Raw genomic sequence first — 144179 nt, 5'->3', positions numbered from 1 at the left:
CCATTCCACAAAGATATGCCTAGTAACCCAAGCCTTAGAATTAGAACGGCATAGAACATGTAGCAGGTCTTTATTAATTCTATGAGCTTTAAATGCCCTAGGGTTTTCGGAATGGTAAACTAACAGAGGCTTAATTTTGCAGTCCCCGCTGGCATTGGCACATAGCGCAAGAGTCAACCGATCCTTCATTGGCTTATGTCCAGGCTTTTTCTTCTCTTCAGCGGTAATGTACGTTCGACTAGGCATCTTTTTCCAAAACAGACCGGTTTCATCACAGTAGAAAACCTGCTGCTCTACGTAACTTTCCTCCGCCACGACGCTTTCGAACTTTTTAACAAAGTCTTTAGCAGCCTTAGTGTCCGAACTCGAAGCTTCTCCATGACGAACAACTGAATGAATCCCGGTCCGTTTCCTAAATTTCTCGAACCAACCTCGAGACCACTTGAATTCCTCCGTCGTAGGATTGGCTGAACTCTCCCCCGCGTCACCCCGAGAGCGCGCCGCCTTCAAGTCACTGTACATAGCACTGGCCTTCTCACAAATGATCGTTTCCATGATCGTATCGCCAACAATCTCCTTGTCTTTGATCCATATTAACAAAAGTCGTTCCATCTCTTCAAGGGTAGGGCTACGATGTTTAGAAATAATCGTGATCCCCTTCGAAGGTTTCACTGATTTAATGGCTGACTTCTGTTTTATGATCGTCGAGATCGTCGACATATTCCGGCCATATTGTTTAGCCAGATCGCTAACACGTACACCTCGCTCATGCTTTTCTATGATTTCCTGCTTTAATTCTAATGAAAGTATAGACTTCCTCTTTTTCTCACCACTGCTACTACTTCCTGAACCGAAACTAAGCTTTTTAGGACCCATGATTACGGAACACAGAAAACAACACGTGAAAAGGCAAGATAAAAAAACTGTTAAAACTGAGCGAATAGAGAACAACCACACGATGCGCACGCGATGAGAGGACTGATCAAGGTGACGATCGATTGGCGTCCCACCGATGTGCTGCCGTCTAGCGGCATCAACAACAAACTACGCTGCACACTTTCGAGAAAATTCCACAGGTAAGCATATTGTTTACGTCATATGTTGGAGCAACACTTCGTATGTTGAGACAAATTTGGTCGAATTTTACTTCATATGTTGGAAAATTCGTATATTGGGACAATCGTATGTAGAGGTTCCACTGTACTTAAAAATACAATAGATTTGATACATTTTGTATTGTTTGACTCACAGACTTTGAACAGCTTGCAGATACAGAAAATTTATTTTTGAAAAATAGTGACTGCATAAATGGGGAATCGCATAATTCGAACACGCATAATTCGGGACCGTACTGTGTGTGTATGTACATACATACATATACCAAGGCACTTCCCCCAATTTTGGGGGGTAGCCGACATCAACAATGAAACAAAAACAAAAAGGGGGACCTCTACTCTCTACGTTCCTCCAGCCTAACAAGGGGCTCAACCGAGTTCAGCTGGTACTGCTAGGGTGCCACAGCCCACCCTCCCACATTATCCACCACAGATGAAGCTTCATAATGCTGAATCCCCTACTGCTGCTACCTCCGCGGTCATCTAAGGCATCGGAGGCAGCAGCAGGGCCTACCGGAACTGCGTCACAATCGCTCGCCATTCATTCCTATTTCTAGCACGCTCTCTTGCCTCTCTCACATCTATCCTCCTATCACCCAGAGCTTCCTTCACTCCATCCATCCACCCAAATCTTGGCCTTCCTCTTGTACTTCTCTCATCAACTCTTGCATTCTTCACCTTCTTTAGCAGACAGCCATTTTCCATTCTCTCAACATGGCCAAACCGCCTCAACACATTCATATCCACTCTAGCTGCTAACTCATTTCTTATACCCGTTCTCACTCTCACCACTTCGTTCCTAACCCTATTTACTCGAGATACACCAGCCATACTCCTTAGACACTTCATCTCGAACACATTCAATTTCTGTCTCTCCGTCACTTTCATTCCCCACAACTCCGATCCATACATCACAATTGGTACAATCACTTTCTCATATAGAACTCTCTTTACATTCATGCCCAACCGTCTATTTTTTACTACTCCCTTAACTGCCCCCAACACTTTGCAACCTTCATTCACTCTGACGTACATCTGCCTCCACTCCACCATTTGCTGCAACAACAGACCCCAAGTACTTAAACTGATCCACATCTTCAAGTAACTCTCCATTCAACCTTGCACCACCTTCCCTTCTCGTACATCTCATAACCTTACTCTTACCCACATTAACTCTCAACTTCCTTCTCTCACACACTTCCAAATTCTGTCACTAATCAGCCAAGCTTCTCTTCTGTGTCTGCAACCAGTACAGTATCATCCACAAACAACAACTGATTTACCTTCCATTCATGGTCATTCTCGTCTACCAGTTTTAATCCTCGTCCAAGCACTCGAGCATTCACCTCTCTCACCACTCCACCAACATACAAGTTAAACAACCACGGTGACATCACACATCCCTGTCTCAGCCCCACTCGCACCGGAAACCAATCACTCACTTCATTTCCTATCCTAACACATGCTTTACTACCTTTGTATTAACTTTTCACTGCTTGCAACAACCTTCCACCAACTCCATATAACCTCATCACATTCCACATTGCTTCCCTTACCTTTTGCTAAATATTTCTCGCATATCTGCCTTACTGTAAAAATCTGATTCATACAACCCCTACCTCTTCTAAAACCACCCTGTATTTCTAAGATTGCATATTCTGATTTATCCTTAATCCTATTAATCATTACTCTACCACTCACTTTTCCAACTACGCTTAACAAACTAATACCTCTTGAATTACAACACTCATGCACATCTCCCTTACCCTTATATAGTGGTACAATACATGCACAAACCCAATCTACTGGTACCATTGACAACACAAAACACATATTAAACAATCTCACCAACCATTCAAGTACAGTCACACCCCCTTCCTTCAACATATCAGCTCTCACACCATCCATACTAGACGCTTTTCCTACTCTCGTTTCATCTAGTGCTCTCCTCACTTCATCTATTGTAATCTCTCTTTCATTCTCATCTCCCACTGGCATCTCAACCCCTGCAACAGCAATTATATCTGCCTCCCTATTATCCTCAACATTCAGTAAACTTTCAAAATATTCTGCCCATCTTTTCCTTGCCTCCTCTCCTTTTAACAATCTTCCATTTCCATCTTTCACTGTCTCTTCAATTCTTGTGCCAGCCTTCCTTACTCTGCAGCCATTCTTCAAAAGCTCTCTTTTTCTCTTCCACTTTTACCTTCACTCCTTCATTCCACCATTCACTGCCCTTCCTCATGCTGCCTCCAACAACCTTCTTGCCACACACATCACTTGCAATCCCAACAAAATTTTCTTTTACTAACTTCCACTCCTCTAAATTGCCAGTTTCTCTTACTTTCACTTCGTCATATGCCATTTTCAACCTTTCCTGATATTTACTTTTTACCCCCGGTTTTATTAGCTCTTCAACCCTCACCAGCTCCCTTTTACATCCACCTACTCTATTCCCCCACTCTTTTGCTACAACTAATTTTCCTTCCACCAAAAAAATGATCAGACATACCGTTAGCCATATCCCTAAACACGTGCACGTCTTTCAATCTTCCAAACATTCTTTTAGTTATCAACACATAATCCATTATGCCCTTTCTATTACTCTTCCATTTGCCACTCTTACCCATGTATACTTATTTTTACCTTTTATTTTTGAAAAAGCTATTACTTATCACCATCTCTTGTTCAACACACATATCTACCAGTCTCTCACCACTCTCATTTTCACCTGGTACGCCATACTTCCCAATGACACCTTCTACCTCTCCAGCGCCCACTCTAGCATTTAAGTCACCCATGACAACTACATAATTCCTTCTACACACCTACTTAATTCATTCCAGAACTCATTCTGCTCTTCTTCACTTTTCTCACTACCTGGCCCATACGCACTGACAAACGCCCAACATTCCCTACCCAACCTAACCCTTACCCACATTAACCTAGATGATATCTCCTTCCATTCCACTACTTTACCTGTCATCCATTCACTCAGCAATAAAGCCACACCCTCTCTCGCTCTTCCCCTTTCAATCCCAGACACTCTACCAGACCTTTCACCAAACATCACTTCACCCTATCCTTTTATCTTTGTCTCACACAAGGCCAATACATCTATCCTTCTATTCCTAAACATACTTCCAATTTCACATCTTTTACTCTCTATCGTACTACATCCACGCACATTCAAACACCCCAAAACTAGAGTGCGGGGAGCAGTCACTCTCCCCCCAGCTCCATCTCTTTGTCGATGTCTCACAGGATGTAGATACAGGAGAGGAGGTTCCCAGCCCCCTTATCCCATCCCTTTTAGTCGCCTCTTACGACACGCAGGGATAACGTTGGCACTATTCTAATTTTTTATATGCCCCCGTGGCATTTTTTTGTGTGTGTATATATATATACATATATATATATATATATATATATATATATATATATATATATATATGTATACAGTATATATATATATATATATATATATATATATATATATATATATATATATATATATATATATATATATATATATGTATGTATACAGTATATATATATATATATATATATATATATATATATATATATATATATATATATATATATATATATTTATATATATATATATATATATATATATATATATATATATATATATATATATATATATATATATATATATACATATATATATATATATATATATATATATATATATATATATATATATATATATATATACATATATATATATACATATATATATATATATATATATATATATATATATATATATATATATACATATATATATATATACACATATATATATATATATATATATAAGGATTTTGAGCGAAGCGAAAAATCTATTTTTGGGTGAGATAGCCATGTCGTCCTGATGGAAGGTTCCTTCAGTAGCTTCTTAAGGGCATATTTAATTACAGTGGATATTCCCAGAGAATTAAACTAAAGGTTATCACAGAATTCTAACTTCTGGTGTGAGTACTCTAAAGGTTTCCCTCTAGGACAGTGGTTCCCAAACTATCTTACCTGACGCCCCCTTTTTGCTTCCAGTAGTCCCGTACGCCCCCCCCCCCCCTTCCTTCCTCTTTTTTTTTTATATGAAATGATTCTTACATTTATTTCTTAGCATTGTACTTGAAAACAGATTTCTGTTTGTATTACATTTTAATAATGAAAGCCACTCAAACAAATAATGGTACATTCCGTAACTAATAGTACATTCCAGTAACTAAAAACGAAACATTTGGTTCAAAGTGAGCAAAAAAAATTTTGAACAGTAGCAAATTGGCAAAATTGAGTTGCAATTTTAAGAATAGATAATTTGAAAACATGGCATATAATATTTGGAAATACTTATGAGACTAAGGCACAATTTCTGGTCAAATTTAGTGAGATGGATGCTACTGCTTCTTACTCACAAGATCAGAAATTCTAGGATTGAAGGATGACAGTGCACAACGCAAGTTATTTTCTACATCAAGTCAGTTGCGCTGTTTTGTTTTCAGAACGAGAGCGTAAAATCCTGCTTCACAAAGATAAGTAGAAGAAAAGGGAAGAATCGCACGAAGTGCTTCTTCACCTACTTTTGGGTACATGAGAAGATATTTCACCCAAAACTCTTCTAACTTCATTGTTTCAAAGTCCTTTTTGGCGCTCGAGTCATATTTCAAATCGATGGCTTCCTCTTGCAGTGATTCCAGTAGCAACTCCACATCAGTGTTAAATGGATTCTGCACCAATGTCCAAAGAGAATTCTCCATTGAGACATCTGGAAAATAGTGCATAAATTCCTCAGCAAGGGAATCCAGATGTGATAAAACCTCTTTTGTCACAACATACTTCTCAATTTTTCTCTTCTCAGACAAGAGCTCATTCAGGTGTGAGAACGATGAAAAGTTCCCAACTTGTACTTTTCTTTTCCAAAGATGAATTTTCTCTGTGAAAGCTCTGATTACATCAGTGTGTGCAATGATGTTTGTGTTTCTTTCTTGTAACTTCCTTGTGACTGCTGTAATTATACTTTGCATGTATGTAATGACAGATATTTGTTCTTTTAATGATTTTATTATTCTATTAAACAAGTAATTTCAAGCAGATGACTTCATGTCCTCCTTGTATCGTCCTCACGCCCCCCTAGTGGGGCGCGCCCCCCAGTTTGGGAACCACTGCTCTAGGATATCGTATATCAACAGGGGACGCATGTATTAACACACCACATAGCTATCTGCACCCCATATAGAGTTAACACTTCGATATGGAAAGGTGGCTGAGTAACTGAGGAGCCGTTCCGAAGTTACTCTCATCCGTGGCTACTTTTGGTACTCGAGACGTAAACAAACGGGCGCCATTAATAAATGACGTCACGTCCGTCTTATTCCTACGTTCAGTTCCTACCAATCTCTGCGATACAGTATGTCAGGGAGGGACCTGGAAGGCTGAACTGGAACAGACGGGTGGGTCCATCAGGACGACATTGCTATCTCACCCAAAAATAGATTTTTCGCTTCGCTCAAAATCCGTTTTTTGGGCTCAAGCCATGTCATCCTGATGGAAGTGTACCAGAAAATTAATGTATCGTGGATTTTTCCCCAATCTAAGTGCCTAGGTCTTCGAACGATATTCCTATGGTCTGGTGACCGTGGAGACTGTGACATCATTAGTAGATGTCCATACCCGAGGTTCTATGATGTTCTGGCTTCCTGCCCCCCTGGCAGGGAAGTCCTGGTGGACAAGAGGGATATCTCGAAGTGATCAGTAAAAGAACTACTCACCTGGTAGAGAGATCATGCCGGTCTCGGAGACAGATTGAAGGTTCATATTTGTGTAGGAACATTAACAAGTCATTAGGTGAATATACAATATAAGATACTTATATCATTCTCATTATCATTAGAGGAAAGGGGTAAATGAAACTATAACAATCGTATATTTCTTAATAAAGAATAGGAGCGAAAGGAGACGCACATGGTAAATAAAATAGACATTTTATTTCTAAGCTTGCAAGTGATTATAGAAAAATTAATTACAATAATGATTATAGAATTTATTTACAATAATAATAATTAATGTACATAGAATTACTGAAGAGATGGTGATCTTGAGTCTGAAAACGAAAAATTTTTGCCTTTAAATACAAGTTCCCGGGGGAACGCCAGTCTTTTTAGAGTTCAATTAACGCTCCATGCTCAAGGGCATGTGGCACACGTATAAATATTCTATGACATTTCACCTTGATGAAGAACAGCCTATTAGAAACACTAAGTGTCCATTGAATCACTATGTATCACGGTAGGGTCAACATAGGCACCCGTAGAGTTAGAGTCCCGAAATAACTCACTGTTCAATGCAGATTTAAGCAGCAGGTTTCATTACACTACCTGCGGCCACTACAAATCTTTTCACTTCGTGCACCTTCGCATAGTGCTTGAAGAACACGCGCGATGATTTCCAGCCCGTAAAACTCTTGAGACTTTCGAAATCCATTCCATGAAAGAAATACAGGGAAGACGCGACTTTCCTAGGATCATGACCTGCGGGTGTACTGTCAGGATCCGCTCTGCGAATGAAATAGGTGATTTTCGCTCGTAGTTATTTCAGTGACAGGTCGCTACCCGAGGGGTCTCCTTTGAAGAGTTGTCCTCCACCGAAGTCTGAAGTTCTTCGAAGATAGACCTTAAGACTCTCCACTGGGCATAGAGAGACATCTTCCTTCAGGGGGCAGATTCTCCAAGGGCCCCATCTCTTGGTGGGTAGTTCATTCTTTGCGAGAAACATTAAGTCGGGGAAGAGGGTAAATTCCCCCGTGTCGGCGAACTGTATTTGGCCCTCTTCTCTAGATAATGCCACTATTTCACTGACTCGGGCTCCCGAGAGCAAAAAGGAAAATAACTTTTTGAGTCAGGTCTTTCAGAGGGCAAGAATCGTTGTCCAGACTAGAGGCAAAATGGAGCACCTTATCCAGGGACCAGGAGATGGGTTTTGTTGGAGGTGCTGGACGTAGTCTAGCGCATGCCTTTGGTAGTTTATTGAAGATTTTGCTGGACAAATCAATCTGGAAGGCGTATAGGAGTGGCCTAGTCAAGGCCGATTTACAAGTGGAAATCGTATTGGCCGCTAAGCCTTGTCTATGAAGGTGAATGAAGAAGGACATGCTAAAATCAATGGTGATTTCCGTAGGATTTTTTGCCTTGACAAAGGAAACCCATTTCCTCCAGGAAGATTCGTATTACCTTCTGGTAGACTGTTTTGTACTCCTCGAGGAAGTCTAAACTATTCTTCGAGATTCCAAATCTTTTCATCACGGCTAGGGAGAGAAAATCATGAGATGAAGGTCCTTGACTTTCAGTGATGAAGCGAAGACAGTCGACTTCTGTACCTTTTGGGAGAGAACTGGGCCCGGCAGGGGGATCAGCTTGGGCTGCAGCTCCAGGACCAGGAGATACCAATTGCTCCGGGGCCACTTGGGAGCCACTAGGGTTGCTGTCCCTTTGAAGGTTCTCAATTTGGAGAGGACTTTCAGCAGAAGGTTGGGTGGGGGGGGGAACAGGTAGATCTTGGACCATCTGTTCCAGTTCAGGGACATGGCGTCCACTGCTTCTGCATTGGGGTCCTTGTAAGGGGCCACATATCGAGGAAGTTGCTTGTTGTCGCTCGTCGCGAAGAGGTCGATCTGAAGTTCCGGGACTTGGCGAGAGATGAAGGAGAATGATCTTGCGTCTAGAGACCATTCCGACTTTATGGGGCTTGTCCTTGATAGAGGGTCCGCCGTCACGTTGTGAAATCCTTGTAGGTGAACTGCAGACAAGTGCCATTTCTTCCTGTCCGCCAGACGGAAGATGGGTAGAAGCACCTGATTTATCTGGGGCGATCTCGAGCCCTGGCGATTGAGACATCTGACTACCACCGAGTTGTCCAGAGTCAGACGGATGTGGATCAAGGGATGCGGGGAAAGTTTCTTCAGGGTGAGAAGAACCGCCATGGCCTCCAAGATGTTGATGTGAAACGTCTTGAACAGGGGAGACCATGTTCCTTGAACCTGCTGTTGGTGGGAGTGACCTCCCCAACCCTCCAGAGAGGCGTCTGTGTGGATGTTGATCGATGGAGGGGGTGTTGAAGAGGGATGGACTTTTTCAGGGCCTTTGCTTCCGACCACGGCTTTAGAAGTGAGCGAAGTCTGTTTGGAAGCCGTCTATTGAGGTCTCTTCGAGCGATGGATGCGAAACGTCTCCAGACTCCCGCAGCATCCTTTAGCTGTGCGCGTAGCACTGGGTTTGTCACTGAGGCGAACTGTAGGGAGCCGAGAACTTGTTCCTGTTGGCGCCTTGAGATCCGTTTGGACTTTAGAAGCCTCCTGACAGACCCTGCTATATCCTTCCTTTTCTTCAGTGGGATGGAAAGGGGGTGTGACTGAAGGTCCCAATGGATTCCTAACCATTGGAACTTCTGAGCTGGAGTGAGGCGAGATTTCTCGGTGTTTATCTTGAAACCCAGATGTTCCAGGAACTGGGTGACTTTGTTGCAGGATTGCAAACAATCTTTGGGCGATGTCGACCAGACTAGCCAGTCGTCTAGGTAGGCCATCACTTGGACGCCTTGAAGACGTAGCTGTTGGACGATTGCGTCTGCCAGCTTGGTGAAGATTCTTGGAGCCACGTTGAGTCCGAAGGGCATGTCCCTGAAGGCGTAGCTCTTTCCTTGGAGTCGAAATCCTAGGTAGGAGGAAGCGTAGTGGTTCATTGGAACGTGCCAGTAGGCATCCGCCAGGTCTATGGAGACCGTGTAGGCCGTATGAGGCAGTAGGGCCCTTATTTGTTGAAGGGTCAGCATCTTGAATTTGTTGAAAGGGGACAAGTCGAGAATGACTCTGAGTTTGCCTGAGTCTTTCTAGGGAACACAAAAGAGTCTTCCTTGGAACCTGGTTGACTTTACCCTCTTGATTACCTTCTTGTTCAAGAGTTCTAGGACATATTCTTCCAAGACTCCGTAGGTAGTAGGTTGGCCTGGGCACCAGCCTCCCGTTGAGATACTACCGCTAGAGAGTTAGGGGGCCCTTGGACTGGCCAGACAGTACTACATAGGACCCTTCTCTCTGGTTACGGTTCTTTCCCTTTGTCTACACAGACACCAAATAGTCTGGCCTATCCTTTACAGATTCTCCTCTGTCCTCATACACCTGACAACACTGTGATTACTAGACAATTCTTCTTCACCCAAGGGGTTAACTACTGCACTGTAATTGTTCAGCGGCTACTTTCCTCTTGGTAAGGGTAGAAGAGACTTTAGCTATGGTAAGCAGCTCTTCTAGGAGAAGGACACTCCAAAATCAAACCATTGTTCTCTAGTCTTGGGTAGTGCCATAGTCTCTGTACCATGATCTTACACTGCCTTGGGTTAGAGTTCTCTTGCTTGAGGGTACACTCGGGCACACTTTTCTATCTCGTTCCTCTTCCTCTTGTTCTCTTAAAGTTTTTATTGTTTAAATAGGAAATATTTATTTGAATATTGTTACTATTCCTATAATATTTTATTTTCCTTATTTCCTTATTTCCTTTCCTCACTGGGCTATTTTCCCTGTTGGGGCCCCTGGGCTTATAGCATCTTGCTTTTCCAACTAGGGTTGTAGCTTAGCATTTAATAATAATAATAATAATAATAAGAGGGGGGTCGACGGTTGGAAGAATTGCTGGAAGGATGGGGGTGGTTGAGTCCAGCTCCAGCCCAGTCCGTTCTTGATTATGCTGTGTGTCCAAGGATCGAAGGTCCAACGATCCTGGAATTGGCGTAGTCTTCCTCCCACCGGAAGCACTTCATTGGTTCTGGTGTGCCGAGGGTTTGCCACCTCGGCCGCTAGCTCCCCTTCCCCCTCTGCCTCTGGAGGGGCGGCGAGAAGAATCTCTGCCGGAGCCTCTACCTCTGGGACGAAAGGTAGTGGAATGTTGCTCATAGGCAGGGGTGAAGAGCGGTGACTGCGACACCACCGGTTGGGGGACCAGTTGAAATGTCTGCTGTGGTTGTGCAACCACTTGGGGAGTAGCGGGAGCTGGAAACTGGCGTCTTGGTTGATGTTGCTGGGGCCTGGGCTTGGAGGTTTTCCTCTTAGGCTGAGGGCCTTTGTCCTGAGAGGATTTCCTCTTTCTGGACATGCCCCACTTGTGGAGAAGGTTCCGGTTTTCCGTGGCGGCTTTGTCCAATATCTCTTTCACCAAGGCTGACAGGAAGAGATGCTTAACCCAGATGTTGGAGGAAATCAGTCTCCGGGGTTCGTGTTTCACCGTCGCATTGGCGAACACGAACTCTCTACAGGCTCTGCGAGCCTTAACAAAGCTATACAGGTCCTTTGCCACAGTTGCTAGGTGTGACTTTGCCAGGACCATTTACAAGTCTGGGACCCTAGTGTCCCCGGCCATGACTTCTAGCTGTATCTGATGTGACAGCGAAGCGGCAAGTCCCTTCTTGGTGTCCTGTTCCCGACGAAGGAGATGGTCGTTCAGTCGTGGGAGGTCTTCGTTGAACTGGCGACCAGCCACATCAGGTTCCAATTTCCCAACCGTAAAGGTGAACTGGATATCTTTCCAGTACCTATCATCGGGGGAAAGGATGAGGGAGAAGGGTCTGCACTCCTCCAGTGCAGGGCAAGGTTTACCTTCTTCCACCGCCTTCATGACCGCTTGGAAGGCCTTTTCTACAAAGTGGAAGGTCGCAGTAGCTGAAGCAATAAAGGATGGATGCTTTTTGCTCAGTGCTGGCATCTTGGAGTTGGTGAAACCCCGACTTCACTGAGTGAGCCTTGGGCCTTCGCGAGATCGAACACGATCACTTTCTTTGGTTCAGTGTCTTCTTTTGAGGCTGGTTCAGACCTGAGTCGGACATAAGTCCGGATACGCCTCGAAATTCGGGAAGAATTCCACTTCTTCCAGGAAGACAGAACCAATTTTGTCGTTCACGAAGATCTTGCCAGTCGTGATTGGCATGTGCTCAGCGTACCTCCATGGGTTAGACTCCGAGCAGCTAGGGAGGTCCTTTACCGAGATCTTCTTCGGTTGTTTGAAGCCGATGAGAGTAGTCCGGAACTGCTCCTGAGACTCCCTAAGCTTCTTTTCCATAAGGGCCTCCAGCATCCGGAAGACCTCTTGGGTGGCGGATGGTAAAGTTTCTGAGGCAGTGGAGGTAGAAGGAACGGGTTCCTCGGTCACAACGGGTTTAACCGGGGTTGTTGGAGTGACCCCGGTCTCCGAATGAGGGTATTCTACCTGATCTTCCTCATAGTCAAGCTCTTCGCCCATGAGGGTCTTCTCCGTACCTTATGACACCTCCGACATACGTTCCACCTCGTCGGAATCGATGTGACACAAATGCATTGACTGTGCCATGACGATATCAGGTTCGACCACCAGTTGGACGGTGGGAATCAGGTCTTGAGGGATCACAGAGTCCTTGGATGCTTTCGGGAAAAGCAAGGCCCTCATATCTTCATTTGGAAGATAAGGTCCAGAGGCGTTCTTTTGGAAGCCTCGCACCCATTTGCGCAGCTTCTCTCTAGCGGTGTCCCTTACCTCCGTGGTAGGTTTGTTGAACGCGTCATCTAGGAGACTCTTGCAGACGGAAAGTTCTGCGGATCCCAGTATTTAAAGTCGCCTCTCTTGGCGACGCAGGGGGCGTGGGTTCGGCATGCCTTGTGCCCGTAGAAGTCCGGGCGTTTAACTCCACAGAAGTTGCTCTCGCACTTCATATACTCCTCCTGTAAAAGAAAGAGAACATGTGTACATGGAAGGCATAAGAATGACTTACATTACTCTAGGCTTAAGAATAACTTAATCTGTATTATAGCATATTTATTATATGCTCAGGATAGATGAGCGGGAAAGGAAGTAGGTAGACGCATACTTGTAAATCCCTTCCAGTCGGTTACCGTAACCTTATCTGTAGGCAATTCCTTAGGACCCGTGGGTTCCAAAGGAGGGAGAAATCCGTATGGATGACCCAAGTCAGGCCTCCTTTTAAAGGAATTGTCCACAGAGTAGAAAAGGATCTGAGACCTCTTAGAACCTAGTGAGGGAGAGGGGGAAAATAGGATAAACCCCCTTGGTAATAGATAGGTTCCGGCAAGAGACTGCACTGAGAAGCACAGAGTATGCTGGAAATGTTGAACCGTGCAACCGTACAGCATAGTCACTATATCAGAGGGTATATCAATACCAACAGGGAGGTGGCCAGGCTATCTGGCTACATCGGATTGACTGCCGGCGTGTGCCGAAAGCCGGGGAAGGGGTGCATGTCCTTTAGCGCCTCATAGGGAGGTGCGGGCAGGCCGGCGGAAAACACACTGATCGATCGAGATGGAAGACACCAAGGGGGCGACTGCCGGCACAGCGGCGGGCTCCGGCAGCCGGCGGGCTGACGGTATGGTGAGCGTTCGTTCAATTCATAAGATGAATAGGGCAGATACCTAAACTGTTGGCAATCAATTCCGGCAGATAAGGGGGCGGCAGCCTCCGGCGGTCGGCAGGCTGCCGCCAGGTAATCCTGGGGGAAAAGGATTGGGTAGATACCCGTCCAACTGGTTCGACCACCAGTTAGACGGTGGGAATCAGGTCTTGAGGGATCACAGAGTTCTTGGATGCTTTCGGGAAAAGCAAGGCCCTCATATCTTCATTTGGAAGATAAGGTCCAGAGGCGTTCTTTTGGAAGCCTCGCACCCATTTGCGCAGCTTCTCTCTAGCGGTGTCCCGTACCTCCGTGGTAGGTTTGTTGAACGCGTCATCTAGGAGACTCTTGCAGACGGAAAGTTCTGCGGATCCCAGTATTTAAGGTCGCCTCTCTTGGCGACGCAGGGGGCGTGGGTTCGGCATGCCTTGTGCCCGTAGAAGTCCGGGCGTTTAACTCCACAGAAGTTGCTCTCGCACTTCATATACTCCTCCTGTAAAAGAAAGAGAACATGTGTACATGGAAGGCATAAGAATGACTTACATTACTCTAGGCTTAAGAATAACTTAATCTGTATTATAGCATATTTATTATATGCTCAGGATAGATGAGCGGGAAAGGAAGTAGGTAGACGCATACTTGTAAATCCCTTCCAGTCGGTTACCGTAACCTTATCTGTAGGCAATTCCTTAGGACCCGTGGGTTCCAAAGGAGGGAGAAATCCGTATGGATGACCCAAGTCAGGCCTCCTTTTAAAGGAATTGTCCACAGAGTAGAAAAGGATCTGAGACCTCTTAGAACCTAGTGAGGGAGAGGGGGAAAATAGGATAAACCCCCTTGGTAATAGATAGGTTCCGGCAAGAGACTGCACTGAGAAGCACAGAGTATGCTGGAAATGTTGAACCGTGCAACCGTACAGCATAGTCACTATATCAGAGGGTATATCAATACCAACAGGGAGGTGGCCAGGCTATCTGGCTACATCGGATTGACTGCCGGCGTGTGCCGGAAGCCGGGGAAGGGGTGCATGTCCTTTAGCGCCTCATAGGGAGGTGCGGGCAGGCCGGCGGAAAACACACTGAGCGATCGAGATGGAAGACACCAAGGGGGCGACTGCCGGCACAGCGGCGGGCTCCGGCAGCCGGCGGGCTGACGGTATGGTGAGCGTTCGTTCAATTCATAAGATGAATAGGGCAGATACCTAAACTGTTGGCAATCAATTCCGGCAGATAAGGGGGCGGCAGCCTCCGGCGGTCGGCAGGCTGCCGCCAGGTAATCCTGGGGGAAAAGGATTGGGTAGATACCCGTCCAACTGGTTCGACCACCAGTTAGACGGTGGGAATCAGGTCTTGAGGGATCACAGAGTCCTTGGATGCTTTCGGGAAAAGCAAGGCCCTCATATCTTCATTTGGAAGATAAGGTCCAGAGGCGTTCTTTTGGAAGCCTCGCACCCATTTGCGCAGCTTCTCTCTAGCGGTGTCCCGTACCTCCGTGGTAGGTTTGTTGAACGCGTCATCTAGGAGACTCTTGCAGACGGAAAGTTCTGCGGATCCCAGTATTTAAGGTCGCCTCTCTTGGCGACGCAGGGGGCGTGGGTTCGGCATGCCTTGTGCCCGTAGAAGTCCGGGCGTTTAACTCCACAGAAGTTGCTCTCGCACTTCATATACTCCTCCTGTAAAAGAAAGAGAACATGTGTACATGGAAGGCATAAGAATGACTTACATTACTCTAGGCTTAAGAATAACTTAATCTGTATTATAGCATATTTATTATATGCTCAGGATAGATGAGCGGGAAAGGAAGTAGGTAGACGCATACTTGTAAATCCCTTCCAGTCGGTTACCGTAACCTTATCTGTAGGCAATTCCTTAGGACCCGTGGGTTCCAAAGGAGGGAGAAATCCGTATGGATGACCCAAGTCAGGCCTCCTTTTAAAGGAATTGTCCACAGAGTAGAAAAGGATCTGAGACCTCTTAGAACCTAGTGAGGGAGAGGGGGAAAATAGGATAAACCCCCTTGGTAATAGATAGGTTCCGGCAAGAGACTGCACTGAGAAGCACAGAGTATGCTGGAAATGTTGAACCGTGCAACCGTACAGCATAGTCACTATATCAGAGGGTATATCAATACCAACAGGGAGGTGGCCAGGCTATCTGGCTACATCGGATTGACTGCCGGCGTGTGCCGGAAGCCGGGGAAGGGGTGCATGTCCTTTAGCGCCTCATAGGGAGGTGCGGGCAGGCAAGAGACTGCACTGAGAAGCACAGAGTATGCTGGAAATGTTGAACCGTGCAACCGTACAGCATAGTCACTATATCAGAGGGTATATCAATACCAACAGGGAGGTGGCCAGGCTATCCGGCTACATCGGATTGACTGCCGGCGTGTGCTGGAAGCCGGGGAAGGGGTGCATGTCCTTTAGCGCCTCATAGGGAGGTGTGGGCAGGCCGGCGGAAAACACACTGAGCGATCGAGATGGAAGACACCAAGGGGGCGACTGCCGGCACAGCGGCGGGCTCCGGCAGCCGGCGGGCTGACGGTATGGTGAGCGTTCGTTCAATTCATAAGATGAATAGGGCAGATACCTAAACTGTTGGCAATCAATTCCGGCAGATAAGGGGGCGGCAGCCTCCGGCGGTCGGCAGGCTGCCGCCAGGTAATCCTGGGGGAAAAGGATTGGGTAGATACCCGGGACGTCGGCGGTATGCCGGTGGAGGGCGGCAGCCTCTGGCAGTCGGCAGGCTGTCACCCTAGTAGGGAGGTATATCTTACGAATAGAGGTCACCTAAGGTGGTGGCGGCTATCGCCGGCAGTAGAGGCAGCAAGAGACCGGCACCATAATAGAGAGAGGGAAAGGTAAGGAGGAAAGGGAAGGGTAATATCCTGTACCCCGCCGGCTTCCCTCCGGAAGGAGTGCGCTCATGATAGGTGTGGATACGTCTTATCATCCGGCGGAAAGGGGCCGGCAGGCGGCCGGGAGCCTGAGGTAACCCAAGGGAGTTGTTGTAGGACAGCGGACAGGGGTGTGTAGGCAGGTCTACACGAAAGGGATAGAGGGGGGGGGGGAGGTTAGGGGTCTTTCTAGTATGGGGAGAGACTGTATGAGGTAGGCCACCAAGGCTAGGGAGGACACTCCCCAACCTAGGGTAGGTTAGCCTTGATCAGGTACAGCACTGGTGTACTGTCCTAAACTATAATAAAGCAGAATCTCCCCCAGAGCCTAACCTAAACCAGGAGAACCATTCTCCTAGGTTAGGGAGGGCTGGAAAGACACATCGCTAGGTTGCAGGGAGGAAGAGGTGTCCCAACCAAGTGCAAACTGGGGAAGAGCAGAGCCCTTCCTAAGGTCTCAGACACGACCCTAAGGGGGGGTCATTCCCTTAGGGTGGGCTGATAGGAGCGATATATACTCTGGGTGAAAGACAAGATTCTCCCAAATATTAAATAAGGGAGAGGCAAGGCTACCCAGAGGGAATTACCCGTAGATGAGGGGGGATTTAGGAAGCATACAAGGGTCCCAGCGTTAGGTTAGGGGAGTGTAGTGCACAGACCAACACGGTCCCTTGTATGGTCCCTCGAAGGCGAAGCAAATGTACAGCACAGTAACTAGTATGTTTAAATGCCTAACTCTTCATAACTTAAATAGGAACACTTATTATATCATGCAGCAATATGAGCACTAGGCTATCAGGTCTAGGGGCTAGGCCAGCGATCTAGTATGGGGTCGGCAAACGTCGGTTGCCTAATAAGCGCTAAAGCATAATATAATTACTTCCTAGCTATGAAGGCTAAATAACTAATGATATTAATAGTTAAAGGACCGGAGAAGGCTGTTCTGGCTAACTAAATAAAGCATGCGACGTGAACAGCGGCGCCGTAAAATGGCGCATCCGGTCTTGGCACAGCTCCGCCACAAAACACAATATTTTAAGAAAAGTAGAAGTTACTTTACATCCAGAGCTTATTTAAACAATACTAGGACCTGGTACTCAACTTTCCAGAAGAAGGCAAGGCTGAGGGCTGAGACATGGCGAAGATGTACACAGATAAAAAAGTCACTTGGGGAAAAAGCCTGCAGGTAGGAACTGCAACAAAGGAATAAGACGGACGTGACGTCATTTAACAATGGCGCCCGTTTGTTTACGTCTCGAGTACCAAAAGTAGCCACGGATGAGAGTAACTTTGGAACGGCTCCTCAGTTACTCAGCCACCTTTCCATATCGAAGTGTTAACTCTATATGGGATGCAGATAGCTATGTGGCGTGTTAATACATGCGTCCCTTGTTGATATACGATATCCTAGAGGGAAACCTTTAGGGTACTCGCACCAGAAGTTAGAATTCTGTGATAACCTTTAGTTTAATTCTCTGGGAATATCCACTCTAGTTAGATATACCCTTAGGAAGCTACTGAAGGAACCTTCCATCAGGACGACATGACTTGAGCCCCCCCCCCCAAAAAAAAATATATATATATATATATATATATACACATATATGTATATATACATATATGTATATATACATATATATATATATATATATTATATATATATATATATATATATGTATATATACATATATGTGTATATATATATATATATATATAAATATATGTATATATATATAAATATATATATATATATAATATATAGATAGATATATATATATATATGTATATATATATATATATATATGTATATATACATATATGTATATATACATATATGTGTATATATATATATATATATATAAATATATGTATATATATATATAAATATATATATATATATATATATAGATAGATATATATATATATATATGTATATATATATATATATATATATATTTGGGCTCAGTCCATGTCTTAGTAGCTTCCTAGGTTATATTTAACTACGGTGATATATCCCAGATAATTTTACTATAGGTGTCCAGAATTCTAACTCCTGGCACGAATATCCCTTGTATTATCTTATAGGGATATCTCATAAGATTAGATGACGTATTCTTGACACACCACAGCTATCTACACCCCTAATAGCGTTTATGCTTCAAGAGGGGAAAGTGGCAAGAATTGTAGGAGAGCCGTTATTAAGGCAACACTCCTACTCGTACTGTTATTGAGCACCAGCACGCCGCCGTGTGGCGCCATCTAGCCATTCTTTCTCGTGTAGCGTTCCTACCGGTGTTTATCCCGTGTACCTCTTTCTGTTTTGGATTGTTACTTCGCAATGATGTCTTCACCAGCCTCATCTGCCTCTGGAAAGTTAAGTACTATCTTTAATTTTTATAAATGTAAGCTCTTGCCAGTTTTTTCCTCGAAATAAGTTCGTAATTAACGTAACCAGAGCTGTTGCCCAGCCAGATGGCGTCTTGGACGCGGTCGTTCTTTACATGTACATTTAGTTAGCCAGAAAGACGTTCCTGGCATATTTCGCTTTAATAACTTTAGCTATTTAGCATTTAGCTAGGAATTCTTATAATATGCCCTTGTTTTCGTGGATTTGGCAATTTTATTACAGAGCCCCACGAGTGCTAGGCTTCCTAGCCTAGGCACCCATACACTTCATGCATGATGTAACCTTCCTGGTAAAGTTTTATTGAAGCTCAGGCAATATTTTATACAATTAAGATATTACTGTATAAATATTCCCCTTCCAAGATATTTTACGAGAGTGTTTCGGTGACCGATTCTCAGTGCGCCTAGACTACTAGCCTAGGGGCTTTAGTATACTTTCATACATGTCCCCAATTGCCCTTGTATCATCTTTTAAGTGGAGACTGACACCTCCTATATCTTTTAAGTCGATACCATTTTCCATGGGAGATTTAAGAGCAATTCCTTTTCCCTCTGACTAGCCTAGGCTAACCCTAGTCAGCTTTGCCATGAATGTTATTCAGGCAAATCTAGACTAGGGTGTTTCCGTTCCCTTCTCTCAACCACTGAGTTGGTTTTGAGTTTAGGACGGGACATCAGAGTATTTGTCTGTGATCGGTAGCCGCCTGGCTTGGCGAACTGACTTCTTAGGTCAGGTTAGGCTACCAATGCAGGAGGCTAGACCTCCCTAGGCCATCTCCTGGAGGCGTTATATGATAATACCTTCTCCCCGTGGCCTAGCAGACAGTCCTGTGCCGACAGATCCTAAGCTGAAGAATTTAATTCTTCCCTTGCTTTGGGTCTCCGACACTAGATTCTGTTCCTCCATTGAGACAAGCGACCTGGGTGCCGCCGCCTTACTCTATCAGACTAACCTAATCTAGGGAATTGAATTCCCTAGCCTCTAAGGTTGTCTTTGCTCTGGATCAGAATCTTTTAGGGTAGGTAGGACCTACCAGGTACTACCTCACCTACAGGACCCTTGCCCCTCCCCTGCTGTCCTTTGGTGTTGGCCTAGCCTTCACACATCCTGTCCATCACTCTACAATCGACTCTAAGGGTAGATTGCAGGATTGGCTTGGGTTCTCTGTTGGCCGTCGACTGAGTTGGCTGCCGGCAGGGATCCCCTTATCTTTTAGAGTGTTCTTCAGTCCTCCCTTGGACTGCCTTCCATGGCCCCACTACTGATCTTGAGGGGCTATGGTTGGATGGAAGCCCGAATATAATTCTCCCTTCCATATGAACCCTCATTTCGGATGGAGGTATGCAAGGCTGAGCCTTTGCTTCACCTCCCATCCATGCTTTCTCTGTCTTACCATCCATCCTGGGCCAGCCGCCGGGGGCCTTCTCGGACGATGGTCCGCAGTCAGGTTGCTCTGCCGCCACTTGCCATGGATTACCGTTGATCAGTGACCCAACGTCGGCCGGCACATACCGGCCGGCTGCCGGCAACTATGCTAACTGCCGAAAGCCGGTCGACCAATTGTGTGAAGATTCTTGGAGCCACGTTGAGCCTGAAGGCGTAGTTTCTTCTTTGGAGCCTGAATCCTAGGTAGGGGGAAGCTCGGTGATTCATTGGAATGTGCCAATAGGCATCCGCCAGGTCTATTGGGACCGTGTAAGCCTTGTGAGGCAGTAGGGCTCTTATTTGTTGAAGAGTCAGCATCTTGAATTTGTTGTTCACAATGAACTTGTTGAGGGGGGACAAGTCGAGAATGACTCTGAGCTTGTCTGAGTACTTCTTGGGAACACAAAACAGCCTTCCCTGGAACCTGGTGGACTTTACCCTCTTGATCACCTTCTTGGTCAAGAGTTCTAGGACATATTCTTCTAGGATGGGGGTTGAGGGCTGGAAGAATTGGTGGAAGATTGGAGGTGGTTGTATCCAACTCCACCCTAGTCCCTTCTTGATGATGCTGTGTGCCCAAGGGTCGAAGGTCCAACGATCCTGGAAGAGGCAGAGTCTTCCTCCCACCGGAAGCACTTCATTGCTTCTGGTCTGCCGAGGGTTTACCACCTCGGCCGCTTGCTCCCCTTCCTCCTCTGCCTCTGGAAGGACGACGAGAGGAGTCTCTGCCGAAGCCTCTACCTCTGGGACGAAAAGTAGTGGACCGTTTCGTAGGCAGGAGTGAAAACTGGTGATTGGGACACCACCGGTTGAGGGACCAGCTGAAAGGTCTGCTGTGGCTGGGCCACTATCTGGGGAGTAGCGGGAGCCGGAAACTGATTTTTGGCATGACGCTGTTTGGGTCTAGGCTTGGAGGGTTTCCTCTTAGGTTGCGGACCTTCATCCTGAGAGGACTTCCTCTTCTTGGACATGCCCCACTTGTTGAGAAGGTTCCGGTTCTCAGTGGCAGCCTTGTCCACAATCTCCTTCACCAAAGCTGTTGGGAAGAGGTGTTTGCCCCAGATGTTGGAGGAGATCTGTTTCCGGGGTTCATGCTTCACGGCTGCGTTGGCTAAACAGATCCTTTTTTCACGGTCGCAAGGTGGGTCTTAGCAAGAACCTTGTAGAAGTCCGGGACCCGAATGTCCCCGGCCATTGCCTCAAGTTGAACTTGATGGGATAGGGAGGCAGCTAGCCTCTCCTTGGTGTCTTGTTCCCTACGTAGCAGATGGTCGTTAAGTTTATGGAGATCTTCATTAAACTGACGTCCAGCGACGTCAGGTTCCAGTTTCCCAACCGTGAAAGTAAGCTGGATATCCTTCCAGCTTTTATCGTCGGGGGTTAAGGCAAGGGAGAGAGGCCTACACTCTTCCAGTGTAGGGCAGGGCTTTCCTTCCTCCACCGCCTTCAAGACCACGTTTAGAGCCTTTTCCATGAAGGGAAAGACCATGGTAGGAGGAGCAAGAAAGGATGGATGCTTCTTGCTGAACGCTGGCATCTTGGAGTTAGTGAAGCCTCGACTCTTGAGGCAATCAGCCAGCATAGCCTGGCCCTTGGAGTGCTCGAATACGATCACTTCCTTAGGTTCGGTCTCCTCCTTGGAGGCCGGTTCGGACTTAAGCTTGACGTAACAGTCCGGATATGCCTCAAAGCTGGGGTAGAACTCTACCTCCTCAAGGGGAACATCACCCATTTTATCATTAATGAAAATGCACCCCGTCGTTATTGGCATGTGCTCGGCATACCTCCAGGGATTTGACACCGAGAAAGGGGGAAGCTGTTTGACCGAGAGTTTCTTCGGTTGCTTCCAGCCCATGAAATGCCTCTTGAGGTCCTCTTGACCTTTGCGGAACCTCTCGTCCAAGAGTGCTACCAGGACATGGATGGTATCCTGGGTGGTCGGCAGCGGAGGAAGCGAAGCAGCAGATGTAGAGGGAACTGGCTCCTCGACCACAGCAGAAGCCGCAGAGGGTGCTCAGGCGACCTCGCCCTCCAAATCAGGGAACTCCACCTGATCCTCTTCTTCCTCCTGACCCTCAGTCATGAGGGTCCTTTCGGTATTTTCGGACACGTCCGACATCCCTTCCACCTCGTCGATGTGACAGCCTTAGAGAGTGGCCGTAACGTCCGGTTCAACTGTAAGTTGAACACAGGGGATCTCGTCCTTAGGGATCACGGCATCAGCCGATGACTTAGGGAAGAGAAGGGCCCTCATCTTCTCGGGGAGATAGGCCCTGTGGCGTTCCTCTGGAAACTGCGCTCCCACTTGCGCAGTTTCTCTCGTGCATTGTCCCGGGCCTCTGCAGACGGAGGGTTGTCAAACGCCTCATCAAGGAGGCTTTTGCAGACTGAACAAGTCTGCGGATCCCAATACTTGAGATTCCCTTTCTTGGTGGCACAGGCGGCGTGGGTCCGGCACACCAGATGCCCATAAAAGTCAGGGTGACGAACTCCGCAGAAGGAGCTCTCACACTTCACGTACTCCTCCTGTAAAAGAAAGAGACAATGAGTACTTGAGAGTCATTATATCATGACTTACAGTAATCTTAGATTAAAATTTATGTAGCAACTTATAGAATATAAGATTCATTTTGGTTATGAGCTCAGGATAGGTAGGCTAGAAAAGAAGTAGGAAGACATTTGTGAATCCTGCCCAGCCAATTGCCGCGACCTTACACTATAATTAATTCCTTAGAACTTGTAGGGTTCTAAAAAGGGGGAAAGAGCATCCATTCGGATGAGCCAAGCTGAGGCTTCCTCTGGGGAATTAATCATAGAGAGGTGCAAAGCTGAAATCATTCAGTTTATATAGAGAAAAAGGGGGAAAATTAGAATAAACCCCTTTTTTTCAGGTTAGGTCCCAGCAAGAGACTGCACAAGGAAGCACAGAAAATGCTGGAAATGTTTTACTGTACAACCGTATACAATAGTCATTGTTCTATGGTATGAAATACCAGAGGAGAACTAGCTAGTCTTCACAGCTGCATGATAGTGACTGCCGGCACGGGGCCGGCAGCTGGGAGGGGTGATTGTCCACTGTAAGTCGAGGCTAGAAGCTCCGGCAGACTGACGGCAGGCCGGAGGCCCGTCTAGCGAGGTGAACCTATCAATGGCCACATACTAAGTGGCAAAGAGACAGGAAGACAATTGGGATTGGCGGATCGCCGGCAGGACGGTGGCCCCCGGCAGCCGGCAATGGTAGACCATCGCTGACATCATTCGATGAAGCAGGAAGGTTTCCCAAGATGCCGGCAGCTAGCGCCGGCAGCTAGCGCCGGCAAGTGGAGGGTGGATCGTCGGCAGGACGGTGCCCCCCGGCAGCCAGCAGGCAGCCGGCAATGGTAAACCATTGCTGACATCATTCAATGAAGCAGGAAGGTTGCCCAAGATGCCGGCGGCAAGCGGAGGCGGCAGTGGACCGGCACCGAGATAGAAAGAGAGAAAGGTAAGGAGGGAAGGAAAGGAAGGGTAATGCCCAGTCCCCAAACTAACCTTCCTCCGGAAGGAGTATTCACATGAAAGGGGGGATACGCCTATCATCCTGCGGCAGAGAGCCGGCAGACGGCTATGTTGCCTGTGGTAGCCCAAGGGAGGGCTAGAGAACACTCAAAGAGGGAGGTCTTTCGCCGGCAGGCCGACTGCCAGCACTATCCCATAGTTTAACTATGTTAGGGAAGTGTAGGATAACGGACCATCTAGCAGAAGAACACAGCCAATCCCCCAACTCGCCGGCAAGCGGAGGAGTTGTAGGACGGCGGACAGGGGTGTGAGGGCAAGCCAACACAAAGGGACAGAGTGGGGGAGGGAGAAAGGGTCTTGAGAGGGAGTGATAAAGGGGTGGGGACACGCCCTTACACCCCCAAGAGAAGGGAATCTGTTTATGGGCTAGCCTATCTAGAGGGGGGAGAACGCTCCCCAACCTAGGATATGCCAGCTCAGATTAGGTACAGCACTAGTGTCCTGTCCTAAACTATAAAGAAACAGAATCCCAAAGACTGCACAACCTAGGTTAGGAGAACCATTCTCCCAGACTAGGTAAGACGGGTAGGACAAGTCGCTAGGCTGCAGGGAGGAAAGGTCGTGACCCAACCAAGTGCAGACTAGGGGGAAAGGCAAAGCCCTTCCATCTTCATCCTCCAGCCAGTACCAGAAGGAGAAAACGTTCTCCTAAGGTGGGCTGGGGTGAACGACAAGTACTCTGGGGTTCTGTCCTAACTCGAGCCATGAACAATGGCGATGAGAAGGGAAGAACAATCCTAGCCTAACCTACCCGAATGCCATTCGAGGTAAGAGGGCTAGGATGTAGCCTAGGCTACCGCAGAGGGAGGGGATTACCATAAATAAGGCAACTAGGGAGATAAGGAAGCATACAAGGGCCCCAGCGTTAGGTTAGGGGTAAAAGAGTCAATGGTAAGACCACCCACGACCCCTTGTATGGTCCCTAGAAGGCGAAAAAACACATGTGCAATCACTGAATCTTGTATGTATAATTACCTAAATCTTCATTTCGTAAATTAACACTAGGAACACTTATTATATCATGCAGGAAGTAAACATGAACACTTAGGCATTGAGCCTAGGGGATAGCCTAGTAGGCTAGCGTAGGGTTTGGCTAACTAAGTTCGCCAAAGAATGCTATCGGCATAATCTAACTAATTTCTAGCAATGAAGACTAAATAACTAATGATATTAAATTAGTTATGAGACCAGCAACGCTGTTCTGGCTAACTAAATAAAGCATGCAAGGCGAACAGCAGCGTCTCAACATGACGCCTCTGGTCAAGGCACAGCTCCGCCACAAAACACAAGATTTTAAGGATAAAAAATCATTACTCTACGGCTAGAGCTTATTTATACGATACAAGAATATGATACTCAACTTTCCGGAAGAAGGTGAGGCCGAAGGTTGCGACATGGCGTTGAAAAAAGCAAAAACTGGGAAAAACCAAACTATTCAGTAACGCTACTAGAATTGGAATGGAGAGGATGGACGTGACGTCAGTCAAGATGGCGGACAGCTATGGCTGCCGTTTGTTTACGTCGCGAGGTACCGTAACAGTAACATAGGAGGATAACTTTGCAACGGGTCCTCGGTTTTCTTGCCACCCTTCCTCCTCGAAGCGTAAATGCTATGTGGGGTGCAGATAGTCATTTGGCGTGTCAAGCATACGTCCCCTGTTGATATACGATATCCTAAAGGGAAACCTTTAGGGTAATCGCGCCAGAAGTTAGAATTCTGTGAAACCTTTGGTTTAATTCTCTGGGAATATCAACTGTACTCATATATACCCTCAGGAAGCTACTGAAGGAACCTTCCATCTGGGCGTCGTGGTTTTGAGCCCATATATATATATATATATATACATATATATATATATACATATATATATATGTATAATATATATATATATATATACATATATATGTATATATATATACATATATATATATATATATACATATATATGTATATATATATATATATGTATATATATATATATATATATACGTATATATATATATATATACGTATATATATATATATATATATTTATATATATACATATGAATGGGAGGTAAATCAGTTGTTTGCAGATGATACTGTACTGGTAGCAGACACAGAAGAGAAGCTTGACCGACTAGTGACAGAATTTGGAAGGGTGTGTGAGAGAAGGAAGTTGAGAGTTAATGTGGGTAAGAGTAAGGTTATGAGATGTACGAGAAGGGAAGGTGGTGCAAGGTTGAATGTCATGTTGAATGGAGAGTTACTTGAGGAGGTGGATCAGTTTAAGTACTTGGGGTCTGTTGTTGCAGCAAATGGTGGGAGTGGAAGCAGATGTACGTCAGAGAGTGAATGAAGGTTGCAAAGTGTTGGGGGCAGTTAAGGGAGTAGTAAAAAATAGAGGGTTGGGCATGAATGTAAAGAGAGTTCTATATGAGAAAGTGATTGTACCAACTGTGATGTACGGATCGGAGTTGTGGGGAATGAAAGTGATGGAGAGACAGAAATTGAATGTGTTTGAGATGAAGTGTCTAAGGAGTATGGCTGGTGTATCTCGAGTAGATAGGGTTAGGAACAAAGTGGTGAGGGTGAGAACGGGTGTAAGAAACGAGTTAGCGGCTAGAGTGGATATGAATGTGTTGAGGTGGTTTGGCCATGTTGAGAGAATGGAAAATAGCTGTCTGCTAAAGAAGGTGATGAATGTAAGAGTTGACGGGAGAAGTACAAGAGGAAGGCCAAGGTTTGGGTGGATGGATGGTGTGAAGAAAGCTCTGGGTGATAGGAGGATAGATGTGAGAGAGGCAAGAGAGCGTGCTAGAAATAGGAACGAATGGCGAGCGATTGTGACGCAGTTCCGGTAGGCCCTGCTGCTTCCTCCGGTGCCTTAGATGACCGCGGAGGTAGCAGCAGTAGGGGATTCAGCATTATGAAGCTTCATCTGTGGTGGATAATGTGGGAGGTTGGGCTGTGGCACCCTAGCAGTACCAGCTGAACTCGGTTGAGTCCCTGGTTAGGCTGGAGGAACGTTGAGAGTAGAGGTCCCCTTTTTTGTTTTGTTTCATTTGTTGATGTCGGCTACCCCCCAAAATTGGGGGAAGTGCCTTTGGTATATGTATGATGATGTATATATATATATATATATATATATGCCTTTATATAAAGTTTCCATATCAATCCCCTTACAACGTGTTTCACATAGGGCCAAGATATCCAAACTATATTTCATAAATTCATTCCACACTTTGTGTAACTTTCCAATCTGATTCATGGTTATAACATTTTCCATTTGTGTTTAGTATTTATAAACCGAGAGATTCTTAGCATCCTGCTATGCTCGCGACTGCTGCACATTCTGCCATCTTCTCTTTTCATGACTGACTAAATCCATAGAGGATTCATTGGGTAGATGCATCAAACGATAACCAGTTCCTTGTGATATGCATGCCTATCTAACTAAGGCAAGTGACCCCTCCCAGTCTATGCTAATTCTAGTAAGATCAACAGCCAGGCATCAGGAGTAAAAGCTGAAGAGACAGTTTATCCATTGCCTTAAACCCAATCCGTCACCCTGCTGCCAGTGACTTCATCAGGATTTAGGGGGGCAATTCCTCCACACCCAAATCTCTCATTACTCCACCAAGTTGCTCATCCGCTTATACGAGTACAACCGTTTACAGACATGGATTGCTAAGATATACCGCCTAGCACAGTATAATTACCTAAGGGAAGTAATTACAGTTACTTCATATAGAAAGCGTGACAAGGAGGTTTATGAAGAGGTATAATTAAGATGTTCCCCCAGAAGAGTCAAGACATCACAGAGTAGAAATGGTCATAATTATGAGTATCCCAGAAAAGACTAGAAGAACTATATCCTTCATTCCTCTTAATGAAGCTGGGCCTTGAATGATATCCATACTATGATTCATTTATCATGCCAAACCGCTCATTAACTCAATCTCAGCCACTACTATGGAAGTGACCAATGTCCTTCTCCTTCCTCTCTAAAATATCAGGATATACAAGGAAGTCAGATGGATACCTCTCCTTACTTTGATTAAGAAAGATTAATTGGCCTGGATCCACGATTAGTCAAAAGAGACCATCTGACCGTGTAAAGGATCACTCAGACCAGTCACAATAAGTTAGCTTGACACGTCGCATAATACCCCTAACCTAATGTCTTCCCAGGAAGGAATTCATCAGCATGGGGGCTGTCCTGGTCATAGAGTACCCCTGCTCGATTAACACTAGTATGAAGAGATTTCCAAGACTACACACCTTCAGATAAGGACATTTGACATCTTGAAAACAAGTTCTTATAGCCTTCTTGAAGGATCAGATCTAATTAGAGATCTTGGAACAGGCTCTGGACTGAAAAGCTAGGATTTTCTACCTGGAGGAACTGTCGATGCCCATGTTATCGGAAGAAGGGTCTCCCTTCATCTACTAAGGGTATCCTCGTGATACCGGACAGAAGAGCTGTAGTTAGGGATCTAACTACCTTTACTCTCACCTCTTGTCTTCCAGCAAGATCACAAATCCACAGGCTGGGTTTTGCCATACCCAGGATCCCAATACAGGAAGGCTTTATTTACCATGATGCTTTTATTCTCCTTTTGGTATGAGAACCAGATCTAAAGAGTCCTTACCTGAATCTTGGTGAACTCGCCCCCCTGAGTCTGGGTATAACTAGAATGCTTCATCAACAACTTGAGCAAATTTTGTCTCAAAGCTTGTGAAGAACCAAATTCGACACCTGCCCACGGAGACTAAGAGCTTCCTCTGGTGGCCAGAAATACTGTAAGTTCTCCGTCCTCAACACAGACTTCCCAAGAACAGAGAACTAACATGAAACTTACTAACTTCATGGGTGGGGGTCACAAGGGATTCCCCCTCTAATATCAAGGTATCCGATATTACTACCTGACCCTGCCTCTGACTCAATGAATAATGTAGACTCAGGCTATGAGACCCCCCGATAATTCTTTCACGACATGGTTCCTTAAAGAGTTTCCTGATCATACGAACATCCAGGTAGTTTGCTTTGTAGAGGAGTGCGAGTTTCTGACAGAACAAATAGCTGGGACAGATTGCTCCTTTCTTTGTGTTCAAAGCTCTGATTGCTCCAGAAGAGGGTAATCGTGTTCTCCTTTTCTCTCCAAGTATATCATATCAGAAGATTCTTTGCATCCTCAGAGGAAGCATTGGTAGGGACCCCCCTTGAGCATATGATTTAGATGGATTTGCCACAACTATAGTGTTTTGCAATACCACTTGGTTACAATAGCCTCAGAAACTACATTGTTAGTGAGTGTTTTGTATGCTCAGATGCAATGCATACAGGAGCCCCATCTCCTTTAATAAAGAGAAATGGAAATAACCTATATACAAATCTTAAATGGTTTGTATTTTTCCCAGCTATACAAACCTGTGTCATTTGCCAGAGGTCCCGCCTGGAACTGCCCCACATGTCTTTAACCAGGTGAGTGATGTGGAGAAAGGCTATGAGCAACCTCCTGCTTTCTTCTTACTCATGCTCTGCATTTTATGCAGCACAAAGCGTGGCACATTCAACCAAATTTTTACTGGTCTGTTGTAGGAAACATGATCAGTAATAACTCCATATAAGTGACCCGGGTTTGTATAGTTAAGAAAAATAAAAATTATATCAAATTTGTAGCATTTGCGAGGTAAAAGACCAAGATGGTGGCCTGTACCCTTATATCGTGTCGCTAAAATAAGTGCCTCTATGCAACTGTTCTCTCTAATGTGTCTAGATGATAGTCTGAATATTTTATCACTTTCAATGAAATAAGCACCTTTAACAACTATTATTATTTTATGCTTTGTGTGGCAAATGGTACTAAATGATACCTACTAGTGAAATATTTTCCTTTGGATAATTCTGTTGCATAATCCTCTTGGTGTTGAACGTTTTCCAGTAATGAGGGCTTTTTAGGATTTGGATGGGGTTTTACATTACAGTTAACCCCTGCTTTCATTAGGCTTACGTTCCAGGATCCCTTACGAAAAGCAGAATTTTGTGAGAAGCTGGTAATTACAAGCCTTCATAAATACTCCCCACACTGTTAAAAACCTTTCCCACACTCCTACAAACACTTTTTAGTTACATACCTATTTTGCTATACTGTACAGTTAAGTGCACTGTTATATGCAATGCACATGAGGTTAGGTTAGCCTAGCCAATCTTACAGGTACAGGACTGGAATACATTGTTCTATACAGCACACATTTACTACCATATATGTGAGGAATTATATAGAATATTTTAAGGTTACAAAACATGGATAATTTCTCTAATAAAACATTACTACATAATTCATGGCTGCATGATATGAAACATTTATCTAAAACTTATATTTTTTAAAAGAATCGTACATTACATATTCACTACCGTATATGTAAGATACTACTTAAATTACTTTAAGGTTACTGGTCTTAAAGATTTTCTCTTAAAATTTTACTACAGTGATCCCTCACCATATCGTGATCCACTATCGCTCCCTCAATACATCGTGGATATATATATATATATATATATATATATATATATATATATATATATATATATATATATATATATATATATATATATATATATATGTATATATATATATATATGTATATTATATATATATATATCTGATATCAGTAATTTTATATTTTTCATATTTAAATCATTTGTTAACTCATTCTTTTTGGGACCAAAAGTAAAGTAAATCACGGTAATATTGTATACAGCATACTCGTGTACCTTGGAATCTCGCATATTGTGCGGCCGTAAATTTTTGCCCATTAAAAATTATTTTATGTATCTCGTGTATCAAGAGAGTTCCTTTTTTAAGATTAAATTATGATAAACTAACTTCTTTTCCTCCACCTCTTTATCCCAACTTCTAGTTCAATAAGTTAAATAAGCAACCAAATGAAAAACAGGCATTTTGATATGAACAACCATTTTGGCTAACAACAGCTGTATTTCTTGCATTTCAACTTTAGTATGATGTAAATATTTAATATAGTTGATAGAAATTACAATACTGTAAGTACTGTAGAATAAAATTGATTTATGATTACATTATAACTTTTATGGCTTATGAAAAGATGAACTTAATTACACAAAAACTACCCAAAGAATTGTATAAAAATTCGTTGATTTCCCAAGCTTCGTAATCAGGCATTGCAAAACTAGAAACTATAAGGTTATCATGCATCTCAACAGGGATGAAACTCCTGTTAATTGTGATATGCCTTTAAAAATTGACTGTAAATGAAATGAAAGAAAAGTATTTACTAAAAACTACATTCCTTTTTATGGTAAAATGTAAATGACAGGTCAAGTGATACATGATTGTCTCTTATAGTAAATTTGATAGAAATCCTTCAGTAGTTTGCCTAGATCAGCTAATTTGGTAAGTGTAACAGTAGTCTCGATTATTTTACACAATGGAAAAGACATGTATTTGTTGTTTTATTCAATAATACGACACTAATATGGGAATATTACATGCATTATTATTGGATACAGTTAAGTGAAACATCTGTTATCAAAACCCTGTTTATTTTAATTACAGTTGTACTTTTTAACCATAGTCAATCGACAAATAGTTTGGTCAATGACGTACGCGGACCGAGCAGTACTTATGTTAATGAATACTCCTATTTTGATTTTTTCTTTTACATATATGTAAGGATGTGTTTACTGTAAAAGTATGCTATAGCTTATAAATATAATCATGGATTGCTCTATCTATTTCGAGGGTTTTCAGCTATTGCAGGTGGTCCTTGAACGGAACACCCACAATAGCCGAGGAGTTACTGTACTGTACATAATTTAAGGCGGGTTGACATATAAAAATTTCTTTGAAACTACTTCATTAAATTTTTTATTTGTCTTCTATATACATACCTAATCATATTCCTAAATATTTTTAACATTTTGGGTGGGGTACTTACCTAAAATACACACTCCAGTGACACTTGTATGATGATGATGACTACGAATTATCTGTACAGTAGATGACAATGAAGGCAATGATATTTACTGCACAGACAAGGAGAGCATTACAGCTCTTGTGATGGTGCTATTTCATGTGGTGCTTTGTCAGGTGGTGATGCCGTATCTTTGCCCTTTAACAAGGAGGGGAAGGTTCAAGTGGAAAGCAAGTTACCACTGGAGGAGGAGGTTCCATTGGGCAAGAAGCTTTTGTTGGGGAAGTAGGTTCCACCCAAAGCTTCTGACGAGAAAAGAACGCAGCCACTTTCTGCTGAAAATGGAAATGTACGCAACACACCTTGTCATCATACTAAGCTTGTAATATTTATTTGAGCACTTTGGCCAAGTTGCATATTTTTGCAAGGTGTCCAGACCCAAGAGGAAGCCCTAGAAAGAGAGAGATGGATAACGTAATTGAAGATTTGGACATCCTGGAAATAGACCCCAATGAGTGGATGGAGCTTGTGGAGGATAGGGCTCTGTGGAGAAGAACAGTCAAAGCAGCAATGGATCAGCCTGGTCTGAGGCCCCCGGAGTAAGAGAGTAAGTTAGTTAGTTCAACCGTAAGACCTGTGGCAATGGGGACCTGGCAATCACTACCAATATCTGTACCTCTATAGCTTCTTACATTTCTCAGTCCTTCTTTATTTATTAATAGCTATGTGATCTATTTGATTATATTAATAGCCATATGGTGAATTCCATGTATATTTGTGGATGTCCTTATGCTGGAAAAAGAGTATCTCCAAAAACAAGAATATTTGTTGAACAAAAACTTATGAATGGGCTCCATTTTCATTTGCAACTTTGCCAAGACCCTCAACATCCATCACATTCTCTATACCTTGATTATTCCTTCCAACTTTAGTGTTCAGGTCACCAATCACAGTTTTCATATCTTTCTCTGGGAACTCATCTATTACACCGCAGTTTTTCATAGTATTCATCTTTCTTTTCTTCAGGTGAATCATTAATTGGTGCATGGCAAACTTTAATACTCGTGTTGCACTGCTTTGATTTAAACTTTGCAAGTGACAACGTACTATTTACAGCTCTCCATTCCGTTAATGCCTTTTTTGGGCTCAGGCCATGTCGTCCTGATGGAAGGTTCCTATAAGTAGCTTCCCAAGGGATGTTTGACTACAGTGATATTCCCAGAGAATTTACCTTTAGGTCTCCAGAATTCCAACTCCTGGCGCGAATATCCTTAAAATTTCTCCTAAGGATATCGCATATATCAGGGACGTATATCTTGATATGTCACCTAGCAATCTTCACCCCGAATAGCGTTTTCACTTCGAGGGGGAAAGTGGCAAAATTTTGAAGGGGAGCCGATATCAAGGTTTCCCTTAATACTTCGAGTAGCCAGGTGGCGCTGTACGTCGCCACCATATTCATTCCTGTAAGTGTAGCGGCATCGCTCGGTGATTTTCCTTGCTATCTCGTTGCGCTTTGGTTTTTTTGCGGATATCATGCAATCTACAGCCTCTTCTACCTCTGGAAAGTTGAGTATTTGATCTTTAAATTGTATAAATTTTAGCTCCTGCCTCACAGTGAAATTAGGTTAAATTAAATGATGGAGCTTTGCCTTAACCGGAGGTGCCATGGGCGCTGTTGTTCGTAACGCATGAGTTTAGTTAGCCTGAACGACTTTCCCGGTATTAATAGCATGAATATTACGAAGCTATTCAGTCTTCATTGCTAGGAAGTTATTTATATTATGCCGATTGTATTCTTCTAGTTTCGGAGATTTAGGTAACCGAGCCTTGCTCGTGCTAGGCTTCCTAGCCTATGCGTTCTAGTTTACTTTCACTATAACAATTAAAAATGAAGCTATTTAGGTAATTTATATGTGTAAGATATTTTGATTGCATATATATTCCTTTTCCTCTGCGATCGTATACGAGAGTTTCGGCGATTAAGGTAGTCGATTCTCACCCGCCGCTAGGCTATTAGCCTAGTGGCTTTAGTATACTTTTATACATGTTCCTGGTTTACCCTCGTGTATTGTTTTATCAATTCAGGCGGAGATAGGTATTTCCTAGAATTATTATATAAACCGATACAGTGGTCCCTCGGTTATCGTGGTTAATGGGGACCGAGACCACCCGCGAAAACTGAAAATCCGTGAAGTAGCGGCGCCTCTTCAAAAATGCTTAAAAAAACGTATATATACCCCCCCCTGTATACAGTACACCATATAGAATACGGGTAGAGAGAGAGAGAGTGAAATTCATGTTAAAAAAAAAAAAAAACTGTAAAATATGTTGTCTGTTTACAATAACAATTGAGAGTCTAGAACACTGTTCTACCGAACAATTTACTTGCGAACAACCAGTTATCGTTATCAGCTTTCAAAAACAAGCAAACACTACAACTAGCTAACATAATTAGTCCGTCGTTTTGCGCAACAAATTAACATTTATAATTTCTATTTCTGGTGGTTTAAGATTACAGTAATACATAAATAAAATTGTACCATACCATATAGAAAATGGGTGTAGAGAGAGAGAGAGAGAGAGAGAGAGAGAGAGAGAGAGAGAGAGAGAGAGAGAGAGTGAAATTCATGTTATAACAAAAAAAAAAAACTGTAAAATATGTTGTCTGTTTACAATAACAATTGAGGGTCTAGAACACTGTTCTACCGAACAATTTACTTGCGAACAACCAATTATCGTTATCAGCTTTCAAAAACAAGCAAACACTACAACTAGCTAACATAATTAGTCCGTCGTTTTGCGCAACAAATTAACATTTATAATTTCTATTTCTGGTGGTTTAAGATTACAGTAATACATAAATAAAATTGTACCATACCATATAGAAAATGGGTGTAGAGAGAGAGAGAGAGAGAGAGAGAGAGAGAGAGAGAGAGAGAGAGAGAGAGAGAGAGAGAGAGTGAAATTCATGTTATAACAAAAAAAAAACTAAAATATGTTGTCTGTTTACAATAACAATTGAGGGTCTAGAACACTGTTCTACCGAACAATTTACTTGCGAACAACCAATTATCGTTATCAGCTTTCAAAAACAAGCAAACACTACAACTAGCTAACATAATTAGTCCGTCGTTTTGCGCAACAAATTAACATTTATAATTTCTATTTCTGGTGGTTTAAGATTACAGTAATACATAAATAAAATTGTACCATACTAATAGAAAATAGGTGTAGAGAGAGAGAGAGAGAGAGAGAGAGATTCATGTTAAACAATCAAACAATAAAACATTTAACTTACCTCTTACAATAAGTTCTTCTAAGCGTAGTTGATGAAAAGACCTGTGCAGTACGATGAGGTGATAACGATGAATGACTGCACAGGGGCATGAAGAGCTTTACTGCTCCTCGGATGACGCCGCAGACGATGCAGGAGAAGCTGCAGGAGGCGGCGTAGTGGCTGCAGGAGGTGTCGTAATGGATGCAGGAGGAGGCGTAGTGGCTATAGGAGGTGGCGTAGTGGCTATAGGAGGTGGCGTAAGGGATGCAGGAGGCGGTGTAGCGGCTGCAGCAGGATCTTCTCCTGGTTTTTTGCGCGTAAGAAACATTGTTATTGGGAGTTGTGAACGTTGTCTTTTTTTGTCGATGAAGATGCGCCTATAAACAGCCATGACGTCATCAATACGATTGCTGAATTCGACGGCTCTTACCATGTCGTCATCCATTTCTTTGGCCCTTTTTTGGAGGTCTTTGGCAACATTGAAGAGGTCCTGTAAATTATACAATGTAAGGCCACCTTCTTCAGCTTCGTCACCTTTGTCACTAGCAGACTCGTCTTCCTCCTCACTCGCCGATTTGGTCATTTCCTGTACGTCCTCCTCTGTCAGTGGGTTTGAGTGGCAGTCGATGAGATTGTTAATTTCATCAGCCGTCATATCCGAGAAGCCTTCAGTCTGCACCATCCGAGCCAGCCTGACAGCCTTATCAACGGCAGAGTGGTGTATTTCGTTAGGCGTGAAACCCTCATAGTCATGAGTGATTTTGTTTGGCCACAATTTCTTCCAGCTGGAAATGAGTGTCTGTTCTTTCATGTCTTTTAGGGCATTCTGAATATTAGCCAGACACGTAGCTATGTTGTAGTCCTTCCAATAAGCTTTGGTGCTGAAGGTCTCGTCGGTCTCTTCAATGGAGGAGATGAGACCCTCCATTGTTGACTTAGTGTAGAGTGCTTTGAAGGCCCTAATAACCCCCTGATCCATGGGCTGTATAAGGGAAGTGGTGTTGGGGGGAAGGAACTCCACCTGTACCCTTTCATAATGCAAATTAGTTGCATGACCTCCTGCACAGTCCATGAAGAGAACCACTTTAAAGGGCAGGCCCTTTTCAGCCAGGTAAAGCTTTACCTGTGGTATGAAAGAGTTAAGGAACCAATCAAGTGTGAGGGCCTTGGTGATCCATGCCTTTTTATTGGCCATCCAGTACACTGGCAGTAAGGCTTTGTTCTTGTTTTTCAATGCTCGAGGATTCTGTGACTTGTAGATAAGGCCGGGCTTCAGGATGAATCCTGCAGCATTGCCACACATGAGCAGAGTCACTTGATCCTTGTGAGCTTTGAAACCTGTCTTTTTAAGTTCGTCCTTGAAAAGAAATGTTCGGGACGGCATCCTCTTCCAGAAGAGGCCTGTTTCATCCATATTAAAGACTTGCTCCGGGACATAGCCATTTTCTTATATTATTTCTGGAAACACATCCTCAACATAATGCCTCGCTGCTGCTTCGTCTGCAGAGGCTGCCTCTCCATACAACGACACACTCTGAAGTCCGAATCGCCTCTTAAACTTATCAAACCAGCCCTTGCTAGCAACGAAAGTCGTACGTGGTCGTCGTGGGCTAGTCTGGCTTGAGGTACCAGGCAGAGGATCATCTTCGTCGCCGTCGTCGTCTTCCTCATCTTGAACGTTGTCGTCGTCACCACCCTCAGGCACCATAGCATCAAACAAAGTTTTAGCCTTCGGATCATGTTTGTATCCAGGGTGATTTTCTTCTCCCTACAATCATGGATCCAAATAGCCAGTGCATTTTCCATTCGCACCATGGTCTTATTCTGGGTGTTTACAACCCTTTTGGCATCTTTCGTGAAAGATATTGCAGCAGTTTTGCGGATGTTCTTCTCTTCCTTCTTTATGTACCGTACCGTGGATTCATTAAGGCCATATTGTCGGGCTACGCTCGCGTAGCTATTTCCCGCTTTCAGCTTGTCCAATAAACTCACTTTTTCGTTAATTGTTAACATCTTTCGCTTTTTCTTCGGTTCACTAGATGCACCAAGGGATAAAGAACATTTGGGAGGCATCACGAAGGGCTTCACAAAACTTTTACACTTAAAAAATCACCGCGAGACAAAGACTAACTAACCGCGATCTATGGCGAGAAGCGTATACGAGAAAAGCGTGGAGCGATGGGCATCGGGAGAAGCTTGGGCTAGTGAATGGGCCAATGGGGAGTCGAGTTCTCAGCGAGTGCTGGCCAATCAGCTTGCGTTTATGCCCGTGATGCTTAGCGTATACGTGCATTTCTTTTAGTTTTAAAATTTTGTAAAATGATGCAATTACTAATTCTAATTGAATATTTTGTTTTCAAAATTTGTAAAATAATGTAATTTCTAATTTTAATTTAATATTTTTCATTATTATTAATTTTTTGATATTTTTTGATATTTTAAATTTTTGAATATTTTTTAGACCCGCGAAGCTCTGAACCCGCGAAAGTTGAACCGCGAACTAGCGAGGGACCACTGTACTCGTCTCCAGTGGAGATTTAAGGGTAATCCCTCCTTCCCTCTGAGTGCAGCCTTAGGCCACAACTCGAGCCTAGTCTTGCCATCGAGTAGACACTCCGGCTTGATTGGGCTAACGTTTTCGGTCTCTTCCCTTGGCCGGCAGATAGCAAGCTTTGGGTTTCGGTCAGAACCTCAGAGTATATAGTATTTTGCCGGCGGCCAGCCGGCAGGGTGAATAGTCATTCCCCTGCCGGACTAGCTGCCGGCATAGGAGGCTAGACTTCCCTAGGCCGCACTTGAAGTGGTTGTATGATGCCGCCACTTTTTCCCTGCTGTCTAGAAGACTAGTCCTGTGCTCGCAGACCCTAGGGTGAAGAATAGACATTCTTCTGCTGCCTAGGATGGCGCCGGCACTGGAACTCTGTTTCTCCTATGTTGAGAGGAGGCAGCAAGACTGGTGCCGTCCCCTTAACTATATTGGCAGACCCTAGGTTGGAGAATATTCATTCTCCTGCCGCCTAGGATGGCGCCGATATTGAAACAGAGTTTGTTAGGGGTGTGGTAGGGCCGGCTCCTTCCACACCTCATACAGGACCATCGCAACCCTTTGGCCGTCGTCCTTCATTCTCACCGCTTGCCGGTGGGTTGTGGGGCCGGCTTGGGCTCCTACATGCAGCTGCTTAGTCGCTCAGCCTTCCCTTATAGACACAAGGCTCCGGCAAAACCTGTGCCGGTTGGGCCGGCTGCTGGTGGGAGACCCCAATACTGTAGAGTGTTCTTCAGTCCTCTCTTGGACTGCCATCCACATACCATTGACCAGCAATGGTTTGTGTTTGGATGGAAGCTTGAATGATACATTCTCCCCTTCCATTTGAACCCTCATTCTGGAGGAAGGCAGTAAGACTGAGTACTTACACCCTTATTTATTGTTAATACACATTTAATAAGGTACCCTTCACTCCTTACTTTCTCTCTCTCTATCGGCTAGTGCCGCCGGGTACTACCGGGTCGATGCTGCCGGCCACTACCCTAGCCGGCAAGGCGCCGGCTGGACCGGTGCACCGGCACTACGCCAGCCGACGAGACGCCGGCTAGACTGTGCCACCAGGTGCTAGCCTAGCCGGAATAAAACTACAGTATATGATTATACAGTAGCCAGTATTTTTGCAGTATAGATCATACTGCAGACAGAAAACTATAGTATAAATTATACAGTAGTTATTTTCCAACATACCCTGTGTATCCTTTTGCACAGTCTATTGTTGAGACCAATTATATATGGAAAGAAGAGAGTTTTGATAGATGATAAGTTACTATTTACCCACATTAAAACCTTTAGGAAGTCAGTGTTAAGTTACACTTATCTATCCTTACAGGTTAGAATTCTTCCACTGGGTTTCCTGAATAGGAGAACTCTAGGTATTATTGGGGGAGGTCGCAGCAATTGGCTGGACAGGAAACACAAGTATGTGTCTTTCCTATTTCTTTTCTAGCTTGTCTATCCTAAGCTATATGCAAAAATATTAATAATAATACTTTATATAGTTTGTCAGGTGAGATGAACTACTGCATACTCATTTATTTTTCCTCTCTTTACAGGAGGACCATCCCAAGTGCCTTGGAGTCTTTTGCAACGTGAGAAGCAAGGACTTCTGTGGCCATGAAGAGTGCAGAGCTCATTCTCTCTGCTCCATCTCCAAGGGACCTCTGAAGTACTGGGACCCCCAGGACTGCAACGTGTCGCCTTGGTTACTGAGGCTTTTGATGACACAAAGACAGCGGAGTCAAGGGATGTAACACGAAGTAAGCTGCGCAGATGGGTTCGTGGCTTTCAAAAGAATGCCACGGTACCTTACCTTCCAAGTGAACGGATGCGCGCTTGTCTGTTAATACAGCCCTAAGGCGGGGACGGATGCTGTCATTGCCCAGCCTCAACCTGAGATCCCTTGCGTCCAGATTTCCGTAGATACAGACGTCTCTGACGCAATGAAGGACATCCACCTAGATGAGAGGATATCGGAGGTGTCTGAGGACACTGAGAAAGACCTTCTAGCGGAAGGTATAGAAAAGGAGTCTGCCCTGGCTCCCGAGACTGAAGAGGATGACGTCGTATCGGAGTCCGTTTCGTCGGTTCCGGCCCCAGAACCATTACCCTCTACGTCTTTTGCTCCTCCATCAGATGACATGAGTAAAGTTTTGGCCAGTCTCATAGCTATGATGGAGAATCTTTGTAAGCAGAATGAAGAAAGGGACGCCGAATTGAAGAGAAGGATGGACCATCTCGCCGCGTCCCGTTGGTCTCAGAGAACACTCAACGTGAAAGATATTCCACCTTGCTCTGATGTGAACCCTTGGAGGCATGCAGAATATATGCCGATTACCAACGGGAAGATATTCATATCAGAAAAGCTTGTAGCTGTCCTTATAGAGGAAGTCGACTTCTGGCCCAGCTTTAAGTCTTACCCAGACTGCTTCGTCCACTTGAAGGCATAACCTACATCCAAGAAGGATGCAGAACCAAAGGAGGTTATAGTTCTTGACCATGAAAAAGCTCAGGCTCTGTTGTCAAGTAGCCTGAAAGGCAAAGGCTTCACTAACTCAAGAGAGCCAGCCCTTAGCAAGAAACACCCCTCTTTTCTTGTTCCAGCCAACCTAGCCTTCCCCTTTACTGCAAAAGGTTTTAAGGCAGTCATAAAGGCAATAGAGGCAGGCAAACCTTGCCCTACACTCGAGGAGTGTAGACCCTTATCCCTAGCCCTGCCTACGGAGGATAAGGACTGGAAGGAAATCCACCTTACCTTCTCAGTTGGGAAGTTGAGGCAGACATTGCTGGAGGCCAGTTCAGCAAAAACCTCCCTAAGCTGTCTGACTTTCTCTTGCGTAGGGAGCAAGAGACAAAGGAAAGACTTGCCGGGTCCCTGTCCCTCCAGATTTGCTTGGAGGCAGTGGCAAGCAATAGTAGAACCCTAGACATGAACATGGTTATGGCCAAATCACATTTGGCTACGCTCGTCAAGGACCTATATGGCTTCGTTAAAGCCAGACGTGCTTGTAGGGAGTTCGTGTTTGCTTTGGCTGCAGTAAAACACGAACTCAGGAAGCTGATAGCCTCCAATATCTAGGGAAAAGACCTCTTCCCGAGCGAAGTGGTCAAAGAAGTAGTTGACAATGCCGCCATGGAGCATAGAAATCTTCTCCTGAAGTGGGGCATGTCGGCGAAGAGGAAGTCTTCCCCGGATGAGGGTCCCCAACCTAAGAGGAAGACGAAAAGACCAAGGTTGCCCTCTCGCCCTGTCAGACAACAGCAGCAACAACTTCCCTCAGTTCCCATGACTACGGTGCCCCAGATGGTGGCACAACCCCAACCAACTTACCAGATGGTACCTCAGCAGCTGGTGGCCCAGTCACCAGCATTTAACTCTGCATATGAGAGGCAGACCACTACCTTTCGTCCTAAAGGTAGAGGGTCGAAAAGGGGCTCCTCTAGATACCCTCCAAGAGGAAGAGAGGTTAAGGGAGGACGCGGTCAAGGAGGCAAGTCCTCCAGACAGTCGAAGCAATGAGATGCTTCTGGTAGGAGGAAGACTCCAACACTTTCAGGATCGCTGGACTTTCGATCCTTGGGCCCACAGCTTAATCAAGAACGGACTAGGATGGAGCTGGAGGACAGCTCCACCATCATTTCCTCAATTCTTCCAACACTCCACCCCCGTCCTGGAAGAATACACCCAAGAACTCTTGAGTAAACGGGTGATAAGGAGGGCAAAGTTCATCAAATTCCAAGGAAGGCTGTTTTGTGTTCCCAAGAAGGACTCGGACAAACTCAGAGTCATTCTGGACTTAGTCGCCACTCAACAAGTTCATAGAAAACAACAAGTTCAGGATGTTAACCCTTCAACACATAAGGACCCTGCTGCCAAAAGGAGCGTACATAGTCTCGATAGACCTGGCAGATGCCTATTGGCATATTCCAATCAACCGCCCCCTTTCCTCCTACCTAGGATTCAGGCTACAGAAGAAGAAATACATCTTCAGAGCCATGCCCTTTGGACTAAATATAGCCACAAGGATTTTTACAAAGCTTGCAGATGCAGTCGTTCAACAACTACGCCTAGAAGGTGTCCAGGTAGTAACCTACCTGGACGATGAGCTGGTGTGGGCAGTATCCGGGATGGAGTGCATGCAAGCAAGCATCCAAGAAAGTGATCCAATTCCTGGAACATCTGGGATTCAAGATCAATGTCTAGAAGTCTTGATTATCTCCAGCTCAAGAGTTTCAATAGCTAGGAATACATTGGAACTTAAATTCACACCGTCTCTCCATTCCCCCAGGGAAGAGGGGAAAGATAGCAGAATCTGTCGAGACTACTGAAATCCGACAGGATATCACGACGCTAACAGGAGAGAATACTGGGTTCTCTTCAGTTAGCATCAGTGACTGACCCAGTGCTAAGAGCACAGCTAAAAGATGCATCAGGAGTCTGGAGAAGATATGCATCAAACATTCAAAGAGATCTGAGAAGACCGATTCCGACTCGACTACGATCACTTCTCAAGCCATGGTCGAAAGCCAAGAACTTGAAGAGGTCTGTGCCCTTGCAACCACCTCTACCTTCAGTCATCATCCATACGGACGCATCAAATGAAGGATGGGGAGGTCACTCCCACCAACGGAAAGTCCAAAGGACTTGGTCCTCTCTATTCAAGACCTTCCACATCAACATTTTGGAAGCCATGGCAGTCTTTCTCACGCTGAAGAAATCATCCCCTCGCAATTCAGTCCACATAAGACTGATCCTGGACAGCGAAGTGATAGTAAGTTGCTTGAATCGTCAAGGCTCGAGATCAACCCAAATCAACCAAGTGGTGTTGGCCATCTTCCGCCTAGCGGAAAAGAAGAAATGGCATTTATCAGCAGTTCACCTTCAAGGGTTCCGCAATGTGACGGCGGACGCTCTATCCAGGCTCATGCCGATAGTCAGAATGGTCCCTAGATGCAGGATCATTCTCCTTCATCTTACGCCAAGTCCCAGAACTGCAGATCGACCTCTTCGCGACGAGCGACCAGAAACTACCTCGTTATGTGGCCCCATACAAGGACCCTCTTGCGGGAGCGGTGGACGCCATGTCCCTCAACTGGAACAGATGGAACATGATTTACCTGTTCCCTACAACTAACCTCTTAATGAAGGTCCTCAACAAGCTGAGATCCTTTCAGGGAACGGCAGCTCTAGTGGCTCCCAAGTGGCCAAAGAGCAACTGGTTCCCTCTAGTATTGGAACTGAAGCTGAGGCTGGTCCCTCTGCCGGACTCAGTACTGACTCAACAAGTACAGAAGTCGACTGTCTTCGCTTCATCACAGAAAACCCAAAACCTTCATCTCATGATTTTCTCTCCTTAGCAGTAAAGAAAAGTTTTGGGATCTCGAGAGACATTATAGACTTCTTAGGAGAATATAAGTTTAAGCTTACTAGAAGCCAATATGAGTCATCTTGGAAGAAGTGGGTGGCTTTCATCAAGGCAAAAGGACCAAAAGAAATCTCAACGGACTTCTTTTTATCCTCCTTTATCCACCTTCATAAACAAGGTTTAGGAGCCAATACGATAACCACCTGTAAATCAGCCTTGACTAGGCCTCTGCTATACGCCTTCCAAGTAGACTTGTCAAATGAAATCTTTAACAAGATTCCTAAGGTTTGCGCTAAACTTGGGCCTGCAGCACCTCCGAAGCCCATTTCATGGTCCTAGGATAAGGTCCTACACTTTGCTTCAACAGTGAACAATGAGGATTGCTCTCTGAAAGACTTAACCCAAAAAGTTATATTCTTGTTTGCTCTAACCTCAGGGGCCAGAGTTAGTGAAATAGTGGACCTATCCAGAGATGAGGGCCATATTCAGTTCACAGAAGTGGGAGAACTGAATCTCTTTCCTGCCCAACATTTCTCGCCAAGAACGAGCTACCTACCAAAAGGTGGGATCCCTGGAGAATCTGCCCTCTGAAGGAAGATGTCTCGCTGTGCCCAGTAGAGTGTCTAAAGGTCTATCTTCGTAGAACTTCAGACTTCAGGGGAGGACAGCTCTAAAGGAGAAACCTCAGGGTCAAACCTATCCCTAAAACAACTAAGGGCGAAGATCACCTATTTCATTCGCAGAGCGGATCCTGACAGTACACCCACAGGTCATGATCCGAGAAAAATTGCTTCGTCATTGAATTTTTTTCAATACATGGACTTTGAGCGTCTTTACTCATACACTGGATGGAAGTCATCCACAGTGTTTTTCAAACACTATGCGAAGCAAGCAAGTAGCGGCAGGTAGTGCACTAAAACCTGTCGTCTAGTGCTGCGAGGAACAGTGAATTGATTGGGACTGTCAAAGTAAGGGTGAAGGTGTTGACACTTCACAATGCAATACTTTAATAAAGTGTCACCAAGGTGACACTATGGACTGTTCTAGTTATTTAAGGTGAAGAAACATAGAGATAACACTTGTGCCATGTGTTCTTACAGTGTGAAGAGACAATCAATATTACAGAAATGCATATTAGAAAACCTAATAAATTTTCAGTTTTCAGTGGCTCTTAACACATTTTCCCTTTCAGGTGAAACAAACAATTTCTGGACTTTGATTGTAGAATATGTTTCTCATTACATTTATTAATATTATGTACAGTGAACCCTCGTTTATCGCGGTAGATAGGTTCCAGACGCGGGCGCGATAGGTGAAAATCCGCGAAGTAGTGACATCATATTTACCTATTTATTTAACATGTATATTCGGACTTTTAAAACCTTCCCTTGTACGTAGTACTGTTAACAAACCACCCTTTAATGTACAGAACACTTAATGCATGTACTACAGCACCCTAAACTAAAACAGGCACAAATATTAAAGGCGATTTTATATCATGCGTTTCCTAAACACCTAAAAAGCACGATAAAAAATGGCAACCAATGTTTTGTTTACGTTCATCTCTGATCATAATGAAGAAACAAACTCATTTAGTGTACAGTACACATATATGTATAGGTTAGTTCTTGCATTGATTATATTGATTATACAGTACTGTATGTTGATTTTTTTATTACCAATGTTTTAGTTTATGTATTTTTCTTAGGACTTCCAAATGAAATGTTTTTCTTTATGATGCCGCCTGAAACGACGGCGTGTACGCTCAGTAAACAACCACGCTCAGAACAAACAAGGCATTTAACGCGCATGATGATAGTGATAAATAATGATACAGTACATACAGTATTTACAGTAAAAGCATTTACAAAATATGTTACCTTACAAATATAAATTATACAGTATTGTACGTAGCAAAGCAGGAAAACAATTTACGAGAGAGAGAGAGAGAGAGAGAGAGAGAGAGAGAGAGAGAGAGAGAGAGAGAGAGAGAGAGAGAGAGAGAGAGAGAGATTGTTTTACGTACGTAAATGTAAATTTTAAACAAAAAAAATATGATAGGTTACAACATGTAGACTTTTAAAACCTTCCCTTTAACTTAATGCATACAGTACGTACAGTACTAAACTATAAAACAGGCACAAATACAGTTTTAGAATGTACAGTAAGAATATTAAAGTAAAAAATAAAGATTGTTACTGTACTCACCCCGAAAGAAGTTGAAGAAAAACTTGAATGGTGATGGCGATGAATTTGCTGCACAGTAGAAATGATGATGATGAAGCTGATGATGTGTTCTACTGTGCAGCCAATGATAGTATTTTACGTCTCTTCAGACGGAGGTGTCTTTTCCTGGGACACCTCTTCAACTTCTTCCTAGGAAACTTCTTCAATTTCTTCCGAAGGCGTACTAGCAGGAGGAACTGGCTCTTTTTTGCGAGGCTGGAATAACATTGTGATCGGAAGTTGTTGCCGCTGCTTCTTTTTTCGATCCAAGAGCATTTTGTAGGGAGTCATGTCTTCATCGATCTTGTTGCAGAATTGCATCGAGCGAACCATATCCTCGTCCCACTCTTGCAACATTTCTTTCAACTCCTTCGCATGGTTGCAGGCCTTGGCAAGCCGTTCTAATGTTAAGCCCGTTTCTTCGACATTTTCTTGGGTCTCTTCCTGGGTATCACTCTTCTTCACTTGCCGATTTCGTCAGGTTTGAGGTCTGCGCCAGTTAGGGGCTGGGAATGGCAGTCCAACAACTCGTCGACGTCTTCAGTCGTCATGTCGCCAAACCCGTCACCTCCAATTATGGCAGCCAACTGCACAGATTTGCGTATTGCAGAGTGTTGGATTTCCGACAGAGTAAATCCCTTGTCGTCGTAAACAATATCGGGCCACAACTTCTTCCAGCTCGCATTCACGGTTGCAGGTTTCATCTCTTGAAGTGCCTTCTGAATATTCTGCAGGCACGTGGCTATGGTGTACTGCCGCCAGTACGCCTTCAAGTTAAAATCTTCATCCTCGTCATCTTGGGCAGCATCCACACACGCAACGAGGTCCGCCAAGGTGTTCTTCGTGTAGAGGGCCTTGAACGCCCTGATAACCCCCTGGTCCATCGGTTGAATTAATGACGTGGTGTTGGGTGGCAGGAACTCAACCTGAATGCCCTCATGCGACAGGTCAGTTGCGTGTCCACCAGCGTTATCCATAAGGAGAAGGATCTTGAATGGCAAGCCCTTCTCTAAGAGATATTTGCTGACTTGCGGGATAAAACACTGATGGAACCAGTTGGAGGTCAGCATCTTCGTAATCCATGCTTTTTGATTATGCATCCAGTACACGGGAAGGAGATTCTTATTTTTATTTTTCAAAGCGCGAGGATTTTTCGACTTATAAATAAGCCCCGGCTTTAACAAAAATCCAGCAGCATTGCCACACATCACGAGGGTAACGCGATCCTTGAATGCTTTAAAGCCAGAGGCTTTGGCTTCCTCTTTGAACAGGAAAGTTCGTGACGGCATTCTCTTCCAAAACAAGCCAGTCTCATCCATATTAAAGACTTGTTCCAGCTTGTATCCACCTTCGGCGATAATATTCTTGAACGTCTGGTTCACGTAAGTTTCAGCAGCGGCAGTGTCAGCGGAAGCAGACTCCCCATGCAGGGAAACGCTTTTCAGGGCGAAGCGTTTCTGAAACTTCGCGAACCATCCTTTGCTTGCGGAATAACGTTTCTGAGGCTGGGAATCAGTGGATGTCCCTGGTTGAGGATCATCTGCATCATCATCATCTTCAGCATGGTTGCCGTCGTCGTCTTTAGGTTCCTTTGCAGCAAAATTCTCATATAAGCTCAAAGCCTTTGTTTGGATGGTGTTCGTATCCAACGCTATGTTCTTCTTCCGGCAGTCAGCAATCCACACAGCTAAAGCACCTTCCATGCGTACGATCGTTTTATTACACGTTGTAACGACTCGCTTCGCTGATCTGCTAAAGGTGATTGCAGCCGTCTTTCTAATGTTCGCCTCGTCCTTCTTGATATAGCGAACAGTAGATTCGTTGATGCCAAAATGGCGGCCGGCGGCCGCGTAACTTCTACCATCTTTTAACATGTCGAGAAGCGTAACCTTCTCAGCTATCGTCATCATCCTTCGGTGGCGTTTAGGCTCACTACCAGCCTTAAGAGAAGCAGAACGCTTGGGAGCCATTACAGTAGGATTTACAGTAACAAAAAGTTCAACTTAAAAAAGTCGCACACAGCACAGATTCACACACTTAAGAACGTCTACTCAGCGATACGCGGTAACAGAGAGTGGACGATCCAGCCCCGCGAGAACTTTGATGCTGCGGGTAGGAGATGCGGGCAAAACACCAATCACAGGCTAGATAACAAAACTTGAGTTCTGATTCGTCATCTATCAGCGCTTGAACCAATCACAACCTGTCTTACAGTACTATGATGCGTTGGTTACCTACTCATAGAAGATGCCCCGCGCATACCGAACGTACGTAGATTAAGTAAATACCGTAATAATAATAGATAATGATAATAATACTGTACAGTAATAATAATAATAATAATGATAATAATAATACCAATAATAATTTTATTAACAACAACAACAATAATAATAATAATAACAATAATAATAATACAGCTTTACGTACGCTATTTTACGCCTCTCTCTCTCTCTCTCTCTCTCTCTCTCTCTCTCTCTCTCTCTCTCTCTCTCTCTCTCTCGTACGCTTATTCGAAATGTGATTTTTGCAACAAAGAATATTATTGGATGCAGTACTACGTACGTATACATACAAAAGATTCATGGAAAAGAAGCACATCCATTACAGTACACACCATTCTAATATGGTATGACTGCATCTGATTTGCGTTTCATGTTCGATTTAATTTTACTACGTACTGTATACAGTACTGAATTATCGTATGATCACATTCTCTTTTCGTGTTTTATTTCTTTCTGTGCTGAATTATATATCATATGTAATGCAATGAACAATCAGTAAAAACAGATATTACTAATTACAGTATTAATGGAATTACAGGTAACAAAATATCGTATTTGGTTGTCTTCAGATTTCGCGGTATTTTTGAATTTTCCGGAAAATCCGCGATATGTATATATATGTATGGGTTATGGGAAAACCCCGCGAAGTGGTGAATCCGCGATTGTCGATCCGCGAAGTAGCGAGGGTTCACTGTATGTTGATTTTGCTTGTTATTTATTACCAATAAATACTTGATGTGTATTTGCGTCTTATTTCGCTCTAAAATTGATTTTCAATAAAAATATGTCAAAGTATTATTTTCCTTTAATAAAGTGCATATGTTAATACAAACAAGATGTATAGCTAATACCTTTGTTCTTATACGAGTACAAACTTTATCTGGTAACGCATACATCGAGACCTGTATGCTCTTAATGCTATGTTTGTTCATATGTTATATGCAAACCTTGAGACTTCTTTCCTTCCTATGTCGGGTATGACTCTTCCCTGCAGAGGGCAGGAAGCACTAACATGGTTTAAGATTAGCAGTAATGACGTATAACAGTAACGTCATATGTCTCTATGGTCTGGATGACCAAGGAATAACTGTCCTGAGGTTAATATTAGGAAAATCCACAGATACAGTACTTTCTAAATACTTCTCTGGTAACCTTCCATCAGGACGACATGGCCTGAGCCCAAAAACGAATCTATTTTTGGGTGAGATAGCCATGTCGTCCTGATGGACCCACCCTCCTTTTTATAGAAAAGGTCTTGGCAGGATCCCTCCCAAAACTACTATATCTGTAGCACCTTGCTCAACGCTACAAGGAATAAACATGGCGGCGACGTACAGCGCCATCTGGATACTCGAAGTAGTAAGAGAGGAAGGGTAACCTTAATATCGGCTCCCCTTCAGTTTCGCCAGTCTTCCCCCTCGAAGCGAAAACGCTATTCGGGGGGAAGATTGCTATGTGTCGTATCAAGATATACGTCCCCTGATTTATGCGATATCCTTAAGAGAAATTTTAAGGATATTCGCGCCAGGAGTTAGAATTCTGGAGTCTAAAGGTAAATTCTCTGGGAATATCACTGTTGTCAAATATCTCTTGGGAAGCTACTTATAGGAACCTCCCATCAGGACGACATGGCTATCTCACCCAAAAATAGATTTTTCGCTTCGCTCAAAATCCGTTTTCTGCTCTTGGTGTCATTATCGTTCATACCTCTTTTCTTCCAACTCCATCTGTTCTTCCTGAGTATTTTGCCTTGGTCTAATATTTATGTACCAAAACCCTTACAAGATTCACTTGGGGCCAAGATATCCAAACTATATTTCATAAATTCATTCTCCACTTGCTGTAACTTCGCAATCTGATTCATAGCTAAAACATTCCAATCACCAATTTTCAATTTTCCTTTAGTATTTATAAACTGGGAGATTCTTAGCAACCCGCTACGCCCGGGACTGGTGGCCATTCTCTCATTTTCTCTTTCCATAGACTAACTAGATCCATAGAGTATTCATTGGCTAAATTCTTCAAAGGATAGCCAGTTCCTTGTGATGCACAGTGCCTTTCAAAGTAAGGCAAGTGACCCCTGCTGGTCCATGCTGATTCCAGTAAGATTATCCGCCAGGCATTGAAAGTAGAAGCCACAGGGACATCTTGTCTATCTCCTTAAACTCAATCCATCACCCTGCTGCCAGTGACTTCATTGAGATTTAGGGGGCCATTGCCTCCACATCCAAAGTTCTCGTTACTCCTCTAAGCTGCTCATCTGCATATACTCGTATAATCGTTGGCAAACATGAATTGCTATGATATACCGCCCAGCAGACACGATACTATTATTATTATTATTATTATTATTATTATTATTATTACTTGCTAAGCTACAACCCTAATTGGAAAAGCAGGATGCTCCAAGCCCAAGGGCTCCAACAGGGAAAATAGCCCATTGAGGATAGGAAATAAACTACTAGAGAAGTTTAAGAACAATAACATTGAAATAAATCTTTCATATATCAACTATAAAAACTTCAAAATAACAAGATTAAGCGAAATAAGATAGTGTAGTGTGCCCGAGTATGCCCTTTAGCAAGATAACTCTACCCCAAGAAAGTGGAAGACCATGGTACAGAGGCTATGGCATTACCCAAGGCTAAAGAACAATGGTTTGATTTTGGAGTGTCCTGCTCCTAGAAGAGCTGCTTACCATAGCCAAAGAGGCCTGTCTACCTTTACCAAGAGGAAAGTAGTCTCTGAACAATTAACCCCTGGAATGAGGAAGAATTGTTTGGCAATCTCTGTGTTGTCAGGTCTATGAGGACAGAGGAGAATGTAGTAAAAATATTCCAGACTATTCTGTGCATGTGTAGGTAAAGTCAAAATGAGCCGTAACCAGAGAGAGGAACCCAATATAGTACTGTCGGGTCAGTCAAAGGACCCATGAACTCTCTAGTGGTAGTATCTTGACGTGTGGCTGGGGCCCTGGCCTGTACTCCCATCTAGGCTATCCATACAGTAACACACATTTCTCTAATGATATGCACGGTTCCTCTGTTACATGTATCAATGTTGCTTTCTCAAGGCTGTCCTCTCTTGTCTAACATAGTCTAAATCCTAAGGGTTTTTCTCTGCAATTTCAGTCTCCTTGGAGTGGTGTCCTTCTCAATTGTATAGTTCTACCAGTATTTAAGCAAAAAGTATCCCTGGCTGTGATGAGGTGATCCATGGAATTGTGTGAGTAGAGGGCCTTGAATGCTCAGATAATACCTTGATCCATAGGCTGAATTAATGATGTGGTATTTGCCAGCAAGAACTGTACATTCACGCCGTTATAGTGATCAATTGCGTGGCTTCCAGCATTATCCATAACCTTAAATTCAATGCTCTTCTTTGAAAAATAAATTTGACTTGTAGGAGGAGACACCAGTGCAACCAGTTGGATGTCAGGAATTTACTGACCCAGGCATTAGGTTTGTGCATCCAATACACCAGCAGCAGATTATTGTTCTTGTTCTTAAATGCTCTTGGGTTCCTGGACTTTTAAATGAGGCCTGGCTTGAACAGAAAGACACCATGAAGGTAACATGGTCTTTGAACGCCTTGAGCCCAGGGGCTTTAGCTTTCTCCTGGAACAAAAATGTTTGAAACGACATTCTCTTCCAAAACAACCCAGTCTCATCCATATTGAAAACTTGCTCCTCACGATATCCGCCTTCCTAGATCAGTCATTGAAACTGATTGTCGACATATTCCTCAGTATTCCTCAGCGGGAACTATGTTCACTGAAGTAGTTTCCCCATGCAAAAAGACATTCTTTAACCCATAATGTTTGCTGAATTTCTCCAACCAGCCCTTGCTGGCAGTGAACTTGGTTTTCTTATTATTTGGGGAAGCCGTGGATGTTCCTGGTTGTTGAGGTTCCTTGCCTAGATGCATTGTGTTAGTGTCTAGAGAAATATATGCTTCCTCCTGCATTTGATGATCCATAAAGCCAAAGCATTTTCCATCCTATTGCCTGATTATGGGTAATCATTGCCCTCTTTGTTGTCTTGCTCAGACTCATTTTCCCCATTTTTGTGGCCTGCTTTTTTCTTTATGTAGCGAATTGAAGATTTGTTGATGTTGCTATGGCAGGCAACACCTGTGTTGGACGTGTTTTTTATAAACATATCAAGGCATTTCACCTTTTCTTGAATGGTAAGTCAATCCTTAGCCTCTTACTTAGAAGCATTACCTGCTGCAGAACATTTAGGCATCATCGTTGAGTTTTATTGAGAGTTAGTAGTGTAAAAATGTTTAATGAAAGTATCACAAAACACACCAGTACAAAGTAACACTTGTATACATGCAGCTCGCAAAATGTAAAGTGGAATGCGACAGGTGGAGATATAGCCTGGACCTGGCATCATTCTCTTGGGTGATGCTGCACTTCATGGTCCAATCAGCATCCAGGATACAGCTTACTATGTCCTGATTGGTCGACTCATCTGTTAGCCAATAGTGTGTGGTGTACAATCTCATCTAAGAAACTCCGCTCACTAACACACACACAGGCCTAGGGTATTTTCCATAATGCTCTTGTTCCACCATGCTTTCTTTGTGATATTTTTTACATGCGTTGATGTAGTTATATTTTTATTGCGTTTTAATTTGAGGCAGAAAATGTTATTGTTAAAATTAAAATGCTGAATTTAAAAAAAAATGATAAAAAGGTTAAATTCAAGGATCACCGTAAAATTTTATATGTTGTTACCCAGAACAACTCAACACAAAAGTGAATCCATGAAAAGCAAGGGATGTCTATTTAAAAGGCTCGATTTTTGAACTGTTGAAAATACATTAACTTATAGTTTTCACAGCATTGCCTTCAGCTATATTCATAGTAAACTGTAAACACTATCTTGTAAGGTATGGTTTTTATGGCCTATTTTTAAACATCTTCCTGTTGATCACTAGACTGAGGTGCAAGTCTCACTCAAACTCATTAGTTTCTTTAGCTTCTGCAACCTCGCCATCCTTGTGAGCTAAGGACCCCCGGGACCTTTGGGAGAGTTTATAGGTCTACCTGCCGAGTCATTAGCAGCCATTGCCTGGCTCTCCCTGGTCCTAGTTTGGCTGGAGAATGGGCTTGGGCACTGATCATATGCATATATGGTCAGTTTCCATGGCATTGGTCTGCTTGCTAGGGCAGTGTCACTGTCCCTTACCTCTGCTATTCATGAACTGCATTTAAACCTTGGGAGTATGATATTTTTGTCTTACTTTCCATACTACTGATTAAATATTATTTTAAGACAGGAAGTTTGCTGCAATTTTTACACTACCCATTTTTAGAATTGGATGTAAGAAATTCATCAAAAAAAATTTCTTTGTCCAGTAAGAGCTGTTCAGTATTTTTTGGACAACTGTGGACGTTAATATACTATAGGAGATTAGATCTCCCAATTGGCCTGTCTAAAAATGCATATCTATTCTTGTTAAAATTTTAGTCACAGAAAGTAAAAAAAAAAAAATTGAATCTAAAACTAATAAAAGCCCTGAAGATTAAGGTTTTGGGCAGGGTATTAGGAGTACACCTACATCTCTTAATTTTTGGAGAAATCTTTTGTGGAAGAGTTCTAGAGGCAGCTCAATGCATATCAAGTTCACTGAACATAATCTTCAAGAATTCTGTTTTTCTTATCGAGGTTGCTAAACTTTAGGTCCTTTAATGGCTGATAGTAATGAGGTCTTTTAACTTTGGTAATTCAATTAGTTTATATTTTTTTCCCATTTTTTATATTTCTCAAATATCTTTAGAAAAACAAACAGGAGTCCTGTACTTCAAAGAAGATGGTTTGTTACCAGGAATCTAGACCAGTTGAGTCTAGAAGTTTAATTATTTTATACTTTTTTTTTTTATAATTTACCTATCTTTTACCTTCACTGGTGTCCCACTTCCATCAGTATGTGAGAGTCAGCAACATGAACATCAGGAAGGTTCCTAGAAATAAACGGAATATTAATAATGAAATATTTTATTTCATACTCGCTTGATGTTCATATACATGCCCATCTGACTTATGTCAAGTGGACAAGGAATAGTTTGACTTCAAAACTTTTGTTACAGGGCCTAACTCTTCCATTCTTACCATTAGCTGCTAGTGTGTCTCATTACTGTACTTTACCAGAGGTATGTCTATATTGCAAGGAAAGAAAATGGGATTTTTTTTTATTTTTTGGGTAAATGTCAATAAACCAAGCTTCTAGAGAAGTAATATGATTATAAGGTGAGTATAGAAAAAAAAATTATATCAAAATTCTATTTGTCAACCAGTATCGGAAATATTTTATCTTTTTATTATCAGCCTATTTTTAATGACTTTGTTCCTTTGTCTGTAATTATATATTTGTTTGAAGAGGGTTATTTTTATAAAAATAGGTTTTTGTTTCTGTTTCAAGGTTGTTTTTTAACATAAAGAGAATTTAGTGTTTAGTTGTTGGTGTTTTTGACATTTTGAAACTATTATTTTCATCTGATTTCAGATTATCTTTGTGAAGAGTGTACTATGTTACCTATGGTTATTAGTTTTATTTTACTTTTTATTATTGATTGTTTAAAAAGGGTTTGTTTCTTTTTTACAGATCAAGTATTTAGTTAACAAAGGTAAAATTGTCAAGGCCAAAAAAGACCGTGAAGCTGCAGAGGCAAAAGCAAAAGCTGAAAAGGAAGCAAAGGAAGTAGAAAAAGAAAAAGCAAAGAAAAAAAATTCATCTGAAGATGGTGGAGAAAGGAAAGTCATTCAGGAAGAGGCAGAGCAAGATGCTGACATAGAAATGGAACAGCAGAAACCAGGCAAGACTGATAAAATTGTCTTCTTATGAATTTTATTTGATACCTTTAGTACTGTCTTTATTTTAATGTAATTTGGGATAATTTGTTAGATATTCAGCCGGTAGAGAAAAGTTGCAAATTATATGTATATAATGGTTACTATTTGTCTTACATCACAGGAAAACCAAGATTAGAATAACTGTTAGTCATTGATCTGGAAATCCCCTTACATAATGATCGATAAAACATTCTGTAGACGAGTGACCACCCTCAACTGTGGTCATAATCTCTCAAACTACTGTATTTGCATAACCCTTGTCACACTCGTTATTGCATTTAGTTTCTTTTTAAACATATGTGCAGTTATTATTATTATTACTAGCCAAGTTACAACCCTTGTTGGAAAAGAAAGATGCTATAAGCCCAAGGGCTTCAATAGGGAAAAATAGCCCCGTGAGGAAAGGTAATAAGGAAATAAATAATTGATGAGAAGTAATTAACAATAAATCATTCTAAAAACAGTAACAACGTCAAAACAGATATGTCCTATATAAACTATTAACAACGTCAAAAACAGATATATCATATATAAGGTATAAAAAGACTCCTGTCAGCCTGGTCAACATAAAAACATTTGCTCCAACTTTAAACTTTTGAAGATCTACTGATTCAACTACCCGATTAGGAAGATCATTCCACAACTTGGTAACAGCTGGAATAAAACTTCTAGAATACTGTGTAGTATTATGCCTCATGATGGAGAAGGCCTGGCTATTAGAATTAACTGCCTGCCTAGTATTACGAACAGGATAGAATTGTCTAGGGAAATCTGAATGTAAAGGATGGTCAGAGTTATGAAAAATCTTATGCAACATGCATAATGAACTAATTGAACGACGGTGCCAAAGATTAGGAATAAGAAATTTAATAGACCGTAAGTTTCTGTCCAACAAATTAAGATGAGAATCAGCAGCTGAAGACCAGATTGAAATGAAAGTATTTTTTTTCCAATTTTTGCAAATTCACGGCTTTCAATTATATTTTTTATGTGAATTCACTGCATTGTCTTAGTTCACTAACTAGAGATTGTACACTGTTGGCTTGCATGACCCCAGCTTTCCCACTGTTAGATGTCTGGTAATGTCAGGATTATTGCAACTTTACAATACTTGCCATTTTACTACCATTGGCTGGTAGTTATGTCAACATTGTTTTATGGGTAAACTAGTTTTATTCCTCAGCATTTAAGCATCCTGTCATTTTATAAAGGGACATGTTTTGCGCTGGCTTCCTTTCTGTAAATCCTTTAACCTTTTTACTTTTTACATATACTGTACATGTATTTCTATGAACCTCCCCTGATGTTCGCTTGCCTGGTTTATTAATTATTCCCATATTAACAAACATTCCTCTATTTATTAGATATTACTTCTAGCGGCATCTGGAAGGCAGCTTTTAGATTTTAAGTGGGAGGTGGCAACCCCACCTAACCACTACAGTGGGTAGGTAGGGGGTTGGCTGGGGGCTACCCAGCCACCTATTATCTACTCACAATTCAGTGAACCTTGTCACTTTTTACTTTTGGCTGGTAGAGAGTGGAAGTCTCCTCTCTCTCCTTTCAAGGCTTAGCCATTTACCACTATTGCTTTACACTCATTCTTTTCTTTACAGATATGACTTGTGTTTCTACACAATGCTCCATTACTGGGTACTGTGGCGGTTTCAGATGTCGATGTTCGTTTTGCGAGTTATCGGAGGATTCCTCTGCGCTGACGGTCAGGATGTCATTCGTGGCAATCCAATGATGAGTTCAGAATTTATTCTGTTCAACGATCGCAGGGGCGCGAGACTTATCGCCTCATCTTCTTGGTCGGTCAGGTGGTTGTTCGCGATAATCTGATGTTAGACACCCATTAGAGCAGGGATGTCCAACCTTTCAATTTAATGGGCCACATTGCAAACTTAAATATTTAACTGGGCCGCAAAACCCCAGAATATCTAAATACATTTTAATGAAAAATAATATAATACAAAACCATGTGAATACACTTTATTACAACACTGTAAATATCATAATGCTTATATGCAGCTATACATAGAAAAAACCCCATTAAATTTAATTAACCAATATTCGTTCAATGAGACTTTTGACTTTATCTTCCAGAATTTAATGAAAAATTTATATAAAACAAACCCAAGTGAATACACTTTATTATAACATTGTAAATATGGTAATGTTTATATGTAGCTATACATAGAAAATAACCCATTAAATTTGATTAACCATTGTTAATTTGATGGGACTTTTGACTTTGTCTTCCAGCCATAATGTTTTCAATATTTGTATCGAAGGATGTATTCTTAATTCTAAGAATGGTTGCTAAATGTCTGTCAGTCAACCTATTTCTTTCTGCAATTTTAATGTTTTCATGCTCTAGCTAAGCCTCATCACAGAACCAAGCAACTGACAATATTATAAACTTGGTATGCATGCTCAGTTGTAAATTTCATCTTAATCATGTTGTTTTTTAAATTGTTTTTGTTATTTTATTCAATAAACATGAAGTAATTAATTAAATTGCATGAAGACTCTAGCTCACTACATGATAAATTTGCTAAAAACCTTTTTTTTTTTTTTTTAATGAGAGTCGATAGTGGGCTGCATCCAAACACTGAGTGGGCCGCAGGTTGGACATCCCTGCATTAGAACGTCTTTTGTGATGATCATTGATTGCCACAGAGATCTTTACGATCACGAGATCGTAGGTTACCGTGAACTCAACGTTCTTCTTCTTGAACTCCTGTTCTGTTTCCCCTTTGGGGGATTACTCCGGCAGGATTTCCGTTAGGGAAATCCCTTCGGGGACAACTCAGAATTAAGCCTTGGCTTTTGTACTTTGTGAACCTTCCTTTGAGAAAGAACTCGTTATAAGGAAACAGAGTGCTGCCCGGAGGTTTGCCTCCAAGTGTAAGATTCCCCCTTCCGAGGGAGAGTCTTTACACAACTTTTGCACATGTCTGCGCTCACGGTCAAGATCGGGAGTTATACACAACTGGGCTCCACAAGGCACTATAAGAGTTGGAAGACCCAGGCCAACATGGGTAAGGACTATGAAGTAGATGATGGTGAAGGGAAAAGCATTGATTTAAAAGCTCATGATAGAGATGACTGGTGAAATCTATCCGAGGCCCTTTACATCAATAGGCGTATGAGATGATGATGACGATGATCCCTAAAGATTCCTACACATGTTGCAAAACAGGAAAACCATCTTGTTTGTGTTTAATCAACAATAACAAACTACTACTAAAGACACTGTGATAATTTACAATAATTCTAAATTGTTACAAAGGATAATTGTACATTCCATTTCCAAAATACTTTTTCTAACTAAAGTTATAAGTTGGTTTGATTTTGTATCAGCTTGTACCCACATCAGTTATAGAACCACCAGCAAAAAAAGAAGAAAGTACTAGACTAGTTTTAGGTTGAAAGTTATCCAGCAAGTATCCTACCTTTATAACATTTGAAGTGATAGAGAAGATGGTGCAAGATTGGAGAAAGTGATTCATGATGAATTTTTAATGGAAAATCAATATTATGGTAATCTAAATGTTATTACTACCATCATTAACTCTACCATTGAAATTATCAAAAGGTTAGAGAAAGATAAAGGTTGCTGAGAACATAACCACAACTTGATGTTGACATTTTGTCATTGGACCCGCATAAGTAAAAGTTGATTTCATTATGGAATTTTTCATCAAATAGGCTATGAAATCATGCAAATAAAATGTAAAGTAAATATGATTTGGTTCCATTTATTTATCAGTCACCATACCTAGACCTACCAATACTTGAAAAGAGAATAGATTTGATACATATGGTGGCATGTAACTTGTAATCTTTGAACAACTTCACAGATACTGAAAATTTATTTTTGAGAACTAGTAACCCCATAAAAGAGGAATCGCACAATTTGAACGCTCACATTTTGGAACTCTACTGTATTCTTGAAGGTTTAGCCTCATTTAACACTTGTTCGAATTTTACCTAATAGTCGAGAACTTAACTAGACAACACCCAATTAGTCTGAACACTTTTTTAACTGGCTGCAAATCCACAACACACTCACTCTGTGCTCTTGCCAGGTGCCTGATTGTTTGCAAATATCCTTAGGTGCCGAGTGTAGGTTGTGGCCTCCTTTGAGGGGTAGGAAGAGAGCTTTGCTTCTTCCTTCTGCTCATTGGGCATCTGCTATTGCAGAATAAGCCAGGGGAAGGGGAGTGTGCGGTAGGAGCAGTAATCCCCTGGACCTACTTCAGCGGCCTTTCAGGTGTTGGTGGAGTGTGGGGTTCCTCCTGTGTTCGGCGTACCACATCGGAGGTTGGAGGCTGTTCACTGTTTGTACTGCTACTGACAACGAGAGTGACCTAAGGAAGGTTTTCAGCTCCTTAGGTCTTTTAGATAGGCTCCCCAATGCCAGTGTCTCCTTATTGACACCAGTGGTAAAGGGTGCGTCAGTGTATCCTCAGTGTTGGTGTTCTCGATGATGTCTGCAATGGTTCCCCCTCCTTACAAGCCTCAGGTTTGAAAAGACATGGCCCCAGTGCTAGGTTGTGTGGTTTATCCCCCATACAGAACATCTCCCTGATCTAATCACTCATGGCCCCTACCTTCCAATGTGCTTCACCCCCAACCCTTGTGCCAGGGGTCTGGGGATTTGCTCTCCTGTTAGTGTGACCTCTCTCCCCAAGACAGTGTTCTCCAGTGTTGTGATTACTGTTGGAGCAACACTTGTGGTTTCTGCTCTTGAGGGATTGTCATATTCTGTGTTTCTCAGATTTTGACTTGTCTGCTTGCAGAGCACAAAAGGTTGGAGGAGGAGAAACCTGCATGCTCTTCCTCCTTCAATTTCTTTTCTTTGGCTTCTGACTCGGTTAACTTCTAAGGTGAAAAAGCTGAGGTAGTCCTGTCAGCCGTAGTCATAGGAAAGGGCTCCTTTCGTCACCACCCCTGTCACGAGGGATGGACAGCTCACGACCCAGTGTTTCAGTCCCCTAGGGCTGATGCACAGGTCAAACCTCTGAACCACTGGGGCTTGGCTCAGATCCTTGGCTACCCCCAGTTTGCTTGTTGTGTCTTTGGCAAACCAGCAGAAGCCTAAGGTTGAGCCTTAAGTAGCGTAAGCCTTTCGGCACTGGTACTTACCCTTTTCAGCCCTTTCTCCTCCCCCTTCTCTCTTTAGCCTACAAGAGTGTCGTCTCTTCTACCAACATCCCTGAGAACCCTGGCCGTACAGACAGGTGGGATTGACGTTTGAGTGGGTCGTTTGGAGAATTCCATCAGAGGAAGACTTCCTGGTTTCAGTGGATCTGAAAACCTTGAACTTTTAGTACACGTGCATTAGTCCATGAGTAGTACCTCCCTACTCACGGTACAGTTCGATAAACCAGTTCAGGTCTCTTGGCTATAAACTGGGTACTGCTCCTTGGGTATCCATTCAGATTTTCACCAACTAAATCAATCAGCACTTTCTCTTTTCCTTTTGGTTTCTTCTTTTATTCTCCCATCTCTTCCTTTTGGGCTTGAACTTGTTGACGACTTTGGCTTGTTTGATTATACTTTGGCTGCTGTTTTGAATTTGGCACAGTGTGGGACGGCATTCCATCTCAACCTGTGCCAATTTAGACGCCGTCACCCTCTGGCAGACCCCATTGGGTGCAGACCAAGTCTGTTAACCCTTCTATCCCCAATGGACGTACTGGTACGTTTCACAAAACTCATCCCTTTACCCCCATGGATGTACTGGTACGTCCTTGCAAAAAACTGCTATTTACATTTTTTTTTGCATAATTTTGATAACTTTATGAGAAACTTCAGGCATTTTCCAAAGGAATGAGACCAATCTGACCTCTCTATGATGAAAGTTAAGGCTGTTAGAGCAATTTAAAAAATATATATGGCAAAATGTGCTTGAAAATAAAACGCCCGTGGGCTAAGGGTTGGAAAGTTCCAAATAGCCTGGGGGTAAAAGGGTTAAGAGTCGGGCTCCAGTGATCGGTTGTAAGTCACCCGTATTTGTGGGTAATGGGTGAGGCAAGGCATTGGAGTCGCCGGTGGGAGGGGCTGACTTCCCCCATTGACCAGTGTACGCCCACCTAAAGAGAGGCGTGGTCCCCGCTGAAGCCTGTTCTCGTGTTGGGCCACATGGAATAGGAGGACTGACATTCTTTTAAAAAACAAACCCCTCTGTTGACGACCTGGAAAATACAAACATGAACCTCGGTACAGACAGCTCCAACTCTGGTCCTAGTATTGTAACATTGGAACCTTATTCACGTTATGTAAAGAAGGAAAAGAAAACACTAGAGAAGAAGAGAGAGAGAGTGGGAAAATATGACAGTATAGAAAGATATAGAAAAGTAGAAGTATTACCTGGTCACTATGAAGTAGTGAATTATGAAAAAATTTTCATTTTAGAATTTGAAAATAGAAGAAATGAGCGTGTAAATGTTTTTAAAGCTAACAGGGAAATAGTTACTTTGTGGAGGGCAGCCAAAAATTTTACCCCAGGGAAATCGAAGTCTCTTGATAGAGATACTATTCCTAATACAAGGTGAAAGATTAAAAACACTTACAATATTGGATGGTCATAGTGTCAAATGCGTTTTGCACGCCACTTTCAACCAGAGTAGAGGTGTGATATATGCTCCAGAATTACTGGACATAGAGGAAAAAGAAATTGAGGATGAACTGAAAAGTCAAGGAGTAGTAAAAGTAGTCAGAATGAGAAAGAGAGTTGGAGAACAACATATTCCTCTTGCTACTTTGATTATAACATTTGATCAATGCAGATTACCAAATGTTATTAAAGCTGGCTGGCTATCTTTGAAGGTGAAACCATATATCCCTTCACCATTGCAATGTTATCATTGCCAAATGTATGGCCATTTAAGCCAGAAATTCAAGGGAAAAAAAAAACAAATAATAAGCCAGCTGTTTGTGCCAACTGTGGAAAAAAATAGTCATGAAGTATGCATAGAAAATCCAAATTGCATACATTGTGGGGAAGCACACACAGCTATATCTAAAAGCTGCATTAAGTTTATTTTTTGAAAAAGAAATTCAGGCCATTAGGACCACGGAAAGGGTTACTTTTAAAGAGGCTCGTAAAAGAGCTCTTGAAAAGCAGATAAGATCAGGGCAACCTTTTTCAATGGTTCTGAAGAAAACCTTGCCAAAGCACACAGACGAAAATTATATCCCCACTTCTAACATGAAGAAACATATGAAAGTAGTTAAAGAGGTTGATAGTCCCATTGAAAATTTATATCCAGAAACTGTAGAAAAACCAAAACAGATACTTAAAGATCTGAAAGATATTAAAAAACCATCTACTCCTATTCTAAACTATAGTACAAACCTCTCTCAGGCAGTGACCTTGCCTGATCTGATGGAGATTCAACTTGAAACCAATTTACCTGGTGAACCTGGAGTGGGGAAGTTGCACAAACCTGACAGGTCACAACCTTTTAATTGAAAAAGACAGAGACCTCCATCTCTTTCACCTCCTACCATAAGAAACAAAGCCATGACATCAAATAAATATGATGTCTTGTCTGCTGATGTTTCTGATCAACTGGAAGGTAAATTGAATAAATCAGAAATTCAAGTTGAGCTTCACCATCCTTCTTAACAATTGGATCAAAAGGACACAAAGAAAAAGACGAGCACAAAACCCAATATATCAAAATCCTCTGTAAAGATACCACCGGGAAATATTGTTAGATCAAATATTCCCAATGGGGAGATTTCATCCAAGGTTATCTTCCAAAAAATAAACCATAGTTTTTTCCTCTATTCTGCAATGGAATTGCCAGGGTTTGAGGGAGAAATAGGAAGAACTTAAGCTCCTCATATGTGAGCACACCCCTATAACTGTATGTCTACGGGAAAGCAAGCTCGATGCCAATACTCCTTGTTCTCGAGAGTGTGTTCCCCAAATATCTTTGACTATCTGTACCCCTCTGCAGGCAGTTGTTGTACAGATTGATTTAGGGAGAAAATACACAATCTGTTCTCTTTACTTACCAGCAAATTATAACATCTCGTATGATAATATAGTAGAGGTGATTAAACAACTCCCACAACCCTTTCTCTTACTAGGAGATCTTAATAGTAGACATCCTTTATGGGTGATGTTTTGGCAAACGCTGGGGGTAATATTATATCATCAGTTGTGGAGAATGCAGATGTAGGACTCCTTAATACAGGAGAGCCCACACACTTTCAAGTTCAGACAGATACCTTGTCCTGCATTAACATATCAGTTGCAAGCTCTAACTGTCTTCTCCATTTTAATTGGAGAACATTAGATGATTGGCATACTAATAATCATGCACACGTTTACAGAGATCACAACGATGGAATCTAGATAAGGTGGACTGGGATAGATTTCGGGATCTAAGTGAAATTTAAGGAAATGCAGAACAGTTTGAAAGTGTTGATGATGCCATAGACGTACTTAATGGAACTCTTCACACAGCAGGAGTCAATTCCATTCCCAAAACAATAGGGATATTCAAATGACGACCAGTCCCCTGGTGGTCATCAGAACTAACTGCCCTGCACAGAGCCACAAGAAAGTCTGTTAACTCGATTGCGCAGGCACCGTACCGAGGAGAATTTAGTCATACAAGAAATGTAGAGCACAGTTCTATCGTGCCATGAAAGAAGCTAGGCGCCAGTCTTGAGTGTCGTTTGTTTCCTCCATTAACAGTAGAACACCAACATTATCTGTGTGGAGGAAAGTGAAAAAGATAGCAGGCAAATTTACCCTAAACCCACCACCAATGTTAAGGGTAAATGGTCAGTATATGACTTGAGCAACCGAAGTTAGCAATGCCCTGGCTGACCATTTTTCAAATGTATCCTGCAAGTGTGAAGCCGCTCCTGGTCACCAATATAGGAGCATTGAAGAAAAGAAAAGTTTAAATTTCACAACAAGAAAGGAAGTCATACAATTCTCCTTTTACTGAAAGATAATTTGATTCTGCACTTGCTACGTGTAACGATACAGCCCCTGGACCCAATGGAATTCCATATGCAATGATTAAACATGTACCTTTTAATACAAAGTTATTTATTTTAAGCATTATTAATAGAATGTGGTATGATCATAGTTATCCAAGTATTTGGCAACTAGCCATTATTTTAGCCTTTTTAAAACCTGGTAAGGACAAGTTTTTGGCTGCAAATTATAGGCCAATTACATTGACATTTTGTTTATGTAAAATCATGGAGAAGATGGTCAATGTATGACTGATGTGGTACCTTGAAAATAAGGGTATTTTATCACCCATTCAATGTGGATTCAGAAAAATGCACTCAACGACTGATGTGTTGTTACAACTTGAGTCCTCTATTTGTGAAGCCTTTGCTTCCAAACAGCACCATGTGACAGTCTTTTTTTTTTTTTTTTTTTTTTTTTTTTTTTTTTTTTTTTTTTTTTTTTTTTTTTTACCTTGAAAAAGCATATGATACCACATGCAGGTATGGTATACTTAAAACAATTCATGAAATTGGATTAAGAGGAGAGCTACCACTATTTTTTCTGTCATTTATTTCACATAGAGTTTTTCAAGTGAGAGTGGGGGAAACTTACCAGAGAGTAAATGGCAGGAAGAGGGAGTTCTTCAGGGTAGTGTGCTGAGTGTAACCATGTTTGCATTAGCAATTAATGGGATATCCTCAGTCATTCCTTGGGATCTTCTCTCAACATTATTTGTGGATGATCTCTCCATATCATTTGCTGGAGCTAGAATGCCAATGGTTGAGAGAAAAATACAACTCTCCATTAACAAAATTATCCAGTGGGCCGATATGAATGGATTCAAGTTCTCGACAAGTAAAACTAGTATTGTCCATTTCTGTCGTATTCAGGGTGTACATCCAGACCTGGATGTATACATTAAAGGTCAACATATCCCATGTGTAAGTGAAGCTAAATTTTTAGGTTTGATATTTGATTGTATGCTTAAATGGGTTTCTCACTTGAAAGCATTAAAAGCTAAATGTCTTGAGGCTCTGAATCTTTTAAAAGTATTGTCCCATACATCATGGGGGCCTTGATTTTTTCCAAAATTAGTTATGGATGTGAAATATACTCCTCAGCCACCCCAAGCCCGTTAAAGATATTAGATTTAATACATCATGCTGGTATTAGATTGTCCACAGGAGCGTTTAGAACCTCACCTATCCCAAGTCTTCTTGTTGATGCTGGAGAGTTACCTCTAGTCCTTTACCGAATGTCTTCTATTATTCAGTATTGGTTATATTGCAAAGACTCCCTAATTCTTTAGCCTTTTAGACTGCAAGCCTTGTAAGGCACTCAACATACTTTAAGTTGCATCCAAAATCTTTTCAACCTTGTGGCTTTCGGGTGAAACAATTATTAAACAGTCTTGATATGAATAGAATTAAGGTGCTTCCATTTAAAATATCATCAACGCCTCCATGGAAATTACCAGAGGTATCTTTTTTTAAATACTTTATTTGAGTTAAGAAGAATATGACAGACTTAGAATCCAGGTCTCTTTTTATGGAACATGTTGCAGAACATAGGAGGATTGACTTTTATATATACTGATGGCTCCAAATCTGATGCTGGTGTTGGATTTTGAGTACATAGTAATGGTTTTAATTGTAGAGGTGCATTTCCTCTAACAGCTTCCATATTTACTGCCGAACTGTATGGCATACTAACCGCTATTGATAAAATATTGTTGGAGGAGGAGGGTAATCTACCATTTTTAGTGATGCAAGGAGTGTACTTCAAGCTTTAAAAGTTTTTAATTCTAGTAACCCTCTAGTTTTAAAGATTTTAGAATGGCTTTTTATTATTGGTCGGAGAGGTATAATGGTTCGATTTTGTTGGGTTCCATCACATGTAGCTGTCTGGGAATGAGAAGGCAGATTTACTGGCGAAGAATGCTGCATCCGAGTTTCTACCAAGAGGGTATTCCATTCCCTGTAATGATTTCCTACCTAACATCAAGAAATTGTTTTGTAATAAATGGCAACAGCACTGGGATAGTCCAAATGGCAATAAAATGAGAGAAGTAACAAATGTCATATCTCCTTGGAGGTATAACATAATGCCCTGAAAATGGGAGACGACTCTTTGTTGTCTCCGTATTGGTCACACTCGGTTGACACATGAGTTTCTTCTGAAGGGCCAACACCAACCGTACTGTGACGACTGTTTAGTACCATTAACAGTGAGGCATTTGTTGACCGAATGCCTTAATTATAATAAATTAAGAAATAAATATCTGTTTTAGGCTCAAGGTGAGGATGGCAGGTTCATCCTTGCCAAGATTCTTGGACAAGATGTGTCCTACTGTACGAGCAGCATTTTTAGATTTATTTCAGAAGCAGATCTTCTGAAAACTAGTTAACTTCTATAATGACATTGAACTTTTATGATTTTAATTGAATATATTAATTTTTATATAAAATAAATGATATCGGCATCAATGACCTTAGATGTCAGGATGCCTGAAAACTTTAAATCAATCAATCAATCAATCAGATTTTCACCTGGCTACTAACTTGGCAACCACTTCAAGGGATAAGTAAGACTGTGGGTGATCCTGGCCTCCAATGTGCTTCTGTAGTGACAGGATAGATTTCGACTTTCTGCTTTTGCCATGATCTGTGGATTGTGATAATTGAGGAAAACTTGAATCTCTTACCCAAGCCGAGTTTGACAATCACATCACCAAGCCTCGATAGTGCGTCTGTTCTGGCGTACAAAACTACTACGGCATTAGCAGAATCTACTCTGCCACTGTAGCTCACTGGAGAAGCTCAGGCCTCAAGCAAACGCCTTTGCCAGAGATCTTTTCAAGTACTGTTTTAAGAATCGCTTGTTAGTATCCAAGTACGCTACTCCTCCTCATGCTGGTTAGACGGAAGGTTTAGGTTGATCTTGCCTGTTGGCTAATGAGGAACCCTCATAGGGGAATTCCAATTGACTCTGCACCTCCTGATATGCAATTGCCCTAAGATGCATCAAAGAAGGAGAGGGGCACACACCTGAACACCTGGGTTGTCTCAGTGGTGTGTTCAGATGAAGAAGCCTCCCTGTGATGTCCTGGGACTAACAATCTTTATAATCCTGCAAACCTTCCAAGAACGTCGAGGAAGCACTGTGGGTTGTAGCGACATCACCACCATTTTTTGGTTGCGTCTAGCTTCTACAACTGACAAAGATGATGTATTTTGGGATGGCATTCCATGGCAGGAGGTTTTCAACTAGTCACATTCTGGGCAAGAGGAATGGACTGTTAGCCTGTTGGAAATGCACCTGCCTGGCAATCTGCTGGACTGAGGTTTGAAACACACTTTAGCTCAATAGTTTTTTGTAGTGTGTATAACCTCTCCATCCTTGTGAGCTAAGGATAAGGGTTTTGGGAGGGCCTATAGGTCTACCTGTTGAATCGGTCTACCTGTTGAATAATTGCCTGACCCTCCCAAGTCCTAGGGCATTGTCATTGTCTATTACCTCTGCCATCTATGAACAGTCTATAAACCTTTTAGAGGCTTTAGGGTCAGAGTGGTTCCTACATCTAGGTCCTTCAGCTAATCTACCTTTTTGTATTACGCTGAGAAACAGGTTGATTTGGTTGGCTCCTAGACTGTCTATATGCCTTGTTGAGATCATGAAGTAACTCCCTAGGAAATCACTCTCCAGGGAAGTGGTCCATTCTCTATGATGGATATAAAGAGGATTCATTTTGAGTCAGATCATCTTTAGACCAGATCGTGGAATGCCTCTTCTTCCTGGCTGGGAGGAGGTTGGCTGTCAAGGCTACAACTCGTACTTAAGTATGGTCTTTCACCGGAAGGATAGACCTCTCGTTCTTATAGGTGTTACTTCTAACAGTCTTGCTATTCTCAGTACCTCGTCCGACCCTGCCTCTGCTGCCTTATAATCGGTGAAGAGATTAGGCAGAGTGATGTAGGTGCTCTGCTTCAGTCTTCCACTCTTAAGAGGTGTAGGAGCTCCCTAGTCTAGTGCCAGGGCACATTGCCAAACTTGGATCCTGCTGAGGCACAACCCCAGGTTCAATTCCTTCTCCATCCCATCTCTACATGGAGCACACATAGAGAAAGAGGGCTTTTTCCCCATGAGGGCTCTGCAGTGCTATCTAAATAAGACCCTACACCTCAAACTAATTGTTAGCGACTACCTTAGCACGGGCAGAAACAAGAAATAGATGTCTAGTGCCTGATCCCTTTCAGACTAATGAAGTTTATCCGTAATGCATACACCTTGACTGTTGATAGGGTCTAGGATCCAGCTATGACTGAAATCTTGCAATTGGCTGGAGCTTGAAGGTTGGGGTGTGTAAACACCAGACCATCTTCATGGCCTTTATTCTATAAGAGTGTGCACAAGCCCCCTTAATGCCTTTACTCTTGGTCTTGTGGTGGCTGCTCAACGAGTGTTATAGGTAGCTCTGATTCCGTATGCGAAGATAAGCATCTTGTCTATTAATAATATTGCTCTTATTGTTATTATTAGCTAAGCTACAACCCTAGTTGGAAAAAGGATGCTATAAGTCCAAGGGATCCAACAGGGAAAACAGCCCAGTAAGGAAAGTAAATAAGGAAATTAATAGAAGACAAGAGAAGTCATAAGCAATTAAAATAACATATTTTATGAGTAACATTCAACTAAATCTTTCATGAAAAAACTGTAAACTTAAAGCAAGAGGAAGAGAAATAAGATAGAATAGTGTGACCAAGTGTACCCTCAAGAAGAAAACTCTACCCCAAGACTAGAGAACGTTGGCTGCTTACCATAGCTATAGGTGTCTCTTCTGTCCTTACCGAGAGGGAAGTAACCACAAAAAATACAGTACAGGGGTTAACCCCTTGAGCAAAGAAGAATTGTTTAGTAATCTGAGTGTTATCAGGTGTATGAGGACAGAGAAGAATGTGGAAAGAATAGGCCAGACTATTTGGTGTATGTGTAGGAAAGGAAAATGAGTCATAACCAGAGAGGGGGATCCAATACAGTACTGTCTGGTCAGTCAAAGGACGCAGTAACTAGCGGTAGTATTTCAACGGGTGGCTGATGCCCAGGTCAACCTACTACCTGGTAACATATACTGTAAATGTAAGGTTGGAATAGAGGCAGTGACTGGCCCTTATCTTTGGAAAGAAGTGGTTGAAGTGTTACTCGCTGGATCTGTCTTGGTGCTGGTGAACTACACTTCCTAGCTCCATTCTTTAAACCTAAAGAAATTTTCCCCCATCCTGCCTAGACAAGGAGAGGATGATGGAATATATATGCCAACCCTTTGGTCATCATATGCCAGGTTTATTATTCTGGACTGTGTTCCCATTTTGGGGAAAGGGATCCTTGCTTTGACCATGTACCAATCTTCTGGGACAGGCCAAGCCCTATCATCCTATTCATCTCAATGATAGATAGATAGGAAGTTACTGGAGTCATCTCCTTCTCTCATGTATAGGACAAGGTGGATTGACATTTACAGGAAAGATAAAGAGCCTACTAATTTGGTTCTAGGGGGACCTCTCGCCTACCGAAAAGGTAAGCTCCCTACCTAAAGGATGATGGTTTGTATTTTCATATGAGCAAATCACAAATGTTTAAATTAAATTGAAGTTTTCCTAGATATACAGACCTGAGTCCATTAGATTATACTTCCCTCCTCAGCCTGCCTTCTCATTCCTGTGCTAAGAGATCACAAGTGAAGAGACTTTGATAGGTAAGGAGGCAGGGCTCCTCACCCTCTCTCCCACATGCCGCTTAATTACTCGTGAAACGAATCGGCGGCTGTCCAGTTTTGCGCTGAAAACATACTTCCTACATAAAGGATTCAAATTTATATAGCTAGGAAAAATACAGATTACTTTAAAAAATCTATTTTGATGAGTCCAAGGGCTGAATGTGTTAGGTCTGGTCATGGACAGAGATTAAATTGCTCTAGCTTTTGGGGTGAGGAAAGCTGGCAGCTTTGGTTGCTATTCAATGGGTGAATAGGGGTTAGTTTATTTCTGTCAATCGTTAAGAGTATTTACCTTGTTGTCTTATCTCCATTAGAAATTATTTAAAAAAGCCTATGTGCTGTGTATAGTTGTTATACTGGAGGAAAATCATTTTCTAATTCCCTTTTAAAATATCTTGTTCACATTGATCTATAAGCTTTAATGATTATTGTAAATTTTGGCAAAATAATTTTCTGTCGGATATTTCTTTATTGTTTAAATATAACCAAAACAATCTTCCAAAAAATTAAATTCTCTCTCTCTCTCTCTCTCTCTCTCTCTCTCTCTCTCTCTCTCTCTCTCTCTCTCTCTCTCTCTCTCTCTCTCTCTCTCTCTCTCTCTCTCTCTCTCTCTCTCTCTCTCTCTCTCTTTTTTTGTAAAATGAACTTGAAGTAGAGAAAAAGGACAGGTATAATCCATCTTTACTGGTAATTATTTTGTTTTCTGATTATCTGTCAAACAACTTAATCTCCTTGCATGCATGTGTCAACCCATTAAATGCCTATACTGAGGTAGAGGAAAATGATTGAGCCACTGTATAACCTGTCTTTACTGTAAAAGACTTTAGGCTTTTTTTATTGTTCTGTCAAAGAACTTAATTGCTTCGTGCCTACATGTGATGTCATTAAATGCCGATGCAGATCAAGAAAAGATTTCCCATTGAGGTTTGGAAAAACAATTTGGGCCTAGGGGTTTTTGAGTCCCACCATCAGAAGAAAAACTCAGCCCAATCTATGGAAGAATGAAAAAGGGTGGGGGGTATGGAATTATACAGTAGCTTCATAGGATCGTTTGATGACCTCTTCCTCTTTTAGAAACGTGCTATCTGTTCATTATTAACTAAGGTAAAAGGAACATCAGCCGTGAATGCCAAGAAAGACAATCTGTACAGAATAATGCCATTTATTACACAGGAAATGGAGACACTATAAATGTTAGTGTTTGGCCTAACTTTCGTTCTAATTTGAATGAACACCTTTGTATTGACTATTTCCGGAAATATACTTGAGAGGTTCATTTCAAAAGTTTTTGTTATTACTTTCATTATGTATTCACTTCTTTTACTTATTTGTATGTTATTCTATTATGGTATTTTAAATTTCATTACCTCTTAATATAATATTGACTAGTTTTGTAATATATTTGAGATGTTTAATTTCATGTGGTATTATTACTTAAATTGTGTATTTACTTAAACATTTTGGTGTATTAATGCATACAGCATCACAGATAACAGAGAGAGAAACCAAGTCGTTATGGGAAAATACATTAATTCCAGGCTTATAACAATAGTATACAATATAATAAAACAGATGCTGGGTCACTGAAAAAACAGATGCTGGGTCACTGAACTAGTGAACTGAATAATCTTGCGGCCCTTTAATTACCACCTGGTCCGAAGTTTCTAATATTTTCCGCTAGGATATTGATCAGAGATGTTGCCAGATGTCCCCAGTCGGACTTAGCAATTAAAGTTTTACCCACCAAAATTGTACCATGTTTATGTCTGACCTACAAGGTGAATAAGTTTGACCTACATGCTACCATCAGCAGGCTGTTAAACTCGCCAAATCTGTACATCACTCATGTACGGGCTTGAACCCCGACCCTGATTTGCATCCAATCGTATACCAGAAACAATGTGACGCCACATGCCAGGCGTGCCAATCCCTTCTGTTTTACGTAGCATACCCTAAAGTTTTACGTGGTTGGTTGCCAACCACAGTACCATAAAATTCTCTTGTGGAAGCAAACGAGAGTAAGATACGTGAATGTGTGATCCCACCTTAAGAGAAGGTTACAGTATCCTTATTCAATTCCCCTTGTCAGAAACGGCTGTAAGTATTTCATCTGAGAAAAGCGGTCCTAGTCGAGTAAGAGATGTACAGTATGTTTTGAAAAAACTATGACCTTTGCAGTTAGTGCCCCTAAATGACTAGGTGAGATTAGAATGTCAATTTGTCCACTTGGCAAAAGGCATTGTCTATCCATGTTGATGGTTTCGGGCTCAGGAACTCTACAAGTTTAAATTCAAATCGTGTGTTTAATAAATTGAGGTTTTAGAAATTATGAGTAAGCCTACAGTATAGCTCTTGAATTTAGCAAAAAGCTTTCTTTGTCAAAGAATTCTAGAAATGGTTTAATAACGTATGTTTGATGTTAGATTTACATCTTGAGAAATCCAGACTTATTTATCGAGATTATTGGCAAGTAGGTCTTTTAGCGACCTAAATTTTTTATTTTAAATATTGTTAGAAAACCATCTGGAGACCTATTGAATCTAGAATTCTAATTGGGTTATACAATTGTAATTTTAGTTGACCTTTCTCATTCTATCATTGGCATCCCGCCACCACCAGAGAGTTGGAGTTGGCAATAAGAGCATTAGGGAATGTTCATAGAAATCAACAGAATTAAAAAGAAAAAAAAATCTCTACTCTCTTGATATCCTTTCACATGCCCACCTATCTCCACATTGACTTAAGATGTCAAAGAATGAGGGATACATGCCACTTCGAAAGGGAAGAATGGGTAACTCTTAGTGTGCTATTTATTATGAACTGATATTGTCTGATTACTTCACCAGGGCTTGTATCTTTTGAAAGGAATGAAAATGGAAAATTTTTTAATAAATTTTGTGGGTAAACAGTGATAAAACAAGCTTTTTAAGAAGTAATATGAACATCAAGTGAGTATCAAAGTATTCTTTTTATTAGAATTCTGTTATCAGTTTTTTAGTTTAGCAGCTAACGGTTCCTCAAGTGGAAAGAGAATGTGTTATTATTATGACTGGAAATCAAACTCGAGCTACCTTGCTACGCTACCCAGTTGGCTAGAGGTATTTTTGGGCTCAGGCCATGTCGTCCTGATGGAATTTCCTTTAAAGTAGCTTCATAGGTTATATTTGACTACAGTGATATATCCCAGAGAATTTTACCTTAAGGTTTCCAGAATTCTAACTCCTGGCGCGAATATCCCTGGCTTTCGACTTTAGGGATATCGCATAATATCAGAGGACGTATTATTGACACGCCACATAGCTATCTTCACCCCGAATAGTGTTTTCGCTTCGAGAGGGGAAAATGGCAAGAATTGAAGAAGAGCCATTATTAAGGCACGCTCGACTCCTACTGTTTGAGTACCTGTATGACGTCACGACCGGGCACCATCTTGCCATTCCTTTTTCGTAGCGGCTTTGCTCGGTTTTTCCCAATGCTCTCACGCTATTTTTTGGATTTATCTCTCGCTATGATGCTTTCTCCAGCCTCATCTGCCTCTGGAAAGTTGAGTATTATCTTTACTTTGTATAAATGTAAGCTCTTGCCAGTTTTTTACTCGATTCAAGGTTCAATTAACGTAACGAGCTGTTGCCTAACCGGAGGCGTCATGAACGCTGTCGTTCGCTATGCATGAGTCATTTAGTTAGCCAGAACGACCTTCCCGGTGTTATTAGCTTCAATAAATTTAGCTATTTAGCCTTCATTGCTAGGAAATTTTATATTATGCCGATAGTATTCGTGGGTTTCGGCAATTTAGGTAACCGATCCTCGCTTACGCTAGGCTTCCTATCCTAGGCTTTTGCTTTTATTACTTTCATGCATGATATAATAGTTTTTCCTAGAGTGGTAATTTTATTGAAAAATATTTTATACATGTAAGATATTTACTGCATGAATTTTCCTCTTCCAAAGATAGTATACGAGAGAGTTTCGGTGATTTAGGTAATCGATGCTCACTGCCTCTAGGGGCTTTAGTATACTTTCATACACATCCCCGATTGCTCTTGTATCGCGTTATTCAAGTGGAGACTAATACCTCCTATTCTTTTACAGGGTGATACTAATCTCCTTCGGAGATTTAAGAGCAATCTCTTATCCCTCTGAGTTAGCCTACGCTGAACCCTAGTCAGCTTTACCTCGAATTGCTTTCGAGTAAAACTAAGCTAGGGTGTTTCTGTCCTTTCCCTGTAACCGCAGATGCAGGTTTTTGGGTTTAGTCAGAACATCAGAGTATTCCGTCTGTGGTTAGTAGCCGACTAGCAAGGTGAATGGAATTCCCTGGCTAGGTTAGGCTACCGACGCAGGAGGCTAGACCTCCTTAGGCCACACCTGAAGGCATTATATGATGTGATGCCTTCTCCCTGTGGCCTAGCAGACAGTCCTGTGCCGGCAGAACCTAAGTTGAAGAAAAGAATTCTTCTTTTGCTTGGGGGACACCGACACTAGACTGTTTCCTTTCTGTCTAGAGATAGCGGCGAGGGTCCTGCCAATCTCTTTTCTGTATTGGACTAACCCTAGGCTAGGGAATAGAATTCTCTGGCCACATGGGATAGTTCTAATACTGGAACAGAGTCTCGTTAGGTGAGGGAGGACAGGCTCTACTGCCGGCTCCTTCCACACCCTACAGGACCCTCTCCCCTCCCCACTCTGTCCTTTAGTGATGGCCTAGCCATCACATACCTGGCCATCATCCTACAATCGACCCTAGTGCCGGTGGGTTGTGGGACTGGCTCAGGTTTTCTGTCTGTTGCTCGGCTGTGCCGGAAGAGGCCCCAACCCCCTGTTAAGTGTTCTTAAGTCTTCTCTTGGTCTGCCATCCATAACCCTGCTAGCAAAGGCCGGCAAGGTTATGGATGGATGGAAGCTTGAATGTTACATTCTCCCCTTCCATTTGAACCCTCATTCTGGATAGAGGACAGTAAGGCTGAGCCTTTACATGATCCTTAGTCCATGCTTTCTCTCTCCTCTGACTAGTACCCTGGGTCCTACCTGCCGGCAGTCGGATGGGCTGCAGACCGCTGATATAACATAATCGCCGGCTGGCATAGATTGCCGACAGCCGGCGACCCACTGGCTATCTGCCGACAACTATGCTAACTGCCGGCTGCCGGTATACTACCTAGCTGCCGGCTAGCGGAGGCTGCCGACTGACGGCGACCTCCCGGCGGCCGGCAACCCACCGACAGCCGGCGATCTGCCGCCCATTACCCCCAGAAGGCAGTACACCTTCTGACTTGTACCCAGGTGCTAGCCTGCCGGCATATGCCGGCGGGTACTACAGTATACGACTATACAGTAGACAGTATAATTGCAATATAGATCATACTGCAATCAGAAAACTACAGTATAGATTATACGGTAGCCCATAATTTTTCTAACACAATGTTTTCATGGGCAGCCTATTGTGAGACCACTTAATACAAAGAAAGTGAGTTCTTTCTTTAATATATTAGTGATCACTAAATTCAATCCCCAACAATAAAATCCAGAAGACAGTGTTAAGTTACCCTTTTATATATCCTGTTTGGATAGAGATCTTCCAACGGTTTTTAAACATTAGGAATACCCATGATTTTAATTTTGAGGGAGGTCACAGCAATTGGCTGGACAGGAAACACACGTATGTGTCTTTCCTTCTTCCTTTCTAGCTTACCTATCCTAAGCTATATATACATAACAATATTGTATACCTAATATTGTGAGATAATTCACCGAATACTCATTTCATTTTCCTCTCTTTACAGGAGGACCATCCCAAGTGCGGGAACCATTTCTGCAACGTCCGCAGGAAGAACTTCTGCGGCCATGGACTGTGCAGGAAGCACGCGCGCTGTGCAGCGACGAAGGGAGCTTTGAAGTATTGGGACCCCCAGGTATGTGACGTTTGCTCTAACTTGGTTACTGAGGCTTTTGATGACCAAAAGACAACTGAGTCAAGGGATGCAGCAAGAGAGAAGCTGCGAAAATGGGTCAGGGGTTTTCAAAAGAACACCACCGGGACCTACCTTCCTAATGAAAAGATGAGGGCCTGTCTTTTTCCAAGGGCATCTTCGGATGCAGTAATCCCGCAACCTCAACCAGAGACCCCCCTCGTCCAGATTCCGATAGAATCTGATGTATCGGATGCCATGAAGGACATCCAACTGGAAGACAAGATGTCAGAAGTGTCAGAAGGCACTGAAAGGAGTCTTCTTGCCGAAGATCAGGAGGAGGAGTCATTGAGGGCTCCTGAGACCGACGAAGAAGGAACCAAGATAGTTCGTTTTCATCAGCTCCGACCGCTGAGCCCGTCCCCTCGACCTCCTCTGCTCCCCAATTGGCCGACATGAGTCAGACTCTTAACGTCTATCCTCACTATGGTCCAAGACCTGAAGAAGCAGTCCACTGAAAAAGAAGTTGCGTTAAGGTTAGAAATGCACGAACTCGCAGCTTTGCGTGCAGCTCCGAAGAAGCTGAACGTGAAGGATCTTCCCCCTTTCTCGGCCGTCAACCCGTGGAGGCATGCTGAGCACATGCCAATGTCAGGGGGAAACATCTTCATATCCGACAAGCTGGGCACAGCTCCTGTCGAAGATGTGGAATTCTGGCCCAGCCTAGAGGCCTACCCAGACTGCTATGTTCATGTTAGGACGGAACCACCCTCGAAAGAGGAGACAGAGCTGAAAGAGGTCATAATCTTTGACCTCCCCAAAGCGCTGGCCTTGCTATTCAGCACACTGAAGGAGAGGGCCTTCACTAATTCCAAAGTGCCGGCTCTGAGTAAGAAGCGCCCTTCCTTCGTTGCTTCTTCTTCCCGAGCCTTCCCCTTTATGGAAAAAGGGTACAAGGCAGCCTTGAAGGCAATCGAGGCAGGGAAACCATGTCCCACACTCGAGGAGTGTAGGCCATTCTCCCTCGCCCTATCATCGGACGAAACAGATTGGAAGGATGTGCATCATAGCTTCTCAGTCGGGAAGTTGGAGGCCGACATTGCCGGACGTCAGTTTGGCGAAGACCTCCCTAAGTTGTCAGACTTTCACCTGCGCCGGGAGCAGGAAACGAAAGAAAGACTTGCCGCCCCAATGTCTCTTCAAACCGGACTGGAGACGATGGCAAGCGTCTCCCCATCCTCAGAGATGTACATGGTCTTTGCCAAGGCTCACCTGGCAACAGTGACCAAGGACCTATACAACTTTATCAAAGCCAGAAGGGCTTGTAGAGAGTTCGTGTTCGCCTCAGCTACGGTGAGGCACGAACCAAGGAAGCTGATATCATCCAGCATCTGGGGTAAGGACCTCTTTCCAAGTGAAGTGGTTAAGGAGGTCGTCGACAAAGCTGCCACGGAGAATAGAAATCTCCAAAAGTGGGGCTTGTCGATGAAGAGGAAGTCTTCCCAGGATGAGGGTCCCCAACCAGAGAGGAAGACTAAGAGACCAAGAGCGCCCTCTCGCCCACCTAGACAATAGCAACACCTTCCCGCGGCCACGGTGCCCCAGGCGGTAGCACAACCACCCACCACGTACCAATTGGTACCCCAGCAGTTGGCGACACAGTCGCCTGTCTTTACCCCGGCCTTCGAAAGGCAATCCACTACCTTTCGGCCGAAATCTAGAGGCTCCTTTCGAGGCTCCTCTAGACGCCCCTTGAGGGGCAAAGGCAACAGCGGTGGATGTGGCCAAGGAGGCAAGCCCTCTGGTCAGCACTCCAAGGGAGATGCTTCCGGTAGGAGGGAGACTATTCTCTTTCCGGGATCGTTGGACCTTCGATCCCTGGACCCACAGCCTGATCAAGAATGGACTAGGTTGGAGCTGGAACGCAACTCCACCAGCTTTCCCTCAATTCTTCCAACACTCGGCCCCCATTCTAGAAGAATATGTCCAAGAACTCTGAGACAAGAGAGTAATAAGGAGGGCAACGTCCGTCAAGTTCCAAGGAAGGCTGTTTTGTGTTCTAAAGAAGGACTCGGACAAACTTAGAGTCATTCTGGACTTGTCACCACTCAACAAGTTCATAGTGAACCACAAGTTCAGGATGCTCACCCTTCAACACATAGGACCTTACTGCCCAAACAGGCATACACAGTCTCCATGGACATGGCAGACGCATATTGGCATGTCCCAATCAATCGACAAGTTTCCTCCTACCTAGGATTCATGCTGCAAAAGAGACAATATGTCTTCAGAGCTATGCCCTTCGGACTAAACATAGCCCCAAGGATCTTCATGAAGCTTGCAAACGCAGTCATTCATCAACTACACCTAAAAGGAGTTCAGGTAATAGCCTACCTGGACGATTGGCTGGTGTGGGCAGCATCCGAAGCAGAATGCATGCAAGCCTCCAAGAAAGTGATCCAGTTCCTGGAACATCTGGGATTCAAGATCAACATGGAAAAGTCTCGACTATCTCCAGCTCAAAAGTTTCAATGGGTCGGAGTTCATTGGAACTTACAGTCACACCGCCTCTCCCTTCCATCAAAGAAGAGGAGAGAAATAGCGGGATCTGTCAAGAGACTTCTAAAATCCGCTTGGATATCAAGACGACAACAGGAGAGAGTACTGGGCTCCCTCCAGTTCGCCTCAGTGACAGACCCAGTGCTGAGGGCACAATTAAAAGATGCATCAGGAGTCTGGAGAAGGTACGCATCAAACGCTCAAAGAGATCTAACAAGACCAATACCAACCCGTTAGCGATCACTTCTCAAGCCATGGTCGGAGGCCAAGCACATAAAAAAATCGGTGCCCTTACAACCATCTCCACCCTCAGTCATCATTCACACGGATGCCTCAAAGGAAGGATGGGGAGGCCACTTTCACCAACGGAAAGTCCAGGGGACCTGGTCCTCCCTCTTCAAGACCTTCCACATCAACATTCTGGAAGCCATGGTAGTTTTTCTATCTCTGAAGAAACTGAAGCTTCGCTACTCGATCCACATCAGACTGGTCCTGGACAGCGAAGTAGTTAGATGTCTAAACCGACAAGGTTCGAGATCGCCCCAAATCAACCAAGTGATGTTGGCCATCTTCCGTCTGGCAAAAAAGAAGAGATGGCACTTATCAGCAGTTCACCTTCAAGGGTTCCGCAATGTGACGGCGGACACTCTATCCAGGTTTACCCCGATAGAGTCAGAATGGTCCCTAGACGCAGAATCATTCTCCTTCATCTTACGCAAAGTCCCAGGACTGCAGATCGACCTCTTCACGACGAGCGACAACAAAAAGCTACCTCGATACGTAGCCCCGTACGAGGACCCTCTAGCGGAAGCAGTGGACGCGATGTCCCTAGATTGGAACAGATGGTCCAGGATTTACCTGTTTCCTCCACCCAACCTTCTGTTAAAGGTCCTCAACAAACTGAGATCCTTTCGGGGAACAGCAGCGATAGTGGCTCACAAGTGGCCGAACAGCATTTGGTTCCCTCTAATAACGGAACTGCGACTGAAGCTGGTCCCGTTGCTGGATTCAGTTCTGACTCAACAAGTACAGAAGTCGACTGTCTTCGTTTATCACAGAAAACCCGAAACCTTCATCTCATGATTTCCTCTCCTTAGCAGTCAAGAAAAGGTTTGGGATTTCGAAAGACAGTATAAACTTTTTAGAAGAATGTAAGTCTAAATCTACTAGAAGACAATACGAGTCATCCTGGAATAAATGGGTTGCCTTTGTCAAGGCAAAGAAACCAAAAGAAATCTCGACAGATTTCAGTTTATCATTCTTTATTCATCTCCATGAACAAGGTTTAGCAGCCAACACGATTTCTACGTGTAAATCTGCCTTGACTAGACCCTTGCTGTATGCCTTCCAGGTGGACTTCTCTAACGAAATCTTCAATAAAATCCCTAAGGCCTGCGCTAGGCTTAGGCCTGCAGCACTTCCGAGGCCCATTTCATGGTCCTTGGATAAGGTTCTTCATTTAGCTTCAACCCTGAACAATGAAGATTGCTCTCTAAAGGATTTGACCCAAAAAGTTATATACTTATTTGCACTAGCCTCAGGAGCCAGAGTTAGCGAAATAGTGGCCCTTTCGAGGGATGAGGGCCATATTCAGTTCACGGAGAGTGGAGAACTGAATCTCTTTCCTGACCCAGCGTTTCTCGCTAAAAATGAGCTACCCACCAAAAGGTGGGGTCCCTAGAGAATCTGCCCTCTGAAGGAAGATGCGTCTCTATGTCCAGTAGAGTGCCTAGAGGTCTATCTTCGTAGAACTTCAGACTTTAGGGGAGGATAGCTTTTTAGGGGATAAACCTCAGGTTTGACATTCTTTGAAACAATTAAGGGCGAAGATCACCTACTTCATTCGCAGAGCGGATCCAGACAGTACAACCGCAGGTCATGATCCGAGAAAGATATCTTCGTCTCTGAACTTCTTCCAAAATATGAATTTTGAAAGTCTTTGCTCATATACTGGATGGAAGTCATCCAGGGTTTTCTTTAAACACTACGCGAAGCAAGTGCAGGTGATCAAGCGCTTCGTGGTGGCGGCAGGTAGTGTGCTAAAACCTGCCGCTTGAAAACTGCGAGGAACAGTGCACTAATTGGGACTTTTAGTGATGGGTGTACATGATCTCTCCCTACGGAGTGACATGTTAAGTGAAATACCACCATAGTGACACTATGGACTGTTCCAAGTATAAAGGTGAAAGAAGCATAAAAGGCTTGCACATGTGCCATGCGTATCGCTACGCAAGTGTTTATAGACTATAATGACAGAAATAAGAAAATAGGAGAATTTTACAATATATCCTTTCTAAAGGGGCTTTTGCATTTCTTTTCAGATGAAACAAGTATTTCTGATATTACCCTTTTATTTATGCACTTAATTATATTTCCAAATTTCATTTTATATTGTATTATAAAATGCACATTGACTTCATGCCTTATTGATTGTCAATAAATGTATAATTGAATTTTGTGTCTTTTTTCGCCCCAAAATTCTGAATAAATGAAATGTGTCTGAGCATTTATTTACAACCTTTCATCTTGTAAATATGGTCTGAACATATACAATATCTGTTCTAAAGCTAACAAACCTTCTTGTGTGTATATATCAGGTTTATCAGTCCTGGGTTACAACTGATTTTATATACCTTGATTGTATTACTGACTTATTCAATTGTTCCTACATGGATTCAAACCTGTCTATTTTGCATGCAGCTCACCAAGTAGACGGGGGGAGGTGTCGGCAGTGAACCCTCGTTTATCGCGGTAGATAGGTTCCAGACCCGACCGCGATAGGTGAAAATCCGCGAAGTATTGACACCATATTTACCTATTTATTTAACATGTATATTCAGACTTTTAAAACCTTCCCTTGTACGTACAGTAGTACTGTTAACAAACTACCCTTTAATGTACAGAACATTTAATGCATGTACTACAGTACCCTAAACTAAAACAGGCACAAATATTAAAGGCGATTTTATATCATGCGTTTCCTAAACACGCTAAAAAGCACGATAAAAAATGGCAACCAATGTTTTGTTTACAGTACGTTTATCTCTGATCATAATGAAGAAACAAACTCATTTAGTGTACACATATATGTATAGGTTAGTTTTTGCATCGATTATATTGATTATACAGTATGTTGATTTTGTTATTACCAATGTTTTACTTAATTTTTCTTAGGACCTCCAAATGAAATGTTTTCTTTATGACGCCGCCTGAAACGACGGATCATAAAGTACGCTCAGTAAACAACCACGCTCAGAACAAAGAAGGCATTTAACGCGCATGATGAAAGTGATAAATAATGATATTTACAGTAAAAGCATTTACAAAATATGTTATTACAAATATTATTTACCGTATCTATATAAAATCATACAGTACATACTGTACGAGAGAGAGAGAGAGAGAGAGAGAGAGAGAGAGAGAGAGAGAGAGAGAGAGAGAGATTTTTTTTACGTACGTAAATGTAAATTTTAAACAAAAAAAATATGATAGGGTACAACATGTATACTCTTCAGACTTTTAAAACCTTCCCTTTAACTTAATGCATACAGTACTAAACTATAAAACAGGCACAAATATTAAAATGTTAGAATATTAAAGTAAAAAATAAAGATTGTTACTGTACTCACCACGAAAGAAGTTCAAGAAAAACTTGAATGATGATGGCGATGAATTTGCTGCACAGTAGAAATGATGATGATGAAGCTGATGATGTCTTCTACTGTGCAGCCAATAATAGTATTTTACGTCTCTTCAGACGGAGGTGTCTTTTCCTGGGACACCTCTTCAACTTCTTCCTGAGACACTTCTTCAATTTCTTCCGAGGGCATTGTGATCGGAAGTTGCTGCCGCTGCTTCTTTTTTCGCAAGAGCATCCTGTAGGGAGCCATATGTTCATCGATCTTGGTGCAGAATTGTACAGAACGAACTATATCCTCGTCCCACTCTTGCAACATTTCTTTCACCTTGCAGAGCTTGGCAGGCCGTTCTAATGTTAAGCCCGTTTCTTCGACATTTTCTTGGATCTCTTCCTGCGTTTCACTCTCTTCTTCACTTGCCAATTTCGTCAGGTCTTCGAGGTCTGCGGCCGCGTAACTTCTACTGTCTTTTAACATATCGAGAAGCGTCACCTTCTCAGCAATCGTCATCATCTTTCGGTGGTGTTTAGGCTCACTACCAGCCTTAGTAGAAGCAGAAGGCTAGGGAGGCATTGTACAGTAGGGTTTAACAGAAAGTTCGACAAAAAGTTCAACTTAAAACAGTCACGCACAGCACAGATTAAAGTTCACAATAACTTAACAACGTCAACACAGCGATACAGCGGGAGACAAAGTGACCGCGGAAAGAGATGCTGCGGGTTGGAGAAGCGGTCAAAACACCAATCACAGGCTAGATTACAAAACTTGGGTTCTGATTCGTCATTTATCAGCGCTTGAACCAATCACAACCCGTCTTATATGCTACGTAGGTTATCAATTCGAAGTACAAGATACCCTGCGTACAGTATACTGTACAGTAATAATAATACTGTAATAATAATAATAAATAATGATACTGTAATAATAATAATAATAATAATGATAATAATAATAATAACAATAATAATTTTAACAACAACAATAATAATAATAATAACAATAATAATAATAGCTTTACGTACGCTATTTTACGCTTTTGTTGTAGGATGTGTGTCTCTCTCTCTCTCTCTCTCTCTCTCTCTCTCTCTCTCTCTCTCTCTCTCTCTCTCTCTCGTACGCTTATTCGAAATGTGATTTTTGCAACAAAGAATATTATTGGATGCAGTACTACGTACGTATACATACAAAAGATTCATGGAAAAGAAGCACATCCATTACATTTGTAGTACAGTAGTAGCCAACAGCAGCCTTACACCATTCTAATATAGTATGACTGCATCTGATTTGCGTTTCATGTTCGATTTAATTTTACTACGTACTGTATACAGTACTGAATTATCGTATGATCACATTCTCTTTTCGTGTTTTATTTCTTTCTGTGCTTAATTATATGTCATATGTAATGCAATGAACAATCAGTAAGAGCAGATATTACTAATTAAAGTATTAATGGAATTACAGGTAACGAAATATCGTATTTGGGGTCTTCAGATATCGCGGTATTTTCGAAATTTCCGGAAAATCCGCGATATGTATATATATACAGTATATGGGTTATGAAAAAACCCGCGAAGTGGTGAACCGCGAAGTAGCGAGGGTTCACTGTACGTACGTTTGTTCCTTTCAGAATACAAACTCGGCTTTAAAACGGTATATGATAAGACCAATATACCCGTTTGTTGGCTAGATTGTTCATAGGAATTTACAATCCTCGAGACTTTTCCTAGAGCAGACCATGACTCTTCCCTGTAGGGGGCAGGAAACACTAACATAGTTCATGATTAGTTGAAATGGTGTATAACGGTAACACCATGTGTCACTAGGTCTAAATGACCAGGGAAAATTTATCTCGCGGTTTAGGCACTAATGGAAAATCCACAGATACATTAATGCTCTGGTAAACCTCCATCAGGACGACATGGCTTGAGCCCAAAAAACGGATTTTGAGCAAAGCGAAAAATCTATTTTTGGTTGAGGTAGCCATGTCATCCTGATGGACCCACCCTCCTTTTATAAAAAGCTGAAAGAATCCCTCTCGAAAGTACTGTATCTGTAGCACCTTGCTAACGCTACAAGGAATGACAAGATGGCGCCAGGTCGGGACGTCATACAGGTACTCAAACAGTATGAGTCGAGCGTGCCTTAATAACGGCTCTCCTTCAGTTCTTGCCACTTTCCCCTCTCGAAGCGAAAACGCTATTCGGGGTGAAGATAGCTATGTGGCGTGTCAAGAATACGTCCTCTGATATTATGTGATATCCCTAAAGGCGAAAGCCAGGGATATTCGCGCCAGGAGTTAGAATTCTGGATACCTTAAGGTAAAATTCTCTGGGATATATCACTGTAGTCAAATATAACCTAGGAAGCTACTTTAAAGGAACTTCCATCAGGACGACATGGCTACCTCACCCAAAAATAGATTTTTCGCTTCGCTCAAAATCCGTTTATGAGACAAAAATTCTTGTAGCGTAGGGTAATATATCAAATCTATTCCTAAGGTGAAAGAAAATCTAATGAATTCTGGGCAGTTATTGAATTTTTTTTTATTTTTAAAAGTCTTTTTGTTTGATATTTGATACTGTACCTTTAAAGAAAACTGGCCCCCAACAAACATTTTAAACTGTAAAATTGCTTTGCTCCTCAAGGTCACTTAGATGTTGAAAATGTGTTACAGTAGTTGTATTTATTATATTTGTAGATTTTGTTTTTTATGTTACTAATTTGTAGACTCATTGTAGAGCAAGGTGCCATCAATGAGGAGCATAAGGTTGTAAAGGAAACTGAGACTGGCACCGAAGACCAGTTACCAGAGGTGTTCCAAGAGGAAAGTCAAGAAAATAATAGTGAGGAAGATAGAAGGAAAGGAGATTCAACCATACATACTAGTGATGAAAATGGAGGTCTGTATTATGCTTCTGTTTGTTTCCCTATGATTTTAGATTATTTCTATGAATTCTACCCTTGAAAAGCAAAATGCTATTAATTTAGTAGTACCAATCTCATAACCTCAAAATAGAAATAAAATGTTCTACTAATGGCTACTTTTACTTTGATGGCTGCTTTTCCGGTCCCATACAGCAGGGGAACCCCACTCTCTACAGGACCTCCACTGTCGTTTTACCTTGTTCGTTTAGAGTATTTAATGTTTCATATCGCGTATTGTTCATTTACTGTTAAATCGTCACTGTCAAAAGACTCATGAAATAAGAAAGTCTTCAGTTTCCTCTTGAAAGCCTTATTGTCTTCAATCATTTGAATGTTTCGTGGGAGCTTATTATATAGTCTCAGGGCCACATATTTAAAGGCTCTGGAGCCTACAGTAAACATATATCTAGGTTCCAATAGTTTGAAGCCATCTGTAACTATTCTCGTGTCGACACGATTTGTTGGCTGCGCAATATGTAGCAATTCTCTAAAGTATTTTGAACACCCGGTTCTAATAACTTGGTGGGTTATTGTACATATTTTAAATTAAATTCTCACTTTAATCGGCAGCCAGTGTAAATCGATTAGTACAGGGGTGATCCATTCTCTAGGTGGGACACCTTTTATCAGTCTTGCTCCTCTGTTTATTATGTTTTGTAATTTCTTAAGTTGCACTTTTGTTAAATTGTAGCAGATAGTTGCAGTAGTCAATCCTGGTAATAACACAGTTTATCACAAGTTTCTTTACAGAATTTTCGTCCAGGTACTTTTTTATAATATAAACGCAATATTTCTTAGATGATAACTAGCAGTTTTTATTACATTATTTATTTGGGCATTTTGAGACAGGTTACATTTAAGAAATACACCTAGATCTCGAACTTTACTAGATATCGGCACTGAGCCATTATTTATGTTCATTTGAATATCACCTAAGTTTCTCACGCTGTTTCTCTTACCCACCACCATGAATTCAGTTTTGTTCTCATTTAATTTTAGTTGTTTAAATGTCATCCATTCTCTAACACTATCAAGGATTTGGTTTAGAGTTTGTGTTGTCATGTATATCATTTATGGAGAAGTAAAATTGTGTCATCTGCAAATAGTTTAAACTTCACGCCATGCCTTTGTAGCATTTTTGATAGACCAATAGTATAGATGCAGAATAAGATTGGGCCAAGTACACTCCCCTGGGGTACCCCTCTGTTTAAGGGTTCATATTATAAATAAGAGTTTCCAATTTGTACACAGTAATTTCTACCAACTAAGTAGTCTTTTAGGTATTCGAAGGTGTGATCTTCAACGCCGAAGGACCGTAGATCATTTAGTAGCAGTTCATGCACCACTGTATCAAAAGCAGCACTGAGATCAAGCAGTATTATGATACCACTTTTATCTCCATCCATCATTTCTAGCATATCATTTACAACAGAGAAGATAGCTGTCTCTGTAGAGTATAGTTTTCTGTAAGCAGATTGGTTGTCAGACAAAGCTTCTATTACTTCTAAGTGACTGACTAGTTGTTCAAGAATTACATATTCAAACACTTTTGAGATAAAGGATAGATTTGAAATAGGTCTATATGAGCTTAATTCCTGGTAGTCCAGTGCATTTTTCAGAAATGGTGTGACTATAGCCATTTTCTCAGATTTAGGAAACTTGCATTCATCAATGCTTGCATTTGCTATTCTCATTATTATTTCAGCTAGACTAGATAAGTCTCTCTCTCCAATTACTATGATCGATGGCGCTGTTTGTTTTCTTTGCGCTCTTGATAATTCTGGTAATGTCATCTTGTGTTATGTTGTTAAATCGTATTAATTTTGTCTGTGTGCCTGGTGTATCATTAATCTGATGTTGAGTATTTACAAATGACTTGGTTATATTTTCAATTTTGTTTTTAAAGAATACTAGAAAATTATTTGCTAGTTCCTGGTCACTGTATCCATCAGGTAGCTTCTTTTCTTTTACATTTCCCATTATACCATTCAGGAGACGATGACCTATTGATGTCTGTTGCTGCTTCGAGGATCTTTCTCTTATAGTATCAACTTTTTTCCTTCTTAGTAGGTAGTTATATTGACACGCAGCAATTTTGTATTCTACCTAAGTATTTTGTTTTTAACCTATTCCACTTAATTTCTTTGTCTTTTTTCCCTCTTTTTTACCAAAGTCTCTCCATCAAAGCAAGGAGATTGGTCTTTTATGGTTATAGTCTTTTCCATCGGTGGGCACATGGTATCATATTCACTTTTACTCACTTTATTGTAAGTGGTCATGAGACAATTATCACACTTAGCTCCTAACAGACGTTGGTCATCATGATCACAGGGAATATTGATAGCATCATTTCTTTTCTTTGTAACTTCTTCAATAAATACGGTAGGAGAAAAATTTGATATGTCTAAAGTTTATTTTCTTTACTAATGAATGTTTCTGTAGAGGTAGACTAAACGTAATAAGTTTGTGTACTGGAGAGATAGTCCATTTCTCTTCGACTTTTATAACAGATACAATGTTGTTTATGTCATGACTTAGAACTAAGCCTGGCGTATGCCCAGTTAAAGTTGTTGTTCAGTCGACATTATTCACTAGTCAATAGGATTCTAGTAACTCACTAAATGCCAAAGCGTCAGGATTTGATGCGTTATTCATCCAAAAATTGAAGTCTCCATAGATAACTAATTCGTTTTTCTCCATGATGATCATCTCAATGAGACATCGAATTCTTCAAAAAAGATACTAGTGTTTGTTCTAGGAGGTTTGTAGATTGTTACAAAGGATATTCTTCTATTTTTTGCCGTAAATTTTATTTCTATTCAAAGCTTGTTACACTAATTCTTTTCAACGTTTTGAGATTTGAGTAACTTTTATGAATAAAGAGGCCGACACCCCCACCAGACCTACCTTATTTAGGTAATAATAATAATAACTGCCATGTAACTACCTTTGAGGGATTGGTATACTACCACCCACCTATCATGTCCCAATTAGGCAGTGGACGAAAAAGAGTGACATTGAGATTAACAAAGTCGTGCTTTCTGTTCAAATATATTTCTGATTGTTAGTTTGTTCCTACGCTAATACAAAGCCTCATCATTGATATGGGTTACACTCTATTGCTGTTTTTCTATGGCCAAAATATAGGAAATCCCATGTGTCTGGCAGCATTGAAAGGTTGCCTTATGTTCCCACTTGTGCCGGGTAGGTCCATAGGAGCCTGTGGCTAAATCCCCACTTAACTCTTGGTTCCTCTGTTGGAATGCTGGCCGTGTTGTGCTTTGTGCTTTCTCTTTTCAGGGCTTATAATCATGTGCCTCTCAAATATGTATGAGAACCTTACCTGGCCTTGAAGGTCGTCCTTTTGGTTATGTGGGGGTACATCCTCATCCTTTATGTCCTGCATGTTGAGATGAGGTGTTCCATTTCTTCCCCTTGTGAGATTTGTAGGGAATGGTCCCCTTTCCAATTGGATAAATTCAGTAGCTTTCGTAAAAAGAAATGTAAAATAATTGTTCCCCCCTACTTCCTCCTCCTTAGAGGGCAAGAAGCAGAAGCCTTCTCTTGACGAGCCCTGAATTTTCCCTGTCTGACCCTTCTTTATCGGAATTTCCAGTGATGCTGATAAGAAAGGATGGCAGCCATTTGATAAAACAAGAATTCATAGATGAGTTACAGTTAGCCCTTGATATTTGAGGAAACGATCTTGGTTAACTCGGTCGTTCGCACTACAGAGAACCTCATAACCTAATAACCCTTTTACCCCCAAAGGACGTACTGGTACGTTTCACAAAAGCCATCCCTTTACCCCCATGGACGTACCGGTACGTCCTTGCAAAAAAATGCTATAAAAATATTTTTTTTTCATATTTTTGATAATTTTTTGAGAAAATTCAGGCATTTTCCAAGAGAATGAGACCAACCTGATCTCTCTATGACAAAAATTAAGGCTTTTAGTGCAATTTAAAAAAAATATTCTGCAAAATGTGCTGGGAAAAAAATAACTCACTGGGGGTTAAGGGTTGGAAATTTCCAAATAGCCTGGGGGTAAAAGGGTTAAATAAAAAACCACCTATTCACAGTTTTGTGATAAGTATTCTCGAGGGCGGACGTTATCAAACCAACCTCACAAGGCAAAACAGCCCACCTTATAGCTGACATGTGTAAACTATTCATTGATAAACCCTTTGTATAGTAATTCTAATAAAAAAATAAAAATTAATAAAAGTTCATGCATACATTAAATCTTATTTGATATGTAATATCTCTCTCTCTCTCTCTCTCTCTCTCTCTCTCTCTCTCTCTCTCTCTCTCTCTCTCTCTCTCTCTCTCAAGAATATAAAAATTTGAAATTAAATTGGATTATTTTTTTATTTATCATATGCTTGACTAATTTTTATTAGTAGAATTGTTATTTCAGTGAAGAAAAGTACAGTACTGTAAGGATATAAAATGGATTTTGACATAGGAAAAATCTATTTTTGGGTGAGATAGCCATGTCGTCCTGATGGAAGTTCCCTTCGGCAGCTTCCTACTGTATAATACTTCTGCGCGTGACATTACAAGAGAATTACCGTCAGGAATCACGGGGTTCTAACCCACCGAACGGCTATCCTGAGATATCGTGTATAATCAGGGACATATCCATAGATAACCATAGATATCTGCACCCCAAACAGACTTAACCTTTTCTAGGAATCTAAGGAGAAGGATAGGTGAGTAGCTGTTACATATCCCCTCCCTTCATAGTACTGTTTGTCTCTGATAAACTCATTCCACAAAGCAGCGTAACTACTGTGAGAAGAGGCATCCGACGAGGCATCGGGGAGGGACAACGTAACGGCTGGGCCATCAGGACGACATGGCTATCTCACCCAAAAATAGATTTTTCCTACGTCAAAATGCGTTTTTTGGGCTCGAGCCATGTCGCCCTGATGGAAGTGTACCAGAGAATTACCTATGCCTAGGTAGGAAGCCTCAAAGAGAGAGGTCCCAATACCGAAGTGCACTTACAGGATTACTCCGTCAAGGCATAGGTATCACTCTCAACTATATATCCTAGAACAGTTCGGAGGCAGTATTGACAAGCATGATGGTCCAACAAGGAGGCAATAAGGACTAAAGGACCACCCTCCGCAATTGGAAATTCACCTGAGTCTAGTGTCGGGAACCTTAAGGAACCCGAAACTAAATGAGGCATCATAAGTGAGGCGTATGGAACCAAAACCCACCAGGAGACTAAATCAAATTATGTTCAGGAGGGATAATAATGAGAAGGCACTCTAAAGTTAATGCCACTACAGCAATTATAATTATAATAGTAGGGCATAAAATTAAAAGGCATGTAACAATTCACAACCTTTTACTCACAAGAATCAGTGCCAAGGTTAACTAGCAACCATCATTAACCACATATGGGAAATTTTTTACAAAGTAAATACATTGCGTCCATACCCAGACATAAGGGAACATTAGTGGACAAATCCATGACATAAGGAACCATAGGGAACTTATGACCAGATAAACCTGATCACACCTGTACAAAAAGGGGTAATCACCAGAACCAAATGAGATATAGCTTAACTACCATTTAGACAGTTAGGCTGTAGCACTGAAGGAACACACATGGCATTGGAGAGACACGTAAGCCTGAAAGGGAAATGATGAAATGCATTTTCCCCTTTTTCCTTAAGCAAAAACCAACTGCTTACTCATTGCTAATAACAAGCTGAAATAGTGGCCTAGGACGCATTGTGGGCTACGTCATTGCAGCGGGTTTGATAACACTTCCCACAGCCACCACAAAATGGCGTATCTCCTCCAATTGCTTCAGATAATTCCTGAAGAAAACCCAAGGGGACTTTCAACCAGTATATGCCTGCAGTCCCTCAACTGACATATACTGGAAAAAGTTCAAGGAGGAAGCCACGTCCCTAGTGTCGAGACCTGTTGTCATACCAGCCAGGTCCACTCTTCGTATAAAGTAAGTAATTTTAATTCTTAACTGTTTCAGAGACAAATCAGACCCCACTGTATCTTTTGGAAACAAATGACCACCCTTAAACTTCACTGTTCTTAGTAAATACACTTTTGAACAGTGCACTGGACACAGGGAAGGATCACCTGGTAGGGGAACTATTTTCCATAGACCCCAATGTTTAAAGGGAAGTTCATTCTTAACCAGAAAAGTGGGATCATGGTATAAATTAACCTTACCATTATTCACAAATTCAATGTGGTCATCGTCTCTAGAAAGCGTCACGTCACTAACCCGAGCACCGAAAGCCATCGCAATTAAAAAGGTGACTTTCTGATTGAGATCATGAATAGAAGACGTTTGATTTTCTATGTCCGAAGCGAATTGCCAAACTTTGTCCAAAGACCAAGAGATAGGCTTCGGTGGAGCCGACAGCTGCAGCCTTGCACAAACCTTCGGAATTTTGTTGAAGAGATCCGAGTTAAAGTCGACAAAAAAGGCATATAGTATAGGTCTAGTGAGGGCTGAATTGTACGACGAAATCGTGGAGGAAGCTAGACCTTAAACGTGCAAAGCAAGCAGGAAACCTAAACAAAATCCAAAGTAATCGACCTTGGATTTCGCCTTTGACCAATTTGACCCATTTCGTCCGTGACGTTTCATACTGAGACGACTCATAGTTTCCGCAAATACCCACTTATGTTGAATTTTGAACTTCTTTCCCAGGGCTAGGGCATAAAAATCCTGAAATGAGGGTTGTTCGATCTCCATGACAAAGCGTAAATAATCTCCTGCTGTTCCTCCTGGGAAAGAATCGGGTTGGTCACGGCACCAACTTGGGGTCAAATTCGTGACGATGGGAAACCAGTTGCTCTTAGGCTTTAGAGAAGCCACCAGAGCTGCCGTCCCGTGAAAGATCGAAGCCTGTCCAAAACCTTCATGAGGTTAAACAGTGGAAATAGGTGAATCATCGTCCGATTCCTATCCAGGGACATTGCGTCCATACCCACTACTGCTTGATCCACTTTTGGTGCTACCTAGGAGGGAAGTATCTTGTTGAGACTCGTCGCAAACAGATCCACTTGAAGGTCAGGGACTTGATCTCTCTGAAGGTGGGATGTTGACAAGGGCCAACCTTTCTTCTGAGCCAAGGTAAAGACGGCTATCATTACGTGGTTTATTGGAGGAGACCTCGACCCTTGTCTGTTGATGCAATGGACTATCACCCTGTTGCCGAGGTCTAGACGGATATGAATGTTCTCCTTCAAATATGATTTCTTGAGGGACAAGAAGACTGCCATGGACTCCAGAATATTGATGTGGAATTGTTGAAATTTCTGAGACCAACAGCCTTGCACTTTCTTTGGTGGGTTATGACCCCCCCCCCCCCTCAACCATCCAACAAGGCGTCCGCACAAAGTGTCACTACTGGAGGAGGAAAGCGCAACGGCACCGTCTGTGAAAGACTTTTGGCAGTGGACCATGGTCTGTTGCTTGTGCAGTAAAACCGGACTCAGCTTCTGATGGTCGTGAAGAGCTTTGGAGGCTCTACTTTCCCAAACTCTGCTTGCATCTTTGAGTCGAACATTGAGGACGGTTCGTTACCGAGGTGAATTGTTAAGTTCTTATAACCAGTCTTCACTTCTTGAAGTTGACCTGAAATCCAAGGGACTGGAGGAACCGTACAACTCGAGTGGCTGCTTCCGAGTACTCCGTGCCGAGGGAACTCACACTAGCCAGTCGACCAGGTACACCTCTACTTGAAGGCCTTTCTCCCGAAGTTGTTGAACGACTGCGTCGGTAAACGTGAAAATCCCCAGAGCATTGTTGAGCCCGAATGGCATAGCTCTGAATACATAGCTCTTTCTCTCCAGGCTGAAACCAAGGTAGGGGGAGAAGTGACGACCTATCGGAAGATACAAAGACATCGGTAAGATCTATAGAGACAGTGAAAGCCTCCAGGGGTGGTAAGGTCCGTATCTGCGAACTAGTCAACATCCGGAACCTGTCGCACTGAACGAACAGGTTTAGACCGGACAAGACAAGAATAATTTGAGGTATGCTCAAAACCCTCTCTGGCACGCAAAATAGACGACCTTGAAATCTCATAGATCTCGCACAGAAGATAACTTTTCTCTTCAGAAGGTCTTATACATACTGTTCCAGATAAGGTATTGTGTTTTGGAAGAAACTCCTGAGCTGTGGTGGCCTTTGTTACCAATTCCAACTAAAGCCTATGGAAATGATTCTGTGTCCAAGGACTGAAGGACCCACAATCCTTGCACAAGGCCAGCCATCCCCCTACTGGGAGACCTTCATTATTTGTGTTGAGGACGTGAACCTCCTCCTCCACTGCCGTTTTAAAGTCCACGACCCCTAGACTTGGCTCCACTGTCAAGACGGCCTTGGAAGATGACCCTTACTCATACACAGGGTGGAAGGGCGGAGACTATGACACCACTTGTTAGGGCACAGAGTAGACAGTTTGAGGGATAGCGGCATAGCAAAGAGCAAACGACTTCCGATGATAAGTCAGTTTGCAAGACTTTTTGGGTTGTAGGCCTCTCCCAGGGGTGAACTTCCTCTTCAATCAGATTCCCCTCTTCTGGAAAAGGCTCTAAGCTCTGCGACAGCCTTATCCGTAACTTCCTTCACTGCCCTTTAAGGAAACAGGTCTTTTCCCCCGATGCTAAAGGTGATGAAACGTCTCAGCTCGTGACGGATGGTAGCTGTAGCAAGTACATGCTCTCTACAGGCTCGAAGGGCCTGAAAAGAGGCATAAAGGTCCTTCATAAAAGGTGGCGAGATGAGTTTTCGCCAACAAGGAAAGACTGAAGCGTCTGCAAAATTCCTGATCATCATCTCCAAGAAGCACTACAGAGACATCGACACTGACAACCTTTGTCTGGCCTACGACTCAGCCTTAAGAAGGTGTTCCAGAATTCTGGGCAGCTTCTCATGAAGTTGGCGGCCAGCCGCATCCTTATCCAGTTTACTCTCAGCAAAAATAAACTGGACATTGGTCCAGTGGACATAATCATGTGATAAGACAGGTGAGACTGGTGTTTACTCTTCCAAATCTGGGAGAGGCTTACCCTCATGGATGGCTTTCTCCACAGCCGCGTAGCTCTTCGAGGCTAAGGGAAAGATCATATTGCCCGGAGCCACGAAGGAGGCCAACCTCTCACCGAAGGCGACAAGCTGTATATTGATACACCCTTGCCGTCATGATTGCCGCATGCAATAAGGTAGCTAGGCGGGCAAGACCTTATACTTAGTCGACTCCTCTTGTTCCTTCAAGGCCTGGATCTCTTCCCATGAGGCCTTGAACATCAGCATCTGGTATTACTAATTCCCCTCCCTGAAGGCTTTCATGTTAGCCATAAATACCAGATCCATTGTAGTACCCGAGGTACTCGGGAACTGAGGGTCTCTATGAGCCCAGCAGAAGATGTTAGGAGGAAAAAAGGGCAGGAACAGCCCCCATCACGGGAGAAGTAATCATCCCCGTAGACTCGGAGGCCGTTGCTGTAGCATGGTCTAAAGTGGTAGACCCATGAATTCTAGACTTACCTCATCCTCTTACCCAGATGTGAAGGAACCACGGGAAGAACACACGGTCGTCACCGGAGGTATCCTTCGAGACCCATCCTGAGTCAAATAGATCCTCACAAACACTGCAATCCTGATGGTCCCATTATGATACTGGACCTTTCATCCTCCGACACTTCGCATGTGTGTGGCATGTATCAGGACCACAAGGATGCCTCACAGTCCTGACACAAATCCGTACTCAACAGTGCATCTCCGTCACAGGCACCGCCTGTAAGGAGAAAAGGGTTTAAATGAGTACTACGTCCTATAACAGTCACCAAAAGCTGAAAGAAATGGGTCATTAAAATTCCATGTTAACAATTGAGGGAATAGTAATCCCCAAATTGTGTGTAAATGCAATTGGTGAGAAAAGAGGAGATAAAGTACGAAATGTCCATTCCCCTATTGAAGAATGTGAAATTGGAAAAAATAGCCTCTTTAAAGTCGGTTGCTAAAGGCCCAAAGAAGGTGGGGGAGGGAAGTGCTCATGGAAAGAACCATCGCTCCTATATCTCCGCAGAGAAATGGCCAATTAGAAGGCAACGGTACGGGTAAACTTAATAGTTTAAGCAATTGACGCATCGATTAATGAGCAAGAATCTATAGTAACCTAAGGGCTATAACAAGAAGGTGATAATCTCAATTAGGGAAGACCTGGGAATGGGAACTAGCTTAAAGTTGTCACCCCTCTATCCAATCCACACCCTCAGAGGGAAATGGACAAATTAGTAAAAAACCAATAACCATATGTAGTGGTTATTTTCATGCAGGGACCTAGAAAAACTTTCGTAAAAGGAGTTCCAGGTCCAACATACATAAAGAAGCTTCAAAAGTTGAAGGAGTAAGGAGTAATCTATAGTTGAATTCCCCTACAGTCAGCAGAGAACCCATCTTAGTTTAGGTAAGACGGTCTTAGATAAAAAGGACAGAAAGGCATGTGCCCTATGGGTACCTGCGTTGCCAGAAGTACCGGTAATGCCAGGAGGGAACGACATTGCTGCCTACGTCCTATGTGCTTTAGCACTGGTACAGATATCCACTCCCGCAGACTAGTGCTAACCCTGCCGTCAGGGGCAATACTGCCCAAGGGCAGCGGAGATAACAATCAAGGGTTTCCGCAGACAACACATTGCCAAAGGTAAAGGCAGTGTCGCCAGTGGCGGCACTGCCATAAGCAGCGATGTATCGCTGGTCGGGTACTATAGAATAGTAGAAAGTGTCGAAAGTTGGCGACAAAGCCGTTAGGTACTGGCACTGCCAAAGGCATGTACCCCCAGATGTACCAGCGTTGCCGGAAGTACCGGCAGCGTTAGGGGGTAACAGCATTGTCTTCAGTGTCCTATGTGGTTTAAGGCGCTGTCATAGTCAACCACTCCCACAGACTAGTACTAGCCCTACCGCCAGTAACAGCAACACCGTCAGGGGTAAAGGTGCCTAGGGCGGCGGAAACAAACGGCAAGGGTTCCTGCATAAAACACCATGCCATAGCTGAAGGCAGCGCCACCAGTAGCGGCACTGCCGCAAGCAGCAACGCATTGCCAATACAGGTACCATAGGATAGTGTGCCAAAGGTGGCAGCAAAGCCATTAGGTACCAGTACTGCCGTCAGGAACCAACCCCCACGATCAAGTAAAATGATAAAATTCATGCAATGTCCGTCCCAAAAAGGATAGGATATAAAGAGAGGTGATGGCATGGGGTAGCTATACCCATGCATCAAAAGAGCATCCCTTAACAATCTCCAGAACAGAGGCGACAGCAAGGAAGTCAAACTCAGAAAGAAATCTAGATTCAATCCGAGGGTTATCCCAACAAGGAAGAGCCTCTAGACAGAGACACTCTATGCCGCCGCACCCTGAATCCCAGGAAAGGTTAGAAAGACACTAAAATAATGCCACACCGTCAGAAACGGCAGCTACAGTCTGATTGAGAAATCTCAGAAGCTAGGAGGTAACAGCAGTACACGTAAGTCGGCGCACCAACAAGCTGAGATCACCCTTCGCAAAATGGACCAATAATGGACTGCGCAGTCCTAGCACGGGAGATGCAGAAGGGCGGACCAAAGGATCTCCGACGAGGGCTAGGCTAAGCCTGATAGGTCGATGCCGCAAGTCAAACGAGAAATCCCAGAGGCCAGGAGGGAACGGCAGTACAGGTAAGTCGGCGCACTGACAAGGGGAAAACACCCTTTGCAAAGGGGAGCTCCAAAGGACTGCACAGTCCTAGCATGGGAAATCATGAACGAATGTAGCATGGTGGACCAATGGATTCGCCAATGAGGGCTAGGCTAAGTCTACTAGGTCGATGCTGCATATCTATCGAGAAATCCCAGAGGCTAGGAGGGAACGGCAGTACAGATAAGTCGGCACACCGACAAGGGGAGATCACCCTTTGCAAAGGGGAGCTCCAATAGACTGCACAGTCCTGTCATGGGAGATCATGAACGAATGCAGCATGGCGGACCAACGGATTCGCCAACGGTGGCTAGGCTAAGCCTAACAGGTAAAAAAACCGGGGGATCGAAGGCAGGCAGGCAAAGAGGTTCAGTAAACTAGTATAACCAAGGAAAAAACCCTCCAAAGGTAAAATGGCCGCTGCCAACGAGACCAGTAAGAAAGACCTGATCGCCATCGGCGAACCCGTCTCCGACAAAACTACCACTCTCTAAGCTAGGCTAGTCGGGACCGACACGCATAAAACTAAACCTTAAACTACGTTAATGCATAGTAAAAGTATACATAAAACAGAGCCCAAAGCATCGTAATGCTAAAAAAAAAATAGCTAACGCGATACTAGTGAAATAATAGTAAGTGGACACAAAATAAAAAGGGCGGTCATGAACTCGACATGGCGCCCAATGGCCAGCTGGACTCAGAGCGCCTGGCTCCCTCATCGCCATAAAAAAGTTAATTAACCACTCCCCAAGAGGATCTAAATCAGCTACAGCTAATTCAAACTGTAAAAGAAGAGGGTACTCAACTTTGACGATGAAAGGAAAACCATCATGCTAGGAAAAACTCCAAAAAGCTGAGAAAAGATGCACTTGACAAAATACGAACGCGTAGGTAAGCTGCGAACAAAGGAATGAGTTTATCAAAGACGAACAGTACTATGAAGGGAGAGGATATGTAACAGCTCCTCACCTATCCTCCTCCTCAGATTCCTAGACTGGGTTAAGTCTGTTTGGGGTGCAGATATCTGGTTATCTACGGATACATCCCTGATTATACACGATATCTTAGGATAGTCGTTCCGGGGGTTAGAACCCTGTGATACCTGAGAGTAATAATTCTCTTGTAATATCACTCGCAGGTTTATTATACAGTAGGAAGCTGCCGAAGGGAAAATCCATCAAGACGACATGGCTCGAGCCCAAAAAAATTTATATAGAATTTACGATAATCGGTAACTTCTTTATTTGTTAACGAAAAAAATTACACTTTTTTTCAAATCTTTAAATTTAAAGAAAAAAATACCATCTTGTGATATGAAATTTGTTCAATTATTATTACTTCAAGTTTTGATATGTTACTGTGATACACCAGATTAAACTAAATTAATTTTTCCCCACTGCTTCCCTTAGGTCATACAGTAATTTGCTCATAGTCGTCAATTTTTTTTTTTTTCCATACTGACCGCAAATAAATTATTAACAAATGGCAGGGGACTAGAAATTATGGTGAGGCATATTTCATTTTTTCCATTTTATGCTATATTTAAAAAGGTTTCTATAAAATTATTATTGTTTTCCATTAAGAGATAAGAGTGAAGAATAACATTTCTTTATGAAGCAAGCAAATATTACTTGCTGTATCTATTTTAAGGCCAGTAGTCTTTCGTTATACAGTAATCCCTTGCCATTTCGCGGCTCAAGTTTCGCGTCGGTGCATTGCAGATTTTCAAAAATATTCATAAAAAATCAGAAAAAATGGTACAAAAGTTATGCGGGCGCCAGCAGAAGGCAGGGAGAGTATATTAGAACATCAGGTATCAACACAGAGATGGCGCGCACCTCAAAATCCACCTCTCTGATTCGTTGGTCATCTCGGCCCCAGAATCTCACAAGCAGATTGGCCGAGCCGCCGAGACGTGTTACCCAGCATCTCTCCCTGCCGTGCACCCTGCGAAGGGAGACCGCATTCTTTGTTCTCTCTCGCTCGTGTTGCTTAGTCTTGCCGCACGGAACTTTTAGCTGTTTTCTTGTGCTTTTTTTAGTTCAAAATAGTGCTTGTGACGCCCTTGAAAATGGCTCCTAAACGTCCTCTACCTTCTACATTCTCTAGTGAACCCAAAAAGAAGAGAAAAATGAATCGATGGTTAGCTACATAAAAAAAAAATGAAGCGTATTGTGACTCCTCGTAATAAGACGATTGTGCAAATGGAGAATGCATTATCAATGCGAATATCGTACCGTCCGGAAAAGGAGGTTAGTCTTGATACCAATATGATTCGAACCAAAGCCAAAACCCTGTATGATACCCTCGTGCCTGAAGGAAAATCGAACGAAGACGATGAAGGTGATGATGACAACGAAGATGATCGTGCCCCCACGAGAAAAACGTGGTTTGGTTGCCAGCAAGGGCTGGTTCAAGAAACTCAAGAGGAGGTTTGGCCTTCGCAGCATTCTTTTGTATGGGGAGGCCGTCTCGGCAGACCAAGAGCCAGCTCTTGGTTACGTCGAGGACGAGTTCCCGAAATTAATTAAGGAAGGTGGCTATCTCTGGGAGCAGGTGTTCAATATGGATGAGACTGGCCTCTTCTGGAAGAGGATGCCGTCCTGGACATTCCTTTACATGGACGAAGTGAAGAAGCTAGGGTTCAAGGCCCACAAAGATCGCATTACGCTCCTCATGTGAGGGAATGCCGCAGGCCTCATGCTCAAGCCCGGCTTAATTTACAAGTCCTTGAATTCTCGGGCTTTGAAAAACAAAAACAAAGCCTTGCTGCCCATCTACTGGATGAGTAATAAAAAGGCATGGATAACCAAAGCCCTCACACTCAACTGGTTCGTGAACTACTTCATCCCGCAGGTGAAGCTATACCTCGCGGAGAAGGGGCTGCCCTTTAAGGTCCTCCTCTTGATGGACTGTGCAGGAGTACATGCAACGGATCTCCATTACGACGGAGTCCAAGTGGAGTACCTGCCCCCCAACACCACTTCCCTCATACAACCAATGGATCAAGGGGTCATTAGGACCTTCAAGGCCCTCTACACGAGGTCCACGATGGAGGGCCTCATCTCCTCCATCAACGAAGGCGATGAGGACTTCAGCCTCAAGAGATATTGGCGAGAATACAACATTGCGAAATACCTGGCTAACATTCAGAAAGCTCTTAATGAGATGAAAGAGCAAACATTGAATGCAAGTTGGAGAAAATTGTGTCCAGACATTGTTCATGACTATGAAGGATTTACGCCAGATGAAGTTAACCACTCCGCCGTAGATAAGGCTGTGAGGCGGGCATGTTTAGTAGCCAAGGAAGGTTTCTCTGACATAACGACTTAAGACATCAACTCACTGATCGAATGCCAATCAGTGCCCCTAACCGACGAGGACTTAGTCAAAACAACAAAATCAGCGAGTGAGGAAGAAGAAGAGGCAGCCGACGACGAAGCTGAAGAATATGGCCTAACCTTGGACAACCTGCAAGAGCTCTGTAACATGGCATGGGCTGTGCAACAAAGGGCTTAGGAAATTGACAATAATATGGTCAGAGCCATCGAATTTTGTAACCGTATTGACGGTGTAATGGCGTTGTATAAGAGCATTTTTGCTCGGACGAAAAAAATCGTCAACTTCCCATCACGATGTTATTAGTGCGCTGAAAACCTTCTGCAGAAGCATCAGATACTCCTCCTGCTGCCTCTCCGGCTTTCCACCAAGCAACTACGCCGCCTCCTGCAGTTTCTCCAGCTCTATCGGAAGCTGTTGTCGATGATCCACTGTCTCTATCAACTGATAATGAGGTGTCACTTGAGGAGCAGTAAAGCTCTCATTAACCTGTGCAGTAAATCATCTTCATCTTCTTCACCTCCATAATACTGCACAGGTGTTTCATCGTCATTTATCAAGATCATCGTCATTTTTAGAGGTGAGTTACGTATCTTGTCATAAGAATAAAACGGATTTTGAGCGAAGCGAAAAATCTATTTTTGGATGAGGTAGGCATGTCGTCCTGATGGAAGTTCCTTCTTAGTAGCTTCCTATGTTATATTTAACTACAGTGATATATCCCAGAGAATTTTACTAAAGGTATCCAGAATTCTAACTCCTGGCGCGAGTATCCCTTGTATTATCTTATAGGGATATCGCATGAGATCAGCGGACGTATTCTTGACACGCCACATAGCTATCTACACCCCTAATAGCGTTTACGCTTCGAGAGGGGAAAGTGGCAAGAATTGTAGGAGAGCCGTTATTAAGGCAACACTCCTACTCGTACTGTGATTGAGCGCCAGCACGCCACCGTGTGGCGCCATCTAATCATTCTTTGTAGCGTTAATGAGGTGCTACAGATACAGTACATTAGGGAGGGATTCATTTATCCTTTGTCAAAGGAGGGTGGGTCCATCAGAACGACATGGCTACCTCACCCAAAAAGGGATTTTGACGAAGGAAAAATCTATTTCTGGGGAGAGACCTGTGGCGGCCGGTGAAAAGGGTCCTTCTTATACACTTTTCTGATATAAACCTTCCAATTATACCAGAGAAAGATAAAAGCATGGAATGCAGAGGTTACTACCCTCGCGCGAGCACCTTGTGGGTGTCGTGTATGAAGCAGAGGCGCGTGAAAACCACTATTCACAGGCTGTCTTCCATTTAGCTAATTCCTTCGTCAAAGGGATGGGCCGATACAGAGGCACCAGCTACGCTACCAGAACCACGCCACTGACGCCCCGACGCGAGCGGCCATCTAAACAACATCCTTCTGTATTGAACAAGATGGCTTGGAAAGGAAAGGGTGGGATCGTACAAAATAATAGGGAAGGGTTTCACCAGGCGCCACAGGTCTCTCCCCAGAAATAGATTTTTCCTTCGTCAAAATCCCTTTTCTGGGTCGACCTGTGGCGGCCGGTGAAAATGTACCAGAGAATGCCTTTTAAGCCCAAAAATAACTAGTAACCTAATGCGGGGAGAGAAAAAAACACCATGTAAGGAAAACCATATATTATATTAGAGTAAGTAAGCACAAATCATAAACTAGCCAAAGGACATAGTGAGCGTAAGGCTAAATAAACATGATAACAAGGAAGCCTCCGAGTATCAGAGCACAATATGCAACAAAACTGACATGGCTAAGAATAACCCAACACTAAATTACGGTAAACACAATAATAGTTATAACTATACTAACTAAACAGGTAATAAACTTAGGGCTAACGAACCACCAAGGAGAGCGGCGTCGTGGTGCGAGTGGCGGGTAGGAGGGAGGAGAAGAGAGATGGATGAAAGGAAGAACAAGAGATCACTGGGGAGAGATAAGGCTCCCAGCTGCAACTGTTGGGTATTTAAGGGCATGTAAGTTCTTTAGATAGTGGCGTTTGAAGACCATAGTAGATTTCCAACCCGTGTACTTTTTGAGGTCATCAAAATCCATATTTTGGAAGTAATTGATGGAGGTAGCTACTGACCGGATATCATGCGCATGGGGAAATGATTCCGGATTAGCTTGCTTAATGAAGTATAGGATCTGTTGCCTAATGCCTTGAATGGAAATAGTACCTCCTTGTTCTCTGATAAACAAGGGGCCAGACGAGCGGGTGGCAGTTCTAGCTAAAAAGGCCCTGAGAGTAGTGACTGGACATAGAGAAGTATCTTGGAGAAGAGGAATAATCTTCCAAGGGGACCACCTATTTTGGGGGTCCTCATTTTTAGCTAGGAAAGCTCTGTCTGGAGAAAGAAGTACTTCACCTGAAGGGAGGAAATCTATGTTTTCTGAGTTTCGTGAGAGAGCTGCTAGTTCTGAGATTCTAGAACCCGAGGCCAAAGCTGTTAGAAATAAAGTCTTCCTAAGAAGAGTGATATAGGAGCAGGATTCGTTATCCGTGTCTGACGCAAGTTTGAGGACATCATTCAGAGACCAAGAGACCTTCTGTGGGCGAACCGAAGGTCGAAGCCTAGCACCTCCTTTTGGAATAGATGAGAAATAGGAATCCGCCAGGTTAATGTTAAACCCAACAAGGAAGACCTTCTTCAAAGCTGACTTAATGGTGGTTATAGTGCTAGCTGCTAGGCCTTTGTCAAATATGGACCTAAAGAAGGAGATGACTAAATTAGGAGTCATAAAAGTATGGTCTGAATTCTTTAAGAAATCTGCAAGTTTCTTAACTGCCGAATCATGTTGGCGAATCTTAGAGTCCCTTTTGTCTGATTCTATAAAGAGGACATTTTCCGGGTCGATGTTCGCATCTTTACGAGCCGCAAACTTCATGAAATCCACAAAGTTAGGGTTTTGGCTATCCATGAGGAATCTGACACAGTCCGAGTTTGGACCACTTGGGTCAGTTTGGGGAATGGGATCCGGAAGGGACGGAGTTTCAACTCGAGGAGGAGAGGAAACCAACTGCTCTTTGGCCAGTGAGGTGCTACTAAAGCCACTGCCCCTTGGAAGGAGCGTAGTTTGTGTAAGACTTTCATTAGAAGATTCACTGGAGGGAATAAGTAGATCTTCTTCCAATGGTTCCAATCCAGGGTTAATGCGTCCATGGCATAAGCCTGAGGGTCCAGGTTTGGGGTCACATAACAAGGGAGTTTGTGATTCAGTTGGGTCGCGACTAGATCTACCTCGAGGCCTGGAACCAGCCTGAGTATCCACCGGAAGGAATTTACGTCTTGGGACCATTCTGACTCCAGTGGTTTCGTCCTGGATAGTGAGTCCGCTATCACATTCTGGACTCCTGCTAGGTGAGTTGCTGACAGGAACCAGTCTTTGTCTGCTGCCAAGGTGAAAATAGTGACCAGGATCTGATTCAGGTTGGGTGACTTGGATCCTCCTCTGTTGATGCAGTGTACTACTGCTGTGCTGTCTGAGACCACTCTGATGTGGGTCGACCTCGGAGGGAGATTCTCTTCAGGGTCAAGAACACTGCCATGGCTTCGAGAACATTGATATGGAACTGTTTCATGGTGGGTGACCAAGAGCCCTGAAACATTTGATGTTGGGAGTAATCCCCCCAGCCACTCAGAGACGCATCTGTATGAATTGTCATTTGTGGAGAGGGGAACTGTAGAGGAACCGATTTGGAGAGGTTTCTTCGTTCGGACCATGGTTGTAGTCTCATTTTTAAGACAGAGGGGATCTTCGATATTTTGTCTCTCAAAGGTATTGTAGCTCTCTTTCTCCAAACTCGATTGATGTCTTTGAGTTTGGCTTTTAATAGGAGATCGGTTACTGAGGCAAACTGGAGAAGGCCGAGGATTCCTTCTAAAGCTCTTCTGGAAACCTGTTTGTGTCTGAGAAAGTTCCTGACCTTGGAAGCTATCTCCTTTACCTTCTTGGGAGGAAGGGAGAGCCTGTGCTTTGAAAGGTCCCACCGGATGCCTAACCATTCGAAGTGGCTTGATGGTTGTAGGCGAGACTTTTGGAGATTGACTTGGAATCCTAGTTTGGCGAGAAATTGAATTACCTTCGTCGTAGCTCTGTTGCATTCCTGGTTCGACTGAGCCCAAATGAGCCAATCGTCCAGATAGGCGATGATCTGTATCCCTTGGTTTCTGAGTTGTTCGAGCACTGTCTCTCCCAGTTTCGTGAATATTCTGGGAGCAATGCTGAGACCGAAGGGCATGACTTTGAATGCAAAGGCTTTCTTGCTAAGACGGACACCTAGGTAAGGAGAGAAGTTTAGAGCTACTGGCACATGATAATAGGCGTCGGTAAGATCGATAGAGGTGGTGACGGCCCCACGGGGAAGGAAGGTCCGTACCTGAGAGATAGTCAGCATACGGAACTTGTCGCAGAGGATGTAAGAGTTTAGTTTTGACAAGTCCAGAACTACTCTCAACGCCGACGAATCTTTCTTCGGAACTGTAAACAGGCGGCCTTGGAATTTCAGGGATCGAACCCGTTTGATCGCTTTCTTCTTGAGTAACTCTGTGGTGTACTCTTTCAGGATGCGAGTGGGTCTCTGGAAGAAGGTCACTGGTGGAGGTGGAGATCCCTGTGACCATTTCCAACCCAAGCCCTTGGATATTATGCTGTGAGCCCATGGACTGAAGGTCCAATGGTCTCGAAAGTGATAAAGTCTCCCTCCTACCGGGAACACATCATTGCGAGGGAGTGAACCTAGGTCCCTTCCCTCCACGAGCACCCCTTGCTTTAGGTCTGCCTCGCTGGCGGAACTGTCCTCTACCTCTGAAGCTTCCTCTCTGGTGTCCACGAAAGGAACCGGAGGATTCGTAGCTAGGGTTGTATGCAGGAGAGGACATCCAAGTGGGGTTGGGCTGTGCACCTGGGGGAGCAGTGAGGTTGACTACTTGCTGAGGGGGAGCCGGTTGCTGAGAAGTCGAAGCAGAGGAAGACTGTGTCGACGAGTGACCCCGGATCGTCTTGTAAGGAATAAATCTCTGCTTCTTCTTGAAGAACGTTTGTTTCTGGGATTCGATCTTCCTTTTGGTCGAGAGGCCCCACCTTACTTGCAAATTTTGGTTTGCCCTCGCAGCGTCCTGAAGAACTTTATCAACTTCGTTCTGAGGGAATAGGTTCTTACCCCAGCAGGAGGACGCTATCAGCCTGTTCGGTTCATGTCTGATAGAAGCCTCAGATAGAACGAATTTCCTGCAGCTAACCCGAGCCGACCAGAAGTCGTGGAGGTCCACTTGATAGGACAGAAGCAGGTTCTTAGTGAAAACCCTGAACAAAGTTTCCGTGGGGTAAACCGAGGCTAGGGACTCTATGGAGGTGATGGAGTGGAGGGACCTAGCCAGCCTATTACGGGCCTCGAACTCAGTCTTGAGAAGACTCTCTAGTAATCCAGGGAGCTTCTCAGAAAAAAAGAGTAGAGGCGCAGCCTGGGTCTAGCTTCCCCACCGTGAAGGTAGAAGACGCGTCGTCCCAGGTGGCAGAGGTACTCAGAATAAGCAATGAGGTGGGGTCCGTCTCCTTGAGAGCCAGCATGGTAGAGCCTTCCTTGATGGCCTGTATTGTCAACTCTGTGACTTTGTCTATGAGTGGTAAAGAAATAGACGATGCCATCGTAAAAATAGTGAAGGCACCTTTGTGTGGGGTGAGCTTGGAGTTATTACACCCCCACTCTGATAGAGTTCTGGCCCAGATAGCTTGGGCCTGCTCTTTTGGAAATATCACCGTTTCCTTCGGTACCTTGTCCATTCGCACCAATGCATGCTCCTTTAGGCGTGCGAAGCCATTGAAAGGGAATTCTAGCCCCGGGGGGTAGAATTCCAGGTCCTCTAGAGGGCGGGTGCCTATGTCCTCTAGAGTTAGGGAACCATCTAAGTATGGGGCATGCAAGGCAAACCTCCAAGGGTTGTTTTTATCGAAGGGAGGTAGCTTCGATGTGTCTGGGGCTGAAGGAGGAGGAATCTGAGAGCCGGAGCGGATCAGAGTAGCCACCATATCTTTTAGCTCCGTCATAGCCCCAGACTGTTGTTGAATTTGCTCCTTGACTATATCCCTGATCAGGTCGACGGGGAAGGAGGGTACCTGAGAGCCACCCGTTGATGATGCCTTGGACTAGACGGACTTCGACTTCTTAGAAGTCACGGTTTTATGGGGAGCAATAGGAACATCAGGAGCAGTCGAGGGTCTGGGGACCGGTGACGTCGAAACTGGCAAAGCTGAAGACTTATAGGTACGTAGTGGCTTCACGTTGGGTCGTACGGGGACGGAGGGATCCCGAGGGGAAGCCCTAGGCTTATCAAAGCCGAGAAAGGAGGAGGTAGAAGAAGGAGTAGGAGATAAAAAAGTTTCCACCAACTCGACACCACTTACCTGCTCTTCCATGGGCTCGACGTCTAGATCTAGATCTGCCACGTCCACCGGTAAAAGGGGTTCATCTGCCGCGGAAATGGTTGCTCTGACTTCTTCAATTAAAGGGGCAGCTACTTCCGGAGGGACTGCTGCAGTTGTAGAGCCTGGGAAGAGCCGGGAGGCCATGTCTCCATCGAGGAGATAGGGTGCGCCAGACGGAGCATTCCTGCCGAAGCCTGACAACCAAGGACGAAGAGCAGCCCTTGCTGACCGAAGAGAATCATCATCGGCCTGAAAGAGTTGAGGGGATTAGTGATGAAGGAGAAGAATCGTTCTCCGAAATACACCAAGTGTATATAATTAAGGGACAAATTAATTTATCTCCAAAAGATAAACAAGGAACAAAACGAAAACCAACTTACATCATCGTTCAGGAGTATGGAGGACAACTCGTAACAGTGTGTGCACGATTCCGGGAACCAGATCATGTACGGGGCTTGTCCCGGCTCCCGAATAAAGGAGATGGCGCAATGCGCATGCGAACGACAGAGGTCATGTCCAACGGGGTCGTTGAACGAGGCGGGGCAGCCCTGGGCAGCACAGCGGACCTTCTGTAAAAGAAAGGGGACATAAGTCTGGATGTTCCTTGAGATTCTGGTAAGGGATTAAGATCTACTAACAGAGCCTAGATATAATGAAGTAAGTGTGCATAGGAGATCAGTGACTGAGAGCAGGAGCTCCATATTAAAATACGCTAAAAATAAAATGTTTTCTGCACCGGAGTATGCCGGAGCAGTCGAAATGTGTCCGAGTCACTATAAATATTATTACAATGAGAATAAATAAACTAATGAAATCTGCAGAACCTCCGACCGGGTCGGGGATCCAGTGACAGGCCCGTAATAAACAAATTATAAAACACAAGCAGTAGCTAAAGGCTAACATTATTGTAAGCGTATTGATGATCTCCGGTTAAGCCGGAGGTCTGGTGAAAGGTCCTGAATAATTCAGTTGTGATTAATAATGAATAATTTGTGAGGATATGGCCTGGCCGGGGGGTGCAAGGGGCCACCGGAGGATGAGGCTCTTCCAGAGGGTCGCATTCTAAACAATATATTAGAGGGTCGCATTCTAAACAATATATAATTATAGTTCCAAGCTCATTGAGTATCCCTCATGGCGGAGTAGAACTCAAGGCGGAGTGGATGAATGTTCAGATCCTACTCCCAAGGCGTAACGGGGAGAGGACGGAACTACGAGGGGAACAGGGGGAATCATAAGGATGGCCCAAAACAATGACTCACAGGAATAGGACCTATTAATAACGCTATCTATCTCAATAGTAACCACAAACTAAAATAACTCGTAGATATCATATACCCATAGAGGGAGAGGGGGGAGGGAGAACCCGTTGATCGTATAAAACAGAAAACGGGAAATCCGCTTCTCATACTCGAGGTTAATAAAGAAAACGAGAGAAAGGGTAACTCGTGACTGGGTACAGAAAACGAGAACTCCATGCTCTCTATCTCTCTCTCTCTCTCGTGGTTACGATATAAAAAACAACTAAGCACACTATGGTATGATATAAGTATAACAATAAAATGTGACATCCAAAACAAGTCTACGAACGAAGAATAACGTCTGCTACAACAAAATTTAAAAGGCTATAGAGCACTGACGAACGCCTCTCAGGGCGGGTACTAAACTATAATAAAGCCAGAACGCTATTCTTGTTCGGGACTGGACTTGCTAGCAACAAGTACCATAGGAAAAATAATAACAATAATAATAATAATAATGGTTCAAAAAGGCGTAAGGCCAGTGACTTAATCAAGAACCTAACTGACAGAGTACCAAATGGGCAAGACTAACATGAATTCCCAGCGAGACAAATCAAAACAAAAATGGCTGCCAACACCGCGGAAGGCCAAGCCGGTCGAAATAAAAACAACACTATACTGCGAAGAGGACAACTGCCCGGTACTACAAAAAGCTATCAAAACAAACTATGGTACTTAACATTGGAATGGGTGAAGTTGGAGCTTCGGTCATGACGAAATAAATCCACGAAAAGTGAAAACACCGAGAGCACAAAATTCTAATATCACGCTAGCAAGTCCAAAGCAGAAGGATGTTGTTCAGATGGCGCTCGCGTCGGGGCGTCGGTGGCATGGTTCTGGTAGCGTAGCTGGTGCCTCTGTATCGGCCCATCCCTTTGACGAAGGAATTAGCTAAATGGAAGACAGCCTGTGAATAGTGGTTTTCACGCGCCTCTGCTTTATACACGACACCCACAAGGTGCTCGCGCGAGGGTAGTAACCTCTGCATTCTATGCTTTTATCTTTCTCTGGTATAATTGGAAGGTTTATATCAGAAAAGTGTATAAGAAGGACCCTTTTCACCGGCCGCCACAGGTCGACCCAGAAAATAGATTTTTCGCTTCGCTCAAAATCCGTTTTTTGGGCTCAGGCCATGTCATCCTGATGGAAGTTTACCAGATCATTAATGTATCTGAATTTTCAATAGTGCCAATCACCTCGAGATAAAATTTTCCTTGGTCGTCTAGACCTAGAGACGCGTGGTGTTACCGTCATACACCCTTCAGCTGAAAATGGACTATGTCAGTGCTTCCTGCCCCCTACAGGGATGAGTCATGGAAGACTCTAGGAAAAAACCCGAGGATTGTGAGTTCAAGGAACAATCTAGCAAACAAGTTGTATATTAGTGTCATCATATACGTAAAACATAGTTTGTATTCTGAAAGGAACAAATTTGTATAAGTTACTGACGCCTCCCTCAATCTGCTTGTTCATTGTAGACAAGTTAGACAGGTTAACATTCATGGAGGAAAAGTAAAGTCAGTAAGTTGAACAGGTTGGTAAGATCAGTCATTACCAAGGACTGAACTTAAAAGCATAACATATAATTTTGATGATTGCTTAGAAACAGAATTATTCTGAATATTTTCCAAAAATAGAAGGATAAAAAGTAGCTCTGACACCCTTAATTGCATTTAGAAATTTGAGGGCGAAATGAGACGCAAAATTTTCTAACTGTGTTTATTAACTGACAGTATATAGAAATCATGGGTTGTAACATATACAATCAAATAAAAATTTTCTTTGAAAATATTGTGTGAAAGCATAATAATCAGTAATAACTGAAAAAAATTTTAAAGTTTCATCTGAAAAGGAAACACAAGCCACTCTATGGGAAATATAGTAATATTTCACTATTGTCTCTGTTGTTACAAAAGGAACACTTGCATATGGATATGCATGGCACATGTGTCAGTCTTTTATGTTTTAGTCACCTGTGTATTTAGAACAGTCTATAGTGTCATGTACTGGACACATTACTAAACATGATACACCGTAGGAGTTCATCATGCACACCCTTCACTAAAAGTCCCAATTAGTGCACTGTTCTTTGCAGAAATCAAGCAACAGGTTTTAGAACACTACCTGCTGCCACCACATAGTGTTTTATCTCTTGTACTTGTTTCGCGTAATGTTTAAAGAAGACCCTGGATGACTTCCATCCAGTGTAGGTGCGAAGACTCTCAAAACACATGTTTTGGAAGAAGTTCAGAGATGAAGAAACCTTTCTCGGATCATGACCTGCAGGTGTACTCTCAAGATCCGCTCTGCAAATAAAATAGGTGATCTTCGCCCTTAGCTGTTTCAAGGTCAACGTTGAACCTGATGTTTCTCCCCTGAAAAGCTGACCTCCCTTAAAGTCAGAAGTTCTACGAAGATAGACCTTTAGGCATTCTACAGGACATAGAGATGCTTCTTCCTTCAGAGGGCAGCTCGTTCTTGGCGAGAAACGCTGGGTCCGAAAAAGGTTCAGTTCTCTGCACTCTGTGAACTGAATGTGGCCATCATCCCTCGTAAGGGCCACTATTTCGCTAACTCTGGCTCCTGAGGCTAGTGCAAATAAGAATATCACCTTTTGAGTCATCACCTTTTGAGTCAAGTCTTTCAGAGAGTAATCTTCGTTGTTCAAGGTTGATGCTAAGTGAGGAACCTTATCCAAGGACCATGAAATGGGCCTCGGAGGAGCTGCAGGCCGAAGTCTAGTGCAGGCTTTCGGAATCTTGTTGAAGATCTCATTGGAGGAGTCCACTTTGAAGGGGTACTGTACAGCAAGGGTCTGGTCAGGGCAGATTTACACGTAGCAATCGTGTTGGCTGCTAAACCTTGTTCATGGAGATGGATGAAGGACAAACAGAATTCCGTTGAAATCTCCTTTGGTTTCTTTGCCTTGACAAAAGCAACCCATTTCTTCCAGGAAGACTCGTATTGCCTTCTCGTTGATTTCAACTTGTAGTCTTCTATAAAATTAATACTGTCTCGTGAAATCCCAAACCTTTTCTTGGCTGCTAAGGAGAGAAAATCATGAGATGAAGGTTCCGGGTTTTCCATGATGAAGCTGAGACAGTCGACTTTGCACTTGCTGAGTCAGAACTGGATCCGGCAACGGAATCAGTTTCAGTCGTAGTTCCATTATCAGGGGAACCCAGATGCTGTTGGGCAACTTGTGAGCCACTATTGCTGCTGTTCCTTGGAAGGATCTCAGTTTGTTGAGGACTTTCAGCAGAAGGTTGGTTGGAGGGAACAGGTAGATCTTGGACCATCTGTTCCAGTCTAGGGACATCGCATCCGTTGCTTCCGCTTGAGGACCCTCGTATGGGGCTACATACCGGGGTAGCTTCTTGTTGTCGCTCGTTGCAAAGAGGTCTATTTGCAGTCCTGGGACTTTGCGCAAGATGAAGGAGAATGATCTTGCATCTAGGGACAATTCTGACTCTTATCGGGTTGAGCCTGGATAGAGCATCCGCTGTCACATTGTGGAACCCTTGAAGGTGGACTGCTGATAAGTGCCATCTCTTCTTCTCCGCCAGGCGGAAGATGGCCAATATCACTTTGTTGATTTGAGGCGATCTCGAGCCCTGTCGATTCAGGCATCTCATTACAACCTCGCTGTCTAGTACCAGTCGGATATGGATTGAGCAGCAAAGTTTCAGTTTTTTCAGTGAGATAAAAACTGCCATGGCTTCCAGAATGTTGATATGGAAGGTCTTGAAGAAGGCGGACCAGGTTCCTTGGACTTTCCGATGGTGAGAGTGGCCTCCCCACCCTTCCTTTGAGGTATCCGTGTGAAGTGACTGAAAGTAGAGGCGGTTGTAAGGGTACCTTCTTCTTCAGGTACTTGGCCTCCGACCATGGCTTGAGGAGGGATCGCAGACGAGTTGGTATCGGTCTTTTCAGATATCTTTTAGAGTGTTTGATGCGCACCTTCTCCAAACTCCTGATGCATCTTTTAATTGAGCTCTCAATACTGGGTCTGTCACTGAGGCGAACTGGAGGGACCCCAACACTCTCTCCTGTCACCTTCTTGATATCCTGTCGGATTGAAGAAGTCTCTTGACAGATCCTGCTATCTCTCTCCTCTTCTTTGATGGAATAGAGAGGCAGTGTGACTGTAAGTTCCAGTGGACACCCAGCCATTGGAACTACTGAGCTGGAGATAGTCGAGACTTTTCCAAGTTGATCTTGAATCCCAGGTGTTCCAGGAGCTGGATCACTTCCTTGGAGGCTTGCATGCATTCTTCTTTGGATGCTGCCCATACCAGCCAGTCGTCCAGGTAGGCAATCACCTGAACTCCCTTTAGGCATAGTTGACGAATGACTGCATTCGCAAGCTTTGTGAATACCCTTGGGGCTATGTTTAGCTCGAAGGGCATGGCTCTGAAGACATGCTGCCTTTTTTGCAGTTTGAATCCTAGGTAGGGGGAAACTTGGCGGTTGATCGGAACATGCCAGTATTCGTCTGCCATGTCTCTGGAGACTGTGTATGCCCGTTTGGGCAGTAGGGTCCTTATGTGTTGAAGAGTGAGCATTCTGAACTTGAGTGGTGATAAGTCCAGAATGACTATGAGCTTTTCCGAGTCTTTTTTCGGAACACAGAACAGCCTTCCTTGGAATCTGATGGACTTATGCCCTCCTTACAACTCTCTTGTCTAGGAGTCCCTGAACATATTTTTCCAATATGGGGGTTGAGTGTTGGAAGAACTGAGGAAAGATCGGTGGAGCTGCATTCCAACTCCACCCCAGTCCGTTCTTGATTAGGCTCTGGGCCCAGGGATCGAAGGTCTAGCAATCCCGGAAGAGGAGAAGTCTCCCTCCTACTGGTAGCATCTCACTTGGAGTGCTGATTGGAGGACTTGCCTCCTTGGCCACATCCACCTTTGTTGCCCCCACCTCTGGAGGGGCGTCTAGAGGGACCTCGAAAGGAACCTCGAGACTTTGGCCGAAAGGTCGTCGATTGCCTTTCAAAGGCTGGAGTGAAGACAGGCGACTGAGTCGCCACCTGTTGGGACACCAGCTGGAAAGTGATAGGTGGTTGTACCACCGTCTGGGTCACCGTGGCCACGGGAAGCTGTTGTTGTCGTGGAGGGCGAGAGGGCACTCTGGGTCGTTTGGTCTTCCGTTTTGGTTGGGGACCCTCTTCAGCGGAAGACTTTCTCTTTGAGGACAAGCCCCATTTATGGAGGAGATTCCTATTTTCCGTTGCGGCTCGATCAACGACCTCTTTGACCACTTCATTCGGGAAGAGGTCTTTTCCCCAGATGTTGGAGGCTATCAGCTTTCTCGGTTCGTGCCTCACCGCAGACGAGGCGAACACGAGCTCCCTGCAAGCCCGTCTGGCTTTGATGAAGTTATATAGGTCTTTGGTGACCGTTGCCAAATGCACTTTGGCAGAGACCATGTACATATCTGGGGTGTCGGGGACGCTTGCCATCATCTCTAATCCGGTTTATAAGGACATAGAGGCGGTGAGTCTCTCCTTTGTTTCCTGCTCCCTGCGCAGGTGAAAGTCTGACAACTTTGGGAGATCTTCTCTGAACTGACGTCCGGCAATGTCGGCCTCCAGCTTCCCGACTGAGAAGGTGTTGTAGACATCCTTCCAGTCTGCATCATCTGATGGTAGGGCAAGGGAGAATGGCTTACACTCTTCGAGTGTGGAGCAAGGTTTTTTCTGCCTCGACTGCCTTTAAGGTTGCCTTGAACCATTTTTCCATAAAGGGGAAGGCACAGGAAGAAGCAGCAATGAAGGACGTGTGCTTCTTGCTGAGAGCCGGCACCTTGGAGCTAGTGGATGCCCTCTCCTTCAAGGTTTTTGTAAACAAGGCCTGGGCCTTTGGGAGGTGTAGTATGATGACCTCTTTCGGCTGTTTCTTCTTTGGAAGGGGGTTCTGTCCTCAGGCGGACGTAACAATCCGGGTAGGCCCCTTTGCTGGGCCAAAACTCGACGTCGTCAACTGGGACAGTGCCCAGTTTATCGGATAGGAAGATCTTCCCCCCTGACATGGGTATGTGCTCAGCATACCTCCAAGGATTAATATCAGAAAAGGCTGGAAGATCCTTGACGTTTAGCTTCTTGGGGGCTAAACGTGTAGACACGAGTTGGTGCATCTCCGTCCGCAGTGAAGCCTCCTTCTTGGACGGTTGCTTCTTCATGTCCTGGAACATGGACAAGAGAGAAGTTAGCGTATGGCTAATCGTGTCTAACTGGGGGGCACCGTAGCCGATGAAACCGAAATAATTTCGGATTTTTCTTCGTCGCCTTCAGGAGGTTAAACATTCTCCTGATCCTGCTCTTCAACTAGAAGACTCCGTTCCGTCTCTTCGGAAACTACCGACATGTCGTCCTCCAGTTGGATGTCCTTCAAGGCATCAGAAACATCAGATTCTATCGGAATCTGTACAAGGGGAATCTCAGGCTGAGCTTGGGGGATAACTGCATCCAAAGATGCCCTAGGGAATAAACAAGCCCTCATCCTTACATTAGGAAGGTATGGGCCAGTGGTGTTCTTCTGGAAGCCCCTGACCCATTTTCGCAGCGTATCTCTTGCTGCATCCCTTGACTCAGTAGACTTGATCATCAAAAGCCTCAGTAACCAGTTTTGAACAAACGTCACATACCTGGGGGTCCCAATACTTCGGAGATCCCTTCGTAGTTGCGCAGCGCGTGGGTCCTGCACATATCATGGCCGTAGAAGCTCTTACTGCGGACCTTGCAGAAATGGTTCCCGCACTCGGGATGCTCCTCCTGTAAAGAAAGAAAAGCAGATGAGTATTCGGTGAAATATCTCAGAATTTCATCATACAATGTTGTTTATATAGCTTAGCTTAGGATAGGTAAGCTAGGAGGGAAAGAGGAAAGACACCCACATGTGTTTCATGTCCAGCCCATTGCTATGACCTCCTTCAATATTGAACACTAAATTCTAGTCGAATTAAGGGAGAAGATATCTTTTGGATATAAGGTGTAATTTTAACACCGCCTTCTAAGGTTCAATATTGGAGATTGAATAAAATGATCATTGATCTTTATCTAAGCCAGAGAGAATCGCTCTCTTGGTGTGGTGGTCTCACAATAGGCTGCCCATGAAGCACCTTGTAGGTTGGAAGAAATGTATGGTCTACAGCACGGACCGCACAGCGGTATGTGTCGTGCGGAATATCAATATCGCAGTGACTACGACCACTCCGCAGCCAGTACTGTAGTGCCTGCCGGCATACGCCGGCATTACCCTGGGCTATTGAAGGTATACTGCCTTCTTAGGTATAGGGCGGCAGGCCACCGGCAGCCGCTCCACTGCCGGCAGGCGGGGGTCCCTCTATAAGGGCGGACCCGCCGGCTGCCAGCGGAAGGATATGTCTTCAGACAATTGGTCGACCAGCTGTCGGCAGTTAGCATAGTTGCTGGCAGCCGGCCGGTATGTGCCGGCCGCCGTTAGGTCACTGATCAACGGCAATCCATGGCAAGCGGCGGCAGAGCAACCTGACGGCGGACGCTTTAGGTGCCGGCGGCTGGCCCAGGGTGGATGGTAAGACAGAGAGAAAGTATGGATGGGAGGTGAAGCAAAGGCTCAGCCTTGCATACCTCCATCCGGAATGAGGGTTCATATGGAAGGGGGAATTATATTCGGGCTTCCATCCAACCATAGCCGCTCAATATCAATAGTGGAGCCATGGAAGGCAGTCCAAGGAAGGACTGAAGAACACTCTAAAAAATAGGGGGATCCCTGCCGGCAGTCAGCTCAGTCGACGGCCAACAGAGAACCCAAGCCAATCCTGCAATCTACCCTTGAGGTCGATTTTAGAATGATGGACAGGATGTGTGAAGGCTAGGCCAACACCAAAGGACGGCAGGGGAGGGGCAAGGGTCCTGTAGGTGAGGTAGTACCTGGTAGGTCCTACCTAACCTAAAAGATTCTGATCCAGAGCAAAGACAACCTTAGGGGCCAGGGAATTCAATTTCCTAGATTAGGTTAGTCTGATAGGGTGAGAAGGCGGCACCCAGGCCGCTTATCTCAATGGAGGAACAGAATCTAGTGTCGGAGACCCTAAGCAAGGGAAGAATTCAATTCTTCAGCTTAGGATCTGTCGCCACAGGACTGTCTGCTAGGCCACGAGGAGAAGGCATTATCATATAATGCCTCCAGGAGATGGCCTAGGGAGGTCTAGCCTCCTGCATCGGTAGCCTAACCTGATTAGGAAGTCAGTTCGCCAAGCCAGGTGGCTACCGATCACAGACAAATACTCTGATGTCCCGTCCTAATCTCAAAACCAACTCAGTGGTTGAGAGAGGGGAACGGAAACACCCTAGTCCAGATTTGCCGGAATAAAATTCACGGCAAAGCTGACTAGGGTTAGCCTAGGCTAGTCAGAGGGAAAAGGAATTGCTCTTAAATCTCCCAAGAAGATTGGTATCGACTTAAAAGGTATAGGAGGTGTCAGTCTCCACTTAAAAGATGATACAAGGGCAATTGGGGACATGTATGAAAGTATACTAAAGCCCCTAGGCTAGTTAGCCTAGGCGCAGTGAGAATCGGTCACTGAAACACTCTCGTATACTATCTTGGAAGGGGAAAATTTTACACAGTAATATCTTAATTTTATAAAATATTGCCTGAGCTTCAATAAAACTTTACCAGGAAGGTTATATCATGCATGAAGTGTATGGGTGCCTAGGCTAGTAAGCCTAGCACTCGTGGGGCTTGGTAATAAAATTGCCAAATCCACGAAAACAAGGGCATAATATAAAAATTCCTAGCTAAATGCTAAATAGCTAAAGTTATTAAAGCGAAATATGCCGGGAGCGTCGTTCTGGCTAACTAAATGTACATGCAAAGAACCACCGCGTCCAAGACGCCATCCGGCTGGGCAACAGCTCTTGTTATGTTAATTACGAACATATTTCAAGGAAATAACTGGCAAGAGCTTACATTTATACAAATTAAAGATAGTACTGTACTTAACTTTCCAGAGGCAGATGAGGCTAGTGAAGACATCATTGCGCAAAAACAATCCAAAATAGCGAGAAGTACACGGGATAAACACCGGTAAGGAATGCTACACGAGAAAGAATGGCTAGATGGTGCCACACGGCGGCGTGCTGGCGCTCAATCACAGTACGAGTAGGAGTGTTGCCTTAATAACGGCTCTACTACAATTCTTGCCACTTTCCCCTCTCGAAACGTAAACGCTATTAGGGGTGTAGATAGCTATGTGGCGTGTCAAGAATACGTCCTATGATCTTATGCGATATCCCTATAAGATAATACAAGGGATACTTGCGCCAGGAGTTAGAATTCTGGATACCTTTAGTAAAATTCTCTGGGATATATCACTGTAGTTAAATATAACCTAGGAAACTACTAAGAAGGAACTTCCATCTGGACGACATGGCCTGAGCCCAAAAAAGAGTTCTAAAAACATATCTACTGTATATACACGTACACTATTTATTTCTACATATGTATGTACATGTATACTTACACTCTATTTATATGATTTATACATTATGTATAAATGTAAATGTACATATAGTATACGTAATGTATTAATTACTTTATTTATATTACAGTATTTATACAGTATAGTACTTTATTTTATGTACAGTATATAATTCATATTATCAGTATTTATTTACATGATTCTTTAATGTTCTAATGATAACATATGGATTCATAGGGTTAATATACACTTATTGTTATTATATATACTGTACATGTACATGTACACAAAAAAAAATGTATGTATTCAAAAAATAGGGAGGGAACCTACTTCGCGGTTTTTCACCTATCGCGGTCGCTTCTGGTCCCCATTAACCGCTATATGTGAGGGATTACTGTATTCCTCAGAGAATTTTACTTTCTATGTATAATTCTCACACACCTGACTAGACTTTTCCTTCTATTTACGTATTTCAACTAAAATAATTGTATTAATGTATTATGCAGGAAAGAATCAAATATTATTAAAAGGAAATGAGCTGAAAATAATGAGATAAAAATGACGAAAAGAAGATAAGTGAATTGAAGGGATATGATTAAGATTTATTGTAAAGAAAGGATGTTAATTTATGTTATATTCATGTAACATAAGGATTTTTACCATGTAAGAGAAAGTGTGTTAGTTATTGTAGTGCGTCTCAAATTTTACTGCCTCTACAGTACTTCATAAATGTTGAGTTGTGTATTAGTCAGTTTTTTGTTATCTTATTCTTTTTCACATGTGGTAGGATAAATTGTCATACATTTATTAAAATAAAACTACTAATTGTGGATTTACAGCATTATTCTGTATATGAAAGCCTAAAACCAAACAGCATTTGATTTCGTCATCTCAGACCAACTACTTTAAGCAAGCATTATCACATTTATAAAAAAAGCATGATTTGAAAAGATAATTATGCTTCATTAAATAATTTTTTCACTTTTGCTTGAAGTTTCGGGTTTATTTCATCCATAAACTATTAGTAACAATTTTACTCTACAGTGTCATTGAGTGTTGTTAGATAGGAACAAGTGTTTTGTTGTTACTTATACGTAGCATGTTGCAGCAATTAATTTTGTTTTTGAGTTATCTTACCTTATCTGTAGCTGTGTTAATAATGTACACTTAAAAGTCCTATGAACTAAAATACCATGATAGAAAACATGTGAAAAGAATGTACTGTAGTACAGTACATTGGGTTTCTGGCATGTTAGTTAACCGCAAGTAGGCAATAGTCGGGGAGTTGGTAGGTTATGAATAGACCCACCCTTGTGCAGAAAGCATTCACGTATTCTCAATCTTCACGCCTCTGTGTTACCTAATCCCTGCAAATTCGAAGGGCCAACTGTAACTCCAATTATTCTTAATGAGACGGAGAATACTCAGATTGATTATGGCCCGCTGGTCTAAGCAATTAACCAACCAGACCAGGATTCATCACAGGATCCACTGATTTCTTCAGTTTGAAAATCCTAACAAATCACCATCTCCACCACTGGGTATGCTAAGCTTGGGGAACAGCTTTTTATTTCAGATGTGGAAGAACAAAGTAGATTGTTCATCCATGATGCAGATTTCTCTTGTTAATTTAGATCACTTACCATTTAATACCATGCTAACATGGCCCTAGCACCATTTTGGGAATGGACAACTGATATTTCTAATGTTTGAGTAGTTATTTGTTCCTATACACATCCAAACCTTTTGCTCTTTACTACTGATATATTGTTCCAACTTAGTTTGAAACTAACTATAAACTTTTAACCCCAGATATAACATACCCCTGCTGGTTAGCAGACATTAAACAAGCTCACACACTCGCCCAGTGTATTACGTCACTGGAGTTTGACTCAGTGGAGTGAAGATGTGTTGTAACCCTCTTCCATAAATTGTAAAAATAGAACTAGCCATAAACTCACTTTTTCTTTTTTTTCTTTTGCAGGTGTGGCTGGTCTTTTGAGGCCTGGTAATATATGGGTTTGCTCTGGAATTGAAGGTTGCTTTCGTGGGTCCTTTATGTTGACTCAGGAGATGGATCCTCATTCTATTTTCTTTTCATGCAGACAACACTCCTGCACTCGGGCTTCTCCTTGCGGAGTGTCAGTAGTGGCCATCCTCCCATTGGGACTGGTACAGTAGGTGACGAAAGAAGTATTAAAGGAATTCTTCTCTATTGGTGTCATCCTTGAGGTTGAAGAACTCCTAACTTTTCTCTCTCCGGCCTCTCTTCCTTTTCCTGCTGACTCTGCTCATTCAGTTTCCTTTAGAGTACGAACATGTAAGAGTGATAACCGTTTGACCCCCGGATAACCCTGAGGTGCAGAGGGTCCATTTCTTCCACTAGCAAAGCAGCAGTGCCCACGGGCAAAGTGGATTCTATCTCTTATAACTCTGTGTCATCTCTGGCCTTCTTTGGGGCTTTCGGGTTCCCCGGGTAAGGAACAGCTATTGTAGATGCTGAATCTTGGGGCACAGCAGAAGCGCACATCTGCCTCTGCAGGGTTTGATTATGGCCTTCCCGCCGAGCCTCTGGAGTGGTGTTCCCTCCAGAATGTCTCGTGCCCATTGCTAAAGCATCCTCCACAACTTCTTGCTCACCTGAGGAGTTGCTGGCAGGGTGTCCCTCAAGTCTCGACCAGACTTGTAATCCCCTCGTGTTGAGCATGCCGGCTGAACTTGTTCAAAGTTGAGCTTGCTCAGTCTGCTGTGGGCACTCAGCACCCTGAGTTCCTTTAGCAAGAGAAATATTCTGTTCTTTAACCTTCTTGAGGTAGGCCGTCCGTTTCACCCACGTGAAAATACTGCCTCACTTGAGTGGTCTCCCCCTCGAGTACCTCACTAGCCGACATTAGAGTCGCCTGTGCCTCGCTCCAGCTCTTCAAAGTATCCTGATGGTATCCTTCGGACATAACGAGTCTTGTGAGGCCTGACCCTCCGGGGTCATTGCCTTGGCCTTCTACAGAACCCTCTTGTTCTAATATTCATGTGTGAGCAGACAATCACCCTCAGCCTTGCTTGCTTTCACACATGTGGGTGCCTCCTCCCTTAGGAATGTGCAAGGCTACTTGTCAACCTCCTACAGGTTCCCCGATGAGTGTTCGTGCCCCTGTTCATGCTGCTGTGGCTCGTGAACAAACAGGCCCTAGTTTGGCGGCAGAGTCTTGCGCTTTGCTACTTGCTTGCTCACCATGTGCTGGCTAGGTGGACGGGCAAGCTCCTGCTGATAAAGGTCTACTCGCTTCTCAGGCTGTGCACACTAACCTTGGTTTGCAACTGTTCGTGATGGTTGTATGAACACTCGCCTCTTTGGAGCTCCTGTGGCTGTCCCTTTGGTCGTGAAGGATGCGCCATGGCAGTGTTTCTGTTATGTTTACGCTGTCAAGTGGCGTGCCATCACTGCGCTAAGATTTTGATAAATGATTTGGACCGGAACAATATTGTTCCTGGAATTTTTGACAATTTCTGTTATTGCAGTAGAAGTTTAACTACTGACAAGGTTGGTGACAGTGGTTAATCTTTAGAAGTTGATTTTCAGAGTTTACTGAAAATTCCTTCTTTTCTTGGCACTAGCTACTTTCAGACTGAAGAGGCAGCCTGAAACACTTTTAGAGATGGTACCCAATCTTGAGATAATTCTGATTTCCTACAGACAACTTTTTTAGATTCATTGGCCCTTTTACCAGATAACTAATCTTTTCTATCATAATTTTTTCTCATCTCCATGTTTATTTATATGCAAGGAGGATGGCACTCTGATAACCATAAATGTCTTTAGAACCTACAGTAGATTGCCTGAAGTTGTTTTGTTGTAAGTCTTACATACTGTACTACTTTCAGTTTTGCAGATTTATCCAACTGAAAAATACATATTTGGAATTGATTTACTAGTAATGGAATAGTCAAGGGAAGTATTGTACTTTACTTCAACTGATGATGAATGTGAGGAAACATGTTTATTACTACAGTAGTAGCAATGTAACTCCTATACTGTTTTTTATTTGTGCACCAAGAATGTTTTATTTTTGTATAAAAGTATTTTATATTTTTTTTATGATTTTGAATGATCCATTTTTTTTTTCAGATGGAGATAACAATACCCCTCGCACTGAATTGTGAGCCAAGCCAAAGAATAAACAAGTTATTAGTTTTGGTATTAAGTTTAGATAGAAGATTGTAGTTTTCTGAGCAGTCTGGAAATTGAACAGTAAACATCACCAGAACATTTTATTGCAGAATGTACACTTTATACCTAGTAAGGAATTCAAAACATTTATTTATTTAATTATTTAATGTCCATGGGCACAAAATGAATGTATGGATAATTTTGTGATTTATGTCCTTCTACCCATCATTAGAATCTTGTACAACTTTATAAAAGCAAAATGTGAAATCCTTCTTTCTTTATCAAATCCTGTATCTATATTTGCACGAATCATAAATGTAATAATGCAATGATCTTGGTCAGATAGTATTTAAGTGTGGATTTTTTAAAAATATGTTGACACTTGAGTGAGAGACTGTACTAATATGACTGGATATCAAAAGAAGAAAGAAAAGTTTGTGAAAATTTCAAGTTCTAAATTGTTCAACTTTATACCGAAGGCCATAGCTTGATGTAAATAACAACATTCCATAATTATTTATTGCTAAGATGAACATGTAGTCTGAAAGGCTTTTGTCAAAAAAATGAAAAAATTATTTTGGAACAGCTTACTTTGTTTGTTTTATTTTTTCAATTCTTATTTGAACATTGTTGATGACAGAACTGCACTGATATTAAATTTACACAGTATTGTCTACTTTTATTTTACACAATGATCCATGATCCATTTTTGTCAGCAGTACATAACTATAAACTGATGCCTTTTTTCCAAATGTTATTTGTATGATTTTGACTATGCCGTGGCCTGAAAAGTTTTTTTTAGGTACTCTATTGTTACATATGTGAAGAATTCTTTCTTTAATACATCTTACGGTAATGAAAATAGGTTTTAGTTTACAAATCCTAAAATATATAAATAACAAATATTAATGGCACTTTTCAGGACAGAGAACTTGAAAGAAAATAGATTTAGGTTTTTATACTGAACTTGGTTTCAAAATTTGTGAAATTTTATTTTATTCATGTATTTAGTTTTTCATTTATAACTTCTTGAATTTGATGATGATATGTTGGTCTCTTGTGTTTTCTCTTTTAATCCATAAGTACTTGGTGGTAATGAGTCTTGTGAAGGTTTTGGCCCAAGGTTTCATCTCCAAATAGGAGCAGTAATAAAGATGCGTTGCTACCTAAATAACGAAGTGTTGAACTCTAGGTGGCAACATGCTTGTGATATTTGAAGACGTCTCATCAAGTTTCTTTTGTCCTTTGTTATAGTCCCCCATTTTATATCACTAATTTTATTTTGCCTTCAGAATATATCTGAAAATTATCTCTATGAACCTCCCCTGATGTTCATATTTCTTCTCCAGAGGCTTGTTTTATCAACGTTTACATAAGATTTATCGAAACTTGTCCCATTTTCTTTCCTATCAAACAATATGTGCCCCCGCTAAAGTAATGTGACAATCTAGCAGTTAATGGTAAGTAGTCCTGCTAGGAGTTTACTATACTTCAGTTTTCTCCGTTGCAGCTGTGTCAGATTGTGATAAATATTTTCCTTTTAAATGACTTTACTTGGTCGATTGGTTAACATTTCTGCACAGGGAAAGCACTGAGTTATCAATAATTGTTCTAAGGATAAAGATATCTCACAGTTTCCCTCAGGAGATATGTTTTGGTTAGTGTATATGTAACCGAAGAGTATTCACTTTGTAGGAGTAAAGCTTTTACATTTTAAGCAGAACGCCTGCCTTTCTTTGTTCCTAACAGCTGAGGAAAGTAATTTTTAGTAAAAAGGAAATTACAAAGAGAAAACAGTGGGTTTTTCTGGTGGTGATAAGGAGATGACAAGCCCATATTTGCCTACCAGCCAAGTTAGAGATGAATCTGTTTGGGTTTTAACTTATTTAACTTGCTTTGTTAATCTCAAAGGCCAGCAAGCCTTCTCTTGTAGGCAGGTAAGTCTGACTTGCCAACCCAGTTTCACACTGTATCCTAACTACCATAGTCGGATCTATTGCTCATAAGTACATAGTGTTCCTTCAGTAAGGGTTCTGAATGTTCACTGCACCTTACAAAGTAGAGTTCCTCCCATGTGAGTCTCAATTTCATGAATTACTATAGTCCTTCTGCAGCTTAACCCTTGCATTTCCACATACCTAGTCACTTCATATGACATCTAGATTGTGAGGCAGAAGTTAATTAGATTGGTAGGTGGATCCTTATAGCCCTCCTCTCGCTAAAGTAAGAGTTCTTAAATAATATAATTTTAAATTAGGAAATGGCGTTTCATATCATAGATCCTCTTAAATTTTATTATTGGTGATGTATCAGCTCAGCTGGTCAATTGCATCATATGATCACTCCAGATGACTGTGCATTTTCGTTCACTTACAAGCTTAGCCTCTAGTTCATCACAGGCTAACACTAGTGTTTTTATTACCCTTATGAGTCTATCTGTAGAAATGACTAAAAATATCGGATTCTCTGTATTTAGTTTAGAACTACAGCTAATAGTAAAAAGTATAATTATCCTAGTGCATCAATATCCCTTTGGAGGCACTTATAATTGCTATGCTTTTCTGCCATAAGCCTTAACGTGTGCGCAACTTACGAGACAGTTATAAGCAAGATTAATGTTAGGACTGGGCATGCTGGAAATCTTTTGATAAAACTGATTTATGTTTTAAAGTAGGTTCTGACACAGCTTTTTCGTCATGGTATTCAGAGATGGTTGTTTCTAAACTTAACAGTATATACCAATCAATTCTTTAATTTCATGGTGAATAAGTCGTTGAATGATTTATCACTTAAAATAAGAATGGCTACTGGGTTTAAGGTTCATTAAACTGTTCAATTGTAATTTTAGTTTCTAAACCTCAAGGCATTTTGGCTTGTATAAGATTAATCAGTTACCTTATCTTGTTATAGAATATAATCCCCTTTTTGAAGACCATCATTACCCTAATAAACAAAAATTTTTGTGCGTAAGAATATAGGAAATATTATTGAAATACTTTACTCGGCAGTTAATTTTGGTGTTTAAGGAGAAATTCTTTTGAGCAGCGAGGACTAGGCTAGCTGTTTATAGAGGAAATGTTGACAGTATTTCCACATCAAACCTTTTTCTTTTCTACTGCCTAACTAGTTTGTATTTTGTTATATTGGGAATTTAATGTCAATAATATATTTTTGGGTAGCTCAGAAATCAACTATTTCTAGATTCAGAGTAAAATTTTAGTCCTATCGTACGCACTTTCACCCCTAACCAAAATGCTGAAGGGGTAACTACTGGTCCTTTATACTATTCAGTAACAATTCTGATAGTAGACTGTTTATCCCAGGGTTGCAATCCTCTCACAGAGCCTCAAATTCTTTGACTTTTGCCCTTCTGTGAAGTGATTATCACTCACTCATTTTTGAGCCCTTATACATTTGTATGTAGCAAGGCTAAAGACTGAGAGGGTAGCCTAGATCCTTATTTTTCTCCTTTCATTAAAGTACCTCAAAACTGCTATTTATCCCTTATTTGCCAAATTGTTAATTTAGATATTTTATTCCTTTCCTCGTATCAGAACTAATCTGGTCAGGTATTCTTTTATAACTTTGACCATTAACCCATTTTATCCTTTTTTCTGATAATTAAATCTATGGCTTAGACACACTCACTTGCTTGGTTAAAATCTTTCTTATCTCAGACGTTTTTGTACATTGTATGTAGTTTTTTGTAAAACAGTCTTGTAAATTTTTATAGTTTTAAATAATTTGAATTGGTCTAACATGGAGTACTTATAAAAGCCAAGTAAATTATAGGGTACATGGTTAAAAAGCCAAGTAAACTATAGGGTACATGGTTAATTTTAGCCAAATTTTATCAAATATTCCAAATGAAGAGTAAAGCCGCTATTTAAACTCCATGTCGAATGCACGAGCCTTTTAATATACTAGATGGATTGCTGCCAAACTAGTCCCTAATTATGGTCTGTTTCCAGTGTTGTTACCTGTCAGTATGGAACTTACAGATTATTTTAATAAATAACCATCTTTTAATAAATTTGATTAGTTTGAATATGTTAACTTCAGTTAATGGTCAATCTATTTACAGATTGCCTTTAGTTGCCAGTTATGTAAAGTAAGTTAGGTCCTGGGAATTTTAGATATAAGATATCCCTCAATAAATACCAAGTCTACGAACCAGTTGCAGTAGGCAAACCTTAATTATTATTATTATTATTATTATTATTACTAGCCAAGCTACAACCCTAATTGGAAAAGAAAGATGCTATAAGCCCAAGGGCTCAAATAGGGAAAAATAGCCCAGTGAGGAAAGGAATTAAGGAAATAAATAAATGATGAGAATAAATTAACAACATATCATTCTAAAAACAGTAACAGGGTCAAAACAGATATGTCCTATATAATCTATTAACAATGTCAAAAACAGATATGTCATATATAAACTATAAAAAAAACTCATGTCAGCCTGGTCAACATAAAAACATTTGCTCCAACTTTGAACTTTTGAAGTTCTACTGATTCAACTACCCGCTTAGGAAGGTCATTCCACAACTTGGTAACAGCTGGAATAAAACTTCTAGAATACTGTGTAGTATTGATTCTCATGATGGAGAAGGCCTGCCTAGTATTACGAACAGGATAGAATTGTCCAGGGAGATTTGAATGTAAAGGATGGTCAGAGTTATGAAAAATTTTATGCAACATGCACAATGAACGATGGTGCCAAAGATTAATATCTAGATCAGGAATAAGAAATTTAATAGACCGTAAGTTTCTGTCCAACAAATTAAGATGAGAATCAGCAGCTGAACACCAGACAGGAGAACAATACTCAAAACAAGGTAGAATGAAAGAATTAAAACACTTCTTCAAAATAGATTGATCACCAAAAATCTTGTAAGACTTTCTCAGTAAGCCAATTTTTTGTGCAATTGAAGAAGACACAGAACTAATGTGTTTCTCAAAAGTAAATTTGCTGTCGAGAATGATACCTTAAATTTTAAGAGAGCCATACAAATTTAAAGAAACATTATCAATACCGAAATCCGGATGTTGAGGAGCCACCGTCCTTGACCTACTTACAATCATAATTAGAGTTTTGTTAGGATTCAACTTCATACCCCATAATTTGCACCATGCACTAATTTTTAGCTAAATCTCTATTGGGATTCACCAACCCCAGATCTACATTCAGGAGATGGAATTGATGCAAAGAGAGTAGCATCATCTGCATATGCAACAAGCTTGTTTTCTAGGCCAAACCACGTCATGTGTATATAGTATGAAAAGTAATGGGCCAAGACCACTTCCCTGTGGAACACCGGATATCACATTCCTATACTCACTATGGTGCCCATCAACAACAACTCTTTGAGATCTATTACTTAAAAAATCAATAATAATGCTAAGGAACGACCCACTCACTCCCAACTGTTTGAGTTTGAAAACAAGGGCCTCATGATTAACACGGTCAAAGGCAGCACTAAAATCAAGGCCAATCAAAGAACTTCCTGACCACAATCAAGGGATTTCTGTACAGCATTGGAGATTGTAAGAAGGGCATCACATGCTCCAAGGCCTTTACGAAAACCAAATTGCAAACTAGGGAGTAGATGATTAACATGTATTCAGACGTGCATCATCACTTGACTGTACAAAACCAAAAAAAATATGAGGTCATCCTCCCAGTTCCAGATACAGGAAGTGATGCTTATATGGAGGTATGTATCAGCTTATGTGGGTGTTATGATGAAGGTAATGAATGGATATTTTGACTAAATAGTGGGAAGTCTCGGGGTTCCAATTATTCCACTGTTTTAGTCATGTAGATAAAGAGTTAGGCTAATAGATAAAGCACTTCCCCACTGGGTTGCCCAAACTCAAGGTAGTGTTTGGCTCCCAAGTTGCTAACAATCCCATGCGCTGTGTCTTAGGAGTTGCTTTTGGGCAATTGTGTACTAAATTATCTCGGTGGTTAGTTTGGGGAACAAATGTGCCATAAAATACTGCTCTAAGAAATCTTTGGCATGATCAAATCGGAAAAAAATTTAAAGTAGAAGAAAAATTAGCCAAGTACAGTAGTTAGTCTAGTACTTCCAAGTGGTTGGGTTCTACATTTGTCGTTATATCTGAGTGTTTTGAGCATGTTTGTAAATTCACCCACCAAGCATAAAACAATTTTTTCCCCAGCAGATTTGTGAAATTAAAACAAAGGTGGGGCCAGTCACTACCATTTGGATGACCTTATAGAAACACTAAATGCTCTTGACAAAACAGTGTTTTGTCATCTGGTTCTGAATCCCTGAGCATGTTGAAGATTCCATTTTAGCTACTTAAAAATCTAGACTTTTACACATTTCCTAGCAGGTTTGTAACAAAAGTTCAGGCTTTCTGTGAACCACAATTTCTCTTTTATTAGACCTGTTTGGGTCTCAAGGAATCAATCTGCAGAACTGGACTATCTACAGTCAAGTGTCCGAGAAGGTTGTCACAATAATTCAACATGTTCTGACGAGCCATTTCAAAAGTGGTTCATCCAAACACATCCGCTTCTCACCTTATCACTTTTGATGACATTCTCAAACCCAGAGTTGTTGTTTTTTTTTTTTTTTGCAATCCTCTAGATTGCCCTCTATAAGTCTTAATTTGTATCAAAAACAGTATGTTGTTTATTTTAAGGGTTTCAGGCTGAGAATGTATCAATAACCAAACTAGCCAGCAACATATTGTTAAAACTTTTAAGGCATCCTTTTGGAATTATTTCCAATCTCAATTTAATTTGGTATTCAAGCATCTGGAATTAAACATCTACAGTACTTTCAGGTATTTAACGGATATATTCAAATCTGTCAGTATATGCCAGCAATAATTAGGTCTACTTTTCAGGATTGGGATGGGGTTTTACATATGTAATAAGTTAAATTTTGAATCTTTGGGAAACTTTCACTTGTAAATTTAATAGCTACAAATACTATGTTTTAAGGTGGGGTGTGGAAGCTTAAGTTGATTGTCTTTTGCCTTCATTCGGAAATAATTGAAGACTAAGAATCGGTTACACTTTCCATGTTCACTTTCTGATATCAGAAATAGTTGTAAGTATTTCATCTGAGAATAGACATTTAGCATAGCAAAATGAACATCAGGGGATGTTCATAGAAATAAACAGAATTTTAATTATAATTTTTTTCATTTCTATACTTGCCTGATGTACATGTCCATCTGCCTCCCCACTGACTTGTGACATCAAGGTATTGAGACTATTTGCTACTGAAAAATGGGCAACACCTAGCGTGCTATTTATCAGTAACTGTTAGATTGTTTCATTACTTTACTGGGAGCATGTATTTTTTAAGGAAAGAAAACTGTTTTTTTTTTTTATCAATTTTGCTGGTAAATATTAATACATCAAGCTTCTGGAGAAGAAGCAATATATAATACATCAGGTGAGTACAGTAGTATAGAAATATTTTTTTTTCTTTGCATTGTAAAAATATACTTTAGAAATTGAAAAATAATGGTGATTGCTGAGATATATTCATCCAAAAATTTCTGAAGCATTCAAATGTTTTATTGAAATTTTTATATTCATTTATAGAAGGAATCAAAATCCAATATACTTTATTTTTTCTTAGGATGGACTAAGGGCATTTTGTTTTATTCAAAAGTACCTTATGCAGATTTCCGGAAGGTAAATGCAATAAGGAAATACTGTCGGTAAAAAACGAACTTCAGATTTTATGTGTAGGCGTTAATTGGTAAGCTTTGTTGATTTTGTGCTTTTGAAAGACAGGTAAATGTTTTATTTGTAACATGAGTCTTAATGTATATTACTAGCAGTATTTATTTGCCTTTCTGGATTCATAGTAAAGACTAAATATAACTGAATTGTATTTCTATAATAAGTTTCATTTCTGTAAGATGTATAAAATACTTATGTAATTGACATTTCTTGAAGGGAGCATGCCAAGTATTTGTGTATGTCAAGTATGGTGCCTTCCTATGTTGTGTGTGACACTCCTATTAATAAATGAAGAAAAAAAACAAGAAGAAATTCTTTCCATATTTTAGAACAATGGCGTAATAAAGAAATCTCTTAGTAAGTTCTAGAATGGGGGCAATAACTTGTTTGATACCAACTTTGTTGTGAGAAAATTTATTACCCTATTTAAAACAATAATTGTGTCAAGAAAATGTTACTAGATAGTATTATAAATTTAAAGGTTACCTCACAAAATTGTTGGAATATTTTCTAATTGCTATGTTCAATAAGGCCAAGTTTTAGGTACAGTATGTATAGCAGAACATATTTGACACATGTATTTATGCAATTGAAGGAATTCATATTTTCTCCCCTTTCAATTATCATTAATAGGGAAATTTTTGGAAGTAATTCAAATTTTTTCCTAATGATACAAATCTTGATTTCTTTACTAAGAGTATGATTTCAGCAAAGCGGTAATACTGCTATTAAAACTTTCAATGAGGTGTCGACAACAATATACATTAGGTTATTACCAGTTGGTAGCTGGAAGCACCCCTGCTCTCTATAACTCCACTTTGATTGTATACAGGACTTCTGGAAGTAGGTGATGTCAGGCAAATTTGTATAAAGAGCTCAGGTTTGTATAGTAAGGAAAAATACAAATGTCTTAAATTTATTGTTTGTTCCTTCACAAATAAAAACCCTTAGGCAGGTGGAAGTCCCCTTTCCAACTGGCTGGACACCTTTACCCAGGATTTCTACACAAGCATGATGATGCACAGGGATCCTGATACCTCGTTAACAGTGGGTCGACAGCCCATGCTCTAGAAATAAGCAATTATAAGAACACATCTGTGACTATGTCTCAGGTAAAATACACGCAAAGGTTTGCGAGGACACACTGTCTTAAACAGACTCGCCACACTTTCCCTTGTAAGAAGTGCGGGGCATAACATTTAAAATACAATATGTATATAATAGCTATGAGCTACATGGGGCTACCTTTAGTAAATGAGACTAACTAACAGAGTGTTATTCTATGACCCCAGAAAGGGGAAGATGAAAAAAGAAAATCAGTCATCATTTTACATTCATCTCAGATTAAAACCATAACCTGTGTCCTCGACTTAAAAGTCCTGTGAGAGGTGCTAAAGTAGCTAGACCACTTGGTGAATTGATATCGCAGGGCCTAGAGAGAACACGTCTAGGAACTTTAGTGTCGCGTCTTGCAGGTAGTGGGCTGTGAAGGTGTTTGATGCTTCAAGTGACCCACTTATAAACCTGCATCACAGAAAGGATCGTTCTGAGTGCCAGGGATGTACTTATGTCCCTAACATCGTAATGTCTGTGACTTCTTCCCCTTTGGGAGGAAGATAAAGGGGTTGAAACAACGTCAGTGACCTCTCTGGATTATGCACAAATCGTGTTCTTAGTTATCTTTTTCTTAACTTTCCTGTCACTGACATAGAGATGTTTCTCCAGGAACAAGCTTCGTGTGTGTAGGCAGCGCCTTAGCTCCCTCATGAACACACAATAACCGATCAGGAAGATTGGTTCCTTCTTTAAGACTCCAAATCTGAAAAGATGTGACCTAATACCAGGTATCAACATATTTTGAGTCTTAGCCACAAAATCAGAAATGAAAGAGAACTAAAAACTTCTCTCCATTTTCTTGAGTAAGCGATGTCGTAGGAAAAACCACAGATCTCACCAACCCTCCTGGTTGAAGTAGGTGACAATGACCACTTTCAATGTAAGCTATGGTCTGTCGCCAAGGACAGTGGTTTGTATGAAGCCTCCCCTATGTTATGTACAACTATGGTCACCTTCTAGGATAAAGGCCTCCTTTTCGACGAAGGGCAGACATATTTCCAACTTCGATCATACATGGGCAGCTCTACCAAAGAGGAAAAGGTCAACCTCTTTTAGTCTTGAGACCTTTCTCCAGGCCGAACTATAGACTTTCACTGATGACACTGAGGAAAGTTTTCCCTCTCGGAAAACAGTAAAATAGGCTTTCAGGGGTATAGAGGCTCCGAGAGAAGACACCCTTTTCCAACGATACCATCCACAGAAACAAGGTCCATTTTGCTTGATAAACTGAAGAGGATGATATTCTGAGATATCCAGACACCAGTTTTGACATTTGCGGAAGATCCAGGTGTGGTTATTGTAACGGGTCTTGAAGGGGAGGCAACTCCCTCAGAAACCCCAAAAGTAGTATTGGAAGGACAGTGTGCAGTATCACTCTGTACTGTCACATATTGTGATGTGTATGTGTGTAGCTGTAAGTGAAGATTGTGTATTTCAGTTTTTTCTCTTAATAGCAAACTTATTTTTCTTCTTATTTAGTTGTCAAGGGTGATTTAAATGCTAGAGTGGGCGCTGGAGAGGTAGAAGGTGTCATTGGGAAGTATGGCGTACCAGGTGAAAATGAGAGTGGTGAGAGACTGGTGGATATGTGTGTTGAGCAAGAGATGGTGATAAGTAATAGCTTTTTCAAAAAGAAAGATAAAAATAAGTATACATGGGTAAGAGTGGCAAATGGAAGAGTAGTAGAAAGGGCATTAATGGATTATGTGTTGATAACTAAAAGAATGTTTGGAAGATTGAAAGACATGCACGTGTTTAAGGGTATGGCTAACGGTATGTCTGATCATTTTTTGGTGGAAGGAAAATTAGTTGTAGCAAAAGAGTGGGGGAATAGAGTAGGTGGATGTAAAAGGGAGCTAGTGGGGGTTGAAGAGCTAATAAAACCAGGGGTAAAAAGTAAATATCAAGAAAGGTTGAAAATGACATATGACGAAGTGAAAGTAAGAGAAACTGGCAATTTAGAGGAGGAGTGGAAGTTAGTAAAAGAAAATTTTGTTGGGATTGCAAGTGATGTGTGTGGCAAGAAGGTTGTTGGAGGCAGCATGAGGAAGGGCAGTGAATGGTGGAATGAAGGAGTGAAGGTAAAAGTGGAAGAGAAAAAGAGGGCTTTTGAAGAATGGCTGCAGAGTAATAGTGTAGAGAAGTATGAAAAATATAAAGAGAAAAATGTGGAAGTAAAGCGCAAGGTACGTGAGGCAGCTGACCTGAGGTGGGGTCAGGGATTGGGTCATTGATATGAAGAGAAAAAGAAGAAGTTTTGGAAAGAAGTGAAGAGAGTAAGGAAGGCTGGCTCTAGAATTGAAGAGACAGTGAAAGATGGAAATGGGAGGTTGTTAAAAGGAGAGGAGGCAAGGAAAAGATGGGCGGAATATTTTGAAAGTTTACTGAATGTTGAGGATAATAGGGAGGCAGATATAATTGCTGTTGCAGGTGTTGAGGTGCCAGTGATGGGAGATGAGAATGAGAGAGAGATTACAATAGATGAAGTGAGGAGAGCACTAGATGAAACGAGAGTAGGAAAAACGTCTGGTATGGATGGTGTGAGAGCTGAGATGTTAAAGGAAGAGGGTGTGACTGTACTTGAATGGTTGGTGAGATTGTTTAATATGTGTTTTGTGTTGTCAATGGTACCAGTAGATTGGGTTTGTGCATGTATTGTACCACTATATAAGGGTAAGGGAGATGTGCATGAGTGTTGTAATTCAAGAGGTATTAGTTTGTTAAGCGTAGTTGGAAAAGTGTATGGTAGAGTAATGATTAATAGGATCAAGGATAAAACAGAGAATGCAATCTTAGAAATACAGGGTGGTTTTAGAAGAGGTAGGGGTTGTATGAATCAGATTTTTACAGTAAGGCAGATATGCGAGAAATATTTAGCAAAAGGTAAGGTGGTGTATGTTGCGTTTATGGATCTGGAGAAAGCGTATGATAGAGTTGATAGGGAAGCAATGTGGAATGTGATAAGGTTATATGGAGTTGGTGGAAAGTTGTTGCAAGCAGTGAAAAGTTTCTACAAAGGTAGTAAAGCATGTGTTAGGCCCCGTCCACACGAGCGAGCACTGCTTGGTAAGCTTTGCTCGGTGTGACGTCAGAAATGGAGAAACCGCGAGCAAAGCTTCGCACAGGGCTTCCCTGATGTTTAGCGAAGTATCAAGGGTTTGCCTGGCAAGGGTTTTCCCTGACGGAAATTCGTCTTCCAATAAAGGGATAAAGCTGTCACACTAATGACATGCCGTCACTTTCGAATATATACATCTGCTTTTGCATATATATATATATATATATATATATATATATATATATATATATATATATATATATATATATATATATATATATATATATATATGTATATATATATATATGCAGACATACATACATACACTCACTCATATATATATATATATATATATATATATATATATATATATATATATATATATATATATATATATATATATATATATATATATGCACTGCTTATAAATTATCAATACTCCTAATTAAGGTAAATCTTATAAACAAAGAAATTAAATAAAAGCTCTAAATTGCAACTTATGCAATGTACTGTATTATTACATATATCTTAATAATAAATTATCTTTCTCAGTTTTATATTATTTATTGAACTCATTTCCTTTAAATATCTGTGCTGCTTACTATTTTGTTTACGTTTTTTCATGATATTGTTATAATTTCGTTGACGATGAATGTTTCAGGGTTATTTGTTGCCACGTGCTTTATCTACTTGTTGACTTTCTCAAACGTCTTCATACACAGATATGTCTGTGCCTCAATATAATTCAAGTATATAAATTACACCTTGCCCTTATCCTCTTACAAACAACTATATTCACTTCACGTAAACAGTATAGAATAGCAGAAAAATTACGTCACGGGACAGTGGAGTTCCTGTCACACCTGCAGTACCCTAGGCGGCCACGGCCCACGAGCTGTCAGTCTTTCACTACCCAACCACCGTCGTTTGGACAAGAGCTTAAATGCGTTCGACAGGCTTAGCTCGCAAAGAGGCAAAGTTTACCGAGCAAAGATCGCTCGTGTGGACGGGGCCTTAGGATAGGAAATGAAGTGTGATTGGTTTCCGGTTAGAGTGGGGCTGAGACAGGGATGTGTGATGTCACCATGGTTGTTTAACTTGTATGTTGATGGAGTGGTGAGAGAGGTGAATGCTCGAGTGCTTGGACGAGGATTAAAACTGGTAGACGAGAATGACCATGAATGGGAGGTAAATCAGTTGTTGTTTGCGGATGATACTGTACTGGTTGCAGACACAGAAGAAAAGCTTGGCCGATTAGTGACAGAATTTGGAAGAGTGTGTGAGAGAAGGAAGTTGAGAGTTAATGTGGGTAAGAGTAAGGTTATGAGATGTACGAGAAGGGAAGGTGGTGCAAGGTTGAATGTCATGTTGAATGGAGAGTTACTTGAGGAAGTGGATCAGTTTAAGTACTTGGGGTCTGTTGTTGCAGCAAATGGTGGAGTGGAAGCAGATGTACGTCAGAGAGTGAATGAAGGTTGCAAAGTGTTGGGGGCAGTTAAGGGAGTAGTAAAAAATAGAGGGTTGGGCATGAATGTAAAAAGAGTTCTATATGAGAGTGATTGTACCAACTGTGATGTATGGATCGGAGTTGTGGGGAATGAAAGTGACGGAGAGACAGAAATTGAATGTGTTTGAGATGAAGTGTCTAAGGAGTATGGCTGGTGTATCTCGAGTAGATAGGGTTAGGAACGAAGTGGTGAGAGTGAGAACGGGTGTAAGAAATGAGTTAGCAGCTAGAGTGGATATGAATGTGTTGAGGTGGTTTGGCCATGTTGAGAGAATGGAAAATGGCTGTCTGCTAAAGAAGGTGATGAATGCAAGAGTTGATGGGAGAAGTACAAGAGGAAGGCCAAGGTTTGGGTGGATGGATGGAGTGAAGAAAGCTCTGGGTGATAGGAGGATAGATGTGAGAGAGGCAAGAGAGCGTGCTAGAAATAGGAATGAATGGCGAGCGATTGTGACGCAGTTCCGGTAGGCCCTGCTGCTGCCTCTGATGCCTTAGATGACCGCGAAGGTAGCAGCAGTAGGGGATTCAGCATTATGAAGCTTCATCTGTGGTGGATAATGTGGGAGGGTGGGCTGTGGCACCCTAGCAGTACCAGCTGAACTCGTTTGAGTCCCTTGTTAGGCTGGAGGAATGTAGAGAGTAGAGGTTCCCTTTTTTGTTTTGTTTCATTTGTTGATGTCGGCTACTCCCCAAAATTGGGGGAAGTGCTTTGGTATATGTATGTATGTATGTATTTTTCTTCTTAAAAGTGAAGTGCACCATCCTCCCTTTCATAGGTTACTTAGTTTATATTTGTGTAAAGTTTCTTTGTGGTCATACCCAAAATGTGTTAGTTATTTATTTTCTCTTTGTTACCTTCTTATGTTTATGGCTCTTGTATCATTGTATTTCATTAATCACCTTGCTCAAATATTAGCCGGTGATACACTTCTATACCGCATTTTAGGGATAATCACTACCAATTTACCCTTGTTTATATCACAGGAGTGGGATGCAAGTTTTATGTAATGGTCACTACCAATCTGTTATTACTTTGATAAATTTTTAACCCACACATTATCGAATAAGTTTTGTTCATTTTTGTAATGTTATATTTTTTGCTATTTGTATTTCCTCACAACATACTGTATTTCTGGGTCGACCTGTGACGGCCGGTGAAAAGGTCCTTCTTTACACTTTTCTGATATAAATCTTCCAAACATACCAGAGAAAGATAAAAGCATGGAATGCAGAGGTTACTACCCTCGCGCGAGCACCTTGTGGGTGTCGTGTATATAGCAGGGGCGTGTGAAAACCACTATTCACAGGCTGTCTTCCATTTAGATAATTCCTTCATCAAAGGGAAGGGCCGTAACAGAGGCCCTAGAAACCACACTTGGACCACGCCACCGACACCTAACACGAGCGCCCTCTAGGACATCCTTCTGTTTAGGACTTGCTCGCTTAGTCATATTTGTTTGTGCTCTTGGTGTTTTTGCCCGTTTTTGGCTTTAATTCATCATGACTGACGCTACTACTTCACCTTTACCAATGTTAAGTACCATAGTTTGTTTTGACAGCTTTTTACAGTACCGGGCATTTGTTCTCTTTCCAGTAATGTGGATTTTAATTTTGGATCGGCTTGGCCTTCCTCGGCGTCGGCAGCCATTGTGGCGTTGTTCGCTTCGCTGGTATTTCAAGTTAATATTGCCCATCGGGTACTCTGTCATCTAGGTTATATCACTTACGATTTGTGAACCATTATTATTATCATTATTTTATTATTGTTTTACTATGGTATTTTTTGCTAGCAAGTCCAATTTGGACGAACGAAGAATAACGTTCTTGGCTTTATTATAGTTTAAGTACCCGCCTCGGGAAGGCGGTCGTTTTTAGACTAAATCTTTATATTTATTTGTTACGCAGTCATTATTCTTCGTTCATGGTTATTACAATTTTATTATTATTCTTATATCATATTATTGTGTGCTTCAGGTTCTTTATAGTGTAACCATGAGAGCGTGAGCATGGAGTTCTCGTTTTCTGTTACTACAGTTACGAGTTACCCTTTCTCTCGTTTTCTTTCTTAATCTCGAGTAAGAGAGGTGGATTTCCCGTTTTCCGTTTTATACGCTCACAAGTTATCCCTCCCCCCTCTCCTTCTACGGGTTTAGGATATTTACGTTTGATGATATTTACGTTTTATTTATGTGGTTACTGTTAATATAGCTAGCATTATTAATAGGTCCCGTTCGTGTATGAGTCATTATTTTGGGCCCGCTTTATGCCGCCACCCATAGTTCCGTCCTCTCCCCGCTCCGCCTTGGGAGTAGGTTCGGATCGTTCATCCTCTCCGCCTTGAGTTCTACTCCGCTATAAGGGATACTCATTGAGTTGGAAACCAGTCAGATATTTGGAGTGCAACGGTGAACCCCTGCACTCGGACTCCGGCTTCGGCCTTATGCACACGAACCTTTTTCATGATTAATCACAATTTCATTATTATGGACCTTTTTCACCGGATCTCCGGCTTCACCGGAGATCACCCAGACGATCAGCATTGAGATTAACATTATTTTACCGCTGATGTTTATAGTTACATGATACGTGGTTAAAGACCTGTCACTGCATCCTCGGCTCGTTCGTGAATCTGCAGTGTACATTAGTTTATTCTGATTTTGTTTTAATATATTAATTTGTAGCTCTAGCTATCAATTATAGAACGATGCTATGCACACATTATTAATGTTATCTAGATTCTTTTGGTTGATCTGATCACTGACCAGAGTCTCAAGGAACATCCAGACTTATGTCTCCTTTCTTTTACAGAAGGTCCGCTGCGCTGCCAAGGGCTGCCCCGCTGCCTGTAATGATCCCCTGGGCCATGACCTATGCCGGTCCCATGCGCATTGCGCCATATCCTTCTCTCGGGAACCGGGACAAGCCCCCCTACATGGTATGGTTCCCGGAGTCATGCACGCTCTGCTACGAGCTGTCATCCCTACTCCTGAATGATGATGTAAGTTGGTTCTAGTTTGTTCCTTTTGGTATCCTTTGCCGATGATTTAATTTGTTCTTTATATATGTATACATCGCTTATTGCGGAGAACGGTCTTCTCCTTCATCACTAATCCCCTCACCTCTTTCAGGCTGATAATGAATCTCTCCGGGCTGCAAGAGCTGCTCTCCGCCCTTGGGTGTCAGGCTTTGGAAGGAATGCTCCATCTGGCGCACCCTATCTCCTCGACGGAGACATGGCCTCTCGCCTGTTCCCGGGCTCTACTACTGCGGCAGTTCCACCGGAGACAGCGGCCCCGTTAATTGAGGCGGTTAGAGCAACCATCCCAACGGAAGAGGAAGCTTTATTGGCGGGGGACGGGTCCTCTCTAGATTTGGACGTCGAACCCATGGATGAGCAGGTAGGTGGTGATGAGTTGGTGGACCCTCTTTTATCTCTCACTCCTTCCTCTACCTCTTCCTTCCACGGCTTTGATAAGCCTACAGCTTCTCCTCGGGATTCCTTTGTTCCTGTACGACCCAAGGTGAAGCCACTACGTACCTTTAAGCCTTCAGCTTTGCCATTATCTGCGTCACCGGTCCCTGGACCCTCAAAGGATCCTGATGTTCATATTACTTTGCATAAAACCTTGACTGCTAAAAAGACGAAGTCCGCTAAGTCCAGGGCTTCGTCAGCGGGTCGTGCTCAGGATCCCTCCTTCCCCGCCGACCTGATCAGGGATATTGTTAAAGAGCAGATACAACAACATTCTAGGGCAAGCCAAGGAGCTATGACGGAGCTCAAAGATATGGTGGCGAATCTGACCTGTTCAGGAACTCAGATGCCTCCGCCTTCAGCCCAAGACGCATCGAAGTTACCCCCCTTCGATAAAAACAACCCATGCCATTGAGGTTTGCCTTACATGCTCCATATATAGATGGTACCATAACTCTGAATGGCATAGGCACCCGCTCTCTAGAGGACCTAGAATTTTACCCTCCGGGACTAGAATTCCCATTCAACGGCTTCGTCCGTTTGAAAGAGCATGCCTTGGTTAGGAAACGGTAATATTTCCTAAAGAGCAGGCCCAAGATGTCTGGGCCAGGACGTTGTCGGACTGGGGGTGCGCTAATTCCAAGCTCACCCCACACAATGGGGCCTACACCATATTTACAACTACTCCCGTTATTACCTTACCTATTACGGATAAATTGACAGATCTTAATATTCAAGCTGTCAAAGAAGGTTCTGCCATGCCGACTCTTAAAGAGACGGACCCCACCTCCATGCTCATCCCGAGTACCTCTACTACCTGGGACGATGCTTCCTCTACTTTCACAGTAGGGAAGTTAGACCCAGACTGCGCCTCTACTCTGTTTTCCGAGAAGCTTCCCAAATTACCGGAGAATCTTCTCAAGACTGAGTTTGAGGCACGGAATAGGTTAGCTAGGTCTCTCCACTCCATTACCTCCGCGGAGTCCCTAGCCTCGCTTTATCCGACTGAGACCTTGTTTCGGATATTCGCGAAGAACCTGTCTCTGTCCTACCAAATCGACATACACGATTTCTGGTCTGCTCGGGTTAGTTGCAGGAAATACGTTCTGTCTGAGGCCTCTATCAGACATGAACCGAGCAGGCTGATAGCTTCCTCCTGCTGGGGTAAAACCCTCTTTCCTCAGGAGGAGGTGAACAAGGTTCTGCAAGATGCTGCGAGAGCAAACCAAAATTTGCAAGTGAGGTGGGGCCTCACTGCCAAAAGGAAGGTCGAAGCCCAAAATCAAGCTTTCTTCAAGAAGAAGCAGAGATTTACCCCTTACAAGACGAACCGGGGTCACTACCATCAATCGTCAGGTACCCACTCGTCATCACAGTCTCCCTCTGCTTCGACGTCTCTGCAACCGAATCCCCCTCAACAGGTGGTCTACCTCACTGCTCCCCCAGGTACACAACCCAACCCCGTTTGGATGCCCTCGCCTGCATACAACCCTAGCTACGAACCCTCAGGTTCCTTTCGTGGACACAAGAGAGGAAGCTACAGGGGTAGAGGACAGTTCCGCCAACGAGGCGGACCTAGGACAAGGGGTACTCGGGGGAGGGAAAGGACCTAGATTCACTCCCTCGCAATGATGTGGTCCCGGTAGGGGGGAGACTTTACCACTTTCGAGACCATTGGACCTTCAGTCCGTGGGCTCACAGCATAATCTCCAAGGGTTTGGGGTGGAAATGGTCACAAGGTTCTCCTCCTCCACCAGTGACCTTCTTCCAGAAACCCACTCCCATCCTGAAAGAGTACACCACAGAGTTACTCAAGAAGAAAGCAATCAAACGGGTTCGGTCGCTGAAGTTCCAAGGCCGCCTGTTCACAGTTCCGAGGAAAGGCTTGTCGGCATTGAGAGTGGTCCTGGACTTGTCAAAGCTAAACTCTTACATTCTCTGCGACAAGTTCCGGATGTTGACTATCTCTCAGGTACGGACCTTACTTCCCCGTGGGGCCGTCACCACCTCTATCGATCTTACCGACGCCTATTATCATGTACCAATAGCTCGAAACTTCTCTCCTTACCTAGGTTTCCGCCTAGGCAGGAAAGCCTTTGCGTTCAAAGTCATGCCCTTCGGCCTCAACATTGCTCCCAGGATATTCATGAAACTGGGAGAGACAGTGTTAGAACAACTCAGGAACCAAGGGATACAGATCATTGCTTATCTGGACGATTGGCTCATTTGGGCTCGGTCGGCCCTGGAATGCAACAGAGCTACGAAGTAAGTACTTCGATTTCTCGCCAACCTGGGATTTCGGGTCAATCTCCAAAAGTCCCGCCTGCAACCATCAGGCCACTTCGAATGGTTAGGCATTCAGTGGGACCTTTTAAAGCACAAGCTGTCTCTTCCTTCCAAAAAGGTAAGAGAAATAGCTTCCAAGATCAAGAATTTTCTCAAACACAAACATGTGTCCAGAAGAGCCTTAGAAAGAATCCTCGGCCTTCTCCAATTCGCTTCAGTAACAGATCTCCTATTAAAAGCCAAACTCAAAGACATCAATCGAGTTTGGAGAAAGAGAGCTACAGTACCTTTAAGAGACAAGGTCTCGAAGATCCCCTCTGTCTTGAAAATAAGACTACGCCCATGGTCCGAACCGAAGAACCTCTCCAAATCGGTTCCTCTACAATTCCCACCTCCACAAGTGACAATTCATACTGACGCGTCTCTGAGTGGATGGGGGGGTTACTCCGAACATCAGATGTTTCAGGGCTCTTGGTCACCCGCCATGAAACAGTTCCATATCAATGTTCTCGAAGCCATGGCAGTGTTCTTGACCCTGAAGACACTCTCTCCTCTGAGGTCGACCCACATCAGAGTAGTGTCAGACAGCACAGCCGTAGTACACTGCGTCAACAGAGGAGGATCCAAGTCACCCAACCTGAATCAGATCCTGGTCACTATCTTCGCCTTGGCAACAGAAAAGAACTGGTTCCTGTCAGCAACTCACCTAGCAGGAGTCCAGAATGTGATAGCGGACTCACTATCCAGGACGAAACCACTGGAATCAGAATGGTCTCTAGACATAATTTCATTCCGGTGGATACTCAGGCTGGTTCCGGGCCTCCAGGTAGATCTATTCGCAACTCAGATGAATCACAAACTTCCTTGTTATGTGACCCCAAACCTGGACCCCCAGGCTTATGCCATGGATGCATTAACCCTGGATTGGAACCATTGGAAGAAGATTTACCTATTTCCCCCAGTGAATCTTCTAATGAAAGTTTTACACAAACTACGCTCCTTCCGGGGGGCAGTGGCTTTAGTAGCACCTCACTGGCCAAAGAGCAGTTGGTTTCCTCTCCTCCTAGAGTTGAAACTCCGTCCCTTCCGGATCCCATTCCCCAAACTGACTCAAGTAATCCAAACTCAGACTGTGTCAGATTCCTCAAGGATAGCCAAAACCCTAACTTTGTGGACTTCATGAAGTTTGCAGCTCGTAGAGACGCAAACATTGACCCGGAAAACGTTCTCTTCATCGAATCAGACAAAAGGGACTCGACAATTCGTCAATATGATTCGGCCGTTAATAAACTAGCAGATTTCCTAAAGAATTCAGACCATACTCGTATGTCTCCGAATTTAGCCATCTCTTTCTTTAGGTTCCTATTTGACAAAGGCCTAGCAGCTAGCACTATAACCACCATCAAGTCAGCTTTGAAGAAGATCTTCCTGGTTGGGTTTAACATTATCCTTTCTGATTCCTATTTCTCATCTATTCCAAAAGCGTGTGCTAGGCTTCGACCTTCGGTTCGTCCACAAAAGGTCTCTTGGTCTCTGAACGATGTCCTCAAACTTGCGTCGGACACGGACAATGAATCCTGCTTTATATCACTCTTCTTAGGAAGACTATTTCTAACGGCTTTGGCCTCAGGTGCTAGAATCTCAGAACTAGCAGCTCTCTCACAAAACCCAGAAAACATAGATTTCCTCCCTTCAGGCGAAGTACTCCTTTCTCCAGACAGAGCTTTCCTAGCTAAAAATGAGGAACCGCAAAATAGTTGGTCCCCTTGGAAGATTATCCCTCTTCCCCAGGATCCTTCTCTGTGTCCAGTCACTACTCTCAGGGCCCTTTTAGCTAGAACTGCCACCCGCTCGTCTGGCCCCTTGTTTATCAGGGAACAAGGAGGTACTATTTCCATTCAAGGTATCAGACAACAAATCCTCTACTTCATTAAACATGCTAATCCGGAATAATTTCCCCATGCTCATGATATACGGTCAGTAGCTACCTCCATCAATTACTTCCAGAACATGGACTTTGATGACCTTAAAAATATATGGGTTGGAAATCTCCTATGGTTTTCAAACGCCACTATCTAAAGAACTTACAGGCCCTTAAATACCCAACGGTTGCAGCGGGGAGTCTTATCTCTCCTTATTAATCTCTTCTTCTTCCTTTCTTCCATCTCTTCTCTTCTCCCTCCTACCCGCCACTCACACCACGTCCTATGGTTTAACTGTTATTATAATTACCTTTCCTTTAATGTTTAGATATGCTTAGACATGTAAGATTTGATGCCTTTTGCGTTTGGACACTCAGATGTTTCCTTGTCTTCATGTTTATTTAGCCTTACGTTCCCTATGTCCTTTGGCTAGTTTGTAATTTTATGTTTACTTACAGTATTATATTATATTATTGTCTTACATGGTGTTTGTATTCTCCTCATTATGTTATTACTTCATTGGGCTTGGAAGGCATTCTCTGGTACATCTTCACCGGCCGTCACAGGTCGACCCAGAAAAGGGATTTTGACGAAGGAAAAATCTATTTCTGGGGAGAGACCTGTGACGCCCGGTGAAACCCTTCCCGGTTATTTTGTACGGACCCACCCTTTCCTTGCCAAGCCATATGTTCTTGCAGAAGGATGTCTTAGAGGGCGCTCGTGTTAGGTGTTGGTGGCGTGGTCCAAGTGTGGTTTCTAGGGCCTCTGTTACGGCCCTTCCCTTTGATGAAGGAATTATCTAAAGGGAAGACAGCCTGTGAATAGTGGTTTTCACACGCCCCTGCTGTATACACGACACCCACAAGGTGCTCACGCGAGGGTAGTAACCTCTGCATTCCATGCTTTTATCTTTCTCTGGTATATTTGGAAGATTTATATCAGAAAAGTGTAAAGAAGGACGTTTTCACCGGGCGTCACAGGTCTCTCCCCAGAAATAGATTTTTCCTTCGTCAAAATCCCTTTTTATTTATTAGAGAAAAAATTTATTTCTAAAGGTAACTTTTCTGTTTTCTTACCTTTTGATGTTCTTTTCCCTATACAGTAGGGTCCCAAATTATGCGAGAATTTGGTCGATCAATGACCCCGTATAAATGGAAAATCGTATATTTCGAAACACAACTAAGAAAATAATTCCATTAGGGCCATGGCAACCAGCAACTTGCCTATTCAAACGTGTATACTACCCATTTCCAATACTTTCTATGTACTCTACTGTTTTTTTTTATAATATTAAATTATTCTTGTAAATAAATTAAATATTTAGTATGCTTTAAAGTTCTAATAACTTGAAAAAGGTTAAAGTTACAACCAGGATGAATATAAACACCGTATATTTCCCGTTACAATACGACCTAAAATACGGACAAATTTCTATTGTATAAGACAACTGGCGAATAACAAAACCACCACTGTATAGAGTAGCTTTTGTTATATCCCAGGAAATCCAAAATTATCAAAAAGGCGAGTTTATATCATGCGTTTCCTAAACACGCCAAAAATAACAATAAAAAACGACAGCCATTGTTTTGTTTACATTCATCTCTAATCCTAACAGAGAAACGAACATATTTACACATGTGTATAGGTTACTTTTTGCATCGACAGCTATCTTACCAAGTATTGATTATATGATGATTTTGTTATTACCAATATTGTTCTTCTTAATTTTACTTAGAACTTCGAAATAAACGAATGCCATTTATATCATGTTTTTCCATAAGACACCGCCATAAAATGAAACCCATCTTCTGTCATAATAAACAACGAATGCATCAAACACGCATGATTAAAAGGTAATAACTAATGATATTAAATGCTTTTTGTGAATATTATATTATTACAAATATTTTCTTTACCGTATCCGTATAAATGCCTACATACGTAGCAAAGCAGGTAAACTGGTTTTTTTCTTTTGCGTTTAATCAAAAATAGCAAACTGCCGCTAATGACAGAATGGTAATTTACGATAATTCTAAACTTTTACGAAAGATAATTGTCCATTCCATATCCAAAATACTTTTCCTAACTTAAGTTATAAGTCATCTTGTACCCACCTCAATTATGGTGCCATTTGAAAAAAAAGTAAAAGAAGAAGAAAGTACTAGGTCGGTTTTTAAAGTCTTTAAACAATTAGGTTACCGCTATAATGTTCGTTGTGACAGATGGTTCGAGATTGGAGAAAATAAGGAAAATGGAATCATGATTGATTTTTAATTCAACTGAAACTTTGTGAAGCAACAAAGATTTCATTTGCAAGAGAGATAGAGAGGGGTAGAAATGAGAGGTAGCGAAAGGTAGCCTAGTGAGAGAGAGAGAGAGAGAGAGAGAGAGAGAGAGAGAGAGAGAGAGAGAGAGAGAGAGAGAGAGAGTTTTATATGTACTAAACAAAAAAAAA

General features: G+C 42.4%; 1 protein-coding gene and 1 long non-coding RNA gene across 2 annotated transcripts; one reads left to right on the top strand and one right to left on the bottom strand.

Moving 5' to 3' along the window:
- Positions 1 to 5623: 5623 nt before the first annotated feature.
- Positions 5624 to 6169, bottom strand: LOC137644488 (zinc finger BED domain-containing protein 5-like). Its single transcript, XM_068377461.1, has one exon. It carries the CDS (start codon positions 6167 to 6169, stop codon positions 5624 to 5626), a length of 546 nt encoding a protein of 181 aa, XP_068233562.1.
- A 47932-nt stretch (positions 6170 to 54101) lies between these two features.
- Positions 54102 to 121298, top strand: LOC137643986 (uncharacterized). The gene is made up of 3 exons (XR_011045108.1): positions 54102 to 54311; positions 83964 to 84125; positions 120587 to 121298. It is a non-coding gene; the product is annotated as an uncharacterized lncRNA (long non-coding RNA).
- Positions 121299 to 144179: the final 22881 nt, after the last annotated feature.

The sequence above is a fragment of the Palaemon carinicauda genome, chromosome 7 (assembly GCF_036898095.1).
Source record: "Palaemon carinicauda isolate YSFRI2023 chromosome 7, ASM3689809v2, whole genome shotgun sequence".
Lineage (NCBI taxonomy): Eukaryota > Metazoa > Arthropoda > Malacostraca > Decapoda > Palaemonidae > Palaemon > Palaemon carinicauda.
The sequence above is the reverse complement of the archived record's forward strand: the minus strand, read 5'-3'. Positions and strand labels throughout refer to the sequence as shown.

Excerpts from the sequence above, each read along its gene's own strand:
- LOC137644488 (XM_068377461.1), bottom strand. The coding sequence starts at position 6,169 with ATGCAAAGTATAATTACAGCAGTCACAAGGAAGTTACAAGAAAGAAAC.